Raw genomic sequence first — 121,896 nt, 5'->3', positions numbered from 1 at the left:
CCCGATAAAACTAATACCTGACTTAACGTTCTGCCTGAAATCTCGGGAAAGAGGCTGAGTTGCTAGTTAGCACGGCCTCCGCCGCGCGCTCCCTGACCAGATTCCTCCGGAGCTGACCTCTGCCCCCGCATCTCTGCTCCTTTGTAAACGAAGCATTCCAAGCTGTGGCCCTCGCACACACGACGTAGCTACTTTGAGGCTGTTCCCACGGGTAGGAGTAGCGTCCCTACTCTTCCTTCCTCTGGTAATTCTCACTCACTTCCCGACGCAGTTTGGGAAAACGACTCCTCCAGGGTAGCCCATGTCCCTCGCCCTTGCGTCCCCCGCACCGCGCGGCACCTTTATTTCGCGTTTCTCATCTTATTGAAGTATTTCATTGTGCGCCCGGAGCCAGAGGGGTTCTCGCTGAAGTTGCTGAACCGGCGGAATCAAAACTTCCCGGCTCTCCCGCACACGTAGGCTAAGTCGCCCTTCGGTCCTACCTCTCCCCGCCTCTCTGTCCCGATTGGTCGGTGAAACACAGTTTCGGAAATTCAAGGTCAGGGCGATAACCCGACACCCTCCCGCCTTCCTTCCGCCGCTGAAAGGCATTTGCTACCAGAGGCTGTTCGACACCCTCGGTCCGATGCGGGGCTGCTGTTCCCGCCGCCCAGAGCCCGACTCTCCGCCTCCGTCCCCTGCGTCCCGGGCGGCGCGCGCCTGAGACCGTCCCCGCGTCCCCGCAGCGCGCACCTGAGCTGGCCGCGTCCCCGCGTCCCCGCGCGGCGTCTGGGCAGCGGAGAGGCGGCGGGAGCAGAGCGGGACGTCGGCTCCTCGGCCTAGCGGTGATGGGCTCCCCGCAGCGTTCCAGGTGAAGGTCCCCCAGCCCCCAGCCCACCTGCCCTTCCAGGCGCGGGCTCGCTCACGCCCCATGCCGGTTCCCCATCGCCCCGAGCCTCCTAGACGCCCTCCGCGTTCTGTCAGTCGTCATCCACAGGCATTTATTGCGTCGAGCCCTGGGAACGTTACCTGGGGCAAGGGCCACCTTGCACTGGGACACCCTCCTGGGCCCTCAGATCTGCCCAAGACTCTCCTCATCACCACCCTCCTCAAGGCTTCTCTCCTCCAGTGCTGTTCCTGCCCCCCCTGCTGGGGGTCTGTCCGTCACCTGCGATGGAAGAAAGTCAGGGTGTGGGTGCTGAGAAAGCGCTCCTCCTGCCGGTCACCGAGTCCTTCCCGAACCTGGTGGATGTAACGCTCCCGCCTGGCACTGAGCCCCGTTCCCCCTCCCCCACCTTTCCTAGGACCCTTCCCCACTCCCCAGCCCTGCCCTGTCCCTGGCTGTAGGCTTTTAGGACGGAAAGTCCGTCCCCAGCTCTCTGTCCAGAATGAGGTGGGCAGTGGGACCGCCCCGGTGGCCCAGGACCCTGGGTGGACCCGGGTGGAGCGCAGAGACCCGCCCGAGTCGTGAGCCGCCTCCGGGCTCCTGCCTTTCCCTTGCCTCCGACCTGCCATCTGGTCCCTCCAGCATCCCTCGCACCTTCCGTGGGTCACTGCTATTTCTTTCTCTTTTCAGCCCCTGTCTCTCCTGGAGAAGAGTCCTGTGCATCTTTTTCCTGCCATTTATTTCATCAGGTTTTGCTCCTCGAGTGAAACACAGAGATAACTTTGTATTTGAAAACGACCAGCTGAAGCCAGACCAGCGCAGGTGTGCCCGAGCGGGGAGGGAGGTGGCCCCTTCTCCTTTCTGGGAGGAAGTAACATCAGCGCTCGGCCACTGCCATGCCTTCCCTTTCCGCTAGGGCTCCCACAGCCTCCCTCTCCCCCACCCCTCTCTCCCTCTTGCCCCTCCACAGCTTTAACTGGTCGCACCTGACCCCGCTCAAGCTGAAGGACCGCTCGGTGGGGCTTCAGACTGAAGAGAGAGCAGGAAGGAACCCGTACTTCACGCTGGAGGGTCATGAGTTCCTCATCTTCGGGGGCTCCATCCACTACTTCCGGGTGCCCAGAGTCTACTGGAGGGACCGGCTGCTCAAGCTGAGAGCCTGCGGCTTCAACACCGTCACCACGTGAGCATGGCCCCAGGGGGCTTGAGCCTCTGGCGTGGGGAGTGCAGCGCACACCTTTCACTTACCTCGCGTGCTTAGTTTGCTGTGGTCCGTCCTTGGATGGGGTGACGCAGGGCTTTGCTCAGGAGCCTCTCCAACGGGAGAGTCATTGTGCCCCTTAAGAGAACTCAGTTTTACGACAGATGCTCAAAGTATATTTCCAGTTAAATACATGGTGTTTTTTATATATATATATTTTTTTAAATTTATTTTTTGGCTGCTTTGGGTGTTTGTTGCTGCACGTGGACTTTCTCTAGTTGCAGCGGGCGGGGGCTACTCTTCGTTGGGGTGCATGGGCTTCTCATTGCAGTGGCTCCTCTAGTTGCAGAGCACGGGCTCTAGGCGTGCAGGCTTCAGTAGTTGTGGCACGTGGGCTCAGTAGTTGTGGCTCACGGGCTCTAGAGCGCAGGCTCAGTAGTCGTGGTGCACGGGTTTAGTTGCTTCGCGGCATGTGGGATCTTCCCGGACCAGGGCTCGAACCCGTGTCCCCTGCACTGGCAGGCGGATTCTTAACCACTGCACCACCAGGGAAACCCCTACATGGTGTTTTAAAAACAATCTTGGGCTTCCCTGGTGGCGCAGTGGTTAAGAATCCGCCTGCCAATGCAGGGGACACGGGTTCGAGCCCTGGTCCGGGAAGATCCCACATGCCGCAGAGCAACTAAGCTCATGCGCCACAGCTACTGAGCCTGCGCTCTAGAGCCTGTGAGCCACAACTACTGAGCCCAAGTGCCACAACTACTGAAGACCATGCGCCTAGAGCCCGTGCTCCACAACAAGAGAAGCCACCGCAATGAGAAGCCTGCGCACCGCAATGAAGAGTAGCCCCCGCTCGCCGCAACTAGAGAAGCCCGCACACAGCAACGAAGACCCAACACAGCCAAAAATAAATAAATAAAATAAATAAATTTATTAAAAAAAAAAACAAAAAACAAACAAACAAACAAAAAAAACAATCTTTATGTCTATGGAGATGAGCACATAGAGGAATAATCCTAGAATAAAAAAGAAACACGTAAGGAAACACCAGCATCAGGAAGGTGAGGGTTAGTGTTGAAAGGGCAGGAATATTGCAGCTTAGTGACTTAGGGGTCGGGGTTTAGCGGCAGACAGACCTGGTCTTCACGCCCAGCTGTGCCTCCAGCCTTCACCTCCCAGGGTCCTGTAAAGCCTTATAACTTTGTGTTGATGATTCAATGAGAGAAAACCTCTATCTTATTTATAACAAAAATGCCTGTCGCCATGCCTGGCACATACATGTACTCAATGATGGTGACAAAAAGAAATGCAAGCCCAGCTTGGTCAATCAGAAGAATTTTAACGTGAACTTAACCTGATATTTAACTTGACTGTGTCTAGGGACAGGAGGCGCCGTGTAGTTAGGGTGCACCGACGACTAGGGACAGGAGGCGCCGTGTACTTAGGGTGCACCGACGACTAGGGACAGGAGGCGCCGTGGACTTAGGGTGCACCGACAACTAGGGACAGGAGGCGCCGTGTACCTAGGGTGCACCGACGACTAGGGACAGGAGGCGCCGTGTACGTAGGGTGCACCGACGACTAGGGACAGGAGGCGCCGTGTACCTAGGGGGCACCGACGACTAGGGACAGGAGGCGCCGTGTACCTAGGGGGCACCGACGACTAGGGACAGGAGGCGCCGTGTACCTAGGGGGCACCGGCGACTAGGGACAGGAGGCGCCGTGTACCTAGGGGGCACCGGCGACTAGGGACAGGAGGCCCCGTGTACCTAGGGGGCACCGGCGACTAGGGACAGGAGGCCCCGTGTACTTAGGGGGCAACGACGACTAGAGACAGGAGGCGCCCTGTACTTAGGGGGTACCGACGACTAGGCACAGGAGGCCCCGTGTCCTTATGGTGTACCGACGACTAGGGACAGGAGGCGCCGTATACCTAGGGTGTACCGACAACTAGGGACAGCAGGCGCCGTGTACCTAGGGTATACCGATGACTAGGGACAGGAGGAGCCGTGGACTTAGGGTGTACCGACGACTAGGGAAAAGAGGCGCCGTGGACGTAGGGTGTACCGACGACTACGGACAGGAGGCGCCGTGGACTTAGGGTGTACCGACGACTAGGGAAAAGAGGCGCCGTGGACGTAGGGTGTACCGACGACTACGGACAGGAGGCGCCGTGGACTTAGGGTGTACCGACGACTAGGGACAGGAGGCGCCGTGGACTTAGGGTGTACCGACGACTAGGGACCGGAGGCGCCGTGGACTTAGCGTGTACCGACGACTAGGGACAGGAGGCGCCGTGGACTTAGGGTGTACCGACGACTAGGGACAGGAGGTGCCGTGGACTTAGGGTGTACGGACGACTAGGGACAGGAGGCGCCGTGGACTTAGGGTGTACGGACGACTAGGGACAGGAGGGGCCGTGTACATAGGGTGTACCGATGACTAGGGACAGGAGGCGCCGTGGACGTAGGGTGTACCGACGACTAGGGACAGGAGGCGCCGTGGACTAAGGGTGTACCGACGACTCGGAACAGGAGGCGCCGTGTACTCAGGGTGTACCGATGACTAGGGAAAGGAGGCGCCGTGGACCTAGGGTGTACCGACGACTAGGGACAGGAAGCGCCGTGGACTTAGGGTGTACCGACGACTAGGGACAGCAGGCGCCGTGGACTTAGGGTGTACCGACGACTAGGGACAGGAGGCGCCGTGGACTTAGGGTGTACCGACGACTAGGGACAGGAGGCGCCGTGGACTTAGGGTGTACCGACGACTAGGGACAGGAGGCGCCGTGGACTTAGGGTGTACCGACGACTAGGGACAGGAGGCGCCGTGGACTTAGGGTGTACCGACGACTAGGGACAGGAGGCGCCGTGGACTTAGGGTGTACGGACGAGTAGGGACAGGAGGCGCCGTGTACATACGGTGTACCGACGACTAGGGACAGGAGGTGCCGTGGACTTAGGGTGTACCGACGACTAGGGACAAGAGGCCCCGTGTACTTAGGGTGTACCGACGACTAGGGACAAGAGGCCCAGTGTACTTAGGGTGTACAGATGTCTAGGGACAGGAGGCCACGTGTACTTAGGGTGTACCGATGACTAGGGACCGGAGGCCTCGTGTCCTTAGGGTGTACCGACGACTAGGGACCGGAGGCGCCGTGGACTTAGGGTGTACCGACGACTAGGGACAGGAGGCGCCGTGGACTTAGGGTGTACGGACAACTAGGGACAGGAGGCGCCGTGTACATACGGTGTACCGACGACTAGGGACAGGAGGCGCCATGGACTTACGGTGTACCGACGACTAGGGACAGGAGGCGCCATGGACGTAGGTTGTACCGACGACTTGGGACAGGAGGCGCCGTGGACTTAGGGTGTACCAACGACTTGGGACAGGAGGCGCCGTGGAATTACGGTGTACCGACGACTAGGGACAGGAGGCGCCGTGGAATTAGGGTGTACCGACGACTAGGGACAGGAGGCACCGTGGAATTAGGGTGTACCGACGACTAGGGACAGGAGGCGCCGTGGAATTAGGGTGTACCGACGACTAGGGACAGGAGGCGCCGTGGACTTAGGGTGTACCGACGACTAGGGACAGGAGGCGCCGTGTACATATGGTGTAGCGACGACTAGGGACAGGAGGCGCCGTGGACTTAGGGTGTACCGACGACTAGGGACAGGAGGCGCCGTGGACTTAGGGTGTACCGACGACTAGGGACAGGAGGCGCCGTGGACTTAGGGTGTACCGACGACTAGGGACAGGAGGCGCCGTGGACTTAGGGTGTACCGACGAGTAGGGACAGGAGGCGCCGTGGACTTAGGGTGTACCGACGACTAGGGACAGGAGGCGCCGTGGACTTAGGGTGTACGGACGACTAGGGACAGGAGGCGCCGTGTACATAGGGTATACCGACGACTAGGGACAGGAGGCGCCGTGGACTTAGGGTGTACCGACGACTAGGGACAGGAGGCGCCGTGGACTTCGGGTGTACCGACAACTAGGGATAGGAGGCGCCGTGGACGTAGGGTGTACCGACGACTCGCGACAGGAGGCGCCGTGGACCTAGGGTGTACCGACGACTAGGGACAGGAGGCGCCGTGGACTTAGCGTGTACCGACGACTAGGTACAGGAGGCGCTGTGGACTTAGGGTGTACCGACGACTAGGGACAGGAGGCGCCGTGTCCTTAGGGTGTACCGACGATTAGGGACAGGAGGCGCCGTGTACTTAGGGTGTACCTACGACTAGGGACAGGAGGCGCCGTGTACTTAGGGTGTACCGACGACTAGGGACTGGAGGCGCCGTGGACTTAGGGTGTACCGACGACTAGGGACAGGAGGCGCCGTGGACTTAGGGTGTACGGACGACTAGGGACAGGAGGCGCCGTGTACATACGGTGTACCGACGACTAGGGACAGGAGGCGCCGTGGACTTAGGGTGTACCGACGACTAGGGACAGGAGGCGCCGTGTCCTTAGGGTGTACCGACGACTAGGGACAGGAGGCGCCGTGTACTTAGGGTGTACCGACGACTAGGGACAGGAGGCGCCGTGGACTTAGGGTGTACCGACGACTAGGGACAGGACGCGCCGTGGACTTAGGGTGTACCGACGACTAGGGACAGGAGGCGCCGTGGACTTAGGGTGTATGGACGACTAGGGACAGGAGGCGCCGTGTACATAGGGTGTACCGACGACTAGGGACAGGAGGCGCCGTGGACTTAGGGTGTACCGACGACTAGGGACAGGAGGCGCCGTGGACTTAGGGTGTACCGACGACTAGGGTCAGGAGGCGCTGTGGACTTAGGGTGTACCGACGACTAGGGACAGGAGGCCCCGTGGGCTTAGGGTGTACCAACGACTAGGGACAGGAGGCGCCGTGTACTTAGGGTGTACCGACGACTAGGGACATTAGGCGCCGTGTACATAGGGTGTACCGACGACTAGGACCGGTGGCGCCGTGGACTTAGGGTGTACCGACGACTAGGGACAGGAGGCGCCGTGGACTTAGGGTGTACCGACGACTAGGGACAGGAGGCGCCGTGGACTTAGGGTGTACCGACGACTAGGGACAGGAGGCCCCGTGTACTTAGGGTGTACCGACGACTAGGGACAAGAGGCCCCGTGTACTTAGGGTGTACAGATGTCTAGGGACAGGAGGCCACGTGTACTTAGGGTGTACCGATGAGTAGGGACAGGAGGCCTCGTGTACTTAGGGTGTACCGACGACTACGGACAGGAGGCCTCGTGTACTTAGGGTGTACCGACGACTAGGGTCAGGAGGCGCCGTGTACTTAGGGTGCACCGACGACTAAGGACAGGAGGCGCCGTGTACTTAGGATGTACCGACGACTAGGGACAGGAGGCCCCGTGTACTTAGGGTGTACCGACGACTAGGGACAGGAGGCGCCATGGACCTAGGGTGTATCGACGACTAGGGACAGGAGGCGCCATGGACCTAGGGTGTATCGACGACTAGGGACAGGAGGCGCCGTGGACCTAGGGTGTACCGACGACTAGGGACAGGAGGCCCCGTGTACTTAGGGTGTACCGACGACTAGGGACAAGAGGCCCCGTGTACTTAGGGTGTACAGATGTCTAGGGACAGGAGGCCACGTGTACTTAGGGTGTACCGATGAGTAGGGACAGGAGGCCTCGTGTACTTAGGGTGTACCGACGACTACGGACAGGAGGCCTCGTGTACTTAGGGTGTACCGACGACTAGGGTCAGGAGGCGCCGTGTACTTAGGGTGCACCGACGACTAAGGACAGGAGGCGCCGTGTACTTAGGATGTACCGACGACTAGGGACAGGAGGCCCCGTGTACTTAGGGTGTACCGACGACTAGGGACAGGAGGCACCGTGGACTTAGGGTGTACCGATGACTAGGGACAGGAGGCCCCGTGGGCTTAGGGTGTACCGACGACTAGGGACAGGAGGCGCCGTGTACTTAGGGTGTACCGATGACTAGGGACAGGAGGCTCCGTGTCCTTATGGCGTACCGACGACTAGGGACAGGTGGCGCCGTGGACTTAGGGGGTACCGACGAGTAGGGACAAGAAGCGCCGTGGACTTAGGGGGTACCGACGACTAGGGACAAGAGGCCCCGTGTACTTAGGGTGTACCGACGACTAGGGACAAGAGGCGCCGTGGACTTAGGGTGTACCGACGACTAGGTACAGGTGGCCCCGTGGACTTAGGGTGTACCGACGACTAGGGACAGGAGGTGCCGTGGACTTAGGGTGTACCGACGACTAGGGAAAAGAGGCGCCGTGGACGTAGGGTGTACCGACGACTAGGGACAAGACGCGCCGTGGACTTAGGGTGTACCGACGACTAGGGACAGGAGGCGCCGTGGACTTAGGGTGTACCGACGACTAGGGACAGGAGGCGCCATGGACCTAGGGTGTATCGACGACTAGGGACAGGAGGCCCCGTGTACTTAGGGTGTACCGACGACTAGGGACAAGAGGCCCCGTGTACTTAGGGTGTACAGATGTCTAGGGACAGGAGGCCACGTGTACTTAGGGTGTACCGATGAGTAGGGACAGGAGGCCTCGTGTACTTAGGGTGTACCGACGACTACGGACAGGAGGCCTCGTGTACTTAGGGTGTACCGACGACTAGGGTCAGGAGGCGCCGTGTACTTAGGGTGCACCGACGACTAAGGACAGGAGGCGCCGTGTACTTAGGATGTACCGACGACTAGGGACAGGAGGCCCCGTGTACTTAGGATGTACCGACGACTAGGGACAGGAGGCGCCGTGGACCTAGGGTGTCCCGACGACTAGGGACAGGAGGCGCCATGGACCTAGGGTGTATCGACGACTAGGGACAGGAGGCGCCGTGGACCTAGGGTGTACCGACGACTAGGGACAGGAGGCCCCGTGTACTTAGGGTGTACCGACGACTAGGGACAAGAGGCCCCGTGTACTTAGGGTGTACAGATGTCTAGGGACAGGAGGCCACGTGTACTTAGGGTGTACCGATGAGTAGGGACAGGAGGCCTCGTGTACTTAGGGTGTACCGACGACTACGGACAGGAGGCCTCGTGTACTTAGGGTGTACCGACGACTAGGGTCAGGAGGCGCCGTGTACTTAGGGTGCACCGACGACTAAGGACAGGAGGCGCCGTGTACTTAGGATGTACCGACGACTAGGGACAGGAGGCCCCGTGTACTTAGGGTGTACCGACGACTAGGGACAGGAGGCACCGTGGACTTAGGGTGTACCGACGACTAGGGACAGGAGGCCCCGTGTACTTAGGGTGTACCGACGACTAGGGACAGGAGGCGCCGTGTACTTAGGGTGTACCGACGACTAGGGACAGGAGGCGCCGTGTACTTAGGGTGTACCGACGACTAGGGACAGGAGGCTCCGTGTCCTTATGGTGTACCGACGACTAGGGACAGGAGGCGCCGTGGACTTAGGGGGTACCGACGAGTAGGGACAAGAAGCGCGTGGACTTAGGGTGTACCGACGACTAGGGACAGGAGGCGCCATGGACCTAGGGTGTATCGACGACTAGGGACAGGAGGCCCCGTGTACTTAGGGTGTACCGACGACTAGGGACAAGAGGCCCCGTGTACTTAGGGTGTACAGATGTCTAGGGACAGGAGGCCACGTGTACTTAGGGTGTACCGATGAGTAGGGACAGGAGGCCTCGTGTACTTAGGGTGTACCGACGACTACGGACAGGAGGCCTCGTGTACTTAGGGTGTACCGACGACTAGGGTCAGGAGGCGCCGTGTACTTAGGGTGCACCGACGACTAAGGACAGGAGGCGCCGTGTACTTAGGATGTACCGACGACTAGGGACAGGAGGCCCCGTGTACTTAGGATGTACCGACGACTAGGGACAGGAGGCGCCGTGGACCTAGGGTGTCCCGACGACTAGGGACAGGAGGCGCCATGGACCTAGGGTGTATCGACGACTAGGGACAGGAGGCGCCGTGGACCTAGGGTGTACCGACGACTAGGGACAGGAGGCCCCGTGTACTTAGGGTGTACCGACGACTAGGGACAAGAGGCCCCGTGTACTTAGGGTGTACAGATGTCTAGGGACAGGAGGCCACGTGTACTTAGGGTGTACCGATGAGTAGGGACAGGAGGCCTCGTGTACTTAGGGTGTACCGACGACTACGGACAGGAGGCCTCGTGTACTTAGGGTGTACCGACGACTAGGGTCAGGAGGCGCCGTGTACTTAGGGTGCACCGACGACTAAGGACAGGAGGCGCCGTGTACTTAGGATGTACCGACGACTAGGGACAGGAGGCCCCGTGTACTTAGGGTGTACCGACGACTAGGGACAGGAGGCACCGTGGACTTAGGGTGTACCGACGACTAGGGACAGGAGGCCCCGTGTACTTAGGGTGTACCGACGACTAGGGACAGGAGGCGCCGTGTACTTAGGGTGTACCGACGACTAGGGACAGGAGGCGCCGTGTACTTAGGGTGTACCGACGACTAGGGACAGGAGGCTCCGTGTCCTTATGGTGTACCGACGACTAGGGACAGGAGGCGCCGTGGACTTAGGGGGTACCGACGAGTAGGGACAAGAAGCGCCGTGGACTTAGGGGGTACCGACGACTAGGGACAAGAGGCCCCGTGTACTTAGGGTGTACCGACGACTAGGGACAAGAGGCGCCGTGGACGTAGGGTGTACCGACGACTAAGGACAAGCGGCGCCGTGGACGTAGGGGGTACCGACGACTAGGGACAAGAGACCCCGTGTACTTAGGGTGTACCGACGACTAGGGACTAGAGGCGCCGTGGACATAGGGTGTACCGACGACTAGGGACAAGGGGCGCTGTGGACTTAGGGTGTACCGACGACTAGGGACAAGGGGCTCAGTGGACTTAGGGGGTACCGACGACTAGGGACAAGATGCCCCGTGTACTTAGGGTGTACCGACGACTAGGGATAGGAGGCGCCGTGGACTTAGGGTGTACCGACGACTAGGGACAAGAGGCCCCGTGTACTTAGGGTGTACCGACGACTAGGGGCAAGAGGCGCCGTGGACGTAGGGTGTACCGACGACTAGGGACAAGGGGCGCCGTGGACTTAGGGGGTAACGACGACTAGGGACAGGAGGCCCCGTGGGCTTAGGGGGTACCGACGACTAGGGACAGGAGGCGCCGTGGACTTAGGGTGTACCGACGACTAGGGACAGGAGGCGCCGTGGGCTTAGGGTGTACCTTCGAATAGGGACAGGAGGCGCCGTGGACTTAGGGTGTACCGACGACTAGGGACAGGAGGCGCCGTGGGCTTAGGGTGTACCGACGACTAGGGACAGGAGGCGCCGTGGACTTAGGGTGTACCGACGACTAGGGACAAGAGGCACCATGTATTTAGGGTGCACCGACAACTAGCGACAGGAGGCGCCAGGGACTTAGGGTGTACCGACGACTAGGGACAGGAGGCGCCGTGGGCTTAGGGTGTACCGACGAGTAGGGACAGGAGGCGCCGTGGACTTAGGGTGTACCGACGACTAGGGACAGGAGGTGCCGTGGACTTAGGATGTACCGACGACTAGCGACAGGAGGCGCCGTGTACTTAAGGTGTACCGACGACGAGGGACAAGGGGCGCCGTGGACTTAGGGTGTACCGACGACTAGGGACAAGATGCACCGTGTATTTAGGGTGCACCGGCGAGTAGGCATTTTCTGAGTGTTTTCAAAACATCGCTTAGTCCTGACAACTGTCCTGGAGGTCGTGGTGTATTCGCTGCCCTGAGGGCTCTGCCAGCTGGTCCAGGGCCGGCGTCGCCTCGAGGCCTGACCACGCCATGGGAATGAGGTGTCCGGAAGTCACACGAAGCAGAGGCTCCTGCCTGCATACACACGGCAGGTTGAGTAAAAACCACGCCCCAAGGAAAATCCATGTTTGAATGAGGAAAGTGGTGGTTCCTTCATAAGGGACCTATTTCCAGAAAAGTCTTGAAACTGAAAAAACTGAGAGTCCATAACGGTGGGGTGAAGGTGAGCCCAGATGGAAAACGCTGGAAGCGGCTGGTAAAAGGATGTGCGGGAGCTCTAGGAACAGGGCTCCCGAAGGTGGGGGATGCCCGGGAAGCCTTCCTTGTAGCGACCCTGCCATTGCCGGGACCAGCGTTGCAAATTTGAACGCATCGGGCCCTGCACAGGGAGCCACCAGACCTCCTCCCTCCCGACACATGTGCAGTATTTACACACTGTCAGGCCTGTGCTAAACCCTGGGAAGGAGGGACCCCGCCCCCCGCAGCGATCCCACGGGGCGAGGGGCGTCACTGTCTTTGGTAGGTGAGGACACTGAGGCACTTGCCCAGCTGTGCTGGGGGGTCAGGCAGGCCCCAGGCCCGGCTGCCTTTCAAAACTGGGCTCGGCTTGGGCGTCGGGGTTACATCCACAGCACTTTGCAGCCCTTCCTGTAAGGTCTTGTTGTCAAGTCCAAGCGCCCTTTGCAGGGTATTTCATCATTTTATGATGCAGAATATATTTTTCTGGTTTTATTCTTTTTTTTAAAAAGTAACAACAACATAAATTTATTTCCTATATTGTCTTCTTAAATGTCATTACACTCGACATAAAAACTTCTAATTGTTGGGATATGCAGAAACTGAATGAGTTATTATAGGTTACTTAGGTCAGTGGTCCCTAAATACCTACTAAACTTTTTCTGTTTCTTGATGAGATGTTTGTCACCAGCAATTAGAAAGCTCTGTTGCTTTTATGGTCAAGGTGTTGGGTTTTGTTAGTTAACGTCAGGAAAAAGTAAAGGCAGTCCTGAGAAGCTGGAACTTACAATATAGAAAGAAAAAGAGCAGAAACATGTTAGCCAATGCCATGGGGCACATAATGTAATGTTTTACATCTGTAACTGTATTCATTATGTTCATTCCAAAAGATTTACGTTCCCTTGCCTTTCCGGGTTAACCCTCCATTGGTCTTTATGGATGCTACTTATAATGTATTGAATTTTGAAAGAAGTAGGGACCGTGGGGTGTCCTCACACCACTGACCAGTCACAGGACCAGAGAAATGCAAACCCAGAGCAGAAGCCCTTTGCGCCTGAGTGTCCCGACTGCCCCCATGTGGCAAAGCTAAGCATCACACTCACTGAAGGGGAGAGGATGCTTCCAGGGCCCGTCCCTTAGTGCAGAGCTGCCCCCGAACAGTGGCTTGGACGCTGAGAGCAGTAAATTGATAATTGGCTCATCTAATATGCAAATAATTTAATCATAAATAATTGTTGAGTTTTACTGAGGCCTTTCTGCATCTGTTGAAGGGATGATAAGGTTTTTCTTCACTCTTCTGTTAAAGCGGTAAATTACATTGAAAATTTTTCTGATATTGAGTCCATCTACGGCTCTGGGATGAATCTGGCTTGGTTGTGAGACATGCATCTGTGGGTACCCACATATAGATTGCTGGACTGGATTTGCTAGTGGTTTTTTTTTTCATATTTTTTTTGATGTGGACCATTTTTTAAAGTCTTTATTGAATTTTTTACAATATTGCTTTTGTTTTATGTTTTGGTTTTTTGGCCCTGAGGCATGTGGGATCTTAGCTCCCCGACCAGGGATCAAGATTCGCTAGTGTTTTATCTCAAATACGTATATTTATGATGATAACTAAACTTGACTTAAAATTTTATTTGAGTGTCTTGTTCAGTTTTGAAATCAGTCTTATAATAAACGCATTAACTGATTTTTTCCTCTTTTTCTGTTCCCTGAAAATATTTTGCAAAAGAATTATCTTTACCCTGAATATCTCTTAAAATTCACTTATAAAACTCTGTGACTGCTTTTTTTTGTGATTGTGAGGTGAAGATTCTGGGGACAACACAACTCTCTTGAACAGTTATTGTTTAATTCTTGCTTCTGTTTCTTCTAGAATATATCGTATTTTTATTCTATAGCTCTTTTTTTGTTTCCTTTCTTCTTTTGGATTGACTGGGACTTAAAAAATTCTTTCTTTCTTGGAAGTTATACATCATATTGTGTGTTTGGGACTTTTTCCTTTTTTCTTACTCAATCTTGTCTGAACTTTTAGTCTTTTCAAAGAACTAGCTTGTAGATTTATTCATCTTCCCTATATCTTTTTCTGTTTTCTATTATATACTTTCTGAGTTATATATAATTTTCTTTTCTCTATTTGATTTTGTGCTGTCTCTACCCTCTCCCCCTTCTCCTTGTCTCCTGAGTTGAAAATTTAGCTCATTTTCTTTCCAGGATTTTATGTTTTCTAATATATCTATTCAGGGACATAAATGTACCTCTAAGTATTGCTTTGGTTATGTTTCCCACAAATTTTCCTATATAGTAGCAAAGTTGTTTGGTTCCAAACATTTCAGCTCTTTGGGAATATGCTTTCTGCTTTATTTCTTTTAGCTTTTACTATTCTTAAAGTGAAAATTTCTAACTTAGTTGCATTTACCTTGGGATCGTGGACTATTCGATGTAGATTTTGGAATTTGTTGAGATTTACTTTGTACTTAACAACTGTTCCCTGTGTTTTTTAAGAAGTACGTGTTCAACATTGTTGGCCACTGCTTTCTCTGTGTATTTATTGGATCCATCCTTTCAATTGTGTTGTTCAAATCTATATCCTTACAATTTTTTTTTTGCTGTTAGTATCTTTGTTTCTTGGAGAACTATTTTAACTCTTCCCACTATGACTGTGGATGGATCCATTTCCTCTGTGATTCAGTAAACTTTTCCTTTACTTGAAGCTGTGTGTTAAGAGCATAGAAGGTCATCATATCTTCTTGATGGATTATTCCTTTTATTTGATGGCTCTCTTAACATCTATTTGTGGGGTTTTTTTTGCCTTAACATCCATTTTGCATGCTATTGAAGAGCGCTAGAATAATTTTTCCTCATCCATATCTTTTCCCATCTTTTTGGTTTCAACTTTTTTTTCAGCAATTTTCTTTAAAGTAAGTCACTTGTAAGCATCATTTAGCAAAATTTTTTCACTCTATTCTCTCAGTGTAGAGCTATAAACTTTGCCAGGCATATTTAGTCTTGTGCAAACCAACTTTTTATTCCTCCTCATAACAAAAGATCTTGAAATACAGTCAGTTCAGCCATAAGGCAACGTATGCACTCTTAAAAATCTGCACTCTGCAAAACTGTGTAACAAGAACTATAGGGCTTATGAGAAACATGAGGTTAGGGGCACAAACCTCAAAACCTTTGTTGGTGACACACAAAAATGATACTCACCTAATAAACATAGCACGTAATAAAAATTTTACATGTTTCTTTGGCCCTACAGACTAAGCCCTAGGGGGAGGTCCTGGCAGGGTCCTTCTTGCTAAGGTCTATAAGTGGTACCTTCTTTTATTTTATCTCCATTAGCCTCATAGAAACTCCTCCTCTATCCTTATTTTGATGAATTTTTAGCAATAATTCATTGGGTATATAGAGACATTTGTGGTTTTTTCCTTTTCTTTATATTTTTAATAGATACTACAAAGAATAGGGTGGTGAGTGGGATAATTTATGCATAAATTCAAGGGATCTAGACTCATAGGATTATTGGCAGCTGAGAACACAAGTGGGTAAGAGAGAAAGGGACTATTGAAAATAACCACTGTTCATGTGACAAGGTCTACGTGCCAGTGGAAGCTTCAAGTTATTCCAAAAGAGAGCTCTCCCAGGGATTGACATGGGTTTGGGACTGACCTAGCAATTCGGAGGAAAGAAATACAAACATCTTATTGTAGCTCCCACTTTTCTACCACAGCTACGTTCCGTGGAACCTGCACGAGCCGGAAAGAGGCAGATTCGACTTCTCTGGGAACCTGGACCTGGAGTAGGTGCTCCTGCGGCTGCGACCCGGCCCGGGGCAGGGGGTGCGGGGGCTCCTGGGGTGGCTGGGGTCCCCAGGGGCACCTGGGCTCTGCTGTGAGAACAGAGGGAGCCTGGGGTGTGCAGCCTGTTCTCAGGACCCCAACGCTCTCCAGCCGTGACCCCCTTACTCCCGGGGGCCCGGGCCTGCCTGCCTTGAGCCCAGACCTGTTCGCTGCAGCCCAGAGGAGCCCCATCCCCCAGGTGGGCCCTGCCCTGCAGGGTGGTCCTGCCACCGCCGGGGTGGGGGGCCGGCAGGGTCAGGCTCCCCGTCGGGACCCCTGTGCCCCGTCTGAGGCCCGTTGTCCTCGTGCCCCCAGAGGTGCCGTGCAGATGTCCTAGGCTGGGGGCCACTGCTGTGACCCGGCTGGGCATTCCCTGCTGTGCTGGAGGGTCGCATCCCGCCCTCAGCGCCCCCAGCCCCCCGGGGGAGGGGAGGGCGGGCGAGGGGAGGGGGCGGCAGCTCTGCCCTGCGGTGGTGCTGGGCCGTCCCCCCTCGGCTCCGAGGCCTGAGAGTTGGTGACACTGACCCCCCAGGGCCTTCGTCCTGCTGGCCGCGGAGGTGGGGCTGTGGGTGATCCTGCGTCCGGGCCCCTACATCTGCAGTGAGATGGACCTCGGGGGCCTGCCCAGGTGAGCGGGGCCGGGGCCTCTGCTGTGTCCGCAGTGGAGCACCGCTGACGCTGTCGTCCAGTCTAAGGAGAACAGGGCGTGTCCTGTGTTTCCCCGCGCACGCGTTGTCCCAGGGAACGCGGGTGGTGGTGAAGCGCTGAGGGGCCGGTGCCGCTCCAGCCCCTGAATCCCTGGTTCACCGATGAGATGTGGGTCTCGGTCGTGCAGCCAGGAGTGCGTGGCGGAGGGGAGGCGTCAGCTGCTCGTGCTTCTTTCCAGGAGGGAGCTTTGCCCGCCTCTGTTTCCTGTGGTGGGAAGAAGGGAAGGGAAGCTTAGACAGTGGGAGGGAGAACTTCTGGGCTTGTTCGGACCACTCCTGGTTTTTCTCGTATTTTGTTGACAGAAGCTCTGTTCTCCAGGGCACTGATGCCCTCAGCTCTCTCCCTCCCCCCTCCATTTTCTTTGCCCGGTCCTGCGCCTGTGATGCTGGCCCTCAGTCAGACGACCAAGGTTCAGGGGGAGAATCCAAGGATGCTCTTCTGTTATCTCTAGAGCTGACGGGACTTCCCGTTGGTCCACACTCTGACCCCAGGTGGACAGTCTACTTCCTGATCAGGAGAGGCTTTGCTTTCCTCCAGGATGGGCTTGTCTCCAGCCCAGCTCAGGAGACACCTGACCTGGGGGAAGCAGCGAGTCTGGCTGTCAGCTTCTCTCTGTCCAGGTCTTAGAGGAAAAGTAACTCTGTTTTTAATGAGCTGAAAAAGAATGCAGGAGAGCATTCAACGAAAGCTTACACCACCTCTCATTAGGATGCGGGCGGGCAAGCCTCACGGGGCTGATGGCACCTCCTGGCAGTGGAGGTGGAATCTCTCCCACATCTCACAAGTCCGTGAGACTGGTCCAGAAAGCTGGCATCCTTTCAGGGCCTTGAGTACCCAAGGTCATGGATGTGAGGGCGGAGACGTAAAACCTCCGAAGGGAGCCCCTATCTTCCTGCCCCTCCTCGCGCCTTCCCTCCCGCCTCACCCGCTGAGCCTCGCCCCCTCTCCCCACTTCTCCCCCAGCCGGTTACTGCAAGACCCCGTGTCGCAGCTGAGGACCACCAACCACAGCTTTGTGGAGGCTATTAACAAGTACTTCGATCACCTGATTGCCAGAGTGGTTCCGCTGCAGGTAAAGACTGACGACCGTTTCCTGCTTTGCTACCTTTGCTTTAGGACAGCAGCTGTCCTGGCTCACTGTGAGCAGAATTTCCGCACGAGAACAGAGGCTGACAGGCCTGCAGTTTGAATTCTAGACCCGCATCTTAGCGCAGCCTTTTCTAGGGCTTCTAGAAAGAGGCCGAAGGAGAGGCTGTGAGGGAAAACATGCTCACTCTCCTGGTTCCAGCTCAGGAGCCGGTGCCCGTCGTCCGTCGTGCGCTGTAGGGAAGGAAGGTGCGCCTCCCTGTAGAGCTGCTGTCGCCCTGCAGGGGCGGGGTGGGGAAGCAGATGCCACTGTGCCTGCGGGGTGCGGACAGGCTTCCGGGAGCAGAGAGTGGACGCAGAGTGGACGGACGTTCCCAGATTAAGTTAAACATTGAACACGTGACTGGGGGCACCATCGATGGCTTAGTGGCAGACCGGGTGGTTTGAGGAGTGGGTACAAGTGAGAAGCGGAGGCCGTGAGTGCGGACAGGACGCTCAGGAGCAGGGCCTGCCGCTGGAGGCGTCCGCGAGGACCCAGCGCTCCACCCTCTCCCTCTCTCTGGGGTGGGGGTTCCGGGTAGTTTCCATGGTGATGGGAGTCAGTGGGTCTGGCAGGGAAGGATGAAAGCACAGGAGGAGAGGGCCCAGCACGGACAGCCGCGTTCCTGAGCTGGGACGGGAGGCAGGGGGGGCTCTGCACGGTGGTGGCGTCCCCCTGCGACGCGGAGCGAGGAGGTGGGAAGGTGGAAGCAGGTGAGTTTGCAGGTTCAGGATCTCACAGTGGAGGAGCCACTCAGTATGAGAAATCAAGGGGAAACCTTGCAGCGGCTGATGCATGAAGACCAGGGAGGTGGGGCTGCTGGCAGTAGCCGGAGGGCCTGGAGGTGACAGTGGCTGCCGCATGGGGAGGAGGGCGGTCACAGCAACGCCCAGGCCCCTGGCTTCCCTGGGAGGCTGACCCTGCCCGTCTGCCTGTCTCGTCCCCAGTACCGCAAGGGAGGGCCCATCATCGCGGTGCAGGTGGAGAATGAGTACGGCTCCTTCTACAAGGACAAGGCTTACATGCCCTACCTTCACCAGGTGAGACCGGCTCTGCTCCGTGGTCACCTCCCTCACAGCCTACACGTGAGTCCCTGCTGCACGGTGACCGTGCTGGACCCTGGGGGAGGCGGGACCACGTGGGACCCAGTTCAGTGTCCCTGTGAGGCCACAACAGGGTCAGAGTGACCAGGAAGGGCCCAAATGGGATTGTTATGAGGTGAAACAGGAGGGTAAAAGGTTGTTCCTTTCTGTCCCGTCTCTGGGACGCACGGCTGTCGTGAAAGCTGGGGTGGTGAGTCCTCACCCGTAGTAATAAATAGTGCTTCCTGGGCCGAGTGACAGCGCCCCCTTCTCTGACCTGTGGTGTGAATACTCTTTCGTCTGCTGCCTTTGCTCGTCCGTGGGTGGGGTGGCATGTCTCAGGCCAGGGGATACCTGCCGTCCTGCCTGGTGTCCTTTCTGGGGGGTCAGGCCCCTCCCAGCCCCCAGCGTCCCACGTTCCGGAAGCTGATGAGTTCTGGTTTAAACCGGACCCACCCAGGTTGCTAAGTGGGGGCAGCGGTCCCATGTGCTCTGCCCACAGAGACCCCTGGACGGGGACACTGGGGAGGGGAGAGAGAGGGGCAGGGCTGGCTCCGCACCGTCCTGGCTCCCGCCCTGCCGCCGTGGTTCTGCAGCCCACGTGGTGTGTGAGAAGCTTCCCTCCCCAGCATGGCTCGGGGACATCACTTCAGACCTCTCAGGTCCATCTCATTCAGCGTTATTTTAATTATTCGATTTTTAAAACGTGCCCCTCGACTCCCTCCAGGCCCAGGTCTGGCTCAGTGAGCACGTAAGACACACAGACGGGGTCCTTGGCTCCCCGCCATCGTCTGCTCCCTGGTCCCTCAGTGAACACGACTTTCAGATGAGACCCCTGCTTCCCCCGCCTCCCCGAGGCCGGCGGGCCTCCTTGTTTCCTTGAGTGTCCGGACGGGACCCGGGTTTGTGACTGTGGTCTTTCTCAGGGGCTGCAGCCTCGGCCTCCCCTTCCCAAGTCTCCCCTCTCTGTCCCCCTGGTTTATCGTCTGTGTGTCTATGGATCTCTCACTTTCTCTCTCCCCTCCCCCACCCCGTTAACTGTCTATCTATCAATCTATTATCTATCATCTATCTATTATCTATCATCTATCCATCTTCATCCATCTATCACATCTATCTATCTATCATCTATAGATATTATCTATCCATCATCTATTATCATCTATCTATTGATCTGTTATCTATCATCTATTATCTATCTATCATCTAACGATCTATCTAGCATCTATCTATCTATTATCATCTATCTATCGATCTATTATCTATCATCTATCTGTTATCTATCTATCATTTATTGATCTATCTATCTATCTGTCTATCTATCATCTATATCTATCTATCTATCTATCTATCATCTGTTTATCTACATGTCTCTCTCTCCCCCCTGGTTGTAGACCCTCCTCCGGGTTCCCTTGTGAACTCACCTTTGTGCTTTTCCTTTGGGACCCATGGCCATGGGGTGTCAGAGTCTATACGCAGCTGTGCGGTCACCCCCGGGAAAGACACCAGGCTGGTCAGAGACCACAGTCCCCCATTTTGCTGAGCTGCACCAGGGCAGACTCTTGATTTGTGCCTTCCTGTCTAGTTCCCATTATGCCCGTCTGAGCCCAGGTGTATATATTTCCTAATTTCCTTGTACTTCCTTCTTCCCAGGGGAGCAAGGAGGTGGGCTCATCTAGTCCAGTTCTCTCAACAGGCCCTGCTGCGGAGAGGGATTGTGGAGCTGCTCTTGACCGCAGACAATGCAGATGCAGTAGCGAGAGGCCACATAAAAGGAGGTATGAATTTAGACTTATTTTAAGGGAGGACTGAGGCTCTGAGCTGGACTTCTGAATCTTGAAGGAGCCGCAGAAAGACCAAGTGTATCCCTGATACCTCTCTTTCCCGTGTGCACTGAAGTGGACCCCAGAGGTTTGATGTCACGATGATGAGGACCCAAGGTCAAAGGTAGTGGCACCTGGCCAGCTTGCTCCCTGGTCCCCACTGCTGAGATCTTCCAACAGAGCCTCTGTCCTCAGGGCACCTTTCCATCTTTCCCAATTTTTCTGTGGCTAAGAGTCTGGGCTGGTGCCAGGCATGGCTTAGAGTCAGGTCTTCTCCACCAGCACCAGGAGCCTCGTGGAGAAGCAGAAGATGGTGCTGTGTCAGGAGGCCAGCCTGGGCAGAGCCCAGCCCTGGATCCCACAGCCTGAGGCTCACTGTGGACGCTGCTCGTGTCCTGGGAGTAAAGTAGCCGAACAGTTCAGGACAGAATTGTGAGGTCACGACAGTGAGGGAAGTGGCTGAGGTGGCAGCACCCACGGGAGTCCAGGGGACATCTGTCATGTCCTCTCCTCCTCCCCAGTGGCATGTCCCCACATTACCATCATGTGGTGGAGAGTATGCTGACCTTGGGACCAGGAAACCTGCGTGCAATTCCCAGGTTTAATCAAGTCGTGTGACCTTGAATTGTTCCACTTTTCTGCAAAAAACATGGCTACTTTGAACTGCCCTCCTTCCCTCACGTTGTCTTTGAAGTGCCCAGCGATGTGAGGGCAAGTGTGGCAGCCCTTTGTACCCTGTACACAGGGATGCAGCGGGGTCCTGGTACCCTTCCCTCTGCGGCTGGCCCCTCCCCCCGACGGGGACCGAGGGGCCTCAGCAGCACCCCTCTCTCTGCAGTGCTGGCCACCATCAACATAAAGACATTTAACGGGGACTCGTTGAAGCATCTTTATAAGGTGCAGGTAAGGAGGAGACCGCCCGGCCTGGGCAGTGGTGGTCAAGAGAACAGGGGCCTCAGTGGTTTCAAAGCAGTTGGGAGCTCATGCCGATTGTCACGGGGAGTGGGTGTCACCTGTTAGTGGAGTGCCTCTTGGGGACACCCCAAGGAAAGGGGGTGGGAAGTGAACGGGCTGGGAGGTGGCCGGGTTGCTAGGGCAACCTGTTCACAGGTTCTGCAGATCATGGGGACGCGGGGCCATTGACCATGAAGTCTCCCCCAAATGTTCGTTGAGTAGCTCTGCTCTGTGGGTGACCCCGTGAGAGTCACGGAGATGGATGGACACGATTACCAGGATGGCATCCTCTCTCCCAGCACAGCGGGGACCCAGGTCTCCGGACCAACTCTGCTTCATACACATGTGTGTTCCCTTGTGCCTCCGATGCTGTCCAAGCCCCTGGTGCCCTCGAGGCCTGCTGTGCCTGGGATGCCCTTTCCAGGCCCAACCCCCCTCTTCTCCTCCCCCACAGCACCCTCCCCTCAGCCTTCCCCCCTCCTCCACAGTTTTAATCAAAGAACGAATGATTCTTATTTCTTTTGCTCACCAATTTCTGCCCAGGTTCTCGTCGAGTAAAAAGAAGGGGCTCTGCCAGGGGCGGCACCATGGCTATCTCTAGTTTTTAGTGTCTCCTTTATTGTTTCTTTTTTCTCATTCCTTTTAAAAACAGCTTTATTGAAATACAACTTATACACCATTAAATCCACCCACTGCAAGTGTACAATTCAATCTATAGAGTTTTACAACCATCATCACAATCTAGAAGGTTTCCTTATGCAGTTAATCCCCCTCCCACCTCTGGCCCTAGCAACCACTCATGTGGTTTCCGTCTCCATAAGTTTGCCTTTTCTAGATGTTTCATATACATGGGATCCTACAATATCCAGTCTTTCATGCTGCTTGATGGCTTTGAGGTTCATCCATATGTAAGGTGAATCACTGCTTCATCTCTTTTGACAGCGGAGTGGATTGTGTCTTTGCTGCCATACCTATGACCTCAGACCAGGCCCACCTCCTCTTCTGTGCTAATACAGTTAACGTGGATTTTGAATGCTGGCCCGGTGTTGCATTCCTGGGGTGAATCCCACTTGGTTGTGATGTATTCTCATTTTATATACTGCTGGTTTCAATTTGTTTGTATTTTGTTGAGAATTTTTGCTTCCATGTTCATGAGAGATATTGATTGTTGGTTTTCATTTCTTGAAACATCTTTGTTTGATTTTGGAATTAGGGTCATGATGGCCTCATAAAATGAGTTTGGAAAAATTCCCTCCTTTTCTATCTTCTAGAAGAGATTGTGTAGAATTGTTAGTATTTCTTACTTACTGTTTGGTAAAATTCACTGTTGAAACCATCTGGACCTGAAGTTTTCTTTTTTAGAAGGTTTTTGATTAGGAATTTAATTTTTCTAATAGATATTGCACAATTCAGGTTATTGCTTCTTAAGTGAGTTTTGGTGGTTTGTGTCCTTCAGGGGTTTATTCTATCGTTTTTCACCTAAGTTTTGAATTCATGGCCATAGAGTTGTTTGTAATGATCCATTAATATCCTTTGAATGTCTTTGTTGTAAGTAATGATGACCCTTCTTTCATTCCTGATATTGGCAATTTTGTGTATTTTTTTTAAAATCTTGGTCAGTATGACTAGAAGCTTATCACTTTTATTGATCTTTTCAGAGAACCAGATTTTGACTTTTTTTCCTCTATTATTTTTCTGTTTTCTATTATTTCATTGATTTCTGCTCTGATCTTTAATATTTTCTACCTTCTGATTCCTTAATGGATTGAATTAACTCTACTTTTACTAGTTTTTCTTTTTCCTGGTTGAAGCTTAGGTTACTGATTTGAGACTTTCTTCTTTTCTAATGTAAGCATTTAGTGCTATGAATTTTCCTGTATGTGCTGGCTTTGCTGCATCCCACCAATTTTGAAATGCTGCATTTTTATTTTCAAATAATATTTTAAAAAATGTTCAAAACATTAAACTTCCCTTGAGATGTCTTCTTTATTCCATGTATCAGTTAGAAGCATGTTGGTTAATTTCTCAGTCTTTGGAGATATTCTAGATATCATTCTGTTATTGATTTCTATTTCAATACTGTGAAAATCCAAGAATATGCTTGGTTTGATCTCTCTTCTTTTACATCTGTTAAGGTTTGTTTTGTGGCTTATAATATGGTCATCCTTGGTAAATGTTCTATGTACATTTTGGAAGAATGTGTATTTTGCATTTGTTTGTACATTTCCATTAGGTCAGGTTGTTTGGTGACGTTGTTCAGGTAATCTCTATCCTTACTAATTATCTGCCTGCTTATTCTATCAATTGTTAAGGGAAGAGTGTTGACATCTCTAAATAAAATAGTGGATTTGTTTATTTGTGTTGTGTGCTGGTCTCAGCCAATCGATAACTAGTGCAGTAGCAGGACAGGCCCCTGTGGTTCTTATTATGATCACAAGATGCCCTCAGCAATAACCATCAGGTTATTATTTCCTTTACTGTACTCTTTGGTTTATTTTTCTGTTTTTTCTAATTTATTGAATTAGAGTTCAGTTATCCAAGAAATTTCTAGTTTCTTGGATAATTAGCCCCCAAGATTTTATGTTTCTTTTTGTTCCTATGTTTTAAGGTACATATGGTGTATTTTTGAGCTTGTAGGGGAAGAGGAGGAGCCACTGCTGTGGATGGTAGCAAAGGTGTAGTGGGTGAGGGGATGCAGGGAGTAAGCGCTGAGTTGGGAAAAGTGGAAAGCGAGAGTTCCTCAAATACTCATTTGTTGTATTCAGTTTTTCTGATTTTTCTTCTTCCTTTTGTCAGACTTAGTATTTGATTTGGTTTGTTCCTAGAGCAATAAGCCCATTTTGATCATGGAATACTGGGTCGGCTGGTTCGACACGTGGGGAAATGAACACATGGTGAGAAATGCGGAAGGTGAGTGCTCTGCAGTGTTTGACCCAGTGGAGCGGTCCTGAGTCAGAGGTCGTTCACACATTTCTCTGCTCATCAGTCAGCTCTCTGACCTGCACCTACTATGGCCAGGGACATGGCCAGGCCTGAGGGTGCACTTGGGGGTACAAGTTACCTGGCTCCCACACCCTGGGAGCTTGTCAGCTGGTGGATGGACAGGTAGTTAAGAAGTAAACAATCAGTGTAGAGTTCCCCACCCAACGAGTGCTTTGAAGCAAAAAAGCAGGTGCAATGACAGAAGAGGCAGGGGCAGACCAGCCGTGAGGGTCCCGGGAAGGGTCTCTGAAGAAGGGCATGCATTTGCTGAAAATCCTAATCATCTCTGGAAAATGCACAGGCCACTGCTCTGGAGATGTCTGCTGAGGGGCAGAAATTATCAGGAGATGAGAGAGGTCGTAGCTCCTGCGGCCAAAGCAACGAGGATTTCAGCCCCAGCTCTGCAGCCCCAGTGGGGGTGACCCCCCTGCTGAGCCTCCGTGGCCCACCCCTCCCCAGTAGGGCTGTTGTCAGGATTAAGTGTGGCGATCCACATAAACCGCCTAGAATGGTGCCTGGCAGAGGTTGTCAACAAAAGTATTTTTCTACTAACGATATTTTGCTATGGCTGTTATAAAAGCAAGCTCACTTGTACCAGAAATAAAGAAAACCACTGAAAGGTAGTGGGTAACTGAGAAAAGTCTGCTTTGGGCTGAAAAATAAAAAACAAAACAAAACAAAAATATCTCCGGACCATCACCAGTAAATGACGGTTTCTGACCACATGTATATCAGGCACTGTGCATGTTTCTTACATATATGCCACCATCAATAAGTCTCTCATCCATCCTTGATGTAGTAGGAATAGGACCTTCATTTAACAGATATGGGAGCAGAGGCTCTGAGAGAGAAAACAGACTGAACAAGATCAGACGGAATGCAAGGAGCACAGCCAGCATTGAATCCCACCTCTAACTAACCTTTAACCAGCCCATGCCTGTTACGGCCAGTGCAAAGGTGACCTTGAGACGAAAATGAGTGCCTCCGTGGCTAGAGACTGTGGACTGTTGCAGTGGTTCTAAGTCAGTGGCCCCAGAGATACTACCCTACAAGGTAGTCATAAGGGTATACTAATTATTTCTACAATTTCAAAAAATCTAATGAACATTAGATATTTAAGTGACATAGAGGTTCTCAGGCTGTTATTTAATAGATGTAGTTTGGAGTCAAATCATGTACATACTCTGGGAGAAATGATTTTTGAAAAGGCTCTTGGTATTGATAAGACTTGGTTTCCTAGGGCAGTTCTGGTCAGTTCTACCTATTGTCTGGTGAGAATCTTCATGGAGGTTGAAGGACAAAACAGTTGAGTTTACTGTGGGGCAGGGTTGAGGAGGAGAAGATTTCACAGACTCCTGTCTTCTCTGAGGTGTTAATGTTCTCTATTTCTCATCTCCCTCCTCTGCAGAGGTTAAAAGCAGTGTGTCTGAATTTATCAGATTGGGGATCTCCTTCAACGTGTACATGTTCCACGGGGGAACCAACTTCGGTTTCATGAACGGGGCCACGCATATTGACAGGCACAGAGGCGTTGTCACGAGCTATGGCAGGTGTTTGCTGGGAGGGTCCCCTCCGAGCGCGGGGGCCCTGTGGCTTTACCGGGGAGGCCCACAAACACGTCCTGGCATCACGGGGCTCTTGACCCATAATCTACGCTGAGCATTGAGCGTTCTCTTATCTCTTTATCTTCCTTCTGAGATGCTCACAATGCCGTCAGCAGGCTGTCCTTGCCGTAGATGGGGCTGCTTGTGAGCTCCAGCTCTGCTCCGCTCACCCGTACCCTGAGCCCTTGACCTAGACCTCCCCAGGTAGAATCCAGTGGTGGTTGCCATGTGGGCACCGGAGGCCCCGCTGCGCAGTCAGGTTGAGGGGAGAAGAGAGTGTCCACTACGAAGGGAAGTAGAAGGATGAGCCCAGGGTCGTGGCAGCTTCGGACCCCCAGGAAGGGCTGTGGGGAATGTTCCCAGGGTGGCCTTACTCCCCTGCACCCCAGCCTGGTCCAGCAGCAGGAAGGCGTCTCCCGTCCCCCTCCGGTGGCCCTGGCCCAGCTCGTGGTGGGGTGTCCCCTGCCCAGCGACGGCGGCTGGTGTCTTGCAGACTACGACGCGCTGCTGACAGAGGCCGGGGACTACACAGACAAGTACTTCAAGCTCCAAGAGCTCTTTAAATACATCCTTGGTACTCAGCTGCCAATTTATTGGAGGGGTGGCCCTCCTCAGGAAGCGGGAGGGGAGGAAAGGGAAGGGTTCCCTGTGAGCAGAAGCTTAAAGGCGCTCGTAAGGGCAGGGGCAACCTTCAGTTCAAATCCTGGCTTTCCCACTTACAAGCCCTTTAAGCTGTAGTGTCTTCTCTAAACATGAGGACAATGGTCCTTGTCTCCTATAGTGATTGTGAAGTTGAAGTTACTATTTATAAAGCTCTCAGCATGATGTGTGACATGATACCCTCATATACAACAGCAAAAGTCATCCTAATGAATTGTATTTATTGAAATTAACAAACCACCTACCATGCGCTAGGAAGTCCGGCAGCACCGGCATCACCAAAGGGCGTCAGGCAGAGGTCCTGCTCCTGAGACCCCTGTGGGGTCTGTAGCCATCAGCCCTCTGTGCCCACAAAGTGGCTTCAACTTAGTCCCACCAGAGTTTCATCACTATTGGAGAAGCGCTGGCCTAGGACCCGCCTCTTTGGTTGGCCCCGGGACACAAGAGCTCCTGGAGAGGATGGGGAGGCTTGGAGAAGGAAGGAGACGTTCCAGGAGCTTCTTGCCCATTTTCTTTTCAGTCACCCCTCTGCCCCTCTTACCGGAGCCCACTCCCAAGACTGTGTACCCCTCCGTGGACCCATCCCTTTACTTGCCATTGTGGGATGCCCTGCAGTACTTGAATCGGGTGAGTGACACCCGGGCTCTGGGGGAGCGGGGTGGCCCCTGGAGACACGGGGGGGTGGGGGGGACAGGCCGAGGCCACAGAGCAGAGATCCCTTCAGGGGTTTTTAGTGGGAAGCATGAATGTAATCCTCTGCATCTTGTCCACATTTAGAACTAGGGGGCGAGAGCCAGGAGCTCCTTCTGGGCGGATCGAGAAGGGGTTTGAACTTGAAGAACAAGAAGGGGTGGGGAGAAGCAGGACATGAGAGGCTCCTGGCTCCCAGCTCCAATGACCCCCCATCCTGAGTTGGGCCGCGCGGTCCCCACGGAAAGGGCTGCCAAGCCAGGAACCGTGAAACGCGGTTTCCGCCTCCTCTTCACCATCAACTAGGCCGAATCGCTGAACCCCTGTGGGTCCCTGCTCTCCCTTTAGGACTAGACTCTGTGTCCCTGCAGAAGAAAAGGTGAACATTGTTTGGAAGATGTCATCTTGAGTTCACATTGTTGCGCCTCCACTGACCCTCCTTCCAATAAGAAGTTGTGCCTGGCATGCTGCAGATGTGAAATAAATATTTGCTCAGTGCGCCCTCTTTGCTGGCCCACAGTTGCGCTAGGACGCGGCTGTTTACTCTGTTGATTCAGGATTAGAGCAGTGGCCACCCTGCCCTCTCACCACCCACCCCATTCCGAGTCTCCTGGTCAGTGGAGACTAGGGCACAGGCGTCGTCACACAGCATCTGTTTCCGTTCCTCATCCAAAGGGCTTTTGGGGACCATTAGGAGGGCCAACAAAACATGCCCAGGGTCTTAGGAAGAAGGCCCCCGTTCTTACCCCTGGCTCCCCGTCCGTCTCTCAGCCGGTCATCTCTAACATTCCACTCAACATGGAGAACCTGCCCATCAACAACGGCAACGGCCAGTCCTATGGGCTCGTGCTTTATGAGACGACCATCTGCTCCGGGGGCCGGCTCCACGCTGACGCGCGGGACGTGGCTCAGGTGGGGTAGGGCCATCTGGTCGCAAGCAGGACACCAGCCCAACTCCACTGCGGGGGCGAGCGGTCATTTGCTGGTCCACTTCTTTATTTGATAGCATTTTTAAGCACCTCTGTGTATGAGGCTTGACTGGGGTGTAAAGCTGGACGAAAGAGACCCGATTTACTTACCATGACTTAAGTCTATAGGGGCTTCCGGGTCGGGCCAGCTTCTGGCTGCCTGTGGGCACCGAGGCTGGTGGCTTCCTTCGTAGCCACCTCCCCTAATCCAGGCCTCCCTGCCCCCTTCTGCCCCTTGGACCTACCCATCTGACACCAGCTCTTCTTTCGCAGGTGTTTTTGAATGCGACAAGTTTAGGAATTCTGGCTGATGGTTTTCAGAACATAGACATTCCTAAAATCACGGTATGTAATTCAGAAATCTAGATGCTGCCCTAGACCACGGACTGAAGTGCAAACACGGCCTGTTACTGAGATAGACCCGTCCTGTCCCCACCTCTGCCCCTGGGCATCGTGCCTGCCTCAGGGTGCCGGCAGGAAGCGTTAAGGCCTCTCCCAGGCCTTGGTGCATCCCGGGCTACAGCATCCACTTCGGTGTGGATGGAATTCCCCTGCCAAGCGCCTGGCCGGGCTCTGACCACAGGCACAGCTGAGTCCCTCAGCCTCTCCGAAGGCAGACCAGGCGGGACAGAGTTTGGAGCAGGAACCCACGGGGTCCTTCTGGTGGGGGGCCCCGGGGCGCTGGAGCCTCCTCTTTTCCCATTCACTTGTCTGCCATCTGGGACTCCGAGAAGAGTGGGTTCCAGAGTAAAAGCCCTAAGTGGCCTTGTGGTCCCCATGAACTGGTCTGTCCCAAGCAGGAATGTCAACTTCTAAGGATCCTGGTTGAGAATCAAGGACGCATCAGTTTTTCATGGAAAATTCAAAATCAGCAGAAAGGTGGGCTCTGGGCCTAAGAAACAGGCCATGACCTCTCTTCATGGTGACTTGGACCTGAAGATTGGGGGTGGAGTTGGGAGGAAAGACTGGGTCCCCAGGCAGTGGCAGGGCCCCTGAGTCCTGGGACCAATGGTGCACGTGCCCGCTCCCTTGTCCTGCCATGTCCTGCTCCCCGGGGCAGAGGGTGCTGGCTGTCGGAGCCAGACCTGGTCCCCTTGTGGGAATTTAGGGGAAGTTCTGAACCTGGGAGGGGAGGTTTCTTGTTGGTATGGAGACCTTCGGTTGTGCAGGTCAGACCAGTCTGTTCCCTCCTGGACGAGCCCTGGTCACAGCGGGGTCCAGGCTGCGAGTCTGCACCCGGACGATGGAGAATGTCCCGTCCATCTTCTCTCTCCTCCCTCCCCCCCTGCAGGATTAGTCGGACCTGTTACTCTGAATAACATTCCCCTGCAGAGTTTCACCATCTATTCTCTAGAATTAAAAATGAGCTTCTTCGAGAGGTATGCTCCTTCTAACCCTAACCCTAACCCTAACCCTAACCCTAACCCTAACCCTAACTCTAACCCTCCTAACCCTAACCCTAACCCTCCTAACCCTAACCCTCCTAACCCTAGCCTTGGAGGGCAGGGAGCTTGAGGTCTCCAGCTCTCCACTTTGCAGATGAGGGGCCAAGATTCAGGGCCCCGGAGTGATGGACTCAGGATTATAGAGGCTCCTGATTCCAGCCTAGTGCTTCTGGCCTAGCACATCCCCTGCCTCAGAATCCTCATCCCTGCACGGGAAACCTGGGGTCAGTGTGGGGACTGCAGCTGGGAAAGGGCTTTCCTCTCCCTCAAGGCGTGGCCTTCTTGCAGGCTCCGCTCTGTCTCCTGGAAGCCTGTCCCGACTCACTCCCTGGGCCCTGCCTTCTACCTGGGCACCTTGAAGGCGGGCTCTTCTCCCCAGGACACCTTCCTGACGCTCCCGGTGAGTGGGCGCCCTCCCCTGCTCTGGGGTCCCCACCACCTGTTCTCTTGGGAGGAGTCTGGGAGCAAGGCCATCGTGTTCCTGGCAGGAACACTCCCCTTTCTGCCTTTCTTTCTCTTCCTCACTTTTAACTAAAGTTTACAACATTTCTCAGTCCTCCTAACTTATCATTGTTTAAAAAAATAATACATCAAAGCACAATGGAAAAATTTGAATACTAACAAGATGTAGAGAGCAAAGGGCTGTCTTTCCAACCCTCTCCCACCTCCAATTCTTCTCTACTTCTCAGAATTAAGCACGACCAAGAGTTTGCATGGTTCCATGTGTCCCTTTGCCTAAACACGTGCACAATCACTTTTTACACTAATGGGATGGTTCCATAAATTGCATTCTCCAATTTCCTTTTTTGGGGGAGGGTATTATTTTTTACCTAGTATATCTTCTGTTTGTAAACACACATGGATAACGTAAAGGCACAAAATATGACCGTACAGATCAATAAATTGTCACGAGGCAAACACCATAAAATTACTGTTGGGATAAAAAATGAAATACTGTCAGCACCCCTCCCAGTCTTTGCCTCCCCTAACAGGTCCCAACGCAGAGTGCAGATTAGTTACTGAGGTTCCCGATACCCAGTTTTCCCAGATGACATCTAAACGTGTGAGAGTGCAGATTAGTTACTGAGGTTCCTGACACCCAGTCTTCCCAGATGACATCTAAACGTGTGAGGCTCTGAAAGTTCTGCTCGGCTTCTCAGCCTCCTCCTCCTGGACAAGCAGGTGCCTCTAGTGGGAACACTGCTTCCATGCCTTCGCCCAGGTCTTGGTCCTGTACTTCTTCATTGGATTGCAAGCAGGTTAAAAAAATGTGCAGCTTTTATGGTTGTTGTCAGCAGCAGTGTTCACCTCTATTGCCTAGTACTTGTTTCTGGAAGCAGAAGAGCTGCTTTTTAGAAAAAGACGGCACCATCTGTCACAGGTCAGGCGCCGCACTGCCTCAGCATCTTGTCTGCCATCCGTCGACCAGGTGGCAGGTGGGACTGGTAGGACGTGTCCCCTTCTGAACGCACCTCCACGCTCAGTGCCTCCGAGCATCTCAGCCGTGCCCTCGCTGCCCAAAGCCTTAGGCCTTACCTTGCCAGAGGGAATCTGTTCCTGTGCCTCAAGCTCCCTTCCCTTCCAGGGCTGGGATTATGGATTTGTGTTCATCAATGGGCGTAACCTTGGGCGATATTGGAACATTGGGCCTCAGGAGACCCTTTACCTTCCTGGTGCCTGGCTCCAGCCAGGGGACAATGAGGTGCGTGGCCCCCACCCCCATCTTTACGGCTCATAAGCGCTCCGATCTGACTTCATTCCCAAAATACGTATCGCAGTGTCTTTCTGATTCTGTACTGGGCTCACCCTTTCTTACTGGCAACCCGTCTGTTCTTCCTAGATCATCGTGTTTGAGAAGAAGAAGCGTGGGCCATACATCCACACCACAGACAACCCCAGGTGGTAGGACTGGGTTCTGACACGCTTCTTGGCTTGTTGGAGTTCATCCACAGGCAGTTTTTCAGGAGGAAGGTTTACATCAAGAATATCAAATACACACTCTGTGTGTTATATATGAACGATGTCAAGAGAGTAAATCCTGAGTTCTCATCACAAAGAAAAAACCTTTTTTTCTATTTCTTTAATTTTGTACTATACGAGGTGATGGAGGTTCACTAAACTCATTTTGGTCATTATTTCATGACATATGTAAGTGAAATCATTATGGTGCACACCTTAAATGTATACAGTGCTGGTGTCAATCATATCTCAATAAAACTGGAAGGAATAAAAGATGTAAGGGACAAGGGCCCATGTCCCTCCAGAACCCCAGTGCCTGAATGAAGGCAGAATTAAGTCTTGTCCACCAGTGTGTCCCCAGCACCCAGCACAGAGCACGAGCTCAGTAAGGCGTCCTGAACAATTTAACCACCTGTCCGCCCGGCGTAGAAGGACGTGACAGCATTTCAGGGGAGGGACACGGGTGAGGGTCAAATGATCTAGTATGGTCTGAGAATCACAAATAACCTGTTACAAGGTTCACGTCAGGACAACTTTTCCCCTCAAAGCATGTCACTGTCACCCTGTTCCTTCCTCAGCAGGTTCAAGAAACTAAACCATTCACAGTTTGTACATCCTATGTTGCTACTATTATCTGTTAAGTGTGGTATTAACGCTTTAATGGCACCAAAATGGAGGAGAAACATTTAAATTCATTACTCATCTATCACGCTGTTGAACTTCAAGAAAACTGTTTCTGGGCTACCCTGGTGGCGCAGTGGTTAAGAATCTGCCTGCCAATGCAGGGGACTCGGGTTCGAGCCCTGGTCCAGGAAGATCCCACATGCCGTGCAGCAACTAAGCCCACGTGCACAACTACTGAAGCCCGCGTGCCTAGAGCCCATGCTCCTCAACAAGAGAAGCCACCGTAGCGAGAAGCCTGCGCACCGCAATGAAGAGTAGCCCCACTCACCGCAACTAGAGAAAGCCCTCATGCAGCAATGAAGACCCAACGCAGCCATAAATAAATAAATACATTTATTTAAAAAAAAGAGAGAAAACTGTTTCTGTATGTACAGATATCTGAGATACCAAATATAGATATTTCATAATATCACTCACTGGTGTGTAGCAAAATATAAACTCAGGAAAAAGGTTTTCAGTAACATGTCTTGTAGAAGAAACCTGGCACCTGAGAGTCATAATGTGGGCAGGTTTTAAGAATCCTTCAGCAGCTGAACGACTGAGAATAGCAAGGTAAGAACTGTTTTGAGAAACTTCTAATTTAGACTCCGTAAACTTAGCTATAAGAAATTGTCTTAAGGGACCATGAGAAGCTGTCCTTTTGCAGTTTGTTCAGTGAGAAGAAAATGTGCCTGCTTTTTGTTTAACACTTGCATCTATTTTTCATATGTTTATTCTGTCTGGATCGAAGACGATTCCTCATGGATGTAGCTGCATGTCATCTTGGAACTCCTTCTCCTCATGAAATTTCAAGGTAGTAAGAATTCTCAAAGAAGATCTTTTCTCCCAAGACTCACAGCTAGAATGAAATTAAGTAATTAAATCCAGTTTATAAAAAGCATGTTGTTTAATGATAGGAATGGTATACATCAAGCAGTTCAACAATGATAAAAACTGTGGTAAAACAATCTTTTAAAATATACCTTAATTATTATCAATATCTTAAAATTTATATATTATATAAGTATATAATGACTGTATTTTATATTTAAAAATTATCTATTTTATATACATTTAGCTATATCTATTTCATATATCTATTCTTGGTTCAAAGAGGATATCATAGTCTTCCTACCCTTATAAAGCTAGTGTACTCTCTTAATATTCTTATTAGCTGTCAGTGTATTTCCCCATGTGCTTAAGTATTTGAAAGTTCTTAACAATTGTTTTAGTAGCTTATATTGAGTTTTCATAATAATCGTTAATCATTGCTTTATTTTACTTCAACTTAATACAATTTTATTTTATTTATTTTAATTAATTTTATTTTTGGCTGCATTGGGTCTTCACTGCTGCACGTGAGCTTTCTCTAGTTGTGGAGAGCGGGGGCTACTCTTTGTTGTGGTGCGAGGGCTTCTCATTGCAGTGGCTTCTCTTGCTGTGGAGCATGGGCTCTAGGCGTGTGGTCTTCAGTAGTTGTGGCTCATGGGTTCAGTAGTTGTGGTGCACGGGTTAGTTGCTCCACGGCATGTGGGATTTTCCCAGACCAGGGCTCGAACCCGTGTCCCCTGCATTGGCAGGTGGATTCTTATCCACTGCACCACCAGGGAAGCCCCAATACAATTTTAATCTTTCACTTTACGTCACATCTCAGATGCATACATTCAGATATTAACAACAAATTCAAATGACAAGGCTAGTTCTCATTTCTGATAGTGTCACACTGTTTATATTTGAAATCTGTCTTTCGCCGAGAAAGCATGATGTCTTGAGTGACCCTGTCTGCTCACCCCAGAGCCTGCCCTTCACAGGCCACTAACCCATCCATGGCACCTACTCAGGATGTAGCTCCAGAAATTCCCCACGGTCTCTCCTGCTTCAGTGATTTTCACTCTCTTTGATCACGATCGTGTCAGTGTACCATGCCGTGGTTTCTCCCACCTGAAATGGAAATGAAAACAGGGCAGTACCCTCGACTCAGGGTCATGAGCCTCCAGCTACATTCCCATTTATTTACTCCTTTTTCCAGCAAATATCCATGAACGAGACTCATCTGTATCCACCGAGATTCCTCCGCCTCCTCTAACCCGTTCCAGTCTCCCCAACCCCCCACCTGCCTGCATCACAGTCACCAAAGTCCTATGTGGTGTCTCCACCTGCACGTCTCCTTGATGGCTCAACCCCCCCCCCCCGCCCGCTGCCCGAGCTGGGCTTCTGGGACTCCCCGACAGGCTGACCCTTCCAGCCTCCTCACCTCAGGGTGTAACAGGGAAGAGCAAAATAGGACTCCATGTTGCATCTGTTTCTTTGACGTTAACCTTTGCTTTCCGGTGCTTTTGTTATTATAATCATACATAATGGCCTGCCTCAGGGAACCCTGCCCCGCTGCCTGAATGTTAAACTAAAGTGCCTCTGTTCAGCTCACAGGGAGACAATCTGACCCTGCCCACCTGTGAATGGCTGCGGAAAAGAAGAAATTAACACATCCCCTCCCGGAGGCTGGCCAAGCCAGGCAAAACCAATGGCCTTTTTACTTTACTTCCTCACTGCCTCCCCCTCTCTGTTCTAGAAAAGAAACTGGCATTCCAACGTGATGGAGTCATTCTTGAGTCTTCTTGATTTCTCTCACCCCACAAACGGTCCAGGAATCCAGACTCCTCTCCACGCCAGCTGCCACTTGTCTGAGCCGCAGCAGTTGGCATGCGACCCCTGCGGTAGCCGCCCCCACCGCCCCCCGCCTGGTCTCCTTTTTTCCACTGCTGCCCGCTCCTGGCACCTGAGTGACCTTTTAAAGCATAAGGGATGCCACACCCAGAGCCTGCCCTGGTTCCGTTTCATTGAGTCAAAGCTCTGCCCCCGAAGGCCTGCCTGATCTGGCCCTGGTTCCTCTGCCTCCCCCCACCCCCTGCAGTCCTGGAATGCCGGGCGTCACCCCTGCCGGAGGCCTTCGCACTCGAGGTCCTCTCTGCTTGGCTGCCCTTTCCTCGGTACCTGCAGGCAGGTAACGCTCCTCATTCAGATCTTTGCTCAGCGATGCCTTCTCTGTGAGACCTGCTCTGCGCACCCCTCCTCCCCAGTCTTCCTTCCTTTGTCCGCTTCCTTTATGCTCTGGATTTACCACCTTTGAGACAGGCTGGGCCCTGGGCCCTTTGCTGCAGGACCTGCACCTGGACAAACATCTCTAACAACAGATACAAAGAAACTATAAGGGACTAAAAATAAGTGCAGGGCTGTGCAGGGGGGCAAATTATCAACCACCAGATACAAAAAGGCCACAAACCCAACTGCCACTTCAGAGGTGCCCTGAGCAAAAGCAGAGTCCAGTGCGTGATCCCTGTACACACAGTGCCAAGGGGGCGGGCAGACCACCTAAGCCCCCCCTCCGGCCAGACCCCCTGGACCTGCCCCACCCTCATCCCATTTAAGGAAGCAGCCCGCCCCCCTCCGGGAGCAGCAAGGGCACCTGTTACTTGTTCTCGCTCCCTGTGCTGCAGAAGGAGTCCCTGTGCAAGCCTTGCCTGAACTCCTCGTGTGGCCTCATCAACTTCTGTTGATTAAAGAGTCTGGGGTCAGTATCACCTTTGAACACTTTATGAGTTACGAATTCATTTGTTGATTTTTGTTATCCTTCTTCCTCAGCTGGAACAGAAGTTTCAGGGGGAGGGGATCTTTGTCTGTTTTGTGCACTGATACCTCCCAAGCACCTGAAACAGTGTTCAGCACACAGTGGACGGTAAACGTTGTCGAGTCCTTCTTAATGAATGAAACGCTGTTGAATCAGATCTTGGCTTTTCAGCCTTCCAAAGGCTGAGCTGAAAAGTGGCATTTTGGCGGCTCCAAGGCCAGCACTGAAGGCAGTACATCCCTCACAAACACACAGGCCCCTTCCAGCCCCAGCGACGTGCCTTTGGGGTGAGAGGCCTTGACTACCCATCTGAACTTGGATCTGTTTTCCTTTTTCTTTTTCCAAGGACAAGGAATTTCTACTTTCTTTTCATCCAGGGTTGAAATTGCACTCATTTAGGCTCAGGAATTCCCCCTGTTCTTAGTTTCTTGGCTCAAGACTCCTCGGCAACTTGAGTAAAGGAGCTGGAGGGGGTGAGGGCCCAGGGCCCACAGGACTGTTCTGACACAGAAGCCATATCCTGCATCTTGTTCTAGTGACTTTAAGGGAGATGTTGTCAAGCGTTTTCCTACAAATCGGATACACTATATTTAAGGCATTAACACAGTGTGCTGAAAAATAAGATATGCCAATGAATGAATATCTGATCTATAAACCTGTTTGTTACCTTTAAAAATAAAAAGTAAAACAGCCGATGCTGTGAGTTTGACTTAGTTTGACGTGACTATTTTGGTTATTTTTCTGGAGAGTCGCAACGTGCTGACTCCAAGTGAGCAGCTCTTCCTCTCCCGGCTCCTTGTTCACACCTGCTTCCCACCGGCAATGCGGGCTACGGGAATTCTCAGGGCGGGTCTGCGAGCTCTGGGTCTGTTGGAGTTCTGACTCAGAGTGGTGGCCTGAGGATATCAACGGGACTTCATTTTTGTAAGAAAACATTTTTTTTCTATTTTCTGAACCCCTGGCATCAGAAAGGCAGCCTGCGCGGGTTACGATCGCCCTGTGTCAGGTACGATCTTCCCGCGCACCCAGCCAGACCGCTTTGTTGACAGCCCCGTTAGACAGTTCACTGAACTGTAGCCACCATGCCCGGTGATTTGAGTATTTCGCGGTCTGCTTGGGGTCAAGATCAATCCAGCATTTTGCAAAGCACTATCCTGAAGGTGTATCTTGCTACAATTTAAAAAACCCAGTTTTGTCTCCTCGGCAAATACATCTGGATTAGAGCTACCTCTGCAGCACCGTCCTGCTATCACGAAGTCCAGATAGAGTAAAACTGTTTTTAAACCGTGAGTAGGGTGTGTCTACAGGTCTGCACTTCCCAGCCGGTTAAGGGGTAATGATTTTTTCTTTAGCACTGAGTTATTTACATTTATCTCCCGTAAGTAAAAACAAAGGACACAGGGCTGGGCTAAGGATTTCAGGGTTTTTATAGCCCATGTTAACAAGTTTAAGCTAATATCTGAAAAAAAGAGGAGATGCTGGTACTGTTTAAATAACTTAAGGATGCCCTGGTGTTTAATGCATTGTGCTGTTCACTGCTCAGCAATGTCACCAGGAACCAGGGCCGACTCGGGGGTGGGGGGTGGGGGCGTGGGGGGCGTGGCGGGGGTGCGCCTCCGTAGGTGGAAAGGGGACTAACCTTTGACACCTTCCCCATATGTCTCATGGGCCACCTTTTATCCCAATTACACCAAAATACCTTCATCATAGTCTTAACAACTATCAGGCAGTTATGGCTTAAAACGTGGATAGAAGGTACTGACTTTGGAGCGTTGGCTAAGGGGGAGAGACTGCTCTCTGCATCCCCAGGGGCGGCTCTGGCCCTGCTGTCAGCCCCAAGCGAGCCCCTGCCACTGCTCTAGGCCTTTCCCCCCTTAGTTCATTTGTTTTTGTCTCTCCTGGGTTTAACTTTTGCTACCTGACTAAATATTTGCTTAATGCTACAAAAAGAACCCTTCACACTAAACTCGCCTTGTTTTCTTCCAGAAGTACAATCTCATTGTATTCCTAGCAGCTTTACAAGTCTAAAGCTGTGTACAAGCGCAGGATATGGTTTGAAAACATGCAGCGGTGTGTGTGTGTGTGTGTATTTTCTAGAAACTCTGATGCTGTGAAGAAACATCAGTCTCCCTAGAAAATGTTTCAGATTTTCTTTCAGTAAAATCTGAATTCTGTTCTTGGGATTAGGTGGGTTTGTGATTGCTAGAAAGCATAAATTTTGCCCACATATTACACAGCCTCCTTTGTGACATAATTCTGTGCCAGAATAAGAATTTTATTCATCCTGGGGGAAGGGTATGGCTGGAAACGGCGAGGGCCACCGTCGGCCACTCTCCGGGGCGTCCTCGGGCTGCAGGCAATGAGCACTGCAGGGCGGGGCGAGCGGCGGCCTGTTGCCCCGGCGACCCGCGCGCGGCCCCGCCCCCGCGCCGCGCTTCCGCGCAGAGTCAGGGCTGGAAAGCAAGCGGGTCCCGGTGCCGCGGACGCGCGATGCCCAAGTGGAACGTCCGGCGGAGGCCCGGCCGCATGCTCGCACTGCTGCTGCTGGTGATCTTGAGCTTCCTGGTGCTCCGCAGGTGAGCAGACGCCCCGTCCTGCACACCTGCTTTCTCGCCTCCCCTCGCGCCGGGGGAGCCGGCCGGGGAGCGCGCGCACAGCCGCCCGCGGAGCCCGAGTCCCCACGGGGACGGCCCTCTGGTCCCGTCTGATCTGGAGCGCCGGCGCTCGGTCCCTCTGCGCCCCCAGCGCCCTGGGTGACGCCAGGCGCTGCGCTCCCGGTCCCCGGGCGTCTGTACCCAGGGCTCCCCATCCTTTTCCGCGGGAGGTCCGCAGAACTGGCCTTCAGACGCCTCTCCGACAGTCCCAGCTCTGTGCGCCCCTAGGCCTCCTGCTGAGCCCCAGATGCCCAGCGCTTCTCCCAGGTCCCCACATTTCCTGCCAAGCCTGCTGCGAGGCTTCTCTGTTCGGCAGAGGCCAGAGCCCCAAGGGCTCCCAGCTACGGTCCCTCTGGCCGGCCCAGCGCGGTCACGAGGTCGCTGCCCACGGGTCCTCCAAGCTTCCCGCTTTGGGTGTAGTTGCCCCGTTCTCGGATTGATGTGTCTTCTCTCTCCACTCGCCCTCCAGTCACCAGGTCACCCCTTCCCACTCTCCCCCTCCCTTACAAAGAGTTATCTGGGAGTGCGTTTAGTGATAGAATGATTTACCCGCTGCCTGTGTGGGTGCCCGAGCCTAGAATTTTCCTAAACGGTGTTTGTTTACAGGATGCTACAGCTGTGACCCTATTTTTCAGGTCGATGCCTGGCACTTTACATATTCACAACCTCCAGTGTTGCTGGGAAGGCAGGCCAGCAGCGTCAAGGGCTTTGGCAGGGAAGTTAGTATGGAAGCTGAAGGCTGAGCCTGTGGACCTGCTGCAGGCACGCCACCCTCAGCTTTATCTTCTGCTTCTTTCTGCCCCCCTCGTCGCTTCTCTGGACTTCCTCTGGGAGACAGGGACGTTTGGGAGGGAGAGAACTCTTTCCATTTATGCCTTTCCAAGACTTAGGCGTCACCTTTGTTTTGGAGATAAGGAGGTTGTCACAGGGTAGTTGGGAGAAGGAAATGGTGCTCTTCTCCCTCTGGGCTCAGAAAACTTAGGAGGCATCTTGTTTGCCCAGTTGTTCCCAAGACTTTTCCATCCTGTCTATGATCCCAGCCTTTCCTCTTTGAGGACTGGCCCTGGCTCTTGTAGACACAAGGCTGATGCACACCCCAGAGGGATTCTCAGAGGAGACGCAGCAGGAGCCTCTGGCATACAGCCAGGTATCCAGGAGCCCACACCCCCAGGGAGAAAGGCCTGAGGTGTGCAGGAGCACGTGCTTTGTTGTTGGAGGTCAGGGATGTAGCAGCCCATGCAGGGAACCCAGACATGTCACCATGAAGGGTGGCTCCGAGGGGCTTGAGGTGGCCCAGGTGGTACACCCTGATGGTCCGCAGGAGGAGGTGCGGGAAGGAGGCTGCTACTTGTTGGTGTCCGGAGGGACAGAAGGTGCAGAAGCATGGGCTCTCGCAGGTGAGTGAACGTGTCCCCACCTGGTGGAGTGGCCGCAGGAAGGGTAGGTTGGGGGGGCTTGTGGGGCCACCCAGGAACAGCAGCAGCGGGTGAATGGCTGTGACTCACGCCCTGGAAGAGTTTTGGCATGTTTAGGAAAGACGTGGCTTTTCCTGCTGTGCTGTCTTTCTCAGCAGGTAAGATAGAGGCCAGAGAAGCTCTGAATGAGTTCAGGGCCAGCACTTAGGGTCCTCTGGAATATTGTCTTCTGGGCATCGTTTGGACCGTGTCACCCTCACGGATGACTTTCGCCCAATTCCTGCTGTCCAGCTTGGGCTTTTCCTCTCAGGACTTTTCCTCTCAGCATCAACGCGTCACTAAGCGAGGATCCAGGAGCTCTGCGTCTCTCCAACCCTAGACGTTAGCTGGCAGAGTCAGCAGAGGGGAAAGCCGCCAGGTGGGCGCCGGCACCCCGCCTCCCACCTTCTTTGGAAGGCCTGTCTCTTAGCTGCTCCTGCCCTGCCTCGTCTGGGTTCCAGACCCCCATTCCTCCCGTGCCTCTCAGGCTCCTCGGTGAGGGCAGGTCACTTAGCCAAGGAACCAGGCCACTTTCTTTGGTCCAAATCATGGCTGGTCCTGTCCTCAGGGGGCATGTGCACAAGGTCCCTTCCTGGGCATCTGTGAAGTCACTGATTTTATGAGCTTTGCCTGTTCTGGGCGCTGCTCTGCGTGGGGTCTGAGTCATCGCCCCTGGAACACTCCGGCTCTTTGAGCGCCGTCCCTCTTGTGTTCTGGCAGTGAAGCTTGCAGCCTCTGGAAGTGTCACCCCTGACAGGCGTGGGGAAGCGGGGAGAGGCAGGTATCTGAGCCCCTGTGCCGGAGGAGAGGGTGGGCGTTGAGAGTCGGAAGGGGACCCAGTGTCTCAGTGAACACACGGACAGTGGAGGTGTATTTGTGATCAAGGGACCGGGGTGCCCAGGAGACCGGCGCTAAGAGCTCCAAGAGCCTCGGTCCCCCAAGCATCAGGACATGGGCCAAGGAGTCCTCTCCCCCTTGGGGCGAGGAAGGAGCCACCAGTGAAGTAAAAGCACTTCATCTTCGATGATGTGACCCTGACTCCCATCGTATCGCCTGGAATGCTCTTCTGATGAAGAGGCAGGAGATGCCGGGGCTGAGAGAGTCCGGCTCAGAACGCGTGGGGCCTGCAGAGGACCCTGGGGCCCAGGCCCTGCCCTGGCACCCAGCAGCGGGGTGTTTGCAGCCCCCTCTCTACTCGGTTTTACCTTTTGCTTAAATTGATTGCTCTGGATGTTAAAGGCCGTTGAGAGGTAGTCCCCTTATGTGGTGCCTCCCCTGGGACGGAAGGGCCGGGGGTCCTTAGAGGCTCACGGGAACAAAGCAGACGTTTCTCAACAGGGTTCTGTGGACGGAGACCCTTGGTGGGTGCCCCATGCTCCCACCCTCACCCTCCAAGGGACGGTTGGCGGGGCTGTGCCTTTCAAGAGCACATTGCGTTGTTCTTGCAAAGGCTATTTTGTGGGTAGGTAATCTAGGAAGAGGATGAAATCTTCAAATACTATAAAGGGGAAGATAAGACCCCCCAGTTCTGGCCCCTGGGCACCCCTCTCCCTGCCCAGAGGCTTCCCTGATCACAGTTTCTCTCCGGAGTGTTCTGTGCACATAGAGACAGCTGTAGACATTACCCTGTTGGTTCATTGGGCTCATGAGTTATTTAAACTGCCCCCTTCTGAAGGGCATCCATGGCTGCAAACCAAGTCGCAGTGAATATCTGTTGGAGATATTTCTGTACATAAAATTGCTGACCGTATGAGATACTCATTTTAAATCTTGATCGACATTTATAATAAGTAAGTAAATAGCACATTCTATTTCTGTTGGATCAGCCTGAGCTCTGTAGGCTCAGGAGCAAATTCCGTTTAATCTGTGTGGGTAGAGTCTTTGTGTCCTGTAAGAACTAGCCCAGCTCTCGTCTGTCTCGGTAGGTTAAGTCCCACGTGTTGGATTTTAAAAACCATTTATTTACAATACGTCGTGCCCTGTTTAATGAAATCCTTTTATTCTGATTCCGTTAGTGTCTCTGAGATCAGAGTCTTGTCATCAGGGGCGCCCGGGGGTTACCTAACAGAGCTTTCTACTCTTGGCACTTTTTCTATTTATGATGCTGTCAATGGAAATTTTCCCCAAAGTGAGAGCACAGTGTCACGTGACATCCAATCACTTTTTGTTGTTGGTATGTGGTTGATTTCGAATGAGGAGTTTTTGTTGCTGCACGATTGGGTCTCAGGGTTTCCTCTAGTAAATGCTTGTTCACATACAAACTCCTGCGGGCTTTAGAAGATGCTGCCTGGCTTGGCCTGCTGGAGCCCGGGTGCGTGACCCATTCCTGACCTAGCAGAGCCTTCTCGGAGGGAAGGGCAGAGGTTCCAGGCTTACAGTGGTGCCACAGGCTGCAGGGTGCTGCACGATGGCCAGGCATCTCTGCAGAATGAGAGACTCGCTTTTGGATGGAAGGCCCCAGCCCTTTGGAAATATTAAGGCCTCTCCCAGCAAATCAGGATCCAGAGCCTTGGGCCCAGGCCAAGGAGCACATGCAGGAAGCCAGGGCAGACCTGGGGACAGTGCTTCATTTCCTGGAGGCTGAAGCTCGTGGGGCTCCAGGGTTGGTGCAAGAGGCACTCTTCTGGGTTGGGGGCGTTAGGGGCACTGGCCGGGGCCGGAGAGTGGGCGGGCCCCTCCTTGGGCCCCCAAACCTCCCAGCTGAGGGAGGCGTGCACAGGGCTGAAGACTGGTGAGACCTAAATACCCCCGAGGGGGCAGTTCACGGGGTCCAGCCGAGGAAGCTGGACCTCATGGGAGCCTGTAGCCACATCAGAATCTTGAAAGTGATGAGGAGAAATTTGTATTTTAGACCCAAGTGAGGAGATTTCTATGTGTGATGATGTCTTCGGGGCAGTTTAACATGTCTGTCTGGGTGATGGTCTCCGGCATGGCCACGTGGATGGGCGGAGTGTTTTCTTGGTCAGCATCTTTAGTATGAAGCCCTGGACCCAGATTCGGTTGAACATTTGCTTAGGGCAGCCCGAGGCGGGTCACAGTGCACATTATGTACGGAGCCAAACTACTGATGCCCGGGACCAGTGAGGACTCTCGTTCTGGGGATGGAAGGACTGTTTCTGCAGGTTCCTACCTCGAGTACCAGCTTGTCCACACCCTTGTTAGCCTGAAAGTGTGTGAGCCTGGCCTGGTCGCCTACAGAGCTCAGGCTGATCCAACAGAAATAGAATGTGCTATTTATTACTTATGTCCCGGGAGTTGACGATGCTATCTCTGCCGTGTCTGGTTGCGGGGACGCCGGCCTGTCTGGATCGGGACACATGCGTACGTAGGACGGAAGACAAGGAGGTGGCTGTGACCCAGTGTGAGGCCTGCCGGTCCCACCGTGGTCTCAGTTGTGGTCAGTGTCTGCAGCGCTCACAGGGACGCCCTCTGGCTCAGCTGGGACGTTTCAGACCGGGCCTCATCAGCCTCATTCAAGGAGGTGGCGGGATCTGGCCCTTCTACCTCCCGCTGCCCTGGGAGACCCTCTTGGAAAGCGGAGGATCACTTCCTGGGCTCACCTCACAGGAAGGAGGTGGTAAGCTTGTCACCTGCGCATCTGTCCGTTTTCACCCAGATGCATCCACTCGGCACTTGTGGCCATGTCCAGTGACATGCAGCCTGGGCCCCGTCCTCAGGCTCTGCGCAGTGATGGGGTAAGGTGCGGGCAGGGTCCTTCCTCGCCCCCGCCCCGCCCCGCCCCCGTCCCCACCTGACGACCTCCCTCCCCACGGGGAGCCAGAGCCCCATCTCTGCTTCACGTTTCCCTGACAACCTGCTGCTCTGTCCCTAGAAGGGGTGGCGGCGACAGGGTGGTGGGGGCCCCGCCGGGGGTCCTGACATGCTGCCTTCTCCCAGGAGCCCCTCCGGAGCCACGTCAGTTGGGGCCAAGGCCAGCTGTCCAGGTCATTCTAGGACCAAAAGCCTGCTCATCCTACAATGAATCGAAGACACAAAGGCGACAGGAATTAGAAGGAAGTGTAAATATGAGCTCCAGCTGGAAAGAAGGCAGGGGCCCCTGGTCTTATCAGAAAAGTTCACCAGGAATGAACGGCTCACGGGAAAAGCAGCAGGAAGTAGGGGTCCCCGGGGCTAGGTGGGCTCCGTGCTAACAGGCCTCCATCAGAAGAAGGGCCACACCTGATCCAGCTGCGCAGCTCATGGTGGTTTTATTGTGACTAGTTAGCTACTCAGGAAGCTGGAGGTTGTTACTAGTGTTAGGGGCACCAGTACTGATGGTCATTATCTGTGTTAATAACCATTTACGTTGTTGTTTACGAAGCTCTAACGTGTATTACCTCGTTTTCTCACAGTGAATTCTTTGGAGAAACCCAACATTTGTCATCCTCATTTTCTCAGTGAATTCATCCCTTTTATTAATGTATCAAGAACTTGCCTAGTTACCTACAAGAAAATCCTCAGAAGCAGTTGAGTTCTCCAGAATTTGGAATTTGATGACAGCTCTAGCTTTTGTGGCTTGCAGTGTTAATTTCATGCCTCTTAATAAGCACTGAGAGGAAAAAAATTTTTTAATCTAGAAAATGATAGGGTATAAAAAAACCGACAAAAGGAAGCTCCATCCAGGAGGAGACTATATATACACATATATCAAAGGAGAAGATGCAGGTTACTGCTTCTCAGACCCCCGGGGTCAGGTTAAAATGCAGACTCTGATTCAGTAGGTCTCAGGTAAGGCCTGAGTGTCCGCATTTCTTTTTCTTTTTTTAATGTTTCCTCTTTTTAATTTATTTTATTATTTATTTATTTATTTTTGGCTGTGTTGGGTCTTCATTTCTGTGCGAGGGCTTTCTCTAGTTGCGGCGAGCGGGGGTCACTCTTCATCACGGTGCGCGGACCTCTCACTATCGCGGCCTCTCTTGTTGCGGAGCACAGGCTCCAGATGCGCAGGCTCAGTAGTTGTGGCTCACGGGCCTAGTTGCTCTGCGGCATGTGGGATATTCCCGGACCAGGGCTCGAACCTGTGTCCCCTGGATTGGCAGGCAGACTCTCAACCACTGCGCCACCAGGGAAAACCCTAGTGTCCGCATTTCTAACGAGCTCCAGGTGCAGGTACCGAACCAGGAGGCAGAGGCGCCTAATGGCTAGTCGTCCACTGGGGGACAGACCACGAGTGTGTGTCACCAGCAGGGACTGTGTTGGAATGAGGGGGTCCCAGAGAGCCCCCTCCCCGCCTACACCTTTGCACCGGCCGGGTGTGGGGAGGGAGGCTCTCACAGCTTCTGGCGAGACACAGAAGTTAGGTCAGTGACTTGGTGAATGGGAGCTTGTTCCTTTGAAGTTCTGGCCGGTGATTAGGGATGGCTTCCTGGTGGAGTGGTTGTGTGTGTGCGTGTGTGCTCAGCGCCTGACAGTCAGCGTGCCCCTGTTGTGAAGAAGAGAATGTGCATGCAGCTCTTCCCATTCTCGCGGCTGGGCCGGGCCGGGCCGGGGGCGGACAGGTGAGGCTGAAGGGCAGGAAGCCTGCGGACCATGAAAGCATGAAGGCAGAGTGCGTTCTTTGGGGAAGATACAGTCAAAACCCAGGGAGACCACACTCCGCTGTGCGTGACCTGCAGGTGCCTCAGACACAGCTGGAATAGTCAGGGGCTTGTGCAGAGGAAGGCGCAGGCCGGGGAGCCAGGTGAGGGGCGGACACGGGGCCCCAAGGTCTCCCTTTGCCGTCCAGGGCCTCGTCCTCCAGGGCTGGGTCGGCAGCTTCCTGCAAAGGCCCGGGTGGTAAACGTCTCCAGCTTTGCAGACCCTGCTGTCTGTCGCAGTGACTTCGCTAAGCCCCAAAGCAGCACAGACAATACACAGACGCACGGCGGGTTATCCATGAAACTACTTATGGACGTTGAAACGTCAAGTTCATACAATTGTTTTATGTCCCAAAGTTCTCTTCTTTTGATTTTGTTTCAACTGCTTAAAACGTGAAAACCATTCTCAGCTTGCAGGCTGCACACAGGCACGAGGCAATGGCTGGAGTTTGCGGACCCCTGGCTTCTGACCGCATCCCAGTGGACAGAGCTTTCACCGTGAAATTTACGAATTGGAGTAAGATGGCTTGGCACAAAGTCCAGCACATTAAATATAACCAGATGCTGAATTAAACGGGAAAGAAGGGAAAGCTTGGGATTATTTCATATTAGGGGCATTAAAAAAAATCCACTGAAGTTATTCTAATTGCAAAGTGTGTTAAAATAAATTTATTTCAAGGAGCGAGAAGATGCTTTTTTTTTTCGCTTGTGAGAAACATCTTTTATAACAGGTCTTGTTAAGCCCTTCGCTATATGCCTCACAGAAGAACGTGCTGGACACAGCTGGTGAGGAACATCATGTCACAGGCCCTTCTATTGCATTTCCCTGGTGTCTGATCCTCATGCAGCCCTTGTGAGCAGTCAGGACAGGTGATGGCCCCGTGTTACAGGGGAAGATCATGCCCTCGGAGCCAGGGTCCCTAACCCATGGGGACGGCGCTACCGAGGGGAGGGCCAGGGCTCCCGTCCACACCCTCCTCTCAAAGATCCTGCTTTTGTTTTCACTTCCCCACGTCTGTGGTCCTTTGGGAGAACTGTATTCTGAATTGTCATTTTAAGTCACTTGGAAGGTGGAATTTTTGGAGAAAGATACCAGTGCTAGGCTGCCAGGTTATCCACAGATGACCATTCCTGCGATGCTGCAGCAGAGCTGGCGTCCGCAGCTGTGGCTGAGGATGTCGGGTGCTGGGGCTGAGAAGGAGAGTAGGTGGAAACAGTTTCCTTTGTCCAGGACTGGCTCTAGACAAATTCCCAAGTGGCCAGTGATGTCTGTGGCACCTTCCGCCCTCTTGGCATCGTGCTGTCCTGTGTCTGGCCACCCGGGGCCCCCGGCCCTCCTGAAAAACTCAACCCCGGCCAGCGGCTCTCAGCCTTGCCCTGAGGATCTTTCTAGGACCAGTGCCTGTGCCCGCCTCCAGAGGGAGTTCATCGGTCTGTGGTGCAGACTGGGCTTCAGTTGTTTTTAAAAGTTTACCGGGGACTCAGGTACGCCGCCAGCTTTGAGAACCATCGTGGCTGCACGCAAACCCCCCTACCTCTGGTGTAGCTGAGTCTAGCTGGGCGTCAGGGAGGCCACAGTGGAGACTGCACGTGCTCTGGCCGCTCCCACATCTGCATCCGCTTGGGCCCCACGCTGGTACATTGCACTGGTCAGCGTGCTTGTCCTCCGTCTCCGTGACCACAGCTGCCTGAGGCCAGCCCATTGCTCCTGTCTGGAGCTACGCTTCTCAGCTTCTCAACCTGTTACTTGGTGAAATACAATAAAAACAAATTGCTAGAAAAAGAAAATGGAGAGAAAAAAATATACAAAATACTGCTCCAGCCTTTCTTTCTTTGGTTTTTGGCCACACCCCGTGGCATGTGGGATCTTAGTTCTCCAACCAGGGATCGAACCCGCACCTCCTGCATTGGAAGGCAGAGTCTTAACCATTGGACCGCTGGGGAAGTGCCCCCCGAGCCTTTAAAAAAAATGTTCTTTTTAATTAAAAAAAACTTTTTATTGGAGTACAGTTGATTTACAATGTTGTGTTAGTTTCAGGTGTACAGCAAAGTGAATCAATTATACATATACATATATCCACTCTTTGTTTTTGACTCTTTTCCCATATAGGCCATTACAGAGTATTGAGTAGAGTTCCCTGTGCTATACAGCAGGTTCTTACTAGTTATCTATTTTATATACAGTAGTGTGTATATGTCCATCCCAATCTTCCAGTTTATCCCTCCCCCCGTTATCCCCTGGTAACCATAAGTTTGTTTTCTACATCCGTGACTTTACTTCTGCTTTGTAAATAAGTTCATTTGTACCCTTTTTAAAAAATTCCGCATATAAGCAATATCATATGATATTTGTCTTTCTGTGTCTGACTTACTTCACTCAGTATGATAATCTCTAGGTCCATCCATGTTGCTGTAAGTGGCATTATTTCATTCCTTTTTATGACTAAGTAGTATTCCATTTATGTATGTACCACATCTTCTTATCCATTCATCTGTCGGACACTTAGGTTGCTTCCATGTCCTGGCTGTTGTAAATAGGGCTATGATGAACATTGGGGTGCATGTACCTTTTTGAATTATGGTTTTCTCCACGTATATGCCCAGGAGTGGGATTGCTGGGTCGTATGGTAGTTCTATTTTCAGTTTTTTAAGGAACCTCCATCCTGTTCTCCATAGTGGCTGTACCTGCCCCAGCCCTTGATGATTAGCTTCTGCAGACGTGCAGTCGCTCTCGTCACTGGGGAGGCATCTCAGTTTCTGTCCTGACCTCAGCGAGGACCAGGCGGTGACACCACCCCGGCCTGCACAGCTGAGGAGCACGGGCTGGGGTGGGCCGTGCACACTCCCTCTCCCGTGGACGGTCAGAGCTGAAGCCCTTGGCGTGTGGGCAGAGGAGAAGCCGGTGCTGGTGGCGGAGGTGGGGAGAGAGCTGGAGGAGGATGGCGTGTCCGCATGGTGCACATGGCCGGTGAGGCTCGAGTGGTCCCTTTGAAGATTGTGCCTCAGCCCATGTCTGGTTCTCCCGTGTCTCTTTCAATCAGCGTGTGGTTTTAGCTTTTGTTTCAAAATGAATGGAAAGAACAGAAACGATGCAGGGACCTTTTTATTTTAATTAATTAATTAATTAATTTTTGGGGCTGCGTTGGGTCTTTGTTGCTGCGCCTGGGCTTTCTCTAGTTGCGGCGAGCAGGAGCTACTCTTCATTGAGGTGCGCGGGCTTCTCACTGCGGTGACTTCTCTTGTTGCGGAGCACGGGCTCTAGGCGCATGGGCTTCAGTAGTTGTGGCTCACGGGCTTAGCTGCTCCGCGCCATGTGGGATCTTACTGGACCAGGGATCGAACCCGAGTCCCCTGCACTGGCAGGCGGATTCTTAACCACTGCGCCACCAGGGACGTCCAGGACCTTTTTAAAGCAGAGGAAAAGGTACCAACTGAAATTTGCTTTTGCCTCAACTCACTTTTGGTTTTTTGTCTCCAGCTTTCCTAAATTTCCAGCTTCTCTTGCTGCTTCTCTCTGGGCTGTCAGGAGACGGGGTGGAGAAGACAGGGAGAGGTTCTCGGAGCCCCGAGTCACGGGGGTCATGTGAGGGCCTCCCCCTGGCCAACCCACAAGACACCAAGAGGCGCTTTTTGGGGACTCACCCCTCCTGGCAGCCCTCCCGGGTGGGGGGGCCCCCTGTCCTACTCGGGTGCCCCTCGGCCAGCACTCCTTCTCCAGGTGTAACAATTAAGACCTGGAAATTCGGTCAATGAGCAGACACCGTTTCTAACCGGTACCTCTTTCCAGGTATCTGCACCTCCAGCCCGGTGGCTGTGACCGTGAGGTGGCTCGGAGGTACTGTGTCAGATAGCTGCTGCTTTGATGTGTGTCAGATAGCCTAGCTGCGCTGGCCATTGTAGGAACCCGCATCTGCCCCCGAGACCCCCCAGCCCCGGCGCCTGAAGGCAGCTGCTCGGCCCCAGAAACCTCCTCCCTGTGCTGTGTGTGCCCTGACTTCCCTCCTGTGAGCACGGCCTCCATGTTGAAGGCCGAGTCTGTCGTGTTCCTGGCGGGCCGCATGGGCTGGGGGTATGGGTGGCGCTGAGTCTGCGCGGCGCTGAGTCTGAGTCTGCGCGGCGCTGAGTCTGAGTCTGCGCGGCGCTGGGTCTGCGCGGCGCTGGGTCTGCGCGGCGCTGAGTCTGCGCGGCGCTGAGTCTGGCTGCGCGGCGCTGAGTCTGGCCGCCCGGCACAGGCCCGCTCGGGAAGGGATGCCGGGGGCTGGAGGAGGAGGTGGGGAAGCCTGGCTCCGAGGCGCCCACTCAAGGCCCAGGCTGGTAAGGATGGGCACTGAGGCCGCCTGTGCTCCCTGCAGGGTGAACTGGCACAGGATGACCCCCTTGTGGATGAGGCAAAGGCGCTTGGGGCTGCAGGCCAAAGGGCAGAACTTCATGCTGGAGGACTCGGCCTTCTGGATCTTCGGGGGCTCCGTGCACTACTTCCGGGTGCCCCGGGAGTACTGGAGGGACCGGCTGCTGAAGATGAAGGCCTGCGGCCTGAACACCCTGACCACGTGAGTGCGCCCCGACACCCCGGCCGCCACGCCTCGTCACCAAGTGGGGCTCCTGGGCCTGCGTCCAGGCCTCTCCGTCATGTCGGGAGGGTGAGCGCTGCTTGGTCCTCCCCCTGGGCAGCCTGGAGGAGCGCCTGCGGGCTGAGCTGTGTGAGGGAAGAGTCGCAGGAGCCCAGCCTCTGAACGGGGGCAGCCTCCCCGCCGCACACCGCCAGGGGGCCGAGGAGGGGGGGACTGGACGCAGGCTGGGGGCAGAGGAGCGACCCTGTCCGAAGGAATCCAGTGAGGGAGGCCGGTGTACATGCCGCAGGTGGTTAAGTAATCATAAATAGTCTTTTAACCAGCCCTCCGCCTCGCGTCTGTACAGTAGGTGCGCGTAGACCTCTCCAGTGTAGCCGACGCGGTTTGCAACCTTCCTTTCTGGAATCATCTTCAGAGCTTTGGCTTCCCTCCTAGAACAAGCACAGGGTCAGCACGTGGTGGTCACTCAGTGCAGCGCTGACATGTGAATCAGTTAAAAGCGTGCTCAGTGGGGAAAAATCTTGGATCATTTTGTGGATTTATTTTTCAGAATTTCCAACGGATATTTGGATCCAAGTCTGTGAAATAAAGTGGGTGATCAGGCTGGGTTTTATTAAAATCTCAGGCAAAAATGTGTGATTACAAGTCAAGGACATGGATTTTCTTGGTGATGTATGAACTGCTTTGAAGACAGCTCTAAATACGGGGGTGTTCTGAGCTATGACAGCGTAGTTGAACACAGTATGTGATTTTCCAGGAAGATTACCTAATGGGATCCATTTATTTGCATGTGTAAGTTCTGATCTGAGGGTACGTGCTCATGTTATAGGGCTCCTGAAGCTTGCAGGAATATTGCAGGGGGAGCATTTTGCCTTACGAGAGCAGGATAATCTACATAATCTCTTGAGTCTGAATTGGGAGCCGGCAAGCCCCTCCTAAACCTGGGCACCCTTTGCAGTCAGAGAGGCTCCCCAGAAGCCGGGGGGGGTGGGGTCCAGGAGAGGGGCAGCCGGAATTACTTTTAGCACGTGTGACTCTACATCAGGCCCTTTAATGAACTTACTTTATTTCCTTATCCTTTCTTCAGTGTAAGAACCTCTGTCCTGTTCCAAGGTTTGGAATTCTGGAGGCTTCATTAAAAATAAGACTGATGATTAGGGTTTCTTCTTACCCTACTTTTGTTACCGACCAGGGTTCTTGGACTCTTTAAGCAATAGAATTTGACAGGAGGCCAGATGAGGAGTTCAGGCAAGGCTTGACTGGGACTCGTTCTGCAGCACAGGCAGCGAGAACAAGTAACAGGTGCCCTTGCTGCTCCCCGAGGGGGGTGGGCTGCTCCCTTAAATGGGGTGAGGGTGGAGGCAGGTCCAGGGGTCCGGCCGGAGGGGGGGCTTAGGTGGTCTGCCCGCCCCCTTGGTGATGTGTGTGCAGGGATCGTGCACAGGACCCTGCTTTTGCCCCCAACACCCCAGAAATGGCAGCTGGGTTTGTGGCCTTTTTGTATCTTGTGGTTGATAATTTGCCCCCTGCGCAGGCCTGCAGTTATTTTTAGTCCCTCATAGTTTCTTTGTATCTGTTGTTGGAGGAGCCAGGTGCAGGTCCTGCAGCAAAGGGCCCAGGTCCCAGCCTGTCCCACATTTAACTGATTTTCCTATAAAGTTACTTCTTTTTCTTTGATGAAGAGAGAGGATGACGGGGAGGGCTGGGGGAAGAGGGAGTCACCCAGATCTCCTGGGCCTTCTCTCCCTCCTTCCAGGGAGAGGACTTGCCCTGGCTTCTCCGAGGTCCCAGGTCTCTTCAGTTTGTTCTCGGTTCCAGCCCTGACACCACTAAGACAATGTACCTAAGAAATACATCTTCAACCATCGTGAGGGGTTTTAGGGACGAAGGTGCTCATTTGGGAGACAAGGTGGGATAAGCGGAGAACTCATGCCTGTAATTATCATTTCCACCACAGCTACGTTCCGTGGAACCTGCACGAGCCGGAAAGAGGCAGATTCGACTTCTCTGGGAACCTGGACCTGGAGTAGGTGCTCCTGCGGCTGCGACCGGCCCGGGGCAGGGGGTGCGGGGGCTCCTGGGGTGGCTGGGATCCCCAGGGGCACCTGGGCTCTGCCGTGAGAACAGAGGGAGCCTGGGGTCTGCAGCCTGTTCTCAGGACCCAAAAGCTCTCCAGTCGTGACCCCCTTACTCCCGGGGGCCCGGGCCTGCCTGCCCTGAGCCCAGACCTGTTCGCTGCAGCCCAGAGGGGCCCATCCCCCAGGTGGGCCCTGCCCTGCAGGGTGGTCCTGCCACCGCCGGGGTCGGGGGCCGGCAGGGTCAGGCTCCCCGTCGGGACCCCTGTGCCCCGTCTGAGGCCCGTTGTCCTCGTGCCCCCAGAGGTGCCGTGCAGATGTCCTAGGCTGGGGGCCACTGCTGTGACCCGGCTGGGCATTCCCTGCTGTGCTGGGGGGTCGCATCCCGCCCTCAGCGCCCCCAGCTCCCCGGGGGAGGGGAGGGCGGGCGAGGGGAGGGGGCGGCAGCTCTGCCCTGCGGTGGTGCTGGGCCGTCCCCCCTCGGCTCCGAGGCCTGAGAGTTGGTGACACTGACCCCCCAGGGCCTTCGTCCTGCTGGCCGCGGAGGTGGGGCTGTGGGTGATCCTGCGTCCGGGCCCCTACATCTGCAGTGAGATGGACCTCGGGGGCCTGCCCAGGTGAGCGGGGCCGGGGCCTCAGCTGTGTCCGGAGTGGAGCACCGCTGACGCTGTCGTCCAGTCTAAGGAGAACAGGGCGTGTCCTGTGTTTCCCCCGCGCACGCGTTGCCCCAGGGAACGCGGGTGGTGGTGAAGCGCTGAGGGGCCGGTGCCGCTCCAGCCCCTGAATCCCTGGTTCACCGATGAGATGTGGGTCTCGGTCGTGCAGCCAGGAGTGCGTGGCGGAGGGGAGGCGTCAGCTGCTTGTGCTTCTTTCCGGGAGGGAGCGGGGCCGGGGGCCTCAGCTGTGGCCGGAGTGGTCCTGTGCGCTTGTGCAAAATGCAGAGCACCAGCGTAGGTTTGATTTTGCTGTTAACCTGTATTTTTCATTCTGTGCTGAAGTTCCTTTTCAGAATGAGTGGCACCCAAAAGGCGTCAGTGTAAGTGATGTCAAAGTTACTGTCGTCTTCAAATTCCACGTGACTTCTCTGCGCGGGCGCGGGGCTGGCCCTCCTCACGTCCTCGGGCCTCTGCTGCGGGGCTGGCCCTCTGTCAGGTCACGTCTGCTCCGGATGGGCCTCACTTTCTGAAAAATGGGAAGAGTCAGACCCGTCCTTCTGTTTCTTAAGGATGTTACCAAGCATTTTTTAAAAGTGCAAGCATTTTGACAAAGTAGAAGAGAAGCAAGTTGTTTTAGTTCTAGCGTTCATCTTCAGATCTCAGGACCTGATGAATTACCTTGGGGTGTGGTCTCCAGGGGGTCAGTAGCAGGTGTGTGGTCAGGTCAGGAGCCGGGTGGGATCAACTGGCACCACGGCCAGCCCTCGTCCTAGTGGTTACTACCACTGGTGTCCAGCAGAAGGGTTTTCTGTTGACAGGCACGGGGTCCTGTCCTCCCAGTCTCCGGCCCTTGGCTTCCCCTCCCCCGGCCCCGCCGCCCCGGAGGGAAAGACGTGGTTTGCCTCCTCCGGCCCGCCTCGCTCTCATCTCCAGGGCGACCTGGGCCCTCCCTGGGCTAGGCCGGCCCCCTCCACTGCCTCGCCACCCAGGATCCCTTCTCTGTCGCCGGGCCATTCTGCTCGGCAGCGAGGGGCCCCCCCACAAGGCTCCTACAGCCACAGCGGCCTCGCCGCCCTGCGGATTAGAAACCCGTGTGTCAGCGATGTCCCCGGGCTCGGGCCCGGGACGAGGACGGATTAAGTCCGAGCTGAGAAGCAGCTCAGACCTCCCTTGCCCCACCCCTGTCCACTCAGGTCCGGTTGCGTGGGGGATGGGCTCATGGGTGGGCACCCCAGGAGGCCGAGCTGGGTGCGCTGGAAGCAGGCAGAATCCCAGCGGGGACGGGAAACCTGAGCTGTCCACATGGGATGGACGTGAGGTGTCAGACCAGAGGGCACCGCGCTCTCCTTGTCCACGGGTACCTGACACAAACTTATAGTTTTCCGAGCCTGTTCACTTCTTGCAGATCAGGACGAGAGAAGCATCAGGCCTTTTGTAAGAAAGTATAAATGTTTCTCAGAATTTGGAATGAGAAGGGAGAAGACCTTGGCTGCAGTGCTGGAAGTCACGCTCTGTGGTTAGCTGGCGAGTGTGATCGCTACAGACAGGTTGCAGGAGCCCCTCCCCTGAGCTGAGCTCTGAATCCTGACGAGGCCGATGCAGTGGGGGGGCAGCTGGACCAGGCGAGGAGACCAGGGCTAACTTCTCAGCTGCCGGTTCAGGCTTCTTTTTCTGGGCGACACTGGGAGGTGGCACCTGTGTCCTCCGGTCCCAGGGATTCCTGACCCCTTTGTCTTCACCCCGTTGTGATGAGATTGTAGTGTAAATGCTTGAAAAATGGGCCTTGGGTTCAGTGAAAAGCTTTTCTCCCTCTGACTGGCAGCCAGACCTATAGCCATGAATCGGAACTAGAATGGCCACCGGTGCTGGTGTCCTCGGGTGGGAAGCAGGCCCAGATCCATGCCCGTGTCTGCCCCGAGTCCTGGCTGAGTGGACGTGGGGGGAGACTGGTCTCCACACTCATTCCTGGGCTCTCTGAAGCTGGTTCCTTTCACCCATCACCCTGCCCAGAGCAAACCCCCAGACAGTAAAACTAATCATCCCTCCCCTTTTCATTCTAGCTGGTTACTCCAAGACCCCGACATGAGGCTGAGAACAACGTACAAGGGCTTCGCCGAAGCAGTGGACCTTTATTTTGACCACCTGATGGCCAGGGTGGTGCCACTCCAGGTAAAAGCCAGCAGACCCTTCCTTGCTCTCTCCATCCTCCCACTGGTGGTAAAGAGTCCAGGTGAAGCTCTCAGACCAGGGCTCGCAGCCCTTTGCACACGGGACACCTTCCCCCCACCGCCTGGGACGTGCATTTGGAGGGCCTTGAGTGGTGGTCTTTGCAGAGGTCTGTCTAGTGCAGTGTTGCCTTAGGTGAGATGCAGATGTTGCTGGCGCAGTGCCGGGGCTGCAGCACTTGATGCCTTGGTAACTGGAACACCCACCCGTCTGCGTCCCAGCAGCACAGTGGTCCAGCTCTGTTAGAGGGGAGCTTGTGTGGATAGGCCCTCGCCTGTGAGATGGCAGGACTTCTTGTCATTATAGTTACCACTGGTGACTTTCCAAAGTGCATCCTTCTGCTACCAAAAAGGTGCTGCACGGTACATGATTATTATTCAAAACATATGTCTTAAAATGCATATTTGGGGGAAAGTGTCTTAACTTGGCATCTAATAATTGGAAGCAATGAAAAAGCAGGAATGGGAATAATTAACTCAATTGCTTCTGTAAGTGTGACACTGAGAAATTTGTACATCAGTAAAATATTAGTTCATCAATAAAAATTGTTTTTGAGTCAGTGGTTTGGGATATTCACAGCACACATAGATCAAAGGAACTGTTGGTCATTTGTAGGGTAGGCAGATAAAACAGGATACCCAGTTAAATGTGAACTTCAGATAAGCAAGGAATAATTTTTTTTAATTAACATATATCCTAAATATTGCATGGGACATACTTACATTAAAAAATTCATTGCTTATTTAAAAATTATTCATTGTAAATTCAAGTAGTATAACTGGGTGTCTTGTATTTTTATTTACTAAATCTGGCAGCCCCAATCATGAAAGAAGCAAGAAGCTAGGAAAAGTATTAGCCTAGACTTTCACAAGGAAGATGGGATTACCGAGGTGATTCAGTGCGTTGTAGTAGGTTGGGGGGTGGGCGTGGGCGTGGAGGCTGTGTCAGGAATATGGCCCAGAAGCATTCTTAAGCATGGAAAGGGCATCCCCAATCCATTAAAAAAATTTTTTTCTGGGTATAACATAATTATTTTATTTTTTTATTACGGTTAAATATACATAACATAAAATTTACCATTTTAAGCATTTTTAAGTGTCCACTTCAGTGGCATTAAGTGCATTCACATTGTTGGGCAGCTGTCACCACCGTCATCTCCAGAACTGAAACTGTCCCCATTAACACATTATTGACTGGGGGATTTTTGCAGAAACTAATGCCTGTGGCCGTAATATGTCTCCTGTCAAGAATGTGTTAAACACGAACTTCCATTCTCCCTTCTCCGTAGCCCCGGCACCCACCATTCTACTTTCTGTCTCTGTGAATTTGACCCCTCTAGGGACCTCATCTAAGTAGAATCATACAGTACTTGTCCTTGGGTGACTGGCTTCTTTCACTGAGTGCAATGTCTTCAAGGTTTATCCACGTTGTGGCATAGGTCAGAATTTCTTTCCTTTTTAAGGCTGAGTGAGATTCCATTGCACGTGTATACTGTTTTGCTTTATCCGTTCGTTAATCAGTGGACGCTTAGGTGTTTCTGCTCATTGTGAATAAAGCTGCTCTAAGCGGGGTGTATGGATATCTGTTTTAGTCCGTTTTCACTTCCTTTGGATATATACCCAGAAGTGGTATTGCTGGATTACACGGTGATTCTGTGTTTAAGTTTTTGAGGAACAGTTATATGTTTTCCACAGTGCACCATTTTACATCCTCAGGGGCAATGCACAAAATTCCACTTTCTTGACATCCTGGGCAACAGTTGTTGTTTTCTGTTTATTTTATAAAAGCCACCCTAATGGGTGTCAGGTGGTATCTCGTTGTGGTTTTGATTTGTATTTCCTAATAATTAGTGATGTGGAGTATTTTTTCATGTGCTTACTGGCCATTTATATATCTTCTTTGGAGAATTATCTATTCAAATTCTTTGCCCATTTTTTATTGGGTTGTTTGTTTTTGTTGTTGTAGGAGTTCTTTATATCTTCATTATCTGTCAGTATCTTGCCAGATGTATGATTTGCAAATATTTTCTTCCATTCTGAGGGCTGCCCTTTCACCCTTGTTGATTGTGTCCTTTCATGCACAGAACTTTTTAATGTTAAGTCCAACGTATCTTGTTTTTCCTTTTGTTGCCTGTGCTTTTGGTTCCACCTCCCAGAAATCACTGCCAAATCCAGTGTCATGAAACTTCTCCCCTGTGTTTTCTTCTAAGAGTTTCAAGGTGTTAGTTCTTACATTTAGGTTTATGATGTCCTTTGAGTTAAGTTTTGTAGATGGTGTAAAGTAAGGGCCCAGGTTCGTTTTCTGCACGTGAATATCCAGTTTTCTCACCACCATTTGTTGAAAAGATGACTGTCCTTTCCCCATTGAATGGTCTTGTCATCCTTGTAGAAAATCTCTTGGCCATACGTGTGAGAGTTTATTTCCGGGCCCTCTATTCTATTCCATTGGTCTGTATGTTTGTCTTTTTTTTTAATACATTTATTTATTTATTTATTTATTTATATTTTTGGCTGCATTGGGTCTTTGTTGCTGCGCGTGGGCTTTCTCTAGTTGCGGTGAGCGGGGGCTACTCTTCGTTGTGGTGCGTGGGCTTTTCACTGCGGTGGCTTCTCTTGTTGCGGAGCACGGGCTCTAGGTGCACGGGCTTTAGTAGTTGCGGCAGTTGGGCTCAGTAGTTGTGGCTCACGGGCTCTAGAGTGCAGGCTCAGTAGTTGTGGTGCACGGGCTTAGTTGTTCCGTGGCATGTGGGATCTTCCTGGACCAGGGCTCGAACCTGTGTCCCCTGCATTAGCAGGCGGATTCTTAAGAACTGCACCACCAGGGAAGTCCTGTATGTTTGTCTTGAGACCAGTACCACACTGTTTTGATTACCATTGCTGTGTAGTAAGTTTTGAAATCAGCGAGTGTGAGACCTCTAACTTTGTTCTTTTTTTCTCCAACATTGCTTTGGGTATTCAGAGTCTCTTGAGATTCCATGTGGATTTTAGGATGGCTTTCTCTGTTTCTTCAAAAACATTGGAGTTTCGACAGGGATTACATTGAATTTGTAGATCACTTTGGTTAGTATTGACATCTTAACAATATTAAGTCTTTCAGTGTATGGACCCAGGATGTCTTTCCATTTATTGGCATCTTCTTTAATTTCTTTTGGCAACATTTTGTAGTTTTCAGTGTATAAGTATTTTGCCTCCTTGATTACATTTATTCCTAAATATTTAAATGTCTGATGCTATCATAAGTAGCATTCATTGGTAGTGTATAGAAACAACTGATTTTTTTTTGTGCATTGATTTTGTATCCTGCAGGTTTGCTGAATTTGTTTATTAGAACTAACAGGTTTTTTTTTAATCCATTCTGAAAATCTGTTTTTGGTTGGGGAGTTTAATCCATTTACATTTAAAGTAATTACTGATAGGGAAGCACTTACTTTTCTTGTTTGTTTTCTGTGTGCCTTATAGCTTTTTTCTCCCTCATCTCCTCCATTACTTCCTTCCTTTGTATTTAGTTGATTTTTTAATGACAAGTTTTGATTCCCTTTTTTTTCCCTTTTGTGTATAGTCTACAGATATTTTGGTTGTGGTTACCATGGGGATTATATACACTGTCCTGAAGTTAAGACATTCTATTTTATATTTATACCAACTTACCTTCAATCACATACAGAAACTCTACTTTTTTACAGCTCTGCCCTCTTTATATTATTGCTGTTACAAATTATATTTTTATATATGGTGTACCAATTAATATAGATTCATAATTATTTTTATGCACTTGTTTTAAATCCTGTAAAAAATAAAAAGTGGAGTTATAAGCTAAAATTATAATAATAGTGGATTTTACATTTTTTCACATATTTACTTTTACCAGAGAACTTTATATTTTCATTTGGCTTTGAGTTCTCATCTAGCATCCTTTCATTTCAACTTGAGGAACTGTGTGTAGCATTTCTTGTAAGGCAAGTCTAGTGGTAATGAATTCCCTCAGCTTTTATTTGTCTGAGAATGTCTTAGTTTCTCTTTTACTTTTGAAGGACAGTTTTGCTGGATATAGAACTCTCAGGTGATAGTTTTTTTCCTTCAGCTCTTTGAATATAGTATCCCACTTCCTCTGTCCTACAAGATTTCTGATGAGATATCTACTGATAGTCTTATTAGGGATGGTTAGCAGACATTTGGTCCTGTCCAAAATGTTCATAAGACATTTGGTCCACACTAACAGGGCTTTGATGTTTGGTTCTGTCCAAAACCATTTGGCATGGACCAAATATGCTCATGGACATTTTGGATAGAACCAGATTTCAAGGACCTTTTGGCATGAACCAAATATATTATGGACTGAATGTCTTATGGACGTTTTGGACAGGACCAAATGTCCTGCAAGGTTGAAGATCCTTTGTTCATGTCTTGTTGCTTTTCTCTTGCTCCTTTTAAGAATCTCTCTTTGTCTTCTGACAGTTTGATAATGTGTACTGATGTGGGTCTCTGGTTTAATGCTACTTGGAGTTCACTGAAGCTTCTTGGATTTGTATATCCATGTCTCCTCCATTATGTCTTCAAATAATCTCTCTGCCCCTTTCTTCTCCTTTTGGGGTTCCCATAATGAGTATATTTACTGATTTGCATAAGTCTTTCAGGCTCTGTTCACTTTTCTTCATTCTTTTTTCTTTTTGCCCGTCAGACTCAGTAATTCAAAATGACCTGTCGTCAAGTTTGCACACTCTTTCTTCTGCCTGTTCGAATCTGCTGTTGAACTCCTATGGTGAATTTTTCTATTTAGATAATGTACTTTTCAGCTCCAGAATTTCTGTATAGTTCTTTTAAAAAATCATTTCTGTCTCTTTATTGATATTCTCACTTTGTCCGTAAGTCCTTTTCCTGATTTCTGTCCATGTTTTTCTTTAGCTCTTTGAGCATATTTATGACAGTTGTTTTAAAGTCTTTGTCTAGTAAGTTAAGCATGTGTGTTTCTTTAGAGACTGTTTCTAGAGATTTATTTTGTTCCTTTGAGTGAGCTACGTTATCCTGTTTCTTTGTATGCCTTGTGTTTTTTGGGCGAAAACTGGGCATTTATAAAAACAGTGCTCTCTCCCAGTGTTTGCTGTCTTCTGGGGACACCTTTACTATTTAGTGGGCTCCTGGGCCTTGAGATCAGCCTGCGATGCAGGCTTAAGATCTTCTCAGATATTTTCTTGGCATGTGTCCTGTCTGGCCTGTGTGTGTGCTTTTCTTTCTTTCTTTCTTTCTTTTTTTTTTTAAATTTCTCCCAGCTGCTTTTACATCTTGATTTCTCAAAGAGTGTCTCCCTGGTTTCTTCTTGTGACTTTAGATGTTCTATCGTATTCCTCTGCCTGTAATCCCTTGCCCCCAGGCATCCATGGGTTTGTAGTCTCCCTGAAATGTTTACATGCTGTGACCCATCACTGCCTTCTGCAGCTTCCAGCCTGAGGTCCAAACTATGTCAACATTTTCTGTCTGATCTCCAAGTCAGATGAGACAGAAACTAGTCCCCTGGGGAGGCTACAGACAGCCCAGAACATTGCAAACAAGTTCCATCTTGCTCCTTCTGTCCTCAGGGAGGGAACTGGAAATTGGGATGCGTCCTTTTGACTGCACCATGCTACGCCAGGGAGGCGGTGGGACAAAGGTGATTGAAACCATGGAATCTCCTACTGTTTTGAACATGTCTTTTTCTTGATTGGGTATTCACTCATTTGCTTAAACATTTGACTGGTTTCCAGAGTTCCTATAAAGTTATTTCAGTCAGTGTGCAGTTGTTTGTTTGATGTTTCCATAGGGGAACGAGGGCCTGGCGCTTCCTGCCCCCTGTCTTACTGACACCACTCAATTATATACCAAACCTTTTGAGACTTGCACTTTCTAATGGGTTGTTTTGCTATAATTGGCAATAAGTGTGGTGACATTAGCTAGTACGGTTCGCACTGCACACTCAGCTTCTGATTGTTCTCTTTTCCCAGTACAAGCACGGAGGACCCATCATTGCTGTGCAGGTGGAGAATGAGTATGGTTCCTACAACAAAGACCCTGCCTACATGCCTTACGTCAAGAAGGTAAGAGTCAACTTGGGTCACCTCTTCGTGGGGTGTTCTGGGCTCTGGTGCGATGTGAGGGTCTGACGTCACCCAGCACCATTTATTAACTGGTGAATCCTTTCTCCGGACCTTTATTCCAACAGGGTCCTCACTTATTTGCCCTCTGTTGGCTGAGTTTAATGGGGATCGCAGTACACATGGGGCTGAGAATAATGGAACTACCTTGATTGAGGGCGATGGTTGGAGGCCTTCCTGGAGGGGTGGGTTGCTGCTCTCACTCCAGCACCCAAAGCAGCTGCCCCACTGTCGGCTGCACATTGGCTTCATCTGGGGAATCGTTTAAGCTCACTGTGCCCAGGCCATATGGCATCCCATTAACTAAGGGTCTTGGGGGTGGAGCTCAGACATCTGATTCCAGCGTGTGGGTGGGTGGGAGCCCCTGACTGAGTGTGTGGCAGAGCAGGGAAGGGCAGGCCCAGGGCGACACTTAGAAGGACAGGCTTCTGCTCAGAGGTGGTTCCTGTCACTTGGTGGATGAGACCTGGAATAAATGCATTCATTTTTCTAAACCCCCACTTCCTCTTCTGTGCAGTTGGGCTAACAAGAGGATTTGCCTCTCCACAGTGTGCGTGTAGGGAGGTTGCAGACGCAGTGCTGTTCCAGCATCCAGTGAGCAGTCAGTAAACAGGACCGTGATGTTATCAGCAACACCGGTGTTTTGTACTTGGAAGGGTCGACCCCTGTGTGAGGCGAGGAAGCTTTAAGTGGCCTCAGTGACTCCACTAATTTAATTAGAGCTGCTCCGGCCCCTGGTGTCCTGGGTGGCATCCCTTCTGCTGTCACAGGCAGAGTTGTGTCCATCTGGAATTCCTTTAGTCCCTGCAGATGGCTTGTAGGTTCTTACCCACTCTCCCCTGCCCCCCGCCCCCCCCGCAGAAGCCCCCTGTGTAGGGGCAAGACTGTCTTTGGGGAGGGTAGTGTTCCTGAAGCTGGATGGGGAGAGATCAGTCCTGACGGTCAGGCCCAGTCACACCCTGGCCTCCTCCTTGGGGTTGGCTGGAAGGAACCCGGCCAGGGCTCAGGCCAGGAGGGCATCTACTGCCCCAGCACAGCCCCCGAGACTCTCCTGGGCTGGGCTTCCCCAGCAGGTGCTCACTGAATCTCTGGGCTGCAGAGAAGGAAGCTGCCCCGCTGGGGACAGGGGCAGCCCCGCAGAGACCTCCCCTACCCAGTCGTGACCCTGGTGTCTGGGAAGGGGTGCATGTGAGACAGGTGGACAAAGGGACGCCTGTGTGGTCCCAGATGGACGGCCTGTCAGAGCCACTCAGCAGAAGACTGCAGGGCTCCGGATGGAGGGGCCGGGACCCCCAGGGCAGCCCACCCCTCCCTGCGTTGGTCCTCGCTGCAGCCACGCGCCCGGGGAGATGGGAGGGGCGCCTTGGAGGGTGCGGATCACAGGATGAAACTGCAGCAGGAATGCGTGTGGTGCTGGGGCCGACTGGTGTCTTTCCCCTGGGAGCGGCGGCCGCGGCTCAGGAGTGATCATCATCATCACTGAAGCCCCTGGGAGGATGTGCTCCTGAGTCGTGCGCAGCTTCTTCGCGGCCCTGCAGATGTGGGACTGTCTGCGTAGGATGGCCACGGGCAGGTCACTTTGCCCTCTGAGCCTTAGGGTCACCACGTGCACAGCAGAGGCGGGAGCGTCCTTGTCTCGGCCCTGTGGGGAAGCAGTGAGGTGGTCGACACAGCCCAGCTCTGCCTGGCGGGTGGCGGGTACTCGGGGGCAGCGACTCTCCCTCGCGGTGCAGGCGGTCAGTCTGTGCCCCTAGGAGATGGACATTGTCCAGCGTGTTCCCCCCACCCCCCAATGCCGTGCATGGGGGGCCTGAGCAGGGTCTGCCGAGCATCGGTGACGGGCTGGCTGCTTCGATCCTGCGCTTGCCTCCCCCGACTGAAGTCCTGAGAACGAAGGCCTCTCTGCTGCGTCCTCACGGCCTCCGGGCGGACGGGAGCCTTAGTCACTGCTCACTGCCTCACCTCTTTCCAAAGGAGTTTGGTTGAAATAAGCAGTCCTGTCATAATACCTGAAGAAGTGTCGGGAAGGTGCCCTTGCTGGGGTTTCTGGTCCGCAGGCCCCAGGCCCCGTGCGGAGCCCGACGGGGATGGACCGGCTCAGGTGCGCACCTGCCCGCCAGCTCTGGACGCTGCAGCCCTTGTCTCTGAGGCTTCTCGCCCTGCAGTGAAATGTCAGGTGTGAGGCTGACCAGGACGGTCTGTGCAAGGCGTTCGCAGGGGCGCCCGCATGATGGAGATTGCTCCTGAGCCGCGGCCGCCGGTCGGCCCCAGCACCACGCGCATTCCCGCTGCGGTTTCATCCTGTGATGTGCACCCTCCAAGGCGCCCCTCCCGTCTCCCCCGGCGCGTGGCTGCAGCGAGGCCCAACACAGGGAGGGGTGGGCTGCCCTGGGGGTCCCGGCCCCTCCGTCCGGAGCCCTGCAGTCTTCTGCCTGGCGGCCTTGCCGAGTGGCTCTGACAGGCCATCCATCCGGGACCAGCAGCTAGCTGCCCAGTACCCCTTGGGCCTGACAGCCTGCCGCGCGGTGGGAATTCAGTGTGTGACGTGGCAGGGGGGTTGAGGAACAACAGGTTGACTCATGTCACTCCTCCACAGGCCTTGGAGGACCGGGGAATCGTGGAGCTGCTCTTGACCTCAGACAACAAGGACGGCCTGAGCAAGGGGATTGTGGACGGAGGTACCCACCTGGAGGCTGTGCGCAGGGATGGGGACGGGGGACGGGACGGCGGCCTGGCCTGCCTGTGCTCCTCGGATGGCCTTAGCCACAAAGGAGTCTCTGACGCCTGTTCTCCTGTGTGCGCGGGGCTGGGCCCCAAAGCTCAGGGCCTCGGGTCTGGAGGGGCCGTGAGAGGTGGGCTTGCGTGGCCGAGTCGCTGAGCACCAGGGACGCTCAGGGCCCTGCAGGACACGGGGCAGCGGACACGGTCCTACAAAGAGGGCCGGGCAGACCAAGTGCCGGGTGTCCCGTGGGGACAGCTCACTCAAGTCCTGCCCGGGGCTGCGTGGCCCACAGCGCCGGCCGGTCATCTGGGCGGCGGTGTCTGGGGGTGAGCACGTGGCCCTCGTCCCGCGTCCCCCTGCCCTCGCTCCACCTCTCTCCCTGTTACTGTGGACGCCCCACCTGGCACCGCTTCCGGGCCAGACGCTCCCACCTGGAGCGAAACCCTTTCTCCTGCCCTGCCCATGTCACCCGATTTCCCTGCCCTGGGTCCTTCCCGCCCGCACACGCCTGTGTAGCTGCTTCCTCCTGAGAAGCCCCCCGACCCGTTCCCCGCAGAGCCGTCTCTCTCTGCCCCCGCTTTTAACCACGCTCCCTGCGTCCACGCTCACTGGCTCCCCGGCCCCTTTCCTGCTGTCTTAGGTCCTGTGATCATCTCTCCGCCGACACCACCCTTTTCAAGGTCGCAGTGACCTCCACCTGACACATTTAAGTAGTTGTGCTCGTCACCTCTGACCCGTCCGATGGGGCCTTTGGTCTCTTTTCTTCTCACTGGCCGTCCAGGGCACGGTTTCTCCGACCTTGACTTCGGGCAGCTCGGTCCTGTTCTCCTCCCGACAAGTTTCCCGTCGTGTCCACGCGGTGGCGCTGTGTCCCCGTGGCGGCTTCCAAGGCTCCCCGCGGTCCGCCTGGTCCGCCTGTCGGGTCGGGTCAGGGCCTGGGAGGGGCTGTGGGGCTTCGAGTCCTGCGGGCAGGACCCTCTGGAGGCGGGAGCACGTTTTAGCCGCCGGCGTCCGCAGAGGGAGGCCTCCTGGGCTGCTGGTCCCCACGCCCTGTCCCCCGCAGGCCCTGCCTCTCGCCCCGACCCAGCCCCTGCCCCACGCCTGCCGCCTGGATTGACTTTGTTCAATTAGTTAAAAATGTGATTACAGGAAGGCTTTCACAAGGTGTGAAAGTAAAACCTTAGAGATGCTTCTGAAGAAACAGCGTGGAGCCTCCGCCTCCCCTGCCCAGGAGTGACCATTTTGAGTTGTTTAGCGTTCCGTCCTGGCTCTTCCTCCATGACTGTAAATCCCACGCAGAGAGCTCTGTACTTAGGGACGTAAAACCCTTGTTCCGGTTGAGGGCTCAGGTCTCTCCTGCCACCCTCGCCCCACGGCTTTCCTGGGGCGGCCCCGCCCTCATGCCCCCCGCCCTCCCCGGCCCTCATGGACGCGATGCTCGGGGCCTGCGTTTCGACACGTAAACGCGGCCGGGCGGTGCATCCGGTGTTCTGGACGGTGTTTGTGGTCGACTCGCTTCCAGTGTAATTATCTCATTGGTTTTCCTTTCCTTTTAAGTTCTTTTCTGTCCCTCCTTCTCCCTGTCTCTCCTTTAAACAAACACTTTACCAACAGCTTCCTAACCCCCATCATGGTGTTTTCAGGCGCCTCTGTGTGTCGGATTCTGATCCAGTCCGATGGCACCGGCGCCCCACTGTCCCCAGCCTGATGGCAGCCCGGGTCCCCTGGAGTCCCACGTCCTGGGACGTTGAAGCCGTCGTCCTGTCGTTTTCTTCGATCCGCTGTCGCTGCCAGAGGACGAGCGCATCCTGTTGTGGGATTCGGCTTCAGGGTGTCTCTGTGGGACCCGCCCCTTCGCGGATCTGACTTGGACAGTGTGATCCTTGCGGTGGCCTCTCCCTGCTGTGCTGTCCTGTCTCTTCTCTGGTTTGGTTGTTTGTGGGTCCGACGTGCGTGTTGCCCCTCTGAGCTGCGTAGCTCTTGAGCATTTTTCTGTCTTCACCGTTTCCTTCTACGTTCTGGGTGACCGCCTCGACTTTCTTCTCCCAATCCTTCCGTTTCCTGCATCTCGTTCTTCTTGGATACATTTCTTTTCTCACAGCGTACTTGCTAACAGCTGTGACCAGTGCCCCCCGCTGTGGGGAACCAGGAGTGGGGTTTGGAGGGCTGTCTTTGGCGGGATTGACTCGGGAGGGGAGCCCTTTGGGCCGTCATGGCGGGTATCTGGAGGCAGGAAGGGGCAGGAACCGCCTCCTGAGCTGTCCTCTTCCCACAGGCCCTGGTGCCCGGGGCCGCCGTGCTTGGCTTTCCTGGGGGGCTGGCCACAGGGCGGTGGGGAGGCTGGAGGGGGGCGTGAGGCAGGGTCCGCGGGAGGCCTTGGGCTGGGGTGGGTGGTCACCTCTGCTCTCGCAGGCTGGTTACAGACCCCCAGACCCTTTTCAAGCTCCCGAGCTTTCCCTGAACGGTGGCCTCTGCTGTGTCTCCTGCCCCGTTCTTTCTCCCTGTGGCCCCACCTCCTCATCCTTCACCTGTGTTCACCGGGCTGTCGGGGGGGGTGATGGGAGCAGGTACACTGGGCTCCGAGGTTTCTGCCGGCTTGGTTCAGACCCGCCCGCTGTCTTCAGGGGTCTCCACTTTAGGTGAGGAGGGTCCGGATGTGGGGTCTTACCCACATCGGGTGGGCCTGCTTCCCAGCGCTGTGACTTTGAGGCAAGTTGTTTGGCCTCCCGGAGCCCCAGCTGTCGTTTGTCTCTAATCAGTGGTGATCGGGGCTCGGGTCCGACAGGAGGGCGTCAGGGTGGCTGGGCGGCCAGGCTGGTTCGGTGACCATCCCGCCTTCCTGGGCGCAGCAGAGCTCAGGCCCGGCCATGCGAGACCCTCCGTCCGGGGGCAGGAGGCGGACAAGGAGCCTCAGAGCCAGCTTCTGCTCCGGGGTTGGCCACGTTCATGGCCGTGGGCAAAACATAGCACATCTTTCTCGGGCGTACCTTTCCCTGGTGGAAAGCCATGGAAAATATTGCTGGGGTGGGACAGAAAACTAGCTTTCATCTGAGATGTAAAAGGGAATCTTCACTTAGATCGTCACCCAGTGCCGGAGGCTGGAGGTGCAAAGTAAAGATGAGACTCTGGGCTCCTGCAAGGAGTAATGAACAGAAGTGCACTCTGGTTGTAAAAATTCCATAAATCGAGCACAGATGCTTAGCAAGTGGATCTCTGTGAGGTCTGTGCTGAGTGGTGGAATTTCCAAGATGAACCGGCTAAGTCTCCTGGTGTCAGAGGAACTAAACTCTGGTTGGAGGTGGAAGGTGGTGTCAAGATTAGTTTATTTGCAGGTGAGTTGAGAACGGTCAGGGGAATTCTGAGTCCTCCTGGCTTTTGGGTGATAGCTGTTTTCTCTTCTCCTTTCCACCTGCAGCGCTGGCCACCATCAACTTACAGTCACAAAACGAGCTGCAGTTTTTAACCACCTTTCTGCTGAGTGTCCAGGTAGGTCAGGAGGTGAGCTGAGCTGAGCCGTGGTGTCAGGAGCTTAGCTGGGCCGGAGGGCCTGTGGGCCCAGCCTTGCAGCTCTCGGCCCGCCTTGCCCCTGCACGGCCCGCGCCGCACCCGTGTGGCCTGCCGCTGGCGAGGGGGCCGTGTGACGGTTGCTCTGAGGGGTCGCTGGGTCAGCTGGTGCTGGGAGGTGGTTTCCAGCCTCCTGAGAAGGGGCCCTTTCTGAAGCTCTAGGCGGGTGCGCTCACAGAGGCCTCTTGACTAGAGTTCTGTGGACTCAATTTGGCCCCAGACGGGCTCAGTCTGGGCCCTGGGGATCGAGGGGAGAGACACGTCCCTGCCCTGTGTCTGACCGTCACTGGTCAGGCTGCTCTGGGCCCAGAAAGAGTGCTGTCATCTGCCAGGCGGGGGCCTGGTCCGCCCAGGCCGGAGGGGAGCGGAGTGTCCGGATGTTTCTCAGCATCCGTGGGGCTGATGGGAACCTGCAGTGACGTCCTGTTTTGTCGATTTCCCCTCCCCCCTAAGGGGAGAGGAGGTCCGGCTGAGGCGGCCCACTGGCAGCATGGAGGCCACCTTCGCCCTGTGTCATGTGCGGGGCCTGGGTGCCGCCCTGAGGCCTGCACCCGGCGGGGCTGTTGGAGGGTTCGCTCCCCCCACCCCGAGAATAGACGCCGGCAGGGGTGCTGGGGCGCCTCCCGTTCCGGCTACTCCTTTTCTAGAGCAGAGGTGGTGTCCAGAGGCTCGGCCACAGGAGGCCCGCAGGGCAGTGTGACGCCCCCAGGGCTGAGGGCCACCATGTGCTGCTGTTTAGAGGGACGGGCAGGGGGTGCCCAGGAGGAAGCAGGATGGGGGGGCCCGGCGGGCTGCTCAGCAGATTGGGGGCGGCAGCGTGCAGGTGGGTAGAGGCCCAGCACCCTCCCTCCTTCCCGCACCCCGTACCGCGCTTGCTGGGCGTGGGTCCGCGACCACAGGCTCTCTGCCCTCGGGGAGTTTGTGACCCACTTGGAAGAGACGCGTTAGGTACGTAGTTGCCCAGGATCTGAGTAGGGCCGTCCAGGACAAGGACGGCGCTGTGACCCCCAGCTTCTCTTCCCTCTTCTGTGAAGTGGGGATCGTGCTGGCACCTACTCGTAGGGCCGTATGCGGGTCAAAGGGGTGATGCTTGGAGAGCCCCCAGAAGAGCCATGCTCCCCACGGGCGCCTGCAGAGTCGTCCGTGGAGAGGTGGCCCCAGGCCGGCTGGCCTGTCCATGGCGCCCGTGGCCACCGGCCTCTCGCCCGCTGCTCAGCCACGTGTTTTCCTCCAAGAAGGGGCTGTGGACTTGTCCCTCTTCAGATCAGAGGCCCCTGCAGATGGTCACTGGTGGCCCTGCCCTGCTTCACTCAGGGTGTCCGGCTGCGCCTTGCCGGCCCGGCCCGTGTCCGGTGACGGGAGCCTGGACGCGGGTGTCTCTGGGCACTTCCCAGGGCCAGGCAGCGTGTGCTGAGGGCTCCAGGTGCCTCATCTCATGTGACTGTCCCAGTAGCCACTTGACGAGCCGCCGTGTAGCCGTTTTACAGTCGAGGACACAGACTCCAGGACGGTGTCCCCCGGCAGTGGCAGGTCAGGGCATGTAGCACAGTTGGTGCCGAGCCAGCCCTGAGCCACGGTGACCTGGGCCATTTGGTGGACAGCTCAGCCCAGCCCTCAGGTGGGCCCCTCCTGGCACTGGAGCCTGCTGACCTGTGTGACTTAGTGACCCAAATGTGGTACGAGTGTCCCCTCGGGAGGTAGGCAGCCCTAAGAAAACCAAGCCCCGGGCCTTGCTAGAGAATTGTCGTGACTTATGTGGCCTCTCCCATGGCGTGGTCGGGCCCTTCTGCTCAACAGGCCCTGAGCCTGCCGCCCCCTGGGCGGGGCAGCGATGGTCTGTGTGCACTGGGCCCGGACGCCAGGCCGACAGTCGCGGGCTGCTCGGCGCGGGAGGAGGGTTCTGTGGCGCGGAAGCTGCGGGGCCGCCGTCGGGCCAGCACCTCCCCCGCTGCTTCTGTGCACGTGGGCAGAGCGGAGCTGGGCCCGGGCCTGGCCGCTGCGTCCTGGGGGCAGTCCTGTGCAGCCTCAGGGCGCCGAAGCAGTGTTAGACCTTCGAGCGTCCTGGCCGAGGCGGTGGGGGCGGGGGGCGGGGCGCTGGGCCGCAGAGCCTGCACTGTGGAAGCTGGAGCGCCCTCATGTTTTGGTCCAGTTTTGCGTACTTCTGTTGAAACCAAGCTAGACGTGGGAGAGGGGCCGCTCCACAGCCCCCTGACTCCTCCGGCCAGAGGGACGCAGCATCTGAGGGTCTGTGTCCATGGTGTGGCTCTCAGAGGTGGGTTTCCCCGATAGAAAGTCCTCCTGCCCTGAAGAGGACACATGGGGCTAGATCAGCAAGCCACTGTCAGGACTGCAGGTCAGGTGCTGCGTTCTTGCGAAGGCTCACCTCGGGCAGGTCCCCGGGTTCCCCGCCAGCGCCGCATGCAGCACCGAAACCCCATTAAGGCCCCAGGCCTGCTGTGCCCACTTTGGTAGCCCCATCCACCCCCTGCCACGTGGCGGCCGCACGTGGAGGACCAGCCGGTGCGGGTCCCCTGGGGGCTCCCCTGTGCTCTGCTGGCAGCGGCCCCGAAGGCCAGGTGTGCAGCCAGGGAAGGGTGGGGAGGACGGAGGTGCCGGCTAACTTCTCACTTTGTGGTGCGCAGGGCGTCCAGCTCAGGATGGTGATGGAGTGCTGGACGGGCTGGTTTGACTCGTGGGGCGGCCCCCACAGCATCCTGGATTCCTCAGGTGGGTGCTTGTGGGACCCCCGTCCAGCTTGTGTGCTGGCCTCAGAAGCAGGAATAAGTTCCAGATAAGCTGCTAATCGATGTGAATTAGCTGAGGGTGTGGGGCTCCGGGAGTCTCTGCGTGTACAGTCAGCCCTGAGCGTCCAGAGCTGTTTGTCTTGACAGGTGACACGAGCAGTCAGACACGGCTTTGGGGTGTCTCTGTAATTGCTCTGGAGTAATGCATGCCAATCGCAAACGTCTAGCCAATACAGGACGTGTATAAAGGAGAAATAAAAACCTCGGAGCCCAGAGCAGACATTTCGATGTGTGTAGTACAGGCACCCTCTGTCTCTCTGTCTGCCGCCCCGGGTGCACGTGCAGGTAGAGGTGTGGGCAGGTGAGGGCAGGTGAGGGCAGGTGTGGGCAGGTGAGGGCAGGTGTGGGCAGGTGTGGGCGGGTGAGGGCAGGTGAGGGCAGGTGTGGACAGGTGAGGGCAGATGAGGGCCGGTGAGGGCAGGTGTGGGCAGGTGAGGGCAGGTGAGGGCAGGTGTGGGCAGGTGAGGGCAGGTGAGGGCAGGTGTGGGCAGGTGTGGGCAGGTGAGGCTGGTGAGGGCAGGTGTGGGCAGGTGAGGGCAGGTGTGGGCAGGTGAGGGCAGGTGTGGGCAGGTGTGGGCAGGCGAGGGCAGGCGAGGGCAGGTGTGGGCAGGTGAGGGCAGGTGAGGGTGCGTCTGCTCATCCACCTGCCTGTTCCAGTGGCCCAGCTGCCTACACTGTGCGGTGTGGATTCCACCCCTGTTCTGGAGAATGCAGAGAACCCCCTTGGGCCGGTGGCGTACCCACGATCTCTTATTGATGAGGACCTGGGTGCTTCCAGGGTCTGTGCTCACGGACCCCGTGCAGCGGGCGACCCTGCGCGTCAGTTTGGCTCACCTGGTGTGTCTCCCTGCGATAAGTTCCCGGCAGTAGCCCTTCTTTCTTCATGCGGGTTTGATCTGTGTTACCTGAACTGCCCTCCAGGAAGGGGACAATCCTCCCTCCACTGTTTAACGAGATGCCCATTCCCCACAGATTCATCAACACCAAGTGTTAAATAATGTCAGCGTTTGCTGTCTGATAGGTCCTTGTTTAGGTCTCATTTCTTGGACCAGTGCCGGGGTTTTAAACTCTATAGAGATATGTATTAACCATTCATATTCCTTCTCCGCCGTTACTGTCTGTGTCACGGGCTCATTTTCCAGTCCAGGTGGGGCGGGGAGGTGGTCAGAACCGTGTCTCTAATTGGGTCTCGCCAGCTGAGCGTCGCCGGCAGGCGGGTGGGCCTGAGCTGCAGCCCGTGTGAGGTGCGGACTCGCCTGGGACTTGAAAGCAGCTGGAAGCCGGGCTCTGGGGCCGGGGTCCCGTCCCCCACCATGGACTGTGGTTGGGTTTAGGGAGACCTAAGGACGGAGCTGTGAGGGGGACCTTGAGGGGGGCCGGGCTCACGGCGCCCCAGGCCCCAGCTCCGTGCGCCCTTCTCCTCCCACAGAAATTCTGGAAACCGTGTCCGCCATCGTCGACTCCGGCTCATCCATCAACCTGTACATGTTCCACGGTGGCACCAACTTTGGCTTCATCAGTGGAGCCGTGCACCTCCAGGACTACAAGTCCGATGTCACCAGCTACGGCAAGTGCCCCCGACGCGGTGCCCCACACCCATGCCTGGGCTCTCGTGGGGCGTCCCTCGGGGACAGCGGCTGGCACCTCTAATGTGAAGGCAAGGTTTTGTCTGGACGGTCACTTTTAAGCTGCCAGGGCCGTAGGAGACAAGCCAGCTGACGTGCCTGGGCCTTTGGATGCCAGCTGGGGAGGGGAGGGGGGCCCAGGCCGGGAGGGGAGGCCCTCGGGTGGGGGTAGCCCCTCCCCTCCTCAGGGCCCTGGGATGAGGTGACCCTGGCCGCTTGCCTGGAATGCAGGGACTGGGCAGTTTGGGGGCACTCGGTCGCGTCTAGTGCGTATGGTAGTTTGACTGACGGCTCACGTCAAGGGTTCTGCCTCCCACGTTGCTGGGGCGAGGACCCCGCCGCCCGTTTGCCTCCACACTTCCGTCCTGGGGGCTGAGGCCCGTGACACGGCTAGTGTCTTGCAGACTATGACGCGGTGCTGACGGAGGCCGGGGATTACACGGCCAAGTACACGGGGCTCCGGGAGTTCTTCGGCTCCATCTCAGGTACCTGCACGCGCAGGCACAGGCCCAGCTGGGCGCCGGCTGGCTGTTGCTCTGCGACCCCAGGAGACTTGCTTCCTCTCCCCCCAACCCCTCATCCCCCGCCTCAGCCCCAGGTGATGCGTGTGCAGGAACGAGGACAGGCAAGTCTGAGCGACTGTTCTCATCCGATTTGGGGTCTTGCCGGCTTCACCTCCTCCTAGGTGTCAGGATTCCTGAGGATGTGAGCAAGCCCCTGCCGACCTGCCTCCTGGCCTCGCCTTCCTGGCGGGGTCTCGGCGGGCCAGGAGGGGCAGGAGCTGGGGCGGCGGAGGCTGGAGGCGCAGCGACTGTTGGGGTCCCTTTGGGACGGCCCTGCCATCTGCTTGTGTTGCAGGGGCCCCTCTTCCTGCCCCACCTGACCTTCTTCCCAAGACGGCGTATGAGCCAGTGATACCAGCTTTGTACCTGTCCCTGTGGGACGCCCTGCCCTACCTGGAGGAGGTGCGTGCCGCTGGCGGACGGGCTGGCCCGGAGGAGGCGAAACCCAGGTCTCCACCGCCTTGGGCTCCACTCCCCAACCTCAGAGCTCAGAGAAAAGAGGACAAACGCATGTGGAGAAGCAGGAGGGACGGAGGGATGAAAGGAACCAGAGGAGGAGCTGGGAGTACAGCGGGGGGGAGGCAGAGAGGAGGGAGGAGGCCGGGCGCATCCCCCGGCGCCAGCTCAGGGTTGCCGTGGTGCAGAGATGACACTGGTCACAAAGCGCCGAGGCCACTGTGCATAGCCTGCCTTCTGTCCTTACCACATGCCCTCCGTCCCTGTCCCCGAGAGCCTTGCAGACTGACGAGAAACCAAAATCAGGATTGTGGAGCTTGATCATGTAATAGAAGTCAAATAGAAAAAACGTTCCGCCCCCGCCCCTTCCCGCCGCGTGCTGACCCCCGTGGGGGCTGCCGGCTCCCCGCGCCCCCAGAAGGCAAGGCCGCCTCTCTGTGCTGAGCCTCTGCCTCCCGTCTCGTGTCTGTGCAGCCGGTCACCTCGGAGAAGCCGCTCAACATGGAGAACCTCCCGATAAACGGGGGGAATGGGCAGTCTTTTGGGTACACGCTGTACGAGACCACCATCACCTCTTCTGGCATCCTCAGTGCCTGTGTGCGGGACCGGGGACAGGTAGGGGCGACCCTCTGAACTGCTGTGACCCACCGCACACCAGACCCCTCCCCTGAGGCTCTCATGGGCAGCACCCGTGTGTGGAGATGGCCCATCCCCGCCGGCTGGGCTGCCCGCTGGAACCTGGGGCCTTCGTTTCACCCCGGCCTCTGAGCGCTCGGCAGGGACCCCCACGCCTGCCCCCTGCTGACGCGGGTGGGTCTTGTCTGCTCCTTTGGCAGGTGTTTGTGAACATGGTCTCCATAGGGTTCCTGGACTATAAGAGGAAGAAGATTGTCGTCCCCTTGGTCCAGGTTTGTCCCGGGGGTTGAGAGGCTGGTGCCAGGCACCTCCTGGGCAGGTGCGGCGGGAGCCCTGGAGGGAGGCCTGGACGAGGGGGCTGCTCGGCCACAGAGCTGGGGGTGGGCGTGGCTTTCTGATGAGCAGGGACCCCCATCCCGTCCTCAGAGTTTCGGGAGAACTGGGGCTCCACAGAGAAACCCCAAGGGGCAGCTGTGACCCGGTGGTCGGAATCAGGCTTCGTCAGCGCCCTCTGTGCTCCCAGCAGGGGTTCACGGTGCTGAGGATCTTGGTGGAGAATTGCGGGCGAGTCAACTACGGGACTAATATCGACGACCAGCGCAAAGGTGGGTCACAGCACACGCGTGGCTGTCCCTTCTCCACAGCAGCACCTGCAGGTCATGGAGGCTGATGTCATAGGCGGGGCCATGGGGGCCCATCGGGGGGAGCTGGGGTCCTGGAGGCCCCTGGAGGGAGGTGGGGTCATGGAGGCCCCTGGAGGGAGGTGGGTCCTGGAGGCCACTGGACGGAGGTGGGGTCATGGAGGCCCATCGGGGGGAGGTGGGGTCCTGGAGGCCCCTGGAGGGAGGTGGGGTCCTGGAGGCCCCTGGAGGGAGGTGGGTCCTGGAGGCCCCTGGAGGGAGGTGGGTCCTGGAGGCCCCTGGAGGGAGGTGGGTCCTGGAGGCCATCGGGGGGAGGTGGGTCCTGGAGGCCACCAGACGGAGGTAGGGTCATGGAGGCCACCGGAGGGAGGTGGGTCCTAGAGGCCACTGGAGGGAGGTGGGTCTTGGAGGCCACCGGAGGGAGGTGGGTCCTGGAGGCCACTGGACAGAGGTGGGGTCATGGAGGCCACCGGAGGGAGGTGGGGTCCTGGAGGCCACTGGAGGGAGGTGGGTCCTGGAGGCCCCTGGAGGGAGGTGGCATAGGACCCGTGCCTTCTTGGTTCTTCACACTGAGTTTCTGTTTCAATCCACCTTGGAAACCTCTCGGTGACCTCATTGGTGGTGGGGAGGAGGGCACAGGACGTACATGAACAACATACATGCTCTTGGGGGCCCTCCCCCCGGGAACATCCCACTGGGCTCCCTGAACCTCCTCTGCTTGAACTTGCCTCTTTCTTATCATCTATCAAAATGTGGGTGGTTATGAAATAGGACCTCGGACAATAAATCCTACCCTGGAGGAAGCCTGGTGCCCTCCTAGCTCTCGTGGCCGTTTGCTTCTGTCACCTCGGGGAAGAGCTGTGGCCCAGCCCCGGGGACTTCCTGGGTCCTGGGAATGTGCCCCTCCAGAGGGGCCTCAGTGTGCTTCCCCTCCCCTCCGCTCCCCTCCCCTGAAAGCCCCCCGGGTTCCTCCCTAGGTCTCAGCTTCTTCCCTGAGGAGCTCGCGGTGCTGGCCGCCCTCGCTTCCTCTGTTCTCCTGGGGGCAGAGGGGAAGGCAGCCTGGCCCTGGTCGCAGGCCCTCCCGGGGGGGTGCAGTCCTGTCCTCTGGAAGGGTTCAGGGTTCACAAGTCGCAGACCTCCTCTCCAGAGCCGTGTGCACCCCCTACACCTGCACCTGCAGTTCAGGAGGGTCTGCAGCCCTCTGAACACCCCCAGCCTGTCCGGGTTGCCAGTCTGGCGACTCAGCAGCTCTGTGACCGAGAGGACGCAGGACACACAGTGGGCCCCACCCCGAGGTGCTGGGAAGTCACTGTTAAAGTGTGTGCAGTGCCTTAGCCTTGGGTGTCCCGGCCATGGTGCTGTGTGTTCACAATTTAAATACTTGAAAAAAAGCGTTTAACGCTGGCTTGTGTAGAAGATTTCTGGCCGAGTTACTAGGTCTGTTTCGTCTGGGACTCCACTGAACAGACCTCGAAGCTGGGCTGGAGCCGCTGTGACCTCTTGATCACACGTGTCCTTTTGGCCTCCTTTCATGGTGTTGGAATTCTCAGCCCCCAGAAGGGAGCGCCCCCCTCCCAGGGGCCAGAGGCTGACACTGCCCTCGGGCACCTCCTTCCCTGCACGCTGTAGGGCCTGGCAGGCGCTGCTGTCACTTGCGCTCATGGCTTTGGGGCTGCAGGGAAAGGTTTTATGCGTGCAAAGAGCCCCCTAGGGGTGCTGGCCCTTCAGCAGGAGTCCTTTGTTGAACTTTGCAGAAATGTTCCGTGTATGTGCCCAGCCGGCGGGTCAGCTGTCCCCCCACCGTCGGCCTCGCTCAGTGTCTCTGCCTCGTCCCCCCAGGTTTAATCGGAAATATCTATCTGAATGATTCTCCCCTGAAAAAGTTCAAAATCTACAGCCTGGATATGAAGAAGAGCTTCTTTCAGAGGTGGGTCCTGCCCTGCGCAGCGTGGGAGCAGCTGGACGGGCTGCAGGAGAGCCAGGAGGCCCGAGGCTGCCCCAGGCTTGGTGCCGCCCCGCAGCCCTCCCCCACGGCCTGAGAACCGGAGCCCGAGCGCCCCCTGCCCCTCCCCCTCCCCCGGCTGCCACTGCTGCGCCGGTTCACAGGGCGGGGAGGACCTGAGAAGGCGCCCCCCACCCCTCGTCTTCTGTCCTGCGCATAGGTTCCACGCAGACAAGTGGAACCCTCCCCCTGACGTGCCCGTGCTCCCTGCTTTCTTCCTGGGGCCGCTCTTGGTCTCCGTCTCCCCCTGTGACACCTTTGTGAAGCTGGAGGTTTGTAGCCCCGCCTGCCAGCTGCTCTGGGCTCCGCTCCTTGGGCCCCAGCCTGGTGCTTGGCCTCGTGGAGCCCCCATACCACGTGTGCCCGGAGGGTCTCCGTCGTGGCCTCCGTGGGTGCGGGAGGGAGTCGGAGCAGAGGAGCCACCTGGTGGGCTTCTCAGGTCTGGGCTCCGGTGGTCCAGTCTGAGCCCGGTGCCCTGCCAGGGCTCAGCACGAGGGGGAACGGGACCCGGAGCTCCCCGCCCGTTACCGAGCGGCTGTTGGAATGAGTCTGGTCCCTGGGAAGCTGAGAGGAGAGCTCACGGCCTGTGTGTGCCTCTGCCTCCCGTGTGACTCTATGTTCGGTGGTTTATGTAGTCAACTAACACCTCCCCTCCTCTGCTTAAAGGGCTGGGAGAAGGGGGTTGTATTCATCAACGGCCGAAACCTTGGGCGCTACTGGAACATCGGGCCCCAGGAGACCCTCTACCTCCCAGGTGCCTGGTTGGACCAAGGCCTCAACCAGGTGGGAGCACTTTTCCTGGGACCCCTTCTCATCCCTGCCCTCCCTGTATCATGGTGTTTCTCCAGGGGCCCTTGGTGGGCAGGGGAGGACGGAAGTTCTGGCCAGCCCCTTCCGAGTGGGCCCCTGCTCCGGCTCCGAGACAGACTGGCCGTCTCCCCAGGTCATTGTCTTCGAGGAGAAGATGGCGGGTCCGGTGGTACAGTTCACGGAAACGCCCTACCTGGGCCGGCACCAGTACATGAACTGAGCGGCCCGCAGGCCTCCCGGCGGGGCGGCAGCAGGCCCTCCCTACTGACCGCGGGCCGGCCTGCTGCTGCCCCCTCTGTCCCTCCCCTTGGGAGCCAGGCCTTGGCCGTGCCCACGGCTGCAGTTCAGACCCTCCCCTGCAGAACCGGAGAAGCGAGTTGGGGGCGAGGGAGGGCCCCTCCCTGAAGAGCTTCCCGGCTCTGTGGCTGGTGCCGTCCGACTTCGCTGCTCCCGCGGGCGGGATGGAGGGTCTGGCTGGGACTGTCCCCCGTGGGGTGAGTGGGGCACAGCTCCTGGACAGTCTGCTCCTCTGAGTGTCCCTGTGGGCCCTGTTCCTGAGCTGGGGGGCGTGTCACCATTTGTGGAGGGTGGGGGCACCTGGGCCAGCCTTCTCTGCCATCCAGGGAGGAAGTCGGTCCGGTGGAGAGACCCCGGCCCCCTTCCACCCCACTTGGATCGCCTCTGACGGTCAGGAACGCTGGGCCTTACCTCCCAAGACAGCGTGTTTCCCTCTCATTCCGCGAGGGGCAGCGTCAGCCCAGGAGGAGAGGCGGCTGCTCCGGAGGGTCCAGGAGGCCGCGGGCAGAAGGTGTGGCCGCAGGGGCCTGGGCAGGAGTGTTGGGGTCCCGGGGCCCCCGCCCTGGGCCAGGCGGCGGGGGAGGGGCAGCCTTCCTTCTAGTTGTCCGTCCAGACCCCGGACAAGCCCCCCCGGGATGAGCCCCGGGTTTGGGCTCAGGTTCGCTGCCTTGAGTTGCAGTAAAGCCACAGAGTTGCATCCGATTCTCCTTGGTGGTGTTTGTCTTATCCCGCGTGTGCCGGGCACACGGCTAGCCTGGCCATCGCCGTTCCGGTGTGGTGGGCGGGGTGGGGCCGTGCTGGGTGGCCAGGAGTGGCATGTGCACTGGCCCCGGCGCTGAGTGCGTCTCCCCGGCGACGTCTGGATCCTCCTGCCACAAACGGACGGTCTCCAATCGTAGTCCAAGGGGACGAGCTGATCCCTCCGGGAGCGGGGGGACCGGGTGGGGAACCGCAGGCTGAGAGCCTTCCAGCAGCACCCTCCTCCCCAGGGCGGGAGCCCATGCGTGGCTTAGGAGGGGTCTGCACGGGGCAGTGGTGCGCAGCCCCTGGGCCCAAGAGCGGAGCCGGGTCAAGGGCAGACGGTCACAGGGGGCTGGGCCTGAGGGTCCCGCTGGGGGCAGAGAAGTGGAGCTTATTGAAGCGAGCCTGGTGGACCACGGCTGGGGGGCCCCGTCCCTGATCTCGTCCAAACTAACCAGCTCTTCCTGTGCCGCCTCGAATGGGGAGCCCGGGGCTGAGCGGTGGGAACAGGCTCTGTGGACGGGGCCAGCCTGGGCGCCGAGCCACCCTGCCTGGCTTATGCCGCGCCCCACGAAGCGCGTGGGGGGCTTCCGCTGGGGAGTGTGCACGGAGCTGGGGTTTGAAAGACGCTTACGGTGACGCCGTCTGTGTGATGAAGAGTCCCCTGGCGTGGCTTTTCCGCACCCACCTGCTTGCAGACGCCCGGCCCTTCCTGGGTGAGGTCCCTGGGCCAACCTGCCTGCCCAGTGACCCCAGCTTCCTGTCCAAGCACCTGGGCAGGGAGTGCCCTCCTCATCACCCCGGCCTGTAAGTGCTGGACGTCTCAGGCTACTCCCAGGCCGCCTCTGCCCTCTGCCTTCACTCGGTGCGGAGGCCTCGCCCACGGGCCTTGGCAGCAGTCTCCACACTCGTTCTCTCCCACGTTCATCCCCGTCGGGGCTCCAGGCACCGCCGTCCACTCACCTTCCCTGTGAGTGTAACAAGCACATGACCCCAAACTTACTGTCACGTTGTCCCCTGCACTCTGCCTGGAGCAGTGGACACAGTTCTGTTCTGTCTTGGTTACTCGTGGCTATACTTGTACCTCACGTCCAGCCCATCAGCAAACCCCTGACCCGCGTCCAGAGCCCGCCCGCTGCCCTCTCGTCAGGGCTGCACCTGGTCCGACTCACCGTTGTCTCAGGCCGCCTGCCTGTGTCCTGTTTGTGGGCAACACAGGAAGCGAGCGATTCTTCTAAGAGGCCGGTTAGACTGGGTCCGTCCTCTGCTCCAAACCCTCCGACAGCCTCTCTTTCACTCCCTAGCTGCAAGCTTCGCCCTGGTTCCAGAGCAGAGTGTCCGGGCCCGCTGCTCCCACCTGTGACCCACCCCCCACCCCCAGTCAGCTGCCCTCAGTGGCCTGTTAGCTAAGCGCTCTCCCGCCGGGGGAGCTTCTCTTTCCTGGACCCAGTTCTCTGCACGTCTGCTCGGAGGCCACCTGGCCAGGGAGGCCTTTCTGACGGCCCAGGTGGGGTGCCAGCACCTCCCCAGCCGCACTCTGCCCCGCTTGCCGCATCCGTCACCCTGGAATGATGACGGCTGTCCGGAGCACCCTGGCTCCGTGCGTCTGTGCCCTCGTCTGTGCCCTCTCCGTCTGTGCCCTCTCCGGAGAAGGCAGCCCCGGGCAGGCAGAGCTTGGGCTTCCGGGGCCCTGTGCTGTGCCGGGAACAAGGCGTGTCCCCCCCCAGGCGCCTGATAGTACAGGCTGGATGGTTAAAGGAATGAGGAAAAACAAGGCAGGGCTGAGGAGGATTAGCACTGTTAAAAACCATAGTTGACTTTTAATTTCAAAACAAATTAAATACAGTTAAATTAAAACAGACCCGATAGTGCAGCTTGGGGGCCCCACCCTCCCCGTCTCTGTCCTCCGGACGCCGGCCCCCACCTCGCTCCTGTACGGGGGCGAGCAGGGAACAGGCTGCATTTGGAAAACAAACTGTAGCCATGGGCCCAATTCTGCTTCATAGCAAACTTATTCCCAATGAAGGTGAAAGCTGCGGTCCATCAGGGTTATAATGATAAATAAATACACATGCAGCTAAGAGAGGATATTAGGTGAAAACAACAGAACTAGCATCTGCCAAAAAAAGAGGAACCATGTTGTCGTTCATTATCAATTTCCTGAAAACGAGCCCTGGGTTTCGGGCCAAGGTGGCCCAAGCCCAGCCAAGCTGACCCCGCGTTTGGGGCTGGTCCCGGCGTGTGAGGCAGTGGAGTACCCTGCGTGAGTTCACTTGCTCGACGGTGCCCGCCCTCGCCCACCCTCCCCTCCCCACCACCCACTTGGTTCCCAGGCAACCATGGGTGTGGGATGTCCTGCAGGTGGCTCAGGGCCCTCAGGGACGTGAGCCCTCCCTCTTCGTTACTATGGTGAGGAGTTAAATCCACTTCAAAACAGGCAGCCGATACTCCTCCGTGAATGTTAGGTCGCTGGGCTGCGGCCCACCGCCCACCCATCCACGCACCCAGGAGTGGGCTCTCCAAGGCCCGCAGGCCCATCCGGTGAGTCTAAGTGGAGTAGGGGCTATTAGCGGTTAAAAGTAAACACCTGTTCAGCGGGCTCGGGCCCTTCCTCTGCCTCCACGGGGGAGGAAAATTGTGCTTCCAACGCTCAGGAGTGTGAGTGGAGACCGGCAGAGGGCCGGCCCGGTCGGGAAGCCAGGGAGCCGGGCACCTCTCCTCCTGGCTGAGGGCCGCGCACGGTTCCTTCTCTGGGGCGGAGGGGCGGCTGGACATGAGGCCGGCTTGCTCTTCGGGCCCCCAGTTTAGGGAGAAGGGAGGTTTTACTTCTCACTTGGTGTGTAAATCACATGATTTCCAAAGCAGTGTGTGCTCAGGTATCCTGCCCTCAGGGTCCAGATCATCTCTGCCCGCTTCTGTAAATCCCTCTGCTAATCCAGAGTCCCCCAGCCAGGGGCAGGGAGGAGCCCTGGGACCGCCCGGGCCCCTCCTCTCTCTTCCTGGCCCACCTGCTCCCTTGAGCCCCTGAGGCCTGTGGTTCTCACGGCTCTGGGTTGGGGGCTCCTGCCTCCCCGGTCCCAGCCCAGGCGAGGGGCCCGGAGCCCAGTGGGCGTTGGGGAGGTGCCGTGTGGTCTATACCCTGTGCTGGGTCGAGGGCCCACCTCCTTCCTTGCGCTGGGACGAGAGCCGGGGAAGGCGCTCTGCTCCCTCCACGAGGTTGAGGTATGGGGAGGGCAGCCCGCTGGCAGCCTGACTCCCCGCACACAGGGCTGGCCACCTGCTGGGAGCACAGACAGCCTTACGCTCCGGAGCAGGAGCCAGAGGAAAGCCGGCCGGAGGGGCTGCATCTCGGAGCAGCTCGTTCCTGATGCCGGGCGTGGGGGCTGCTTGCTGTCTTCCGCAGTCCCTGGCCAGGTGTCCTGTGTGGTCGTGGGGCCTCGAGGGGGAGCCGGGGAGCCCTCTGCTGGACTGCCGGGGTCTTTCGCCCCCTCCCAGCCTGGCATCACTCCCGGGCTGGGGCCCATGGCGTCTGCCCCTGCCGGCCCTGCCAGGGCAGACGGAACAGAACAACAGGTCTGGGGTTTCTGTGCTTTAGGGTCTCCGTCCTTTGTCCTGGCATCAGGCTGGTCTCTCTGAAGGCCCCAGAGTAGAAAGGAGGGTGACGGCGATTCCACAGGAGTCCGCCTTGGAGGGACCACCTGCGTGGGGAGCACAGGTGGCCAGGAGCAGGTCTGAGAAGGGGGCTCCTGTGAGGGGGAGAAGAATGGGGGAGGCGTGAGGGAGCCGCTGGATCCTGGGCCCCCGAAGCGTCACCCAGGGGCTCCACAGAGCCCCAGGTCCCCACTGAGAGGCCGGGAGCGGGAGAGGCAGGGAGTGATGCTGTGTCCCGACACAGTCTCAGTGGCAGCGACCGAGGTGATTTTCTAAGTTCAGGGGACAAGATAAGCAGACCCCCTGTGGTCCCCTGTGGGCAGGGCCATTGCCCAGGTGATACAGAAGCTGCAGCCTGACTCCAAGGCCAGAGGACAGAGGTGTGTCCCACTGTCTGAGCTCCCACCTCTGATGAGATCACAGAGAAGCTCATAGAAAATTCCTGGCTTTGCCAATCACCTGGCACAATTCACTTCAGCTTTACTCAACCTCATTCCTTTGCCTCTAAAACATAGATGGAGCCTGTGACCTACTGCAATACAGGGTTTTAACCAAATAAAGGGACTTCCCTGGCGGTCCAGTGGTTAGGACTCTGCGCTTCCACTGCAGGGGGCATAGGTTTGATCCCTGGTTGGGGAACTAAGATCCTGCATGCTGCGTGGCTCGGCCCAAAAAAATCAAACAAATAAAAATAGCAACACTTAGGCAGGACCTATTATGTGCCAGACTGTTCTGGTGCCTCAACAACCCATTTTGCAGACGAAGAAACTGAGGCCTAGAGAAAGAAAGGTCAAACCGAGGAAAGTGGTAGCTTGGGAGTCAGTCCAGGCTCCTCGGTCCATGCTTTCACCAGGACGGAAGAGGAACCTGCAGGAGACAGAGCCTGGGCGGGTCCACACAGCAGCGCCTCATAAGGGGACCGGCTGGTGGCCAGGGTAACAGTGGTGATGACAGGGAGCTGTCACCAGGAGGTGCCTGGAAGGTGAGGCCTTCCAAGCAGCTGGTGGTAGAACCACCCAGCCACGGGGGGAGACTGGCTCCTGTCGACTTCAGCTATGCCTCCTCCACTCTATGGGGCATTTGCTCTGACCTTCACGATTAAAGACTAAGAGGAAAAGCCTTGGCAGGTTTACTCTGCATCCAAGCTTGGGTGGCCCGCCCGGTGCGTCACCTGCCTGCATCCCCCTACCTGTGTCCTGGGGCTCAGATCTCCACCATGGGGTCAGTGAAGCCTTTTTTCCCCTCGTTCACCAGCACCGGCTTCTCAGTCCGTGTGTGCCAGACCAGGATCTGTGTGTTCAGAGACATAAGACCACATGGGGCGGGCCTCTGACCTCGCCCTCCCACCCCTGCCCCCTCCCCTTCTGCCCTTGTTCCAGCAAGATTTTCTCCATTGTTCTTTATTTCTACCTACCCCCTCATTCTTACTTTTTGTACATAGGCTGCATTCAAAATATCTGTTGGAAACAGAAAGTCTACAGCTACAGAAAAGAGACAAACAGGTCTCAAGATTTCCTCTTGCTTCTCATCCTCCCCTGCATTTCTTGATGGGTCCAGAGGGAGAGAGTTCTGGGACCTTCAGCTCAGCTAAGTGACAGCCCAGGCCCTGGCTGGAGAAGTCCAAACTAGAAGCAGCATGTGTGTGTGTGTGTGTGTACGTGTGCATGCATGTGCGTGCATGAACACATGTATATGTGTGCCTGTGTGTTGTGCATATGCACGCCCATGTACGTTCCATCCATGCATGCATGTGTGCACATGCATATGTATATGTGTGCCTGTCTGTGCATGTGTGTGCACATGGAGGTGTGTCTGGCAGGAGTGTCGTGGAGCCCAGCTGCTTCGAGGTGAGGGAGGGATTCAGTCCTGGGCTCTGTCTCGCCGGTCGCCCCTCCCTGCTCCCCCACCTGCCGTCAGCGTGGCTCCTGAAGGGCGATAAACTGCCGTCTTGGGAGGCTGGTTCTCCTTCGCAGGCTGTTTGGGGCCCTATTTCCTTCTCCCTGATCTAGAGGGAGGGCTTTGTGGGCTGGAGAAAGCTTGCATCACAGCTGTCAGCTCTGCCGAGGGTCTTACCTTGGTGCAGTTGGCTGCCTTGGGCTCCAGGTCACTGAGGGTGACAAGTTCTCGCAGGAGGCTGCTTTCCTGGTAGCCTCCCTTCACGCCGCGAAGCTTGAAGTAGGCCTGGCTTCGCTGCAGAATGAGCCGCAGGTTGACCGCAAAGCCCGCCATGTCTATGGCAAACGGCCGGTGGGGGTCGAACACAGTCTTCCAGCCGACCACCTTCCCGGCCCCATTGACCCTCGGGGCCTCGTACCGAAGGCCGCCGACGAAGGCTACGGGCCACACGGACACCCTCCTGGTGCTGCGCATCTACAGAGGGAGAAGAGTCAGGGCGCCTGGGCAGGGATGGGAGTCGGGGCACCTGGGCTGCTCGGGGCGGGCATCCTCAGAGGAGCATGCCTGCGCTGTGGGCAAGGCCACCCCTCCAACCAGCTGATACTCCCCTTGTCATGTGACCTGCCCTCTTTGTCCTTTGCTGCAAAACTTCTGTCTCCCCAGTTTAGAGTCTGAAATGACTCCTTCCCTTCCCCCACTGTCCTGACTCCCGGACCCGGAGGACACTCAGAGAGTCGACAGGGAACCCCCTTTCCCTCTCCCCCCGCTGGAAGCCCTCGTGCGGACGTGCCCGGAGGCCAGGGCTACGGTCAGTCTGGCAGCCCGACGCCGACCTCCTCCCCCTTCGCCAGCGGGGGCTGAAGGCCGCGCCAGGTTCCCCACCCTCCCTGGGTCCCCATACTTCCACGGAGCGCACCTCCTCAAAGAGCTCCAGGCTGTAGGTGTTGTCGTCGTCCGCGAAGTACACGACGCCGGGCTGGCTGGAGTTGCGCGGGAAGGTCTCACGCAGCCAGCGCAGGGCCAGGTTGCGCTGCATGGTGCCCCGCGGGATGCGCGGGTCGCGCGCGTCCCCGCGCAGCTTGTAGTTGCGCGGCGTCTCCACGTGCAGGTGCGTGTAGTTGAGGCCGGTGTCGCGCAGGAGGCGCGCGGTCAGCGGCGTGCGGTGCGGCGCGTCCTCCACCACCAGCCAGTGCAGGTTGGGCACGTGCAGCAGTGTGTTGGCCAAGCGCGTCAGCTCAGCCTTCTGTACCGGGCGGCTGTAGGTGGGCGTCACCACGTGGATGGTGGGCAGCGTGTCAGACCAGGGCGGGGGCCGCGTGTACACGTACTCGGTGCGCACCACTTCCACGATGTCGCGGTCGGACATGCAGTACTCCCTGGGGTCCGCGCCGGGTGGTGCCTCGCGCCGGGGGTCGCTGCCGTCATCTGCGGGTTGGAGGGGGGGTGTGGGCAGCTCCGCTGCAGGGACCTCATCCCCCCGCCCCGTGCGGCTCTCCTCTGCTCCACCCACGGGACCGGCAGCGCATCGCTGCCTGGGGCCCTGTGGGCTGAAGCTGGCGGTCAAGGCCGCTTGCCTGACACCCTCTCCTGCATCCTGCTAGTTCTGACTCCCGAGGTGACACAGAAATGACCTCTCCCTCCTCGCATCTGACAGCTCTGTAGCTATTTGAGGGCAGCTGGCCAAATTCCAAGATTGCCTCCGCGGTTCCCAACTGTGTTGGGTTTTATATGGAAAGTGTCCTGTCCTCACCACCCTATGCCCTTCCCATCTGGCCAGAGCTGACTGCACTGCCCCGCACAGGCTGGGGCTGCAGAGCCCCGGGCACTGCCTCCCATGCCCGAGGGCAGTGTTAGTGCTGTTGTGGCTACAGCGCACTGTGGACCCGGGAGTCTGCGGTTACCTCGCCCCGATTTTTCACAAACCGTGCAGTCAAGCGGGGCTTACGTAATCCAGCTTCTGAATCTTGGTGCAGTATTTGATACTTAACTACTGCATTTTGTTCTAGGGTGTTGCCCATAGCTGGCAAGATAATTTTGAATCCTGTGCCTGTCGTTTCTGACTTTATTCCCACATTTGGGCAAAGGGCAGGGTGGAGACCCATCTCAGCTCTTCTGGGGTTTGGTGTCTGTCTCCTAATCTGCACTTTCTGGTCACGCTCTTTCAGCCATCTGGGACCCTACCTATCCCCACACCCAGCAGCCGTGTGTGCCCACGTGTCCCCAGGTACCCCAGGGGAGGCGTGTGTGAAACCTGGCAGAGGCCTGGCCTCTGTGACACACTCACAGGGACTAGCGCCCCTCTCTCCGGAAGGCACCCTGTGCCCGCTGGGGCGGCTCTAATGACCAAGCTCTCTCTTGCATCCTGGACATTCTCCCCATGGGCAAAGCCAGCAGTCCTCTCATGAGGGGAAATCAGCCTGTGGGTAGTCTTTTTTTTTTTTAAATGGTGTTGATTCATGTCTTTTTAAAAAAAATTTTATTTATTTTTTAAAAAATTTTTATTTATTTAGGCTGCGTTGGGTCTTTGTTGCTGTGCGCAGGCTTTCTCTAATTGCGGCGAGCGGGGGCTGCCCTTCATTGTGGCGCGCGGGCTTCTCATTCTGGTGGCTTCTCTTGTTGCAGAGTGTGGGCTCTAGCGTGCTCGGGCTTCACTAGTTGTGGCATGCGGGCTTCAGTAATTGTGGCATGCAGGCTCAGTAGTTGTGGCGCACGGGCTTAGCTGCTCCGCGGCATGTGGGATCTTCCCAGACCAGGGCTCGAACCCGTGTCCCCTGCACTGGCAGGCGGATTCGTAACCACTGCGCCACCAGGGAAGCCCCCACGGGTATGCTTGTTCTTAAAGAGTCCCTTCTCTCTGAGGTGTGTCTTCCTGTTTGAAGGACTGTGGGCCCCTCACTGCTCTCATACCATCTCAGCAGGAGGTGGCAAGCGTCAGAGGACAGACCTAGGGATCTGAGTGCCTGGGCTCAGACCCTGCGCCACTCTGTACTAACCATACGGCCATGAGCAGGGCGCTTGGCTTCTGGTGCCTCAGTTTTAGAAACTGCATCTCCTTTAACGAGTTACACGTGGGTTAAAGGGCTCGGAACTCTGCCCCGAGGCTCACCATCTCTGGTAAGCGGCCCTGTTCCTCATGGCTTCTTGCAACTATGGAGAGGATGGCGTGAGTGGTTACCTGCAGGGGGCGAAGTGGGGTCCAGCCAGCTGCCGCCCCCTCCCTCCTTCCCACGTTTCTTGTTAGCCCGTGGTGTGGGTGCTGGCGTGGGGTCGGACGCTGGGCGCTGAGGCGGGGACACGTGTGCTCCTGGCTCCCGGGGAGCTCCCAAAGGCCAACAAGACACCCACGACGAGACACACAGTGGTAGTGGGAGCCTGTGCCCGGGCCGTGGGTGCAGGGTGGGGAGACTAGCGCAGATGCAGGCAGCCAAGGGGACTTGCAGGAGGAGTTTTGGGTCAGATGGTGAAAGACAACAAGCTTGAGGAGAGCAGCTTCTGACCAGGGTATAAGTAAAGATGAGTTTATCCTGCCGTGAGTAAAGTTTTGGAAACCAAGGCCCGGGAAGGACACTGAGAGCCACTCCCCCTCCCTGTCCCTTTCTGCCACTCAAATCAGCCCTCCCCCCACCCCCCGCCGGCGGGTCTGTGCCCTGGTACGTTCTCTGTGCCTACGACAGGGCTGGGTCAGGGCTTCTGCTGCCTTTGGGTCCTAAGGCCTCCCTAACTTCCTTTGCTGCTGCCTTCGTTCTGTCTGTCGTGGCTGCTCTGGGGAGAGCGGATGCCAGTTCCCGTCCTCAGGCAGGAAGGGCAGTGCTGAGCGAAGCAGCCTGGCGTCTCTGACCCCAGAGCCCTGCCAAGAATGGTAGCCACGTGGTATTATGTCCCTTTACATGTGGTAAATGTAGTGATGTGTTGTTGGATGACAACTCTAAAATGATAAGCGCCAGGGACTTCGCCGGCGGTACAGGGGTTAGGACTCGGCACTTTCACTGCCAGGCTCCGGGTTCAATCCCTGGTAGGGGAACTAAGATCCCACAGGCCCAGCAGCATGGCCAAAAAAAAAAAAAAAAAAGTAAGCACCAAGGAGAGGCGCTGGATTGGGAGGAAAGGATACACGTCAGGAGGCCAGCTCCAGGTGCCCCAACAGGCAGTGGGCATTTAGCCATCTTCAGGCTGGCCCTTCCTCACAAAAGCCTCAGGACCCACCGGGGCTGAGCAGGCCCCGACGTGTAACTGTGGAGCGGCCCAGCTTCAGACTGTGGCTCTTGGCCCTGCCTGCACCCAAATCACCGATTCCCAGCATCCCCCCACCCACCCCAGCCCTGTCAGCTTTCTCCCTGGGACGGGCCTGGGCACCTCTGTGTTTCATCAGGCTCCCCGGGCTCCCATGGGAGAAGGGCTCAAACAGAGAGGGGAGTGTGGGGCTAGAGACTGGCAGTGAGGGGCAGCCCCGGGGGGAGGGGCACGTGGACGGGTTTGGGGCACAGGGGGCCCTGGTGTGAGAGGGAAAAGCTCTGGGCTGGGAGCCAGGAAAAGCCAGTTCTAACCTGGCTTCGGGGGACTTGCCTCTGTCCAGCCTATTTTCAGCAGGTGGCACTGGATCAGGGCTTCCTGACCAGGAACAGAGGAGCGAACACCACACTCGCCCTGAAAGGTTTTAAACAACGCAGGCCGGGAATCCTGGCCACCCACCTGAGCCCTCCCGGGGTGCACGTCCTGGGAGCAGGTGCAGAGTTGGCCCGTGAGTCTGTGCCTGTGTGTGTGGCGTCATCAGAGCCCCAAACGGGCTGAGACCCCCCCCCGAGGGTACGGTCATCGGCCTGCCGCGGCCTCGGTTCCCCAGCTACCGAGCGGGTGAGAGTCAGGACTCCAGAAGCCCTGGCTGTGGTCACCCCATCAGCAAAGCCCGGCAGGTGGGGCCGGGCGGGGGCTCACCCTTGTGTGTGGCGAGCAGGGGCGCGATGGTGCTCTGGTGCCACACGGTGACCAGCAGCGTCCAAGGCAGCACGATGAGGACAATCGCGAGGATGTCCCGTCTCTTCGGCATCTCCAAGGCTGGCTGGGCCCACAGCTCCTCGTTACCTGCGCGGCAGCAGCGGATGGCGGCGAGCACAGGGGAGAAAAGAACAGGAATGGGCCGGGTGGGCCAGGCACGGGGCAGCGGGAAGCTGAATGCTGGCCGGCAGGCCTGACCACGCTCACAACCCACCCATTGCCGAAGCAGGTCTGCGGAGTCCGGCCCTACCGGAGTCTGGTGGGGGTTGCCTTCTGGGGTGGGTCAGGAACCCTGCGGGGTGGACACCTGCAAGAGAGAGCAGAGGTGGCGGCCAGAGACCTGGGCAGAACGGGCCCCCGCAGGGCCGGCTGGCACAGCATCGTGTTTTCAGGGTGGAGCCTGGCTTCTGCCAGCCCGTGGGGTGCGGCCAGCCTCTGTCGTCACAGGTGGCGGTGGGTGCTGCCCACTCAGGGTTTAGACACACCTGCCTGGGTTTAACCCCAACTCACTTCTGTGCCTCAGTTTTCTCATCTATGAAATGGGCGCCATCAGCACCTACTTCCCAAGGCTTCTGGGAATTAAATGCGTTAACACCCGTGGAGCCCGTGGGCTGGCACCAGATGGACACAGCAAGCACTCGGAACGAGTTAGCAGCTGTGATGGTCACAGGCTTGTGTCCAGATGGTTATTTCACAGCCTGGATTAAGGAGTCAGTGCTGGGGTGGACCCGGGCAGGATCTATTCTCGTGAAGCCCCCGCGGAGGTAGGGCAGAGGCTGGGCGCTGCAGCTGGGCGTCAGCCAGGAGAGGTGCTCCCGGTGGGGCTGCCACGTCCCGGGGAGACGGCACTCAAATGGCAGCAGCAGGGGCTCCAGGAGAGGTGCCCTGTGGGGACAGTTCCCCTCCGGCCCGGCTGCCCACGTGCCAGGAGACAGGCACTCAGCCTCTGGACCGCCATGGAAACTGTCACATCCCAACGTTCACCTTCCTCCTCACTTCTGAGCTGAGTGCCGTGCAAGTTGCAGCTGGGGTCCACAGGGGGAGGCGTGAGGGAGGACAGCCATGGGCGGCCCTGGCCTGTCCCGGTGTGTGGGCCGCCCCAGTGCCCAGCACCGGCACACCGAGCCCAGAGGCCGCTCGCTGCCCACCAGCCCCAGGCAGACGCGCATCCATCTCCCATGGAGCTGAGAGCCAGGGCTGAGAAGGATCTGGGCTCCCGTTTCGGAGGCAGCGCGTCCTCCTCCTTGCCTGGGCCTCTCTCTGCCAGCAGTCCTCATGCCTGGTGCGAGAACCGTGTTGTCTTCCAGCGACGGGTGCTGCGGTCTCCCGGGGTGGCCCCGCTGCCCCTGCCACCCCAGGCTCTACAGCCTCCTTGGAGGCAGATGGTGCACGGCCCGCCCCCCTGCCAGAGGGGTTAAACGGTGCAGGCACAGAGCAGGGAATGATCCTGGGGTGCGAGCTCTCTCCTCCACACTCCTTGTCGTGGCCCGAGCAGGTGGGAGCCCAGAGCCCCACCCAGGATGCCTGTCTGGGTCTCCTGTGCTGCGTGAGCTCGTGCTACATCCCCGCCCAGCCCCTGCCCTGCTCCAAGGCCACAGGCAGGGCTGCGAAGGGCTGAGTTGGGGCCTCGGTTTGGCGGGGCTGTCTCAGGCCACGTGACGGGGGTCAGAGGCGCTTCCAGCAGGGCTGGCTGGGAGGTCTCCTCTGGTCCTGTGATCGCCCTGGAGCTTTTCCAGGCATCCTGGTCTTGGGGAGGCTCTGGTTCCGGGGGGGAGCCGTGGGGAGCTGGCCTGCCCTGGCACTCAGGTAGCTGTGCTAGGGCAGCCTCCAGCCTCCGGCACCTGCCCCTCCCTCGGCCGCCCGGGCTGCAGTTTGAGCAAAGAACAGCTGGTGGGGAGCATCTGTGGGGCCAGAGACGCACTTGACACTCCACATTCAGTCTTCCCAACGCCTGGGCCGCAGGCACTGACCTTGACCCCTTCCACCTGGAGTTTGCAGAGGCCGTGAGGGTCAGCATCTTGTCCAAGTCACCGTCGGCATGCGGTGGAGCCAGGCCTGACTCCAGGCCCTTTGGGTCTGAGCTGCATCAGGAGCTCGGGGAGGAGGGTCAGGCCCCAGGGCCCCTTCCGGGAGGCCCCCCTGCAGGTCCCAGCACCTCCCTGGGGGGAGCAGGAGCAGGAGGGGGACTAGGAGGGGAAGAGGGGCAATGGAAGCTGGGGCCCTGGAGGGAGGCTCTGATCCCATCCGGTCTATCTGGTCAAAGCATCTATGAAAGGAAGGGGGTGGGGTGGGCAGAAAAGCTCTAAAAATAAACTTAGCCATAAACCCAGTTGTGCATTAATTACTCTGGAAGCCATTACGGCTTGAAAACCCCATAACTTTAATGCAGGCTATTATAAGCATAGCAGCAAAATCATGGAGCTAATTACCAGGCGGTTATTAAGCAGAGCACGGAGAGCCCCCAGCCTTGGAGAGCACCAGCTGGCCAGCAGGGGGCGGGGCTGAGGGAAACGGGGCCTGGGGTTGGGGGCCTGGGGTGGGAGCAGGGGAAGCTACCGAGACCCAGAGGCGTCTGAGATGGGGCTGCAAGGATGACCACTGGCCACGGCCCACTTTTCCTGCCCGGCCCTGGAGGGGGTGGTGGGCAGCCTGCCTGTGGTCCAGGCTCAAGCAGCCGCAGACCCAGGGCTGCCCTGGGCCCTTGGTGGGCATGGGCAGAGGAGTCAGTGCAAAGATGGAGGAGGGGCTCGGCCGCACCCAGAGCCAGGAGGAGGGGTGCGGCAGGGAGACTGCGGTGCTTGAAGCAAGGTCCTGCCGGTGAGGGCGAGGGGCGGGCCCGGTGTCTGCGGAGGCCAGGACTCCCCACCAGCCACCGCAGTTCGTGTCTGTGACTGGCCCCCGCCGCCCAGCCCCTCAGCAGGTGCAGATGGGGGGCCTTGGCTGGGCACAGACAAGGCTGTGCTGAGGGGCGTGTGAGCCCAGTGGGACGGCAGAGGGGACGTGAGGGGGCGGGACGGTGCTCTGGCTGCTCCCCCGGGGCCCCTGCTTGTCCTCCTCGGCCTCCACCCTCCTCTGCACACACAGGGCTGGACTGGCAGTTTCCAGTGAAGTTTCAGTTCTGCCATTTTAGCGCCTTGAGGTTAAGACAGGGCTCTGCTGAGAAAACGGGCTTGGGTGGCATTCAAGGCCAAAGTCAAAGCAAGAGGCCAGCATAACAGCTTTCCAAGGAGCCCTGGAGATTGGCCACGTCTGAGGAGACCTAGTTATAGGAATTTGCCTATGGGTTTTAGGGTGTCATGGGCTGTGAGAACCAGGGGGTGTCTGGGACCCAGATGGGGGGCCCCGATGTGCCCAAGGCTGGGCTGCAGCCGGGCAGGCTGGACAGGAGAGGCTGGGCCTGGGGAGGCAGGGCCAGGGCGAGGTTGGTTTCAAGGCTGGACGATTCCAAATGCATGGATAGGCTGCCTCCTGAGCTGCAGGGTTCAGACGAAAACCTCACCCGCGTCCCAGTACCTGCGGAGGAGGCTGGTTTAATTCCATTCAGCAAATACTAGTTCAGCATCGGTGGTGGGCAAGGCCCTGCTAGATTTCCCGGACCACACTGCAGCAGGGAAAGGGGCTTCACACGGCTCCGTCCCATCCCTCGGGGAGGTGCTGCGGAGATGGCGTGTGCATGTGTGTGGCGGAGGTCAGTTTCCCACAGACCACCCCAGCCCTCGTCTCTGGAGCAGGGTAGGAGCCATGGTGCCCATAAGCCCGGGACGGTGGCAGGTCACAGGAGGCCGCGGGGTGAAGAATCCTTCGAGGTGATGCGGACGCTGCGCGTGTCCCGACAACTGCACGATCAGTGGTCCTGTCCCCGACCACACGCTCTTCACTGGCCAGCGTGGCACTGCCCGCTTGGGAAGCGGGGCTGGGGCCCGTCCTGGGAGCTCGCCACCCTCTGGGAGTCGCCCCGCTGGGCACACCGCCTTTGGCCTCAGCGCCGACTTCTCTGAAGTGATCCGAGACCTTGGGACACTCGGTGAGCAACCTGTGCTGCATCCTTTAGAATTGTTATGATGTTTCCCACCAGTCTTCACCTCATTTGGAGAACTTTTTCCCTAGACTCGCCTCATGGAATCTTCTGAGAGCATTCAACTTAGTTTTCCTAGAAACGACACATTTCTTTCTTTCCAGCTCATGTTTCTTGGTTTGTGTCACGTTCTGTGATGAGGAGAACACGCAGGACTGTTGCAAACAGGCTGGGAACCAACATCACGGACGCCTGGCTCACTGACCGCCCGAGGGCACCCCCGGCCCCCTGAGGACATCGGTCCTGGTCACTGGGGGAGAGGTGGTGAGGAGAGCGCCGCCGTGCCCGGGAGGAAAGACACGGGCCCGACACCGGGAGCCTGAGTCCCGCTGGGGCCGAGCAGATATCAGGGCCCGGGGGGCGCGGGGTGGTGGTGTGAGACGACGGGCGGGGGTGCCAGGGGCTGCAGGAAGCGGGGCACGGGGCGGGGTTAACAGCAGACAGCAGGCCGGTGCGGTTAGGGCTCCAGTTCTACCCTCCAGCCCCAGACGGTGCCCGGGAGGGAGGCTGGACGCTGTCCCCGAGACCTGCAGGGGCCCTAATGGGATCAAGGGATTAGTATTGATCTTGCGGCCGCTGCTCAGGACAAGCCAGATGCCAGAGCTAATCAGCTCCTGTCCAGTCAATCCACACTCCATTAAGCGGCCCCAGGCCTCTCCACCCTGGCCACTGCACCCACACCGGCTCCACGGGGGACGGGGCAGGACACGGGGGCCTCTCCACCCACCATCTCTGTCCTCTTCCTGCTCCTGTCCCCACCACCCGCAGGGGACTGGACACAGAGGGGTCCACAGCTCCTTCCACCCACGAGGAGGGCGTGACGCCCAGGAGGGCTCCGGGTTGGCCCTGCAGCTCACAGCGCTGCCCTGCGCAGGTGGGGTTCGTTTCTTCATAAAGCCGGTCCTTTATCTCCACAGCAGCCTGGGAGGCAGGCAGGGAAGTTTCATCCCCACTGTACGCGTGCGGAAACCGAGGCTTGGCAGGGCCCAAGGTCCTGGAGTCAGCGGAGCTGCTCACATCCAGGTGCCCCATGCACAGTGCTCCCTGCCTGCAGGCCGGGCCGCTAGGGCCACCCCCAAGAAGGGGCTTCCCAGCGGGCTTTCACGGTGGGGGCTGAGGAGGAGGGGTGGCCGGGCCCCGGGGGTCCTGCATCCTGGACCCCAGGCCTCGTGCCATCTCGTTCCCTTCTCGCCAGGAGACCAGGCCCCGGCTGGGGCGGAAGGACGTCAGCCCAGCTCAGCCTGGTGTAAACCACACGAAACAGCTTTGGGTTTCTTCTGCCCATGAGTCAGGAAACACAGTTCATTGGTCGTCTGTTTGAGGTGGCTCCCTCGTTTTCTTTCTTGGTTTTTCAGATATAGCCTTGGGATCAGGTTTGGATTCTTAGTAAAGAGTGAAAACGGGGGTCTGGTCTGCGTGGTCCCCCCTGCGTCACTGCAGGAATTTGAACGGAACAAGCTATCAGCCCCAGCGGGTTTACTGGAGTTCCTAAATCAGCGGCGTGGTCTTTGGGCAGAAGGGTGTCCACTCGTCCCACAGCCTCCTTGCAGGAGGGCTTCGTCTGGGAGGTTTCCTGCTGCTGCTCTGGGCGAGGCCCAGTGCACACGGGGGACCCGCGGCTCGGCTCAAGTGGGGACAACGACCGGAGGGGCACAGACCGGATGGAGAGCTGGGCGGTCGGACAGTGGCCGGATGGGCCGAACGCCCCCCGTGAAGAGCCACCACGCGGAGGGTCTTGGGGTGGCCGTGCAGGGCTGGGCGGGGAGGGCACCCAGCAGGGAGGTGCTGACGGGAGCCCCGGGAAGGCGGGCAGAGAGTGGCGCGGCCGCGGTCCTCCCCTGCATGATGGGGGGGCCGTGAGGGCGGGCCCGGCTCTGCCATCTGTGGACTGGGGAGCGGCCCCTGCATGGAGTCCAGCTTCTGGCCCTCGGCTTGGCCTGGGGTTGGGGAGAGGCTTGGTCTTGGCAGGAGCTGCCTCCCCGACCCCCTCTTCCCCCTTCTCCCCTGTATCTCCATCCCTGCCCCCTTCTGGCAGCCGTGCCAGCTTTTAAGAGAACGCCACTGTCCCCAAGACGAGTGCCCCTGCGTTCTCCCGCAGCCGACCTGTGGTCACGTGCTTACAGCTCTAACCATTCAGCTCTCCTCCATCTCCACCTTCCGTGGGTCAGGAGCCCAGCCGACGTGCGGGGTCCCCCGCGCAGGGGCTTCTGGAGGGTCGAACGGGGTGCACTTGCTTCCACGCTCGGGGTGGGGGGGCGGCAGAGGCCACTGCCCCAAAGTCACAGGACCGTGGGCGGCACTGCCCTCAGCTCCCTGCCCCGTGTCCTCGGCCAACACGGCCACCCACGCCCTGGGACCAGCAGAGAGGGCGTCTGGGGCAAGTCTGCCGCCGGGACGCGTCCTCCAGGACACTATGAGACTGCAGGAGGGAAAGCCCATCACCTTGACCACGTTCTCCTGGTCACAGGCGTCTCCACACCGAAGGCATGGACAGCGGGCGTCAGAGGTCACGGGGACACCTTAGGGCCTGTCCAGCACAGCAGGGAGGCCAGGTCACTTCCCGACCTCAGCTCCCGTCTGGCCCCGCAGCCAGCACACCGGAGGGGCTCCCCGTGGCCTCCCCCTCCCCCTGCCCGCTCTGGCCTCAGTCCCCTCCTCCAGCCTGGAGCTGTTCTGTGTCTGGAATGTTCTACGGACGCCTTGAACACAGCAGAGACTCCAGCGTCGTCTTTCTTCCCAGAGCAGCTGCGTCTTCCTCCTCGTCTCGGCGGCCAGCACAGAAATCCCGGGCTGTTCCCATGGCTCCCTGCATCCGCCGGGCCGGGCCCGGATACCGGGCCGGGCCTGCTCTTTCCTCCACGGCCTCCCATCGAGATCTGTCTGCACACTCCACCCACTGCCTGGCCCGCCCCCCTGACCTGCTCTCCCCAAGACCTCCTGAGTCCCCCTCCCTGGCACTCGAGGCGCTCGGCTCTGCAGCCTCACCCACCACCAACTGCATCCTCTCTGCTTCCCTTCCGCCTCCTGCCACCACCGTCCCTGACCCCACATCCAGCCCAGCGCCTTCCCTCCCTGCAGCGCTCGTGAGAGCTCTGGAAGCCGGCAGACCTGCCTTGGTCCATCGGACGGTAACTCCCCTCCCACCCCGAGGTCTGGGCCAGTCCCGTGGGTACAGGTCTCAGGCTGAGCCCAGAGACCCAAAAAGCCAGCCAGCCCGGCCCTCACGGCCAGCATCCCCTCATGTCCTTCCTCCCTGTGGCCTCTGACCCCCGCTGCCCCCTTTGCCAGGCCTCTGCCATGGCCCAGCGTGGGGGCCTGTGTGTCCCTGGGCCCGCTGGCTGCCACGGGACCCTTGCCCTGTGGAGCCCCGAGTACCAGCTTCGTCACTGTGCCCCCACCCCCGCCCGCTTGACACCATCTGACTGGCCCGACGGCAGCAGCCGCGGCGCCTGCTCTCCCTCCTCCTGGATGTGGAACTTGTAGTTTCACCCAGGAGTGCGGCTGGGCCCGAGTCCATTCTGCGAGCTCCACGGGGCCACCCTCTCCGGGTGGCTTCACAGGGCTGCCTGTTCACGTCTTCACACACGTGTGCATGCGTGTGTGCTCGTGCCAGCACCCTATCTGAATGAGTGCACATGTATCTGTGGGCCCACGCATGGGTCTCCGTTCAGCGGAAGACGAGCTCTTGAGCAGACCAAGGTCGGCTTCTCTGTGCCCGCGGCACGACCCCGGAGAGCAGAGGACTCCACTCGCGGCTCCGAGGACCGTCTCCCTGCGCCCTCTGCCTGCCCCCCGCCCCCCCCCGGCCACAGGCTGAGCGAACTGGCAGGCAGGTCACCCTGGCACAGGCCGAGGTCCCACCGGGACACGGTCCTGCCCGGTTCCAATACGGTCGCAGCAAATGCCCTTGATTGAACACGCCAGCCTTTCCCGCCAGCGCCCAGCTCGCTGCATCGCCCAGCATCCTGTGAGGTGTGGGGCAGCTTGGAACACAGTGACACCCACCGGATCAGGCCAGTGCCTGCGGGGGCAGGAGCCGAGGGCTCCGCAGATTCTGATACGAGATGGACAGCGGGGCTGGGGGGCCGGACGAGCAAAGCCAACAGCTTCTAGTGGACCAGGGCAGCAAGAGCCACTGGGCGGCCGGGCGGGTCTCCCCTCCTGCCAGGCTGCCCAGCATGGGCAGGAGCGGTGCGCCCCTGCCGAGGCTGAGGACACCAGAGCTCGGAAGACTGTGGGACCCTTGCACCCTGGGCTCCAGGAGCTGGGGTGGTGCAACCGGGTCTCCTTGACCCCCCTCCACTGGGGAGCCCCAGGGAGGCTGAGAAGGGCCCAGGGCTGCACTGCCTGGTGGGTATGGAGTGCTGGCTGCAAGGACGGTCCACAGCGTGGAGCCTGGCACAGGTCCTGGTGACCCTGGCTGGCCAGTGAGCAGGGCATGTGGTCTCAGCAAGGCCAGGGGACCAGAACTAAGCTGGCTGGGTAACCTGGAGGTTCTGGCCCTGGAACTGAGGGTCTGATGCCCGGCTGGGCCAGGACGGCTGTGCAGGGCTGTGGGCGAGGCTGGGATTCGGATGCCCTGGAGGGGTGTGAGCGGCCAAAGGCAGTCTGTCCTCACTTCACCGTCCCTTGCCCTCGGGCTGTGCAGCCTCCATTTCCTCTGGTGCTGATGGCGTGCGGTTTGAGGTGGGGTGCTGAGCGGGGGAGACCACCTGGAGCTCTGCGACCTCGGCCTTATCCCTCGCCCTTCACAAGCTTTCCCAGGCCTGAGCGTTCAGTGCCCACACAGCGAACGGCCAGCCCGCATCCTGCGTGAGCTTGTCGGTTTTCGTGTCTGTCCGCAGCCCCCAAGCCATGGACTCCCCTGGATCCACCCCAGGCCCGGGCCGGACACGGAGCAGGGGCTGCACCAGTGCCCCTGTGACTGAGTCCCTTCTCTGTGACTCTTACCAGGCCACTTTGGGATCAAATGAGGGGTCCATGGAAAACACGATCATGGCGCTTGGCGCACAGAGAGCACCACGGTTGCTGGGCGACGCCAACTGTAATAGAAATCATAGCAGCAGGCATGTTGCTTGAATCCAGCCGAGTCCAAGTGTCTGGAAGAGAAGGGGAAGCCAGGGCACCTCAGCTCCCCTCCTGGGTCAGCACTGACCGGCCCCTGGGCAGTTCTTCTAGCAGATTCCTCCCTCCCAAGGACAAGGCTCTGCCGAGGAGGGTGGTCCACAGGGCGTGGGCTCCGTGGCGGTGTGATGAATGGTATGTCCGGGCTCCTGGCCACGGGCTGCCTGCCGTGGGCTCACGCAGCTCCCTGGGCAGGCACTGCTTTTGCTGTTCCTCTTTTACAGATTCGGAAACTGAGCTGGGCCTGCCCTGGTGTTGGGACACCTTCCTGTCCCCCCCATTCGTCCTGTGTCCCTGCCCAGCCTCCAAGATCCGCACCCAGGGCAGGACTGGGGATTTCGGAAGGTCAGGGGTCCCCCCCGTCCCTCCTCCTGTCTCCAGAGCTGTCAGAGCTGCGGTTCTCCTCCTTCGGGCTGAGCTTGTGGGTGGGGGCCATTGACCCCGGGCTGCTCGTTTCCTGCCCTTTCCCCCTGGAAGCAGGTGAGGGCTCCCGGAAAGCTGCTCTCACCACCTCTGCTTCCTGTGTTACTCCTGCCGGGTCCCTTGTCCTCTCCCCTGTGTGTCAGCTGCTCCCACTACCTGATGAGAGATAGTTCAGGGAAAGTGTTGCAGGAGGTGCAGGGGGTCCAGCCCAAGAAGGCCTGTGAGCCCGAGTGGGCAGCACATGCTCCCCCCGAGAGGCACGATGGATGGAGGGTCCCTAAACTCAGCCCCCAGACGGCAGATCCCGCCGACACTCTCTGTCTGTTTTACAGGCCGTGCATTATACAGCCGGCAGCAGGGCAGCACGACGGCTGAGACGGGGCTGAGCATCGCGGAGCTGCGTGCAGAGGGGCTGGCCCTGCGCACAGGGGCTCCTGGGTCAGCAGGGCTCCCGGCCCAGGGACAGGCTCTGTGAGGAAAGGTCCCGGGTGGGGGGTCTGGAGGGAGAAGGGCAGGCGACGCTGTCCCTACACCGGCCCCACCTGGTGCCTCTGCCTGGCATGCTCTTCCTTGGCCGAGCTCCTGCCCCACGTCTCGGCTGGCCAGGCACACTCTTCCGGGGACTGTCATGAGGGCTGGGCACTGGGGACACGCGGTTGGCACTGGACAGGCGGGGGAAAGCAGGGCTCCGTCCTCCCTGTTCCTCATGGCACCTGGTACTCAGAGCACAGGGGCGTCTGCGGCCTCCCGGAGGGAAGGGCAGTGGGGAGGCACTGCTGTTGACCACTTCTGCCCCATGGTCTGGCATCAAGCGACTCGCCAGCCTGATGACCAGGCAGACAAAACACATCCACACGGTGCGATCCAGCCCGAGCGAAGACAAAGCCCTGACCCCTGCTCCGAGGTGATGACCCCGGAGGACGTTGCACTCAGGGAGGGGCAGGCGCAGCAGGGCCAAGCCCATGTGACCCACTTACAGAGGCGGGTAAGTGGTCAGACTCATAGGCACAGAAAGCAGAGGGGTGGCTGTCAGGGCTGGCGGCGGGGGGTTTAAAGGGTACAGAGTTTCCACTTTGCAAGACGAAAAAGTTCTGGAGATGGATGGTGGCACGACACCACGAACGTACTTAATGCCAGTAAGCACTTAAAATCGGTTAAGATGGTACATTTTAATTTTACTTTACGTGTTTTTCTTTTTTTAACTACAAAAACGAACCTGTCATCCAGAAGTTCTGGTTAGATGGGTCAGCAATGACACATCCAGACACTGGGGGGACATAAGAGGGCTTTCCTTGCAGCGGGGCTGGGTGGGCACCTGTGTGTGGTCCCAGCGCGTGACCCTCCTGCTGGCTGTCACTTGGGAGCGTTACCATGAGGATATACGCACAGGGCACGCCTGGGGGACGCAACCCCAGGGGTTCCAGATGAGCTGCTAGGAGTGAGCAAGACGTGGCCAGAGGATGGAATGCACACGCACAAACACACACACATGCACTCACATGCATGCATGCACACACGTGCACTCACACATATGCATGCATGCACACACTCAAAACACACAGGCACGCACACGCAAGGCAGCCTGCTGGGTCTCCAGTCTTGGGTGTGGGGAGGGGTGGAGGCTGGAATGCTGGTTCTGAGAGGGAGATTTACAGGAGGGAGAGAAAGTTAATATTGGCAGGTGATAAGTTAGGTGAGTAATGCTTCGGCTTTAGTTCAGAAGCTTTCTGAGGGAAAAAGGAAAGAAAAGAACCTGCTCAGAGGCAGTACGGCAACCCAGGCAGAGCCGCCCGGGAGCAGAGCAGGCCCGGGGCCCAACGGGCAGCCCCGCCGTGAGCCGGCCCGTCCTGCTCTGTGCTGTGCAGGGAGGGCTTCCCCGGAGGCCTGGTGTGGCCACTCCACTGGCCGCACCTTCCAGTAGCTGGGCCTCCAGGGATGCAGCCTGACACCCCGAGCCCACTCTGACCTCCAAGGGCATCGGGTCAGTGACGGGGGAGGGGGCTGAGGACGAGCCTGGATTTCCTCAGGCTGCAGAGGCCACCCGGGGGACCCCAATCAGCTAATGGGGACCCAGGGCTTCGGGTCTGGGCTGAGTGGAGCTGCGAGCCCCCGGAACCGGTCTCGAGCCAGCGAGGGCCCCGATGGCTCACCCAGCCTGAGGATTTCCAGGCTGACCTCGCCCCTCTGGCCAGAGTGTGCACGCACATACCATGCAGGCTGATGATTCACTGGCTTAATTAAGGTTTCGTGTGTATTTTTAATGCGTTGCCTGCGGCCTGAACCAGCTGACCTTCCCTGGGGCCCTGTCAGGATAGTTTAGCTGGGTCCCCCTGGGCCAGCTATCATGGGAGGAGAGGAGAGCGAAGGCCTGTGCCGGCTGGTGGCGGAACGGAGCCCGGCTCTCAGTGTGGGCCTCCTACCCCGAGCCTGGGGGGCTGCTCCTGTGGACCCGCTGCCTGTCTCTGTCCTGCAAGAGCACAGGGGACCCGAGAGAGGGAGGGGTGGGCGTTGGGAGACTCAGGTCACAGTCTGGGACCAGGCACCAAAGTGCTGTGTGACCTGAAACAGGAGTGGACCCTCCCTGGGCCCCGGCTTCCTTAACTGTAGAAAGAAGGAAGCACCTACAGCCACAGAACCCTAATCACAGCCCAGACCGTCTGCTGGCCTCACCGCTAGCCCATGGCTACGGATGCGAATTCCTGCTCCCAGGTCCGTTCCCTCTTCCCTCTGCCTTCTTGGCTGGTGGGCTCCCCACCCCTGCCTCCTGCTCCTGGGGCGTCCGTCATGCAGAGCTTACCAAGGGAAGCGGTATAATCGCGGCGGGAAGTGTTCACATGCTTCCTGCTCCTTTCATTTCAGATGAGGAGACAGAGGCTCCTGAGATTCTGTCACCCACAGGGCGGCCGACACAGCTGGGCCTGGCACCGGGCTCAGCCAGCTGACCGCTAATCCCGTCTGGCCCAGGGCCCCTCTCGCTCCGCTGGCCCAGGGCTCCTTCCCTCAGGTCCAGGGCCGGGAGCCCAGGCAGAGCCCTCACGTCCCCACCGAGATGCTGGCAGAGGCCGGAACCTCATTTTCTCCTTTTACTTTGAACACACGGGGGCTGAGGAAATGCTCTTTGGTGGGAGGTGCGTCTGCTTCCCTGTGGATCCGGCAGTGTTTTCTGCCCCACCTCATTTTCTGTCCCTGCAGCGTGGTGCAGGGCTTATTAACTGGCCACGTCCCCATCACAGCGGAGGAAACTGAGACTCAGGGTGGCTGGGAGACGGAAGCAAGGCCACACGCTGGGCCCCTCGGCATGCCTGGCACAAAGTAGGCTGTTCCCTAAGTGTCTGTTAAGTGAAATCTTAACTAAATGAGTAATAAAAAAAATTGCTAAGCAAAGCACTATTCACGTTCTAAGTGAGTAACGTGATTAACTGTAATCCTCATTCCTGCCTCACAAACATCCTGTTATCCCTGCTTAGAGACAAGACATGTGGGGCACAGAGAGGTTAAGCGATGGCCCAAGCCACACAGCTGTGCGTGGCAGAGCCGGGACGTGAGTCCAGCAGCCCACGCTCTCAGCGTCTCACTAAACCAGCTGTGTAGAGCCCAGAACAGCACTTGCCAGGAGAACTTGGGGACGCTGGGCACGTCCTACGTGCATCCGTGCCATCCAATATGGTGGCCACAGGCCATGTGTGCTACTGCGCTCTTGAAATGTGGCCGGTGTGGCTGCGGGATGCCCACCAGGGAGGGAAAGCAGCCCGTCCCATGTCCAGTGTTGGGCTCTAAGGCTTCTGAGCGCTGGTTAAATGAACAGCCCAGAGTCCGCAGCCTAAAGAGACTCACGGCCTCAGAGGACAGATTGTTCAACTACTTCACGCAGAAGGAAGCAAGACGGACAGAAGTGAGGGGGAGGAGACCGCATGCGCCCAGGCTTGCACGGGGGTCAGCAAGGACCCGCAGACCGGGTCCCCTCCTAATACCCACAGCCCTGCCCTCTGGTCTCTGCTCCCCCTTGCTTCCCTCCCCCCTCCTCACGAAGCAATAATAACGGCTCACATCTTCTACCTGCAGGGCAGGAGAAACCCTGCTCACGGCTCTAACACTGCAGGCAAGGCTCATCCCCAATCCAGCCAACTCCTGGAGGTCCAGACTGAGACTCCCCACTTTTGGGTTTATCGGTGGCAAAGCCCTAATCCCTGCCAGGCGCTTGGCTGGAAGGCCGCTATCCTGCTGTCAGCTGGTGTGCTCAGAGAGTACAGATTCATTTTAATATTGGCTGGAGCGAAACCTCATTAGAAAAGTAAATTTGCTGTAGCTGCAGAAAAAAAAAAAAAGCAACCCACACACAGTCCTTCCTCCTAAAGCTAAACAGAAAACCTGATTTGATTCTGGATTGTTTGGTGCTTTACGTCCCCAGCACTGGCCCAGAGCCTGGAACACAGTAGGTGCTCAGTGAATGTGTGTGGAAGGGGGCTTTTGAGCAACTTCCGCCCACCTTGCCAGCTTCTAGCACCGATACCAAGAGGCCACTGGCCTGGGGTTCTCGTCAGTTGTGTGGATTTTTTGGGACAACCACTGTCTGAGACATGCAGTGACCACACTGACCACCGATTTGACACGGGACCCATGTTGCTGCCGCTTGGCAAGGGGACACCAAGCATGTCTCGATGCAGAGGCACGGCAGGGGCTGGACAAGGCCCAGAGTCTGGGAGTCTGAGGGGAGAGCCGGCAACAAGGCCAATGTGACCGGCCCCAGAGTGGGCCAGAGAATTGCTACTCCAAATTCTAGAGCCATCCAGATCCCAGAAGAAGGTGGGGAGGTGAGCGAAATGCAGACGTTACAGTAACATCCATCGAGCACTTCACCTACAAACAGCCTGGTGGGAGGGGCTCCTGGATTTATGGGCCTTCGGGGAACCAGGGCTTAGAAGGCTCCGCTTTTCCCGAAGTCCACCCAGCTGGTCACAGAGGGGCTGAGGCTGCCCCGGCCTGGCCAAGCCTGTGCCCTGCACGGCACTACCTCCCTGCCCCCCACCCCACGCTCTCAGCAGGGTCCCCAAAGGCCTTCTGGCCTGGAGGCCTGGAGGTGCAGGAAGGAGGTTTTCCTTTTCCTTCTCCCCAGGTGCTGGATCCCCCATTGTCCACTGTACCCCGGGGCCGGGAGGGGTGTGAGGCAGGCACCAAGGGATGGGTCTCCCTGAGAGTCCCAGATCTCACAGCCTGCCCCCCTTCTGCCTGAGGACCTCCCTCTGAACCCCACGTTCATCCGAGCCTCGGGAAGAGCCCTCCTCAGTAGGCCGGCCCCCTGCTCCATGGAGGGCCTCCTGCCCTGGCTGATGGCTGCCGCCGGGGGCATCCTGGAAGGAGGCCCGAGGCTGGCCCACCTGTGCCACTGGGCCCCGTCGTCGGTGCCTCTGTGTCTTTGTCTGCTGTCTCTCGCGCTTCCCTGCCGGCCTCAGACTCTCAGATTCTCTCTCTTCCCGAGCCCTGCCTCTCTTCCCCTTCAGTTCTCAGCCGAGGGGAGCGCTCAGGCACCTCCACTCCAGCTCAGCCCCCTCCTCCACCCAAAGCTGAACCAACACGCTCCCTGATCCCAGAGCCTGGCTCGGGGCAGCTCACCCTCCCATACCCGCCACGCTTGCAACGCTCCTGCCCTGCCTCATACGCTGTGCTCACGACCAGAGAGGTACAGCCGCTTGGGGCCCCTCACCCCTCGCCCTTCAAAACTACGGTGGGAAAATGCAGGTCCGTCCAGAGGCCCGATGCCGGGGACAGGGCGGGCCCCACCGGCATCTTCCTCTGGAGGCCCCGGTCTTTGCCTGTCCCCATGCTTCAGGTGGACGGTCAGTGCCTGCTGGTCCAGAAACCTCTGTGCACGTATTCAACCCAGCACCCGTGAGCCTCCAACAGGCGCGAACAAGGAGGGATTCCCCAGCATCTGCGGGTCAGGTACAGAAATGTGCACAGCAAGCCACTCGGCGCCGGTGCTGAATGGGGCACAAATCCATCAACCCTCCCTGTTCCATAACCTGGGCAAGACTTCCCACTCCCACCCAAAGGGGCAGAGGGGAGTGCATGCAGCTCCAGAACCTTTGGGGGTGACGGGCATGAACTGGGCACAATGGATAGTCTCTTTGAAGGTCTCATGGGGAAGGGTCTTTGTTCCAAACAAAGGAAGAGGGGGACTTGATGTCTGGCCCAGTAAGGGCAGTAGCAGTCACCAGCTAAGCAGGTTTGGGAGGAAATGTCTCAATCTCTGTGGTGAGGCAGGGAGATGTGAGGGACAGAAGGCAAATCTCAGAGGACCCTGGAGCCCCCGTACTGTGAAGCCACCCGCCCCACGACGCCAGTAAGTTAGGCAGCTGTGCCCCGTTTCCACACAACACACCGGAGGCGCCACAGGCTCTGTACTGGGACATCCGCGCCCAGTCCTTTGAACTGGTACATGTCGCACAGCCCAAGCTCCCGCTGGGTACCCCACCCAGACCGGTACCCACGCGGGAAGAGCTGTCCCCACCAGCCTGGGGCGACCGACTGTCCGCAAGGCCGGCTTCAGCGTCCAGCGCAGAGAGCTCCCCGGAGCCCCTGAGACCCAGTTTCTACAAGAATCCAGGCAAACGGTGCCCAGCTGAGACTAGGCCTGGCCAGGGGAGGATGGGGCAGGGGGGCCGGTTAGGGCCTTGTTTACGCATCTGTGTCTGGGTGGGTGCGGTCTCTCCGACCTCAGCTGCTGGGTCCCAGGCTGTCCCCGGGCACCTACTCCAGTCCCTCCTGCTTCACCTCTCTGTTCCTTCTCGGAAGTTGCGGGCTCTGGCTTGGGAGGGACCAGGACCCCAGGCCGGAGCCCGGGGGCGAAAGGCGGGTGGTGAACTTGGTCGTGCCTCCCCCGCCCCCTGCACTGAACGTCCTAAGGACGCTGGGTCCCCTTGCCACCGCTCAGCCCCTCAGCCTCCCGGCAGAGCTTCAGAGACTTAACTTGCCAGTGGCTGGAGCCTCAGAGCTTGGGGACGACGCTGGGGAGCCGCTGCGGCGGGTGCTGGCCCCCGACTCCCGGTCACCGGGAACCACCTGCTGAGGTGGGGAGGGAGGAACCAGCGAGCTAAGAGCCCGGCCGGTTGTTGGAAGCTGCCGAGAACCAGCTTCCCCTTCCCGCCGGCCCGAGGAGGGCAGGCATTGCCCAGGTTTGGTTTCGCAGCCCCTCGGCGGCGGCAGCGCCTTCCGCCCCGGCCGGGTCCCCAGCTGGCTCCCCAGCCGCCCCACTGCACGCACAGCCACACACACGCGCGCACACACACACACACACACACACACACGGGCGCGCGCATACGCGCCCGGGAGGACATGGCGCGGGGACCGATGCGGAGACATAAAGGGGCTCTGTGCGCGGCAGCGGGGGCACTGACCTGCGGCGACGAGTCCGGATCGTCCCCGGCGCGCTCCATCGCGGTGGCGGCCCCTACGCGCCGGCCCCGGCGCCCCCAGGTTGTTGGCCCGGGCCGCGCGCGCCTCCAGCCCCGGGGGCTCTCGGGTTGCGGGCCCCCGGGGGCCCCTTCATCGCTGCGGGGTTCGCGCCGCCCGCCCGCCGCCCCGGCCCGGCCCGGCCCGGCCCGGCCCTTCTGCGCTCGGCGAGGCGGCGGCCGAGCCCGGGAGCGCGCGGGGGGCGCGGGGCGGGGAGCCGGGCGGGGAGGCCGGGGGCGCAGAGAAGAGCGGGGCGGGCAGGCCCGGGCGCAGGGCGGAGGCGCGGGCACCGGGGCGCGCGGCCGGAGCCCAGCCGACCGGGCCGGCGCGGAGTCCCCTCGGCGGCGGCGGATGCGCCCGGGCGGCCGCGTCTGTGACAGCGCCGCCAGCCCCGCCTCCGCCCCGCGCCCGCCCCGCCCCCGCTGCCCGCCCCGCTGCCCGCCCCGCGCCCGCCCCGCCTCCGCCCCGCCTCCGCTGCCCGCCCCCGCCCCGAGCGAGAGCAAGCAGCCGGCGGGACCCGCATGGCGGACGGTCGGTACCACCCTCGCGGGCTGAGGCGGGGCGCGAGGAGGGAAGGACTCCGGAGTGGTACCACCCTCGCGCCCTCCCCGGCCGAGGCGGCCCCGGCCCCTGGCGCTGGAGCTGGGCTGCGGGCGGGGCAACACCGCCAGGCCTCGCTCTCGGGAGTTAAAGCCCTCCAACCCCCACCCCGCCTCCATCCAGGCCGTTCCTGGCGCCCGGCTTGGCAGCCTTTCTCAAAGGGTGATTGTTTCCGGGCTGGGCAGTTGGGGGGCGGTTCTCTGGGACCAGGAGGCAGAGCGGGAGAGTGGGGAGGGTGCGGCTCCCCCTAGGCTTCAGGCACCCGGAGAGGGAGATGGCTGGTGGGGGCGGGTGGTACCTGCCCGGATACAGGGGTGCCTGTGGGGTGGAGTTGGGGAGGTCCTTGGCTGTAGGGGCACTGCTGCCCTGTCGAAGGCACGCCAAGCTGCTGTGGGTCAGCCTTTTCACCTCCCCCCATCAAAGGACCCTGGACTTTCCAAAGAGAAGGCAGCAGGCCATGTGGGGGATTGGAGAGAGGAGCAGAGGGCCAGCAGGTATCCGGAAATGTCAAGGGCTCCTTGGGCCAAGAAGCCCCTGCATGTTCCTTGCCTGCGTGTGCCGGGTGGGCTAGGGGTGTGAGTCCTATGCGTGCGCATGAGGATGCATGGGGTACAGCTGTAGCCCTCCGTGGAGATACTTCCAAATGCTCTTTGTCAAGTTGCCGGAGACTTAGAGGCCATCCTTGTATATGTCTTAAGGGTTTGCACTCCCAGCGATCCTTCTCCTGGACATCTGTAGTCAGGGCCACCCTGGTCCTCCTCACAGCCCCAGGAAAGCCAGCTCCAGTAGGTGGGGTTCTGGCCCCAGGGGGACCGGAAAGATGTCAGTGCTTTTTAGTTGCTCAGAGACCTCCTTCCCTCACTCGGTGACTGACTCTCGACCCTCTGTCAGGTGTTTCTGGATCAAAGTGGTACCACTGGGCAGTGTGTCTCTGTGCACTGGGGGACCCCTTCCCCTGTCACCTTCTCTGGCCTGGTCAGTACGGAGTTAGGCCCTGCTTCTTGTGCTGAGTATGTGAGGCAGGTGGGGATCGGCGTAGGGGCTTCACAATCAGCTGCTTTGGTCAAGATCTTGAAGTGAGAAAAGGGTTCCACCGAGCATACTGTCTCAGGGACATTTGAAAATATAGTTAATTACTGCCTCTAGGGACAACTGTCCCTCCCTCCACTCCCTCTTCCATCCTTGTGTTTAATGGCCCTCTATACCATCAGGGAAGTTCTACCAAATCTAACCTGAGTACCTCCTGCTGCAGTGCAGGATCCTTTCTTCATTCTTGTAATGAGGCAAGAATTACAGCAAGTCCTCTCTGCTTTTTCCTTCCCCTGTTGGAATAATCCTTGCTCCTTGAGACTCTGCTGAGAGGCCCTCTCCTGATTCAGTGCTCTCCTTGCCTCCTCGTGGACAGTGGGGGTGGGGGGAAGAGGACCACGCAGAAGAGCCCGGGGTGGGGGGGCTGGCCTTCACTTTGCTTGGATACCCACTGCCTCCCTCCCCATTGAGTCATGTGGTACAAAGGGCAGGGCAGAAACCACCCGGAGACCTTTAGTTCTCTCCTCATCTTACAGACAGGGAAGAGAGAGTGTGGAGAGTGGGTGTGAGGACAGGACGGGGTCACCCCATCCCTCCATCAGTTCCCCCAGGATGAGGCACGGCCCCCAGCCGCTGAGCTCGGGAGGAGGCCGTGTGGAGGCCTGGCTTTCAGGCCGATTCTGAAGGCCCTGCCTGAGTGACCCCCTCCCTGGCCGCCAGTCTCTTCAGGAGCAGTCAGTTGAGAGGTTGGACTAACTCTTCTGGTCCTGACTGCCGCGGCCAGGCCAGCGGGCCCTCTCTGCAGCTGTTCCCGCCTGCCCTCCCTTTGTCTAGCAGGAGGGGAGCCAGATGGGACTGGGGCTGGGGGGCGGGGGGGTGACGGGATGTACCCTCACCATTGTTGGAAGAACAACAGTGACAGTAAACCCTTTTCCAGGGACCTGTCTTGCAGTGTAGCTGCAGGTTCTGTTTATGGAATTTTTAAATTTTAATTTTTAGAGCCAACGTAACACAATGAAGTAGGATTAAAATTAGAATGATGTTTTGGTGAGGAGAGGACAGCTGCCGTTAGTTTCGGTGGGAAGTTTTGGCAACACCCCAAGTGCGTGGACACACACAGATGCGCACACAGCTATGTGGACACAAAACACGCACACAGAGGGAGATACACACGCAGACACACGCACCTACGCCCTCTGATACCCCGCGGGCACATGCGCATGCTTGGACCCCCCCCCCCCGCACACAGGCAGACCCACGTGTACACACCCACCAGCCGCCACAAAGTAGTCGCTGAACGCCTGCCTTCCTGCCCGTTCCCTGTCTTCTTGTTGGCCTGTCAGGTCTGTGGAAATCTCTCCCTTCCACATCTGGATTTAGAGTCCTGGCTCCAGACATCTGGAGCAGCCCCTGGGTCTCCAGAGTGACTGATCGTCCCCTCCGACCTCTTCCCCTGCCGGGACTGAGCCCCTCTTCTCAGAGGCCCCCAGAGCCTAGCGCTAAAGTGTTTAGTATGCAAAGCCGGGTCTGTCCTCAGGGACAAGCCTTTATGTGTTTATTGTGTAGTTAAGCCGGACGGGAGCCCTGCCCCGCTCTGGTCCTGGCCCAGCTCCTACATTCTGCCTCCCAGAAGGGTCCCGTAAAGCCATCATCTGCAATGCAAAACCCGTAAAACATCTGGGAGGGTCTGTGGGTTTTCTCCAAATCACCTGTGCTCTAATTTAGTATGAATAACAATTAGTTTGCTCTTATCAGCTAATTGTCCCCCTTGTGGGCTCCCTCTGTGTTGGCCCTCTTTCTGCAGGAGCTCGGTTTGCTCCTGATTTCTAAAGATGCTTCCTTTGCCGACAGCCCTTTCTGCTCCCCTGCCCCCCTTCCCCTCCCCCACCGCCAGAGGTGCAGGAAAGCAGCTGAGCCGCTCCCTGCCCGGCGGCTGGGATCCAGCGCCCCCCTTAGCTGTCTCATTGCTGGGACCCCCATTTCTAGGAGTCACCCCCCCCACCCCGGAATCTACAGCAGTGGTTTTGCTGATGTGAGTGTGAAGGTCCAGGGAGAGCCCTCACCACGTGCTGCAGGTGCACAGGCCTCCCTCTTGGAGCGTGGGGTGAGGAGGGGAAGCACAGCTGCCCCCTACCCAACCAGGGAGGCGGGGCGAGCTCCCCAGGCCCAGCCGTGCCTTGCGGCGTCTGGCGGGCACGAGTGAAATGCCCCGCGGTGGCTCTGGCTGGCTGTGCACCTGTTGTTTTGGGTGGTTGAGCTCAGGGCCCAGAGGGAAAGGGAAGGAGCCCTTTTAACTCTTCTCCTTCACTGGGTTCTGGTCAGAGCTCTGGACCCTGAACATTCTTGTTTCCCGTGACAAATTGGAAATCATCCTTTGGTCACCAGGAAGCTCAGCCGCCCTCCCCTCTCCCTCCCCTCCTGGCCATCGGGCTGGCATTCTTCCCGAGCTGAAGCAAACTTCTGCGTCCACAGGAAGAGACCGTCCATGGCTTCAGACTGCTTCAGTGATGGAATTTTCATCTTGCTTTGTTTTCCCGAGGCGGAGGGAGGTGTGAGAGGCGGCGGGAGGGCCCTGGACTTGGAGGGGCGTGTACCTGAGGTGAACGTGGGAAGAGAAAGCAACCCAGGTTGGCCCTTGACCTGCCCACTGCTCCCTGACTGCTCGCCAGAGCCCATTACCCCCAGTCCCTCTGGAGCCCCTTACGATCCGGGCCGGGGTCAGTTGCAGAGCAAGGCCTAGGTCCCCCAGATCGCCCAGCTCTGGCCCTGTGCTCTCTTCCTGCAGCCTCTCCGGATTCCCAGGCCGCAGGAGGTGGCCCGCCTTCCTCAAGTCCTGTCACACTTCTTCCCGTCTAACCCGGAGGCTCTTCTTGATGTGTGCACGCCTTCGTGTGCTCAGCTGACGATACGCGCCCGTCATGAGCTCCTGTGGTTCGCCGGGCAATGTTCTGGGTACCAGGATGTAGCAGGAAATACAGCCGTTGGCAGAGTTAACTTTGATTAGGCCCTTTGTGTGTGCCAGGTACTGTTGGAGTCTTCACGGGCAGTAACTAATTCCATGACGTAAGGTATTGTTTGTGAGGTGCCGCATATGCTCAGGCTCTGTGATAAACTTTATCCTGTAGGTCGGGAATCTGGGGCGACTATTCAGGTGATTTAATCAAGGTTGTGTGTGCAGTAGGTGACAACGTTGTCATGTGATGCCGGCAGGCTCGTTCCAGGACTCAGGCTGCCATCACCTGGATCGGCAGGTGGAGAGCTGGGGAGAACCCTTGGAGGGGCTCTTCGCAGCCGAGGGCCAGGGAAGCCCCGGTGCGAGGTCGTGGTCCAGCCGGGGCCCGCAGCTGCGTGTGGAGCTGGAGGCTGGGGCAGGAGTGGGGATGGCAGGCGGCCAAGCTGGGGGGAGGGGGCTCCCTGCGTTTGAGAAACAAAACGGAGCAAGTGCCGGGGCGTGGAGAGCAGGGGCAGCGCGGTGGGAGCCGGGGTCTGAGGACGCGTGTGTGTGCCTGACCCCCCACTCCTGTCTTCCAGGCGGGAGCTATTCAGGAACATGATGGGTGTGGTCCTGACCCCCCTGCCCGGCCCCGCATCGGCCAGGCGGGGCTGGAGGTGCACAGCCCAGACTGTCGGGTCGGCAGAGCTTCTGCCGAAGTGACTGCCGTCCCCGGCCGACGCTCACCCTCTGCTCTGGGATTCGGAGCAGCTGAAGGAGCAGCCACGCCTTCCCTGTGGGAACCCCTCCGTTCCTTCAGCCGCCTGCTAGCAGCTCTGATCGGTGCTGACAGGCGGGAAGCGAAAGCCCAGCGCCTGCGTTCGGCCCGGTGGCCCCCTCCCTCAAGCCTGAGGCTTCTGTGTTTCAGCCTCGCCGTCTCCTCCTCCCCACGTGAATCCCCTGGACTCTCGGAAGGAAGGAAGAGAAATACGGAGGGACGGGTTGTCTGTGTGTGTGTGTGTGTGACAGGGGCAGACCGAGACCTGGGCAAGGGCTGCTGCTGACAGCACACACAGGAGCCGAGGGGGGGCAGCCGTGGGCAGAGGCCTCCACGTTCTCTTGGTCGTTCTCTTGGTCGTTACCCGAGATGCTGGGCGTGATGACGTTCTGGGTGGGAGAGGAGGAAGAGGAGACTAAAACAGTCGCAGGTAAGTTTCAGACTTAGAGGAGTGATTTCTTTACCAGGCATATTCTGAAAGAGAAGTTTTGCATTAAAAGATTTGACAAATCTTTTTGTGCTCAGTGTATCAGAAGCAGGTCTCTCTCCTCCCTCTCAGGATTCCTCAGGTCTGTGAATTCCTCTCTCCCTCCCTCCCTCTCTCTCTCTTTTTCTTCCTTCCTCCCTCCCTCCCTCCCTCCCTTCTTTCCTTCCTTCCCTCCTCTTTCTCTCCCTGGAGCCGAGAGAATGGCACACACAGGGCAAGGGATGCTCAGAGTTTGCTGGCCTGACGCTCTTCGTCACCCTGCACGTGGCCTGATCTAGTTTTGGCGAGTAGGAAAGAGAACTCACACTTGGGGCTTCCTGAAGCCTCGCTGGTCTTGGGAAGCTGAAGGGTCTGGGCTTGATGAGGCAGTCGAGTGTGTCAGGATTTCTGGGAAGCAAGAAGGAGGAAGCATGGGCGGATGCACGGAAAGGGTGTGCACGTCCAGGATCAAGATTTTCCTCGGTGTTGGGAAGAAGTGAGGGGCCGGGGCTACTGGAAGCCTGGGCACAGGCCAGCATCAGGCCCTTCCGTGAGAGCCCAGGGCCGGCAGCCCTGACCTCCTGCCCAGACACGGAGCCCCCAGGCCAGGTGGCTGCACCCGGGGCCGTGCCCAGGGATGGCTGCACCCGGGCCTTCACCTAAGGCTGCTCCTGTCTGTGTACACTGGGGGTCTCTGCAGGGAGTGGGTGACCTGTCTTCAAGCAGCCTGTGATGGATGAAGGGCAGGAGTCAGGGAGTCCTCTTATGGGGCCCTCGGGGTCAGGGCACACGTCTGACAGTCCTAATTCTCCAGCCCCGCTTTCTGCAGATGGACGGTCATTTTGGACTTTCTGATCTCTCATTCCTCATTCAGCAGGGCAAGCACCCTAAATCCCCAGCAATGTAGGGTTTACAGCCTCCCATGTACATATGAGCGCTTCAGCACCAAGGCCAGCGCCACTCACACCACGTATGTTGTCGCATCTGGACACCAGCAGTATCGAGACTCGGGAAGCCCCTTGGGCTTGGCAGGAGGGCCGCATGTCGTGGGGGCCAGGCTCACATCCACAGACGGCCCGTTTCCAGGCCCAGTAGCTGTGTTTCTTTGAAAAGGACAGGACCTTCCTTAAAGTGACAGCCAGACGAGGCATTGAGTAGGACAAAGTATTTGGGGGAGGACCAGAGATGGTTGGGGGGCCCATGTTCCAGGTGAGGGGACGAGGGGAGCTCAGGAGGCCCATCAGCTGGTTCAGCCGTTGGTTGTGGTGTGAGGAGGCGGTGTGGAGGGTCTGAGCCGCCTGCGGTGAGCAGGGCGCGTGTCACAGGCCACGGTGGTGTTTGCCGTGAGTGGGTGGGAGGATAGTAGTGGCTCTTTCTGCCGACTGGGTAACATCTCAGATCCTTGAACTCCCAGGATTATTTTAGCCACTCAAAGATCAGTGGCTCTATGTGTTCTCTTCTTTCCGTTCTTCCTTTTAAAAAAATCACCCTCATTTGTTCACTCGTTGAGTGGCCGTTTATGGAGCACCTGATGGTCTCTGGGCAGCTTGGTGACTTACCCTCTATGAGCTTACAGTCCAACATGGAAGGGGGCAACTAAAGACACATGACATGTGGGACAGAGACGCTGCCGTGAAACTGGTGACGTGTTCTTGGTGCAGTGGAGATGGGATGTGGTCCTGGCTCAGGGCTCTCCACATCAGGTTCCAGTACTGTCTGCATGCTGGTGCCCACCTGGCGGAACCTGGAGGGGGCTTTCCATGGCTCAGCTGCAAGGGCCAGAAAAGAGGTCCCCGGTGGGCCATCAGGTTGCTGGAAACCCACCTTGAGAAGTGGCTTTTGCCTATCGATGTGACAGTCCGCCTGGACGCCTGTGGTCACCCGCACACCACCTGGCAGAACTCCACGTCTGCTACACGGGAAGGCCCAGCAGATCCCCAATTTGAAACCACCTTAAAGCTCCTAGCATTTTTCGAGGGGCACTGGGATGCCCACATTCCAGATTAAGGGCTCAGGGGAAGGATGAGCGGACTTGGGAACACCACCAGAGATGCTGGGCGACCCGTCCTAATGACCTTTCTCCTTGTTCCCTAGTGAACCGCTATCATGTTATGAATTTCAGCAGACTCGCTTGTGGTAGACCGGGCTTAAGAAGCCTTCAGCAATGGAAAGTGGACATGTTAACTTCACACCTGGGCCCACAGAGGTGCACGGAGGAAAGGAAGCTGGCCGGGCTGCATCGCATGACCACTGGTCCTCCTGCAGCAGGCCCAGGGAGCCAGGACACGACGGCGGTTGGGGCCTCCTGAGGCTGAAGGCCGCAACCCTATTCATTCATCGCAGTGGTGAGCAGTGAATCTTTCTGCCTCTATGCAAGATCCCACAATTAAACAGGCAGAGAAGTGTATTTCATAAAATATGTATATTGTTTGCTTCATGCAAAAGCATTTTAATCTCTCTTAGCTCGTAGCCAAGATGAGCAACGGGGGGATCCGTCTTTCACTGCACATGGAAAAGGCTCTGGCAGCAGCGTCTTCCAGGGTGACCGCTTGTCCTGTGGTCGGCACCACCAGTAACGTCACCACCATCTCCACTGTCCATTTGGTCAGTGGTGTACAATTTCACATTCGGCAGGAGAACAGACTGTGTCTCGCTCGTTAAATCAGCCCTTTCACCTGGTACAGTGTTCAGTACATGCTAGCTGCCAAATGAATATCAGATGTTGTAAATGTTTATTAAAAATGAATGAATGAACAAATGAGGTTTCACCTATTTTAGGGTGTTTGTTTGTTCCTAAGTAAACCCCAGGAGATAGTCTCACCAGCCCCAGTCGTACATAAGGAACCGGAGGCCCAGGTGGGTACGTTGTCCTGACCTGGCCCTGTCTGTGGTCTGACCTCCCAGGGATGAGTGTCCTGCTCTGGCCAGGCGTTCTTCCCCGGGCAGAATCTGGGCCCCGGCCTCCCTGCCCTTGCCTCCCTCCTGGCCCTGGCTGGGTGCCCTGCTGAGGGTTGAGACAGCCCTCACCCCACTGGCTCCCGCGTCCTATCAGACTAACCTCACCACGTGGATAATGGCTTCTGCCAGCCCAGAGCCTGGGGAGCGAACTCTTCATTATCAGATGGAGCTGGCACGCAAGGACAGTTGGACTAAATTGACTGTATTTTGCAAATCACCCAGCTTCTAATTCTATCTGGGAGATGGACTAATTTGAACAAGATTTAGCTTCGAAATGGAGAATCCCAGCCCTTGACCAGGAAAGGAGGAAAGGGTCTTTGTGAAATCAGGTGGAAGGAGGTTTGTGGGCTTGTGATGGGCACAGCGGCTTCCCCAGAAAAGGGCCCTGTGTGCAGAGGAGCTAAGGTATGGTCGGGACAGGCCCCCACCACTCTCCGCTGCCCTGCTTTCTCCTTCTACCTGGACTTTGTGATGGTGTCGCAAAGCCAGCTCGGGGGGTCCTGGGCTTGTGTGCTGCCCCCTGGCCCCTGGACAGAACCAAGGCAGTGGGCAGAGGTGGGATGAAACCCCTCAGAGTGAGCGGGACCCACAGGCCATCCGTCCAGCCCTGCAGGATACCTCACCCCTCAGGCAGCACCCCTGAGAGCGGCCTTTCCTGATTCTGTTCTAGCCAAATGTCAGAGGCCCGTTGGCCTTTGACACAGCCCGTTCCAGCTCAGTCTTCTCCCTGAACTAAGAAGTTCTTTCTACTGAAACCGAAAAGTGCCTCCTTTTAACTCTACGGGCTGTGTCCTCGAGGGTGGGGCCTCTCAGGCCCCAGGGTTCTTACTTAGGAATCTCCCGTTCCGATAGCAGTCTGATGAGAATGTAGGTGCTGACTGGGTAGGCCCGAGATCCTGCATTTCTAAAAAGCTCTGAGGTGATTCTGCTGCCCCGGGTCCCTGAAGTTCACCTTGAGTAGCGAAGGCTTGTGGGCTCAGGACAGGGCAAGAGTTTGGAGGCAGTGATAACATCCATCTTTCAATTTCTTTTCACCAACATAAACTCCTACATTCCACTAAATTCATAGCAAACAAGTTTTATAAGTTCGCAGATTGTTGAGTCTGGAGGAGACCTCCTTCTAAAGAAATCTTGCTTAAATTTTTTCATCTTGCAAATGAGGAAACTGAGGCCCAAGAGGGTCGAGAGGTTTGCCTAAAGTCACAAGGCTGGCAGAGCCAGGAAGGCTGGGCTGAGCCGGGGCCTTTTCTCCTCGGCTGTACTGCCTTCAGGTGTCAGAGGTCCGAGGAGTGGGTGAGGGAAGGCACGGGATGTGGTCCCCCAGCCTCTGTGTGTGGGCTCCCCTCACTGATGGGCCACAGGATTCGGAATGGTGGGGCTAAGTTGGTCCTGCCGGGGAGAAAGGGATGGAGACGGGTGAGTGAGAGGAAGGAGGAGGGCTCAGGAGAGGTGGGAAGAGCTGTGCAGGATGAAAGCAGGAAGAGGGTGAGGTGACCAGGAAGAGGTGCTGACGGTGGACAGAGGGACGAGGGGACCGGATCCCTTAACATGTGTTGGAGAAAGTGGGCCGGTGCTTCCGGTCCCGCAGCACATCCGGCCCCGCGTGGTCCTCACCTCTGAGCAGTGTTTCCTGGTTACTTACCTGCTTCCCCACCTGCATGCAGTGAGTGTCTTGACGGTGGGACCACAATGGGTCCACCATTACTTTCCAAACCTAACTCAGGGCCTGGCATACAGCAGGTACTTAATACATATTTTTCGAATGCTTGAATACCTGAATAAATAACTAGAAGTAGAGGTCAAAATCTAGGACCGTACAGCCTAATAAGGAAAATTTGATTACTGTCGACATAAGAAAAATACCTTGATAGGAAAGTGTGGTGAAAATGTGGCAATTAGACCTGGGGTCACCAAGAGGACTCACGGATTTTGGACACACAGGATGAGGGAGGTTGAAGACTTGACGGTAACGCCTAGGTTTGCGGATCGAAGATTTAGGGGAAGATGGGGAGAGTAAGATTTCTCAGGAGAAACCAAGGGTTCTCTTCTGGGCATTAAGTTTGAGATGAATGCTAGATATTTGGGGAAGGTCTGAGGAAGCTGTTGGGTGCGGCCGGTCTCCCCGGGTCCGGAGATGCTCTGGGGGCTGTAGGGGTGGCCTAGGTCCCTGCCCAGCCCTGCGGCGGAGAGCTCGCGGCCCCAGGCCACGGGATAGGGGCAGGGCGCCTCCCTCGCGGAGCTGTGCTGGGGGCTGACAGCGCACCCCCAGGGCTCACGGGAGTTTGCCGTGGCTCAAGGGACCTCAACGGCTCCAAAGGCCCCGCGAGGCAAGTACGGGGCAGCATCGGAAAACGGAAACACACCCGAGGGTGACAACGACCAAAACACCCAGAGCAGGCGGCTCTACCAGAGGACACGGGGAAACTTCTGGAACTGAAAGTCATGTGTTCCGAGTCGTAAGATTCAGTGGCTGAAGGGAAGAGGAAGGTGGCACCTCCTGAGAAGTGAATTAGTGCCTCCGAAGGTCAGTGGAAGAAATATCTCAAATACGGAGCAAAAATAATGATCTGGGAACTGTGAGGAGAAAGGAAATAAGACACTTGGAGGACAGATTCCGGAGACTTCACATGTAAACAGGAGAAGTTCCAGAAGGAGAAAGAGGGACAGATGGAGACACAACACATAAAGAAATAACACAGGGACATTTTCTTGGTTTGTCAAAAACCTTGAGTCTGGAGATTGGAAAAGCTGGCTGAGTCCTAGATGGCACTGGCGAAAATCCACCCCCTGCCCCCCTACCCTGGCGATGCTGGGGGATGGGAAGCTCGTCTCACCCGCCTGCGTCCAGTCCCCTCAGAGCTGGAGAGAGGAGTGTCTTTACCCCAGCACGTTGACGCCCTGTATGCTGACCCGGGAAGAGCTTGGGCGTCTCTGGTCTGATGGGTCCCATGGTCAGGGTGAGGGTGATGGGAAAGCCAGCGGCTTTAGACCGCACCCAGCCGTGGAGGCAAGACCCAGGCCTGGGGGTCCTGGACATCAGCCCATGTACCCTCAGAGCGGGTAAGGGACCAAATCCCAGATGCTCGTGGAGGCAGGTGGCCGAGGAGCCCGCGTCTGGGCCCGGAGGGTGTACTCCAGATGCTGCGGGCTCTCCCTCGAGGCCGCGCTCCCACAGCAGGGGCCGGGGGCCGGTGTCTCTAGGCCGCGCTCCCACCGCAGGGGCCGGGGGCCGGCGGCTCTAGGCTGCGGGCGAGGCTTGGTGATGTGGAGCCGTGCTCCATCCCGCGCGCCCGGCAGGATTGGGGCACCAGGGCAGAGACACCTCAGCGTCACTTGGTGTCTCCCCGGGACTAAGGGACCAGGCAGAGCTCTTTGGAAGAAAATGTGTGGAAGCCACAACAAAGTCACCCGACAGAACAGGAAGTGCCGGAGCTCTGCACAACCCGGAGCCCTGTGACCGCTGACCAGCCGGGACCCCCATGTTCTGCAGCCCTGCCTGAGCCGGCGTGGGTGGGCCTGGAGCTGCGCGCTGCGGGAGAGGGTCTGAGGTCCCAGCGCCTGGGGATGGGCCGTCAGGGGTTCGGACGCGGTCTCCCCTGCTGGAAGACCCGGTCCTGTTCCCCTCTGTGCTGAGAGCCGGCCCCCCTGGCCCCCGGGCAGCCGCTGCGGGACGTGGGCTGTTGGGCCCATCCCTGTCCTGCCCTCGGGAACTCGTGCTCAGGAGAAGCAGCCTTGTTAGCTGCCGTGCACAGCACCTCGTACAGTGCAGAAGTCAGTCCCACACATCACCTCTTTATCCCGGGGATGTTCCGTCCTGGCCGCTGGCACCACCAGGCGGGGCAGGGGTGACTGTGAGCCCTCTTAGGGTCACTGGGAACCGAGGCCCTTCTGTAGGCGGAGAGGATGAGAATCTGAGCGCTGTCTGGCCTAGTCCTCTGCACCCCCCGAGTCTGCACCCTTGTCCCAGTCTTATGTATGAAGCCTGGGGCCCCTATTCTTTGGCTTTGGGCCTGCGTCGCGTATCTTGGACGTGGGAACGGGGTGGAAGTGGCAGCAAACCCCTCAGAGGTGGACCTAAGGGGTCTCGTCCGCCTCGGCCACGGCTGCGAGGTGCGTTGCTGCCCCTCAGCCTGGACCCCAGAATCACCGCGTGTGGAGTGGACCCCCAGCGCCTGCCCACCTGCAGCTGATCTGTGAGGACAAATGGCTGCGCTGTTAACCACGGCGGATTTTTGGGCCCGTCTCTGCTCTGCAGGATGAGTACGGCAGCGGCTAACGGATGCTCTTAGAGAAGGAGTGTCCCCGAGTTCTTCATCCACTTCTGTGAGCAGAAGAGTCCCTGAGGCTGTTGTGAAGACAGACTCTCAGGACCCCAGGGGAGTCTGATTGACTAACTCGGGAGGGGCCCAGGAATCTTCATTTTAGCATCTTCGTGCTTCGTGCTGCAGGGCCAGATGCCTGCCTGCTACACACCGACTGGGGACAGGTTCCCAACCAAGGGCTTTGCCTCTCAGAGTCCAGGTGTTTCCCCTGCAGCCCGGGTTCCACAGGGCAGTGTGTGTGTGTGTGCACGTGTGTGTGTGTGCACGTGTGTCACAGGGGCACGTGTGCGTGGTGGGGGACGTGTATGGGGTGCAGCTTGGGCCCCCCTCTGCGCGCTGTGCCTGGCGTGGTTCTAATCGGGCAAATTGTTCCAGGAACCTGGTTAATGCTGTGCTCGGTGCTGCTCGCAGCTGCAGCTTCTTGAAGGCACCGCCCCTCCCGAACACACACACACGCGCACACACACGCACATGGGAGATGGCACTTTTCTCTCTGCAAAGACCAAATTGGCCTCCTTGTTGCTAGCTCAGAGCAGCTGTTTATTTGTTGTTTTCATGTTTTCAACTGTTGTGATGAGGTCTGCTTCCTTCTCCTCTAACTGAATTACGAGCCATTCAGCTCCACACAGGCTGCGGAGGAGCCGGATCCTCCCGTCGGGTGGGCCTCGGACTCCTGCTCCGTGCTGCAGCCCGACTAGGCCAGCGCAGCCGCGTGCTTGGGCGCCGAGGGAAGGGTCAGAGCACAGGGCTTCTCCGCTGAGTCTGCCGTCCTTCGGCGTCTCACCTCCCTGGGAGGGCAGCTCGGACCGAAGGCTGAGAGGAGCGTGCGGTCCCCGCACCCATCCTCACGCCCACACGGTGTGAGAGTCAGGAGTGTGGGACCCACGTCTGCTCGGCCTCGGGTTCTGGGTCCGCTGACCACGTTGTCTTGGAGCTTCTCTGGAGCGTCCATTAGCCAGACGTTCCCTCCGTTTTCCCACTGCTGAGCCCTGGCCTCCACCCCTGCCGTTTGGTCCGATCTCCACGTAGACACACCCAGACCCTCTCCACTGCCCCGCTGGGTCCAGAGGAACCGTTTGTACCTTCATAAGTGAGTGGGTTGCTGTGTGACCCTAGTCATTGTTTCCCCTCTCTGAGCCTGTCTCTCTTTAACCCTGGAACGGGGTGGCTGGGCTAGATGAGCCATGTCTAAGATTTCCGCTAACTCTAAATGTCTTTGATTGGCATGTATGGCTGTGTCTAAACTTAGTGACTTCTTAGTAATTCTTCAGTGAGATGGTTTGGCGTTGTCAGTTTAGCAGCGTGGTGATAAAGGTCCTTGATCCTCAGGTATATTAGGAATGGCGACCGGCTTGATAATATTCAAAGGGAGTGGGGCTTCCCTGGTGGCGCAGTGGTTGAGAATCTGCCTGCTAATGCAGGGGACACGGGTTCGAGCCCTGGTCTGGGAAGATCCCACATGCCACGGAGCAGTTAAGCCCGTGCGCCACAATTACTGAGCCTGCGCGTCTGGAGCCTGTGCTCCGCAACAAGAGAGGCCGCGATGGTGAGAGGCCCGTGCACCACGATGAAGAGTGGCCCCCGCTCGCCGCAACTAGAGAAAGCCCTTGCACAGAAACGAAGACCCAACACAGCCATAAATAAATAAATAAATAAATAAAATTAAAAAAAATATTCAAAGGGAGCTGGGTAGACTCCGAACCAAGGTCTCTAAGATCCGAAGTTGACTCGGCATCAAGTACACTGGGGGTGGTGAGGTCAAGAGACCGGGTGGAGCAAGGCAGCCCAGGGCGGGTGTTAGCAGCAGGGAAGGTGGGCAGATGGATCCCGGAGGCCGGAGGCTGTGGGCAGTGGAGGTGGGCTAAGAAAATGAGAACACTGGATATCATGATGTCAGTTCTTCCCATATTAACTCACAGGTTTAATTTTTCTGCAAACTCTGATTTTTCAGGGGGAGGGGAAGAAGGCACAATATTTTTTAAGTTCATTTGAAAAAATATACAGGTGAAAATAGCTAAGAATTATGACAGAGAAGTTGACTGATGGGGGGTTTGTTTTACCAGCTATTAGAACAAACCATAAATCACTACTAACAAGGACAGTGCAATAGTTAAGGAAGAGGAGAGAGATTTACAGCCCAGGATCCCTGGGATGAGGGGCCTCAATGTGGGAGGGCGTGGGTGATGGAATACATACTGCTGGGAAATATACGCAGTTTAGAACCTCACTTTATACCATACATCAAAAATGACATATGTTAATGGGAAAAAATCAAACCATATTGACATGAGAAGAAAATTTAAGTCAGTGCTTACCTCTAAGTGAAAAAAGATATTCTAGGCATAAAAGTGCTTATGGAATAAATAACTATGCATTTGATTATATTAAGAAATCCTATATATCAAAAGGATTCTACAATGAAAAGACAAAACAATGGAAAACTTACAGCTTTCAAAACCAAAGAATGAATTATGCTGACACTGGTTAAAAAAAATTACTAAAACCCCAATAGGAAAATAGGCAAATATTATAAATGGGCAGTTTGAAATACCAGTGACTAAGAAGGTGTTGTATCAAAAATGTTAATTCTTCTTAGAAATCAAATGCAAATGAACAACAATGAGATACTATTTTCACTTACCAGATGAGCAAAGATTTTAAAAGTATACTTTTGTTGTGCTTCTGTGAGTTGAGGACGTCCTGATACCTGTGCTGTTTGCTGGCGGGGGATCACTGGTAATATCTTTACCTAAACAGTACGGACACACGTGTTTAGAAGCCTCTATATATGTACAAATGGTCTGATTA

At 56.9% G+C, this 121,896-nt stretch overlaps 3 protein-coding genes and 3 long non-coding RNA genes across 22 annotated transcripts; 4 read left to right on the top strand and 2 right to left on the bottom strand.

Moving 5' to 3' along the window:
* The first annotated feature begins 471 nt into the window (after positions 1 to 471).
* LOC309636390 (beta-galactosidase-1-like protein 3) lies at positions 472 to 32,520 on the top strand. Of its 2 annotated transcripts, XM_082409557.1 has the most exons (21): positions 472 to 850; positions 1,556 to 1,687; positions 1,836 to 2,048; positions 15,799 to 15,867; positions 16,440 to 16,535; positions 17,579 to 17,687; positions 18,689 to 18,781; positions 20,508 to 20,601; positions 21,485 to 21,549; positions 21,823 to 21,945; positions 24,426 to 24,510; positions 25,991 to 26,132; positions 26,576 to 26,760; positions 27,367 to 27,473; positions 28,308 to 28,448; positions 28,778 to 28,849; positions 29,305 to 29,383; positions 29,796 to 29,883; positions 30,238 to 30,349; positions 31,535 to 31,651; positions 31,790 to 32,520. In XM_082409557.1, exons 1-21 carry the CDS (start codon positions 828 to 830, stop codon positions 31,853 to 31,855), a joined length of 2,211 nt encoding a protein of 736 aa, XP_082265683.1. In that variant the 5' UTR covers positions 472 to 827; the 3' UTR covers positions 31,856 to 32,520. The 2 variants fall into 2 exon arrangements, with proteins under 2 accessions (XP_082265683.1, XP_082265682.1); XM_082409556.1 differs by lacking the exons at positions 472 to 850; positions 21,823 to 21,945 and having other exon boundaries at positions 969 to 1,687.
* Positions 32,521 to 34,277: 1,757 nt separating this feature from the next.
* LOC309636392 lies at positions 34,278 to 37,725 on the bottom strand. The gene is made up of 2 exons (XR_014250012.1): positions 34,826 to 37,725; positions 34,278 to 34,512 (listed from the first exon to the last, which is right to left on the bottom strand). It is a non-coding gene; the product is annotated as an uncharacterized lncRNA (long non-coding RNA).
* A 900-nt stretch (positions 37,726 to 38,625) lies between these two features.
* GLB1L2 (galactosidase beta 1 like 2) lies at positions 38,626 to 78,354 on the top strand. Of its 10 annotated transcripts, none has more exons than XM_082409560.1 (20): positions 38,626 to 38,772; positions 49,668 to 49,715; positions 50,233 to 50,430; positions 52,409 to 52,477; positions 53,048 to 53,143; positions 55,243 to 55,351; positions 61,383 to 61,475; positions 64,129 to 64,210; positions 67,670 to 67,740; positions 70,461 to 70,545; positions 72,052 to 72,189; positions 72,652 to 72,732; positions 73,106 to 73,212; positions 73,741 to 73,881; positions 74,103 to 74,174; positions 74,429 to 74,507; positions 76,383 to 76,470; positions 76,706 to 76,817; positions 77,212 to 77,328; positions 77,489 to 78,354. In XM_082409560.1, the coding sequence occupies exons 1-20, from the start codon at positions 38,687 to 38,689 to the stop codon at positions 77,573 to 77,575; spliced, it is 1,959 nt and encodes a 652-aa protein (XP_082265686.1). In that variant the 5' UTR covers positions 38,626 to 38,686; the 3' UTR covers positions 77,576 to 78,354. The 10 variants fall into 10 exon arrangements, with proteins under 10 accessions (XP_082265686.1, XP_082265684.1, XP_082265688.1 ...); XM_082409558.1 differs by having other exon boundaries at positions 74,426 to 74,507; XM_082409559.1 differs by lacking the exon at positions 38,626 to 38,772 and adding an exon at positions 40,968 to 41,085 and having other exon boundaries at positions 74,426 to 74,507.
* Positions 78,355 to 80,184: 1,830 nt separating this feature from the next.
* B3GAT1 (beta-1,3-glucuronyltransferase 1) lies at positions 80,185 to 106,314 on the bottom strand. 6 transcript variants are annotated; one of them, XM_082478157.1, is made up of 8 exons: positions 105,949 to 106,314; positions 97,958 to 98,106; positions 89,183 to 89,239; positions 88,873 to 89,019; positions 84,857 to 85,365; positions 84,118 to 84,414; positions 83,234 to 83,334; positions 80,185 to 82,139 (listed from the first exon to the last, which is right to left on the bottom strand). In XM_082478157.1, exons 4-7 carry the CDS (start codon positions 88,982 to 88,984, stop codon positions 83,248 to 83,250), a joined length of 1,005 nt encoding a protein of 334 aa, XP_082334283.1. In that variant the 5' UTR covers positions 88,985 to 89,019; positions 89,183 to 89,239; positions 97,958 to 98,106; positions 105,949 to 106,314; the 3' UTR covers positions 80,185 to 82,139; positions 83,234 to 83,247. The 6 variants fall into 6 exon arrangements, with proteins under 6 accessions (XP_082334283.1, XP_082334281.1, XP_082334284.1 ...); XM_082478155.1 differs by having other exon boundaries at positions 89,147 to 89,239; positions 105,949 to 106,313; XM_082478158.1 differs by lacking the exon at positions 89,183 to 89,239.
* On the top strand, positions 89,248 to 94,608 carry LOC309668409. The gene is made up of 3 exons (XR_014268218.1): positions 89,248 to 92,322; positions 92,457 to 93,881; positions 94,203 to 94,608. It is a non-coding gene; the product is annotated as an uncharacterized lncRNA (long non-coding RNA).
* LOC309668408 lies at positions 98,103 to 101,944 on the top strand. Of its 2 annotated transcripts, XR_014268216.1 has the most exons (3): positions 98,103 to 98,476; positions 98,887 to 99,539; positions 101,414 to 101,944. It is a non-coding gene; the product is annotated as an uncharacterized lncRNA (long non-coding RNA). The 2 variants fall into 2 exon arrangements; XR_014268217.1 differs by having other exon boundaries at positions 98,103 to 99,539.
* Positions 106,315 to 121,896: the final 15,582 nt, after the last annotated feature.

The sequence above is a fragment of the Balaenoptera physalus genome, assembly GCF_965194825.1.
Source record: "Balaenoptera physalus genome assembly, chromosome: 10".
Classification (NCBI taxonomy): Eukaryota; Metazoa; Chordata; class Mammalia; order Artiodactyla; family Balaenopteridae; genus Balaenoptera; species Balaenoptera physalus.
Note: the sequence above shows the minus strand (reverse complement) of the source record. Positions and strands in the feature narration are given on the sequence as shown.

Excerpts from the sequence above, each read along its gene's own strand:
- GLB1L2 (XM_082409558.1), top strand. The coding sequence starts at position 38,687 with ATGCCCAAGTGGAACGTCCGGCGGAGGCCCGGCCGCATGCTCGCACTG. Across the intron at positions 64,211-67,669 it reads CAAGGGGATTGTGGACGGAG|CGCTGGCCACCATCAACTTA; the intron begins GTACCCACCTGG and ends TTCCACCTGCAG. Across the intron at positions 72,190-72,651 it reads GTCCGATGTCACCAGCTACG|ACTATGACGCGGTGCTGACG; the intron begins GCAAGTGCCCCC and ends AGTGTCTTGCAG.
- B3GAT1 (XM_082478155.1), bottom strand. Across the intron at positions 85,366-88,872 it reads CCTGCTCGCCACACACAAGG|ATGACGGCAGCGACCCCCGG; the intron begins GTGAGCCCCCGC and ends TCCAACCCGCAG. Across the intron at positions 84,415-84,856 it reads GCCTGGAGCTCTTTGAGGAG|ATGCGCAGCACCAGGAGGGT; the intron begins GTGCGCTCCGTG and ends CTCCCTCTGTAG.
- LOC309636390 (XM_082409556.1), top strand. The coding sequence starts at position 1,368 with ATGAGGTGGGCAGTGGGACCGCCCCGGTGGCCCAGGACCCTGGGTGGA. Across the intron at positions 1,688-1,835 it reads CTGAAGCCAGACCAGCGCAG|CTTTAACTGGTCGCACCTGA; the intron begins GTGTGCCCGAGC and ends GCCCCTCCACAG. Across the intron at positions 26,761-27,366 it reads GCTCTTTAAATACATCCTTG|TCACCCCTCTGCCCCTCTTA; the intron begins GTACTCAGCTGC and ends TTTTCTTTTCAG.